At 42.7% G+C, this 144,179-nt stretch overlaps 2 protein-coding genes across 3 annotated transcripts; both read right to left on the bottom strand.

The window, feature by feature from the left end:
• Positions 1-24,145: 24,145 nt before the first annotated feature.
• Tex26 (testis expressed 26) lies at positions 24,146-62,673 on the bottom strand. The gene is made up of 8 exons (XM_042685836.1): positions 62,613-62,673; positions 62,211-62,306; positions 58,912-58,996; positions 46,436-46,577; positions 43,046-43,205; positions 33,891-34,067; positions 31,487-31,648; positions 24,146-24,258 (listed from the first exon to the last, which is right to left on the bottom strand). Exons 1-8 carry the CDS (start codon positions 62,671-62,673, stop codon positions 24,146-24,148), a joined length of 996 nt encoding a protein of 331 aa, XP_042541770.1.
• A 6,357-nt stretch (positions 62,674-69,030) lies between these two features.
• On the bottom strand, positions 69,031-88,545 carry Medag (mesenteric estrogen dependent adipogenesis). 2 transcript variants are annotated; one of them, XM_042685518.1, is made up of 6 exons: positions 88,528-88,545; positions 87,530-87,984; positions 77,594-77,703; positions 74,030-74,142; positions 72,763-73,048; positions 69,031-70,341 (listed from the first exon to the last, which is right to left on the bottom strand). In XM_042685518.1, exons 2-6 carry the CDS (start codon positions 87,805-87,807, stop codon positions 70,217-70,219), a joined length of 912 nt encoding a protein of 303 aa, XP_042541452.1. In that variant the 5' UTR covers positions 87,808-87,984; positions 88,528-88,545; the 3' UTR covers positions 69,031-70,216. The 2 variants fall into 2 exon arrangements, with proteins under 2 accessions (XP_042541452.1, XP_042541451.1); XM_042685517.1 differs by lacking the exon at positions 88,528-88,545 and having other exon boundaries at positions 87,530-88,069.
• Positions 88,546-144,179: the final 55,634 nt, after the last annotated feature.

Here is a 144,179-nt window from a genome sequence, read left to right as displayed (position 1 = left end):
CCTTGGAGCAATTGCTAAAGGCTAGAAAGGTGTTTCATGAAGAAAATCTTGTTTTCTTGCTGGGAGCAGACGAAGCCAATGAAGTTTCCCTGTGGTGGAACTTTGCCTTTTATTGTCTGAGCCAAGGTTTGTAACTGGAGTACCAGGGCATGTTCTTCCTCCTCTCCAGCCCTCCCCATTACAAGGGACAGTAACTGATGCCCAGGAGAAGTTGGGGGGAGGAGAGGAAATGTCAGGCATGGAACAAGGAAGAAAAGAACTCTACTATTCACATACTCTCATCATCTTGTTCAGGCAGGGTATAATCTGTAATCATCATGACTTATACTTGGGTGCCATCTGTCCTCCAAGAAGGAACCCTGATTGCCCAGTCCTGCTCTACTTCATCCCCAGATCCCCCATATTAGATGGAAACTCACTCTTGCAATTTCTTAGGGCAAAGTCTTTGGAATATTATCCCCTCTTTCCCTTCCAAACCCATACTGAGTCCAGAGCAAAGGCCTGTTAGCTTTGCTTTTTTTTTGTATCAGTATTGGGGCTTGAACTCAGGGCCTTGCACTTTCCCTTAGCTTTTTCCTACTCTACCACTAACATCTCATCTCCACTTCTGGCTTTTTGCTGGTTAAGTCTGTAGGATTTGTCTTCCTAAGCTGCCTCAATCAGTGGTCCTCAAATCTCAGCCTCCTGAAGAGCGTGGATGACAGGGGTGAGCCACCAGCACCTGATTAACTCTGCTTTGATAACATTTCCATCCACATCCACCACCCCTCACATGGTGCACCTGGACTTCAATATGGCCTCCCCTTAAAACCATTATCAGCATAAATTAATTGTACAAAGGGATTTTATTAGATATTTATGACATGCATATAATGTATTCTGATCAACATTACCCTCTCTGCAATATGTTCTATGTAGAAAGTAGTGCTCTTTTCAATATGCCTCCCAACTACGCCAGATTATGTGTAAGCCACTGGTACTTGGTCTTGCACACTTTTTTGTGTGTGTCAGTACTGGGGCTTGAACACAGGGCCTCATGGTCTCACTTGGCAATTTCCTCAAGGCTGGTGCTGTATCACTTGAGCCACTTTTTACTGGTTTATTGGACATCAGAGGCTCAGTACCTGGAATGTTTTCAAACCTCAGATCTCAGCCTCCTGACTAGCAAGGCAGATAGGTGTTTAACCACTTGCACCTGGCACACATTCAAAATCTGCATTAGAAACTGTTAAAAAGGGAGTTTCAAATAAAATCCTGTTTCTGATTTTCATTTCCTTCTCGGGAAGCTAGAGATCTAGAAAAGATGTCATTCCCACATTTGTAAAAACAAACACACACACACACCAGAAAACTGGTCAGGCTGAAACTTCACAACTGTTCTTGTGCCCCTGAAAACCTGTAGTCATAGGGACACCAACTTGAAGGAGGCATAGAAATCTTCAGGGAGAGATTAGATACAAGTACTCACTGGACACCAGACAGAACAACACCTAATCATTTGTCAGAATGGAGCAGTAGCAAGAAGGAGTGTGAAGTCCAATGAGATTGCAGCTACAGGCAGAGCCCTCCCCTGCTATAGACTGATTTCATAGACAACCCCTCCCCCAGGTTCACAAAAGGAATTGGTGAACCTTGGGAGTAAACATTCTTCACAATTCAGGCCTTACTATAGTAGTCCTGCAGGAGAAGCTGAAATCTCACCAAGCTCTCTCCTATCCCTCTGTGGATAGAAGCCTTAATCTATGAAGATAAGAGAAATCCTACTCCCCTCAGAGTACAGGTGGCAAACTCACTAAGCCAGGGGAAGAGAACAGAAAACATCCTTTGTCCATGGAGCAGGGCAGGAATGAGTGCTGGGCCCAGAGCTATGGATGGGAGAGCCCTGAGAAGGCCATACTCTGAGACCAGGAACACAATGCTTGCTTAAGAATAAAGCTGAACATTTTCACTATTTTCAAGGGGCAATACCGATCAGGATGTTCTGTATTCATAAACTGCATTGTTGAATGATTTTTTAAAAATTCAATATATATCCTACAAAATTTAAAAAAGTAAGGGTGAAGGGTGGGTTAGGAGAGATGGGCAGGAAGGTTGAAAAGGGAGACATGAATCAAGACACACTGCATTCAGAAACTGCTTTGTTGAATGCCAACTCCTCTGTACAACTACTTAGTACAAATATTTTTTAAAGAAAGAATAAATCTTATGTAAGGGGGTTTGGTGGCTTTTGCCTAGAATCCTAGCTACTCAGGAGGCTGAGATCTGAGAATTAGTGTCTGAAGTCAGCTTGGGCAAGACAAATCAATGAGATTCTTGTCTCCAATTGACCAGCAAAAAGCTGAAAGTAGCTTAAGTGATAGAGCAATAACTGTGACTGAAAAAGCTGAGCAAGTAGTGCAAGAGGCCCAGAGTTCAAGTCTCAGTAGTGGCACACAAGAAAAAATAAGGTGTATCTGCAACCATGGAGAGTACCACAACCTGAAAGCTAACAAGCTTGGGTACCTTGCTAATTGTTAAAAGTAGAATAGTTCTCAGAGGATCACAGGATGCGGAGACATGACCACACTGAGGTGCACTTGAGAGACCTAAGGCTGAGCAAAAATTTTCTACCATTAATGAATAGAAGAATTTGAGGACTATCGTAGCTTTAGTGCTATAATCTGAAAGTTTGTGTCCTTCACAAGTTCATATATTGAAATCCTTACCCCAAAGTGATGGTATTAGTAGATAACAGCTTTTGGGAGCTGATTACTGGGCTTAAGAAATGAGCTCAAGGAAGTCACTAGCTCAAGTGCTAGTGGCTCATGCCTATAAACTGAGCTAATTAGGAGGCTGAGATCTAGAGGATCACAGTTCAAAGACAGCCCAGAAAGAAAAGTGCAGTAGCTTCTATATCCAAAGTAACCATCAAAAAGCCAAGCTGAGATGTGGTTCAAATGGTAGAGCACTAGGCAAATAAGCAAGCTGAGCTGAGTTCAAAGCCCGGTACTGATATAAAAAAAGGAAGAGGAGGAAGAGGAGAAAAGGAGGAGGAGGAGGAAAGCAGGAGGAGGAAGAGGAAGAGGAGGAAAGGAAGAGGAGGAGGAAGAGGAAGAGGAAGGAAGAGAGGGAAGAGGAGGAGGAGGAAGAGGAGGAGGAAAGGAGGAGGAGAAGAGAAGAAGAAGGAAAGGAAGAGGAGGGAGGAGGAGGAGGGGGAGGAGGAAAAAGGAAGAGGGGGAAGAGGAAGAGGAGAAGGAAAATAGTTTTTACCTTGAAGAACTATGAGTAATTTGCTCTCTTTTTTGCCAGTCCTGGGACTTGAACTCAGGGCCTGGGCACTGTCCCTGAACTTCTTTTTTCTCAAAACTAGCACTCTGCCACTCTAGCCACAGCACTTTTCCAGCTTTTTTCTGTTTATGTGGTACTGAAGTATTGGAGCTAGGGCTTCATGCATGGTAGGGAAATACTCTACCACTAAGCTACCTTTCCAGCCCAAGAAATTTGCTTATACACACAAAATCTATGGTTTTTAAAAAAGCAATCTGAATAGTCCAAATCATATAACAACAATGAACCTCAAGACCAGTTCAGCTCTGGCATGAACCCAGATGAAATATCCACCAGGTGAAAAATTGAGTCCATTCTCTGGCATTAAAACCAGCCCAGGCCGGGCGCTGGTGGCTCACGCCTGTAATCCTAGCTACTCAGGAGGCTGAGATCTGAGGATCGCGGTTCAAAGCCAGCCCGGGCAAGAGAGACTGTGAGACTCCTATCTCCAATAAACCACCAGAAAACCGGAAGTGGCGCTGTAGCTCAAGTGGTAGAGCGCTCGCCTTGAGCTGAAATGCTGAGGGACAGCGCCCAGGCCCAGAGTTCAAGAACCCACGACCGACAAAAAAAAAACAAACAGCCCAGGCTCCACCATCCTACACAAGATGTATAGCTTTCAACTAAAGAGCACAACACCCTTGAAAGGACAGTTGGAAAAAACCCACACATTGCCAAGACTTAAGAGAAACAAACTTGGTGATGGAAGAGATAAAACTCTCTGGTGAATCATCGTAAATAACAATAATCAACATATTAAATTCTCTAATGAAAATGTGGACAAAATGTAGTATCACAAAGGTAATTTCAGTATAGAGATCAAAATCATAAGAAAGAAATAATTTAAAATGGGAGTAATAAAATTAGAGCAATAGAATCCCTTTGGTAGGCTGAATGGAAAATATGACACGAACAAGAAAAGCATCAGTGAGTTTGACAGAAGTGAACTTCAGTTAACCAAACTGAAATACAATGAGAGAAAAATGAATCAGAAAGCTGGACAAAGGAAGCATCCAAGAGCTGTGTAACCACATCAAATCACAGAAGGAGAAGAGGAGGGAATAGAGCAAAAGAAATATTTGAAGACACAATGACTGAGAATTTTCCAAAATTAATGATAGATACACCCATCATGGAATTAAGAAACTCAGCAAGCATCAAGCAGGATAAGTACCCCAAACTGACTAAACAGCAAAAGCATTTTTTATCTTGCCCAAAATGCTGAACACACACACATACACACACACACACACACACACACACACAAACAGAGAAAAGACACATCATAACAGAAAAACAAAGCATGACAGCAGATTCCCTGTCAGAAATGATGAGAGCAATAACAAGGGGGAGAAAATCCATCAGAGAAAAATTCTGTAACTACCAAATTTTATGTAACTTTCATAAGCGAAGGAGAAATAGACATTTTTAAAGACTAACACAAAGTAAAGAAAGATTGAAGCTTCTCTTGGACAGAAGGTAACCCTGGCACCATTAAACCTCAAACCCACCCCAACTTCTGATGAGGTTAACATTTACCACCACACAAAAGGCCTTCCTATAGGAAAGATTATAGAAATGGCAAATAAAATTCTATAGGAAGAAGCATATGACATCAGACTGCAATTCAGATCTCCAGAAACAGATGAAGAGGAATAGAAAGGCAATGTATAAATTAACCACCAAAATGCCGGAATTGAAGGTGTGAGATTCAAGTAGTAGAGCTCCAGTCTTGACTGAAAAAAACTAAGGCTCAGTTGCTCAGGCCTTGAGTTCAAGCCCTAGTACTAGCACAAAATAAGTTAATAAATAGTTTAAAATTAAAAATAACTAAACAAAAAATATATCAAGACAACAGCTGTCAGTCCAAACCTATCAACAATTATATTAAATTTGAATTGACCAAAGCATACTAATTGAAAGTCTGAAATTGTAGCAATGGGGAAATAAGCATACCTAAATCCATGCTATCTACAAAACACTATAAGTTGAAAGATACTTTTATTTTTAAAAGTCAAAGAATTTTATATATATATATATATATATATATAAAACCTTAAAATTAGCCAGAAGATTAATAGATACACCAGTAAAAGACAATGCAGACTTCAGAACAAGGCATATATGAGGGATAAAGAGAGACTTCGTATCATGGAAATTGGAAGGAAAAGCTAGTGATGTTTTTGCATCTAATATCAAAACTGCGGGATACTTGGAAAAACTGGTAGCAATGAAAGGAGCTAGATAAATTCATAATTAGAACTGAAAACTTGCAAGCTCATCTCTCAATAACTGATAAATCAGGTAGACAAGGTATCAGTAAAGAAACAGAAGATTGGAAATAAACTGTCAACAAACTTGACAAAGCAGAAACACATTGTTTTCAAGTACACATGGACCATTCCCCAACATAGAACCACCCTCGAGTAATTAAATGAATTCTTTGAAACAGCAGAGGTCAAAAAAGATATTTTATGGGTGTGCTAGAATTAAACTCAATAAGAAAATTTTATCTAGGTCTCAAAATGTTGGAAATTTTAAATCTAAGCAATTCAAAAGTAAAAGAAGTGAATGTGAAGACTTATTAGAATGAAAATAAGAAAGAAAACAAAATAAGAAACGAAAATAACAAAGAAAAATTTATGGAATGTAGCTAAGACATTACATAGGGGAAATATAGAGATCTATAGTTCTCAAAGTTTCTAGATTAAGAAATGAAAGAAGAGGAGAGTCAAACTGGACCTTAAATAAACAGAAAGTAGAAATAATAAAAAATCAGAAGTATAATATTTTAAAGCAATGAAAGCATATACTACTTATTTGAAAATATCAATAAAATGTAAACATCTGGCCAGACTACTCAAGAAAAAAATACAAATTACCTCTATCAGGAATAATAGTCCTACTGTCATGAAACCAATAGTAATTAAGAGTTAATTAGGCTTGTGAGGAAGGAACACCTCCCCCTCCTCCGCGCGCGCGCACACACACACGCCCCAGCATCCCCGCCCACACAGGTCATGAATGGCAAACCCCTATCGCACAGAGAGACAGACAGACAAAACACACCGGGTGTGGAGAGAGACCGCAAATGAAAAACAAAAACAAAACCAAAAAACATTTTCCTGGCTTGACCCATGAGTGGGCCTGGGCTGGCATTCTGTCCTCTGGGCCCTACAGTCAATCCATGGCGGTCGCTCCTCTCTCCACATCACTGTGATCCTATCTGATATTTGCCAGAGCCGAACGTGCAGTGGGGACACTTTGGTTCATCGATCTAAACTAGGGGCGGGAGGGGGGGGGGCGGGTGTTGGGTGGCGGGCACGGAGGGGAAGCCTAGGAAGTCTGTTGCTATAGTTGGTGGCGGCGGTGGCGGCGGCGGCGGTGGTGGCAGTGCAAAGTGTGTGGGGGGGAGGGGAAGAGGTAGATCACATGCTGCCATGCGTGCCTGTGCCTGTGTGGTAGGAAACAACAGCAAAGAGCAAGGGGTGCAGGGTGTGTGTGTGCACGCCCCAATCCTGGGGCTTGAACTCAGAGCCTGAGTGCTGTCCCGTGGCTCTTGTGCTCAAGACTGGCACTCTGGGGCTGGCAAGGTGGCTCAGTGGTAGAGCGCTTGCCTTGCGTGCATGAGGCCCTGGATTCGATTCCTCAGCATCACATAAGCAGAAAAAAGCCGGAAGTGGCGCTGTGGCTCAAGTGGTAGAGTGCTAGCCTTGAGCTGAAGAGCTGAGGGACAGCGCCCAGGCCCAGAGTTCAGGCCCACGACCGGACACCCCCCCCCCCCCCCCCCCCCGTGCCAAAAAAAAAAAAAAGAGAGACTGGCAGTCTGCCATTTGAGCCAAAACTCCACTTCTGGCCTTTGGGTTGCTTAATTGAAGACATGAGGCTCACCAAAGTGCAATGCCTATATACCTCTGATCATATAAGAAGAAGTCTTCCCCTTTCTTTGTGTTTGTTATCATCGACGTTATTTTGTTTTCTCTTCTCCCCCCCCCCCCAATTGTTTCTTCCTTCATCTATTTCCGGGAGGGGCAAGAAATGGAGGGACCCAGGATGAAGAAGTGCAAGAGTGGCACTCACTAGACAATATGTTGACACACAACCTGTGGCTGGGGAACAAACAGAACTTGAGGGAGGGAAAAATCTGTGAGAAAGCCAGGGAAGGGGTGACAGTGTCCAAAAAAAATGTACTCTTTTTTTGGGGGTGGGGGGAAATGGGAGGGCAGGAATGGAAACAAAGGAGGAGGCAACAATGCTTGATAAGAAATGTACTCATTTCCTTGCTCGTGTCATTGTAACCACTCTGTAAGTATTTTCACAATTAAAACAACTCATTAGCCGGGCGCCGGTGGCTCACGCCTGTAAGCCTAGCTACTCAGGAGGCTGAGATCTGAGGATCACGGTTCAAAGCCAGCCCGGGCAGGATAGCGCCCAAGCCCAGAGTTCAAGCCCCACGACAAAAAAACAAAAACAAAAACAAAAACAAAAAAAAGAGTTAATTAGGAAATTTTATGGCTGTAAATCTATACATTTTCCAATCTAAATGAACTTGACCAATTCTTTGAAAGACAAAAGCTACCCAGTTTACTCAAGAAGTAAGTGAGCCAGGTGTACTAATAGTGTGCACCAGTTTCTCAAGAGGCTTAGGCTTGCTTGAGACCATGTGTTTGAGACCAGACTGGTCAATATAGCCAATCTGTGCCTCAAAATTAAATAAATGAAAAATGTAGCAAAAGAAGGTTAACAAAATTAGTTCAGATAATATCTGGTAAGAAACTGAATTTCTACAGAAGTAGAGATGTGGCTCAAATGGTAGAGCACCAGCTTTGAGTGGAAAAAGTCAAGCAAGAATTTGAAACCATAAGTTCAAGCCCCAGAACCAGAAAAAATAACAACAAACAAAAAGAGATTGAATTTCTAAACTCAGTGTGGTAATATACATTCATAATCCCATGAATATGTATATCTTTTAGGTCTAACTTCCACAGATGAGTGAAAATATTTGATTATATTTTATTTATTGAGCTTATCTTGTCTTGCTCAATATGATGTCCTTTTAATTGCATCCATGTTCCTGAAAATAACACGATTTCATTTTTTCCTTATGACTGTGTAACACTCCAAAGTATCTGTGTGTGTATGTGTGTGGTATGTGTGTATGTGTGTGGTGTGTGTGTGTGTGTGTGTTCACATCTTATTCATTCATTCATCTGTTGTTGGGCTTCTTCGTTGATTCCCTTATTTGAATGAATAGTGCTGCAATAAACATGGTTATATAGGTGTCTTTCTGGTAAATTGATATACTCTTCTTTGGATATAAGAACAATAATGTCATGGTGAGGTCATAAAGAAGATCTGCTTTTAGTATTTGGAGAAAACTTTTTGCTGATTTCCACAGTGCTTGCAGTAGTTTACATTCTCATCAACAGTGAATGAAGGTTCCTTTATTTCCCATATCCTCTCCAACAGTTGTTTACTTGGTGACTGTCTTTTTAATATATATTTTTTATTGTAAAGATACTGTACAGAGGGGTTACAGTAATGTGAGCAAGATAATGAGTCTATTTCCTAGCAAGCATTGTTACCTGCTCCTTTGTTTATTCCCTACCATCCCTTTCCTCCCCACCTACCCAACTCTTCCCCCCTCCACCTCCTCCCCCATTCTCACCCCCCTGCATCTCCCCTGCCACAAAGTTGTAAAGTTCATTTTCAACATAGTGTCTTATATATCTCGTTGTTACAATGAGTCATCCTGTAACCTTATTTCAGCATTTTGTTATTTCCCTTCCCCTTCCCAAGTTAGAAAAAAGTATATACAAGGTGCAGGACACCAGAATCAAATACAGTGAAAGCAGGGGTTATACCATGTATACCACATTTCTAAATCCATTCATTTACTGAGGGGCATCTGGGTTGGTTCCATATCTTATCTATGGTAAATAATGCTGCTATAAACATAGATGTGCTGGTAGCTTTAGTATGGCCTTGTTTGTGATCATTGGGTAAATGCCCAAAAGTGAAATTGATGGGTTATAGGGGAGTTATGTGGAGTCTTTTGAGGAACCTCCAAACTAGTTTCCAAAGTGGTTGAACAAGTTTACACTCCCACCAACAATTCAGTAGGGTTCCCTTCTGCCACATCCCCTCTAGCATCTGTTGTTATTAGATTTCTTTATTATAGCCATGTTGTTTTGATTTGCATTTCTTTTATGGCTAGAGAAGTTGAGAATTTCTTCATGTGTCTATTGGCCATTTTTATTTCCCCTTCAGAGAAGTCTCTCTTTAAGTGTTTAGCCCACTTGTTAATTGGGCAGTTGTTTCTTTGAGGATTTGTTGTTGGGGGATTTAATTTTTTGAGTTCCAGGTATATTTAGATATGAGACCTTTGTCTGTTGTATGGCTAGTGAAGATCTTCTCCCAGTCTGTGGGCTTTCTATTGATCTTACTAAGCTATGCCCTTTGCCATGTAGAAGTTCTGCAGCTTCATGCAATCCCATTTATCCAACCTTTCTTTGATTTGTTGTGTTTCTATTAAAATTTTTTTGCCTGTGCCAAGGAGCCCTAGAGTTTCTCCTATCCCTTCCTGTAATATTTTCAGAGTGTCTGCTTTGACTCTGAGGTCTTTGATCCATTTGGAGTTGATTCTGGTGCAGATTAATATATGGGATCTAGATTTAGTTTTCTGCAGGTGTTTAGCCAATTTTGCCAGCACCATTTACTGAAGAGGCTGTCTCTCTTCCATTCTATTTTTTAAACTCCCTTGTCAAAGATTAGGTGGCTATAGGTCTGTGGGTTCATTTCTGGGTCTTCAGTTCTTATTCTGTTGGTCCTCAGGTCTGTTCTTGTGCCAGTACCAGGCTGTTTAGATTTCTATGGCTTTGTGGTAGAGTTTGAATTTTGGTATTGATATTCCTCCAGCACTGTTCTTTCTGCTAAGGGTTGTTTTTGCTATTTGGGTCTTTTGTTGTTCCATATGAATTTTTGGATTGCTTCTTCTATTTCCTTGAAGAATAAGGTTGGGATTGATGGGTATCACATTGAATTTGTAGATAGCCTTTGGTAGTACTACCATTTTCACAATTTTGATCCCCCCAGTCCAGGAGCATGGAAGGTTTTTCCACTTCCTTAATTCTGCTTTAATTTCCTTTTTCAGCTCTTTAAAATTTTCATCATAGAGGTCCTTCACTTCTTTAGTTAACTCCTACGTATTTTATTTCGTGTGGCGCTATTACGAATGGAGTTGCTTTCCTGATTTCAGCCATACTCTTCTCATTGTTGGCATACATTGATTTTTGAGAGTTAATCTTATACCCTGCTACTTTGCCAAAGTTTTGACTCAGCTCGAGTATTTTGGGAGTGTAGTCCATGAGTTCCTTAAATACAAGATCATGTCATCTGCAAAGAGGGAGAGTTTTGCTTCACCTTTCCCTATTTGGATCCCCTTTATGTTTGGTTTTTTATTTTATTAATTTATTTTTTATTGTGAACATACTGTACAGAGGGGTTACAATTACATGGGCAAGATAATGAGTACATTTCTTATCAAGCATTGCAGCCTCCTCCTTTGTTTACCCTTCCCTTCCCTTCCCAGTCTCCCTCGGCCCCCCCACCCAATCCTCCCCCCCCCACCAAAGTTGTAAAGTTTGTTTTCGACTTGACAACTTGTACTTATTGTTGCAATGGGTCCACTCGTATCCTTTCCCTCCACAAATTATACCGACATAAAATACAGTGAAAGCAGGGTTATACTGTGGGGGAGGGACATACTAAGCCACAAAGAAATAATCATATAAATGAGTTTGAAACAAATGCATGAAAGAAAAAAAAACATTTAAATGCATATCTTAGGGTTCATTTAGGAAAATGAATCCCCTTTATGTTTGTATTTTGTCTTATTGCTCTAGCTAGGCATTCTAACACTAAATTAAAGAGAAGTAGAGAGTGGACATCCTTGTCTCATTCCTGAAATAAAGGAATTGGCTTTAATTTTTTACCATCAAGTAAAATTCTGGCTGTAGGTTTGTCATACACAGCCTTTATTATATTGAGGAATGTTCCCCGGATTCCTAGTTTCTTCAGAGCTTTCATCATAAAGGATTTGTTGGATCTTGTCAAATGCTTTTTCTGCATCTATTGAAATAACCATGTGGTTCTTATCCTTGCTCTTGTTGATGTGATGAATTATATTAATTGATTTGCATATATTGAACCAGCTTTGCATCCCTGAAATGTTTGACAATGGTGTATGATATTTTTGATGAGTTGTTGAAGTCGATTATCCAAAATTTTGTTGAGAAGTTTTGCATTGATGTTCATAAAAGAAATGAGTCTATAGTTCTCTTTTTTTGATGAGTCCCTGTCTGGTTTGGGGATGAGGGTTGTGATGGCTTCAAAGAAAGAGTTTGGTAGTGAGCATTCACTTTCAATTTCATTGAAGAGTTGGAGGAGTATTGGTGTGAGTTCTGCTTTGAAGGCCTTGTAGAATTTAGCTGTAATTCCATCCAGTCCTGGGTTTTTCTTGGGTGGGAGGTCTCTTATTGCTATTTTTATTTCGATGCTTGATATGTGTCTGTTAAGTTGGTTTAAATCATATTGGTTTAGTTTGGGCATGTCAATATTTGCCAGAAATTCGTCCATTTCTTCCAGATTCTCAAATTTATTAGCATAAAGTTATGAGAAGCGTTCCCTTATAATGATCTGAATCTTGGTTGTTTCTGTGGTGATGTTTCCATTCTCTGAGTTTGTTTATTTGGGTATGTTCTCTTCTTTTTCTGCTAAGATTTGCTAATGGTCTGTCAATTTTCTTAATTTTTTTGAAGAACTGTTTTGTTAATTCTTTCTGTGGTTTTTTTCTCTAATTCTTTTAATTCTGATTTAATTTTAGTTGTTTCTATTAGATTGGGGTTTAGCTTGTTGCTCTTTTTCAAGGAGCTTCAGGTGCCTCGTTAAATTTTTGGTTTCAGATCTCTCCAATTTGTTGTAGGAACTCAGAGCCTCTGCGTACTGCCTTTGCTGTGTCCCAGAGGAGCTGGTAATTTGTATGTTCATTTTTGTTAAATATCATGAATGTTTGAATTTCCTTTGTAATCTCTAACATGAGCCACTGGTGGTTCAACAGTATGTTGTTCAGCCCTTATGTGTTACAGGATTTTCTTCAGTCACTTTTGGTATTGAGTTCTAATTTCATTCCCTTGTGGCCTGAGAGAATGCAGGGCATAATTTCAATGTTTCTGAATTTGGACAAATTTGCTTTGTGACCTAAAATGTGGTCTATTTTAGAAAATGTTCTGTGTGCTGCTGAGAAGAACGTGTATTATGATGCTACTGTGTGAAATATTTGGTAAATGTCTGTTAACTCTAGTTGATCTATACAGTTGTTTAGATCTAAGGTTTCTCTGTTGAGATTTTGCTGGGTTTATCTATCTAGCAGGGATAGTGATGTGTTAAAGTCCCAAACAATTAATGTCTTCAGATCTATGTGAGATTTTAGAGAAAGTAGTTTTTCTTGGATAAATTTGAGTGCTCCATTATTTGGTGAATAGAAATTTAGAATTTTAATATCCTCCTGAAGGAGAGATCACTTAATTAGTATGTAATGATCTTCTTTATCTCTTCTCACTAATTTTAATTTGAAGTCTATTTTATCTGATATTAGGATTGCAACTCCTGCCTGTTTATGGGGGCTATTTGCTTGGTTAATTTTATTTCAGCCTTTAATTTCAGAATATATTTGTTTTTGTGGGCAAGGTGTGTCTCTTGAAGGCAGCAGATAGAAGTATCTGGCTTTTTTATCCAACTAGACAGTCTATGTCACTTAATTGGAGAATTAAGTTCATTAATATTGAGAGTTAGGACTGAGAGGTGTTTGGTAGTTCCTGCCTTGTTATCTACCTTTTTGTGGGCTGTTCCAACTGGGTTCTTCCTATGATTCTTGGATTCTCCAGGTGCGGTTTCTTGGCCTTTATTGTGGTCTTGTTGGTTTTCTATGTGTAGGACATCTTTAAGTATCTTTTGTAGGGCTGGTTTGGTAAAGATATAGTTTCAATTTTTCTTTGCTGTGGGAGGTTTTTATTTGACCTTCTGTTATGATCGATAGTTTAGCTATTCTTGGTTGATAGTTAAAGTTTGTCTTTAGGGCATGTCATACATCCTTCCAGGCTCTTCTTTTTTTCATTATCTCTACTGAGAAATCTGAAGTTATTCTGATTGGTTTCCCTTAATATGTGATTGATCTTTTCTCCCTGACAGCTTTAAGGATCCTTTCCTTGGTCTGAATTGATCCTGTGTGGCTTACAATGTGATGGTGGTATATACTATTCTGGTCTGGTCTATTTGGGTTTCTAAAGGCTTCTTGTATCTGAATGGGCCTATTTTTTTGCATGTTTGGGAAGTTCTCTGTTATGATCCTGTTAAATTTCCTAGACCTTTCACATCTGTCTCTAAGCCCTCCTCTTCACCTATTGGCCTTGGCCATCTGATCATGTCTTCTAAATGTTGAATAGACCTATCATATTTCTTGGATTTGTCTTGATTACTTGTCTGTTCATTGTCTGTAATGTCTAGGCTGTTTTCAACCTCAGAGATTTGATCTTCTGCATGGTCTAACCTACTGTCAAGACTTTTTACTTTTTTATTTCCTTTCCTTCTAATTGGTCAGATTATATGGCTTCAAATTCTTTGTTGGATCTTTGTTTTAGATCATGTATGGCCTTCTTTACCTTCTTAATTTGGTTTTCAGTGTTCATTCTCAAATCCTTGGACTCTCCTTTCTTCTGTTGAGCTTCATTCAGCATTCCCTTTGTGGCCTCCATGGATTCCTCCAGCTTTCTGTTTGTAGATTCCATGAATGCCTCTATTAATCTTTATATATTCTCATCCCACTCATGCAATTCCTCTATTAATCTTTGATTAACCTCCTGATGTGCGAAGTTCCTGTATTAATCTTTGGTTAGCCTCATCACGCTCACAGATTTCCCTATCTCGCTCATACAGAGTCCTTTGCAGGTTTTCAATCCTTTCACTCAGCATGTTTACCAGTTATGTTTGTAGAGAATTTCAGGAAATCTCTGGATTATTCATTAACTGTTCTGTTGTCTGATTATTATGAACGGGAGTTGAAATACCTGGACTTGTCATTTTTCTTGTGTTTCTCAGGCTTATTCTGCCCATTTGGGATGAAAGCAAAACCAATTCCATACCAAAACACTATTTTAAGGCCAGCATCAACCAGAGCTCTGTAGTTGCCAAGATTGTTTGATGCAGTCAAAATTAGTACATGTACAATCTAGTTCAGCAGATAAAATTTAGTTCAACAACAAACCACTAAGAATCAGTGTACTAAAAAAATCAAAGAAAGAGTCAGTGGACCAGAAATTTATAGGTTTAGGGAGAATTGTGAGGAGAAAATAAGATTAGAGGAATGTGGGGAGGGAAAGGGAGAGAGCCAATATAACCAAGACCTAAATTCACAGAGGAAAAGGATAGAAGAAAAGGAGAAGAGATAAAGAAAAATAAAAAATTTAAAAATGAAACACTTAAAAATTATATAAGTATAAAGAAATAATACTACAATTAAGGGAGTTAAGGCTGAGAGTGTGTGAATAATCGATATTTGAGTGCGCACACAATGAAGGATAAGGTATATATCTGGGGATGAACAGAACAGCAATAAAGTAAAGCCAAAAAGCAAAAAGGACAAAGTAAACAGAGAATTAAAAAACCCTAAAAGAAAAATTATGAAAAAATAGAAAACAATCTTTTTTTTAATTTCAAAAAAAAATAGGTAGAAAAAAGAGTTTTTTTATTTTGGTGGGGGGAAGGGGAATCTTGTATTTCCTCTGTGTTCTCCCCCAGTCTCTTGGTGGAGTCTCTGGTTTTTTTGTGGTGTTTGGTTTGCCTGTGGCTTGATTGGTTTCTTACATCAGTTTGAGCAGGCCAAATGAAGCTCTTCCTTACCAGGGACTTTATAACCCTTCTCCCAGGCTAGTTCAGTGGTAGTGTTAGCTGCTTTGAGGGAGATGGCCATTTCCTTTAGATTGAAGTTGCTGTGATGGGACTTGGTTGTGGGTAGGGTTCAGGCCTGTCAGCTATCAGTAGCTTTTCCCTGAGGGGCTAGCTCCTGAGACACACACAGCTCAGCCTGGAGCCATTCTCAGGATTTATGTTTACTGAGTTTCCAATTGTTTTTCTTTTACCCTCCTTCAGCTGGGTCTGCTTCCTGAGCTACAGTGGGGTGGGGAAGCCTCTGGCTCTGCTTACCCAGTGAAGAAAGTCACTCCTCCATGGGCAAAGTTTCCTTTTCCTGGGAAGGGTAACTTTCCTCTGGGTGTAGCTGAGTCCTGCAGGTCAGGTTCCTTTGACCTATTGAATGCTTCCTATTGTCTTCCTCCAAGGCCTGAGTTACCTGCTAGCTGCTCTGGCCCAATGTTTGTCAGTATCAAAGATAGAGTTCTTCTCCAGTGATGGGGGAGGGGCTACCTTCCCACTGCTGCTCTGTGAAAAGGAGTGAGGATGTCTTGGGGGTACTCATGCCTTTCCCTTGGGTTTCAGGCCATCCACGGTGTGCGGCTCTGTAGTCAGCAGGATGAAGATTTCTACTCCTTGTCAGGTCTTGCTGGTGGTGAGTAGAATCTGCTCACACACTGCCTCTGGTGCCTTTGTCCCAGGCTCTCTCTGTTGATATGGTTGGCTGCAGCCACCGATACGCTACCAGAGACACCAACAAGCGCTCGAATCTGTCTCCTTAACCAAGCTGCCTGAATTTTTCCTCTCTGCCCAAACTCTCTGTACTATGATGGCATACTTGGTGTGACTCTCTAGCCTTGGACTTTTCAGTGGAATACTAAAACTGGTTTCTATGCAAGAGCTTGTTTAGCCTCCAGCTTTTCCTCCACCATCTTCCTAGATCTCTCTTTGGTGGCTGTTATCCTGACTAGGGTAAGAGGGAATCTCCAAGTTGTTTTTTTTTTTTTTTTTGATATTTTCTTTATGGATAAGGATGTTGAAGATTTCATTTATCTATTAGCCATTTGTATTGAGAACTGACTGTTCAGCTTGCTTGTCCATTTATTGATCAGATTACTTGGCCTCTTGCTCTTTTTTTAAAATCTCTCCACACATTCTGGATATTAATCTTGTGTCTGTTCAAGATCCATCTAGTGAAACTTTTCTTCCATTCTGTGGGTTGTCTCTTGGTTCTGTCAATTCTTTTTACTGTGCAGAAACTAATTTGATATGGTCCCATTTGTAAATTCTTTCCTATATCCTTTGGGCATCTGGAGTCCTAGTCAGAAAGAATTGACCTGTGTGTATTATAAGTTCTAAGGTAATAACTTTTTGTGTGTGGCAGTCCTGGGGCTTGAACTCAGAACCTATCATTGACCTTGACTTTTGTGTCTAAGGCTAGCACTCTACCACTTGATCCACAGCTCCACTTTTGGCTTTTTGATAGTTAATTGGAGAGAAGAGTCTCATGGACTTTCCTGCCCAGGCTGGCTTTGAACTGCAATCCTCAGATCTCAGCCTCCTGTGGGGTTAAGATTACAGGCATAAGCCACTGGCACCTGGCTAGTAATCATTTTTTAAACACATATTTGTTAGTCATGATAGGACCTAATAATTTTGAGGGAATTGCTTACACCAAGTTCTTTATCTTCTTTTGAGCGTTCCAGACATATCATCTAAGCAAACACTGTACTTAAATCAGTTATCTAGTGTTCCCTTATCCTCCATGCCATGAAATCAAAATCATTTATCCTTCATGGTTTGTGGGTCACTGGGGCAGACTTGCTGGAGGCAGCACACACTCCTGCAACGAACTACAGACTGCCAGCATTCCATTATCCAAAGAAAGTCACATGACCAAGCTTACAATCAAGGGCTGGAAAAAATGCACTCTCTAGCAGGAGAACTATGAGTTTAGACAGCTGGGGCTATGGATACAGAGAGAGAGAAACTGGAGTGAGTAACTCAATTTACCAATGCCTAAAGAAAAAGGCTGTCAAAGGATACATTCCAATGATGTATTTATAAACAAAATTTCTGGCTCTAGAGTGGATCAGTCACTGGTAAGTTCTGCAGGCCCATAGGTGGTTTCTGGGTTCCAAAACAGAATATTACTTATCCATAGGCTGCTGCCCCAGAACAAGAGAGGCAGTTCTGGTTTACTTGGCTGTCTTCCCTGTACATCACCAAGACCAGATTCTAAAGAGTAATCAATTAGTAGTGTGAGAGGAGGAGGGGAGGATTGGAAAGTGGATGGTGAAGATACTTAGGGCAGTCAAACTACATTGTACTATGTGAACATGTGGCATTGTTCTGCTGTTAAAACCCATAGAGATTTACATCAACATGAACCTCAATGTATGGGAGATTTTAAAAAATTACTTAGGAGGTCAAGAATTCCCTCCAGTTGAAAATCTTAAGACTAGCCTACAGACAGGTCTACCATGGCTGAAAACTCAGATCTTGCTCAAAGCTTTGCTGCCATAGTTTGGAAGGAGATTGGTACAACACCAAACTATGCACTTGGGTGATATTCAACTTGAATCAATAGAAACTGAATATATTGGAATACAGTAACTAGAACCAAGGACTTCAAGCTCTCAGGAATACACAGGTGGTCAGGTTGTGATGGACACCTGTGACCTTGACCTGCTTTTGCCATGACTTCCTCACCCTGCCCCTCCTGTTCCTGGACAACTCTCTGGGCTTTGGCTACTGTGCTTTCTGCAGGTTGCTGTGACACTCTAGGATCTTCATTATTTTGAAGGCTTGGCCTTCCTTCTCCCTAGGCCTGGAAGTCCCCATCAAGTCATGTGATTGACTCTGATTTCTACTCTTGAGGCCTCAGCTGGAGCATTCCTTCTTCAGCAGCAGCTTCTTAGTTTCTTAATCTAGAATTTAAGTTCCATGTCTGTCTGTCAGGGGCACTGTTAGGCACATAAATGTTTATGGCATGAACATTTTTTAATGTTCAATTCAGGATTCTGATGGACTATGGATCCCTGCTTTGGAGTAGGTGCTGTGAGAAGAGTCCTACATATATACACTAAAGTGAGAGAGAGAATTCATGCAAAGTTCTTACCAACAACTGCTACCATCCTAGCATGTGAAGAAAGACACAATGAACTCATAACATATTACAAAGGTAAAATATGATCACACATTTTTGAGGACCACATATAGTGTGATAACAATCAAACTGGCACTAGGCACTGATAGCTCACACCTGTAATCTGAGCTCCTCAAGCAGCTGAGATTTGAGGGTCATGGTTCAAAGCCCACCAGGGCAGAAAAATCTGTCTCTTATATATAATTAACTAGAAAAAAGCTGGAAGTGGAGCTGGCATAAGTGGTAGAATGTCAGCCTTGAGTGAAAAACTAAGCAAGAGTGCATAGCCTAGCACAAGCACACATTTTATGTATGTATATATATACACATTATATCAGACTTGAGCGTTATATTCTGAGCAACACTGATCAAGATGCATTGTACCTCCTCACCAGCATTTGTTTGTTTTCTTGATGATGGATGGTCTCACTGGGATAAGGTAAAACCACAGTGTTGTTTTGATTTGCTTTTCCTTTATGGCTACAGATGTTGAACATTTCTTCTTGTGTTTATTGGCCATTTTTACTTCTTCTGGGAAGTCTCTTTAAGTCATTAGCCTATTTATCGATTGTGTTGTTATTCCCCTAAGGGTTTATTTTTTTGAGCTCTAAGTATATTCTGGGTATTAGGCCTTTGATATATAGCTGGCAAAAATCTTCTCCCATTCTGAGAGCTTTCCATTTAGCTTGTTAGCTATGTCCTTTGCCATACAGAAACAAATGTTAATTTTGATGTAATCCTATTGATCAATTTTCTTTGATTTTTTCTATTTCTTGATTTTTATTTAAAAAGGTTTGACCAGTACCCAGGAGCCCTGGTGTTTCACCGTTCAACCACTCTGGAAAACATTATGGAAGTTGCTCAAAGAACTAAACATAGAACTACCCTATGATCCAGCAATTCCACTCCTGGGCATTTATCCAATAGAGAACAAACAAAGTTACAGCAAAGCCATCAGCACAACCATGCTCAATGCAGCACTATTCACCATAGCCAAAATATGGAATTAGTCCAGATGCCCCTCAATGGATGAATGGATCAAAAAAATTGGGTATATATGCACAGTAGAGTTTTACTCATCTATTAGAAAGAATGATATTGTACTACTCACAAGAAAATGGAAAGTCTTGAAAAACTATATTAAGTGAAGTAAGCTAGACCCAGAGAAACAAAGGTTGCATGATTTTCCTCATTTGTGGTAGCTAGAATATGCTTATAAATCTATAAGTAAACTTGTTGGGCCATATGCAAGTGGTTACAAATGAATTAATTGAAGTATAATAGACTCTACAGAGAGCTCAAATAGTATGATCTTTTAGAAAGATTGGGTCAAAGCCAACAAAATCAACACCAGGACATAGGTACATACAAGAGGGGAGGAAGGGCCAAGAGGGAAAGGGAAGAGGAATGAAGGGGAGAAGGAGGAGCAAATGCAGTTAATTCATTGTATATACCACAAAACTAAGAAAAGTAAAGGAGGGGATGGGTTGAAGAGGAGTAAGAATGTTAAAGGTGTGATAGTGACCAAAATGCATTGTATTCATAAACTGCCTTGTTACATGGCATCTCCTTTGTACAACTACTTAAAGATAGTTTTAACAATAAAAAGATGCATTGTACTAAAAAACTGACATGTTGAAAACCCCTTTGTTTAACTATTTTAAAACAATAAAAATAATAATAAAACTTTTTAAAAAGTTATACTTAACCCAGAGAAGGATTCCAAAAGTATAAGTCCTATGAACAAGCTGAAATATTTTTTTGTCTGGGTGAGGGAGAGGATTAAGGGGAGGAGCAGGCAGATAATTAGAGAAAGGAAAGGTGTAGAAATACAGTCATTGTATTCAATGTACATATGTGAAAATGGAACCACATACTTGAGGGTATGGATGGGTTGAGACAGATGAGGGGAAAAGATGGAAGGGGTGACATTGATCAAGATGCATTCTACTCAAGACACTGACATGTTTAATGTAAACCCCTTGGTACAACTACTTTTAAAAAAAATAAGCAAATAAAAAAACACATAAAAACCCAAGTTTACCAGAAGACAAGTGAAACAGTGACTATGAATATGGAGAAAATGAGACCAAAATCCAGTAATTCTATATCTAGCAAAGATATCAAAATTTAGGATTTAGAGTTGCCTTGTTGCCCATCTGAGGAATTGCCTAAGAATTCTAACCAAATGAAAGTCAATTAGAATGTAGAGTTTGTGATATTCAATGAAAAATAAGGTGGTGCAGAGAACGGTGATGGTAACATGTAAAAAATATATGTAGAGGATGTGCCTGGAGTTTCTACCATACCTCAAGTTTCTCTTTGCACACAATACAATCCCCAATAGAACAAAATTCTGAATTTCCTTTTTATTAAAAAGTGTGTCCATATTCAAGACAAAAAGAAAAAAATCAAAATTAGTACTGGAGCTTGAACTGTGGACTTTGCACTCTCCCTCAGCCTTCTTGCTCACAGCTGGTACTCTACCACTTAAACGATGCCCTTGACCAAGTGTTTTGTTTTGTTTTTACTGGACAGTTGGAGATAGTCTCATAGACTTTTCTGCTGGGGCTGACTTTGAACCATAATCTTCCATGTCTGAGTCTTCTGATAGCTAGGATTACAGGTGGAAATCACTGGCCCCTAGAAAATGTTATTTTCTTAGTATAGAAGGATGAGAAGAGTGGGGAACTAAAAGGCATTTGAAACTGAGACTGTATAGTTTTCATATATTGATGGACTAATTCAAATTTTGTGATGGTCATGTGTGATAGATATAAAGATAATGTTTTAAAAACTAATAGTAGGGAAAAATTAAAATAACTGCCATAGTATCAAGCATTATCAAGCATATGTTGAAATATATTCATCGGGATACAATACAGGTGCCTGCACACCAGGTTCACTGCAGCATTATTCACAATAGTCAGGTGCTGGAAAAGCACAGCTACCCTTCAGTTAATTAATGGATCAAGAGATATGGTATATGTATACAATGGAGTCATATTCAGGCATAAAGAATGGAACTATGCCATTTGTAAAAATGGATGGAACCAGGGATCATCATGTTAAATGAAGCATCTTGAGAAGACAAAGTTCACATTTCCTGTCTCATGTCAAATCTAGGCCTAAAAAATAATAGATGGATACACACACATGTACATACATATGTATAAAAACATGACTAATCCTGGGACTGTCTGGGGAGACAAGGAAAAAGAGACAAGGGAAAAAGAATGAGGGATAAACAGTACCAAAATACATTACATCCATGTGTGAAGATGGCACCAGTTAACCCCCTGACAGCTACTGAAAAATAAGGAGGTAGGAGAACAGGAAGAAGAAAGTGTCCCCTGTTTGATCAGATTGCTTGAGTAACCCTTCCTTCTGGGGGAGGATTAATCTGATCAATGCACAATTTATGTATGCATGAAATGCCACTGTGAAACCCCTTTGTGCAATTGAGAAACACTACTTTTTGAAAGTAGTGATGAAAATGTGAACTGCAGTTAAGAGTAACAGCAATATTGGTTTCTATGTCTTTTGACAATGGAAATGAAGGATGATAGCCTACAACTGAATGAAAGCCACACTGTCACTCTGTGTTACCTGTGCAATGGTTCTAAAACATAAAACTCTTCTAAAGGTAATGATTTACTTTGTAAAGTATGCTGCCTCAGGTGATAATCACTAGTGCTCTCTGAGTTTCATTATGTCCATTCAAACTATGATTCAATGTGATTTTTATCCCAAGTTGAATTCATTGCAAGTTGTTCATATTGTATTTGCTTAGAGCTTGGAATAAAATAAGCCCCTGCGTTCATCACTGGAACATTCAATAGTCCCAGTCTTGCTGGGCACCTGGACACTGAGCTACTCAGAAGGCTGAGATAAGAGGATTGTGATTTGAAACCAGCCAGGTTACAAAAATCCATGGGACTCCTGTGTTCAATTAACCACCAAAATACCAGAAGTAGGGACTCCTGTGTTCAATTAACCACCAAAATACCAGAAGTAGAACTGTGGCTCAATTGTTAGAGTGCCAATCTTATGCAAAAAAATAGTAAAGGACAGGGACCAGGCCCTGAGTCTAAGCCCAAGTACTAAACAAAACAAAACAAAAAATTTCTTTCTTGCCAAAAAGAAAAAATAGTTTGTTGTAAACTCTTTTCTGGAATTGTGCAAATGCATTCTATATTATTAGATGATTATATATCATTAATGCTTTATGATCATTTTACCCACCCAACCAATGAAGACCAGGGTTGGGACTTGGTTGCTAATAAGCTGAGGTAATGTCATGAACATCCCCCTCTCTCTAAATGTCATTTATTTGCTGAATATGTTTATTTCAATTACAAAGGCTAGCAAATAGTAATTATAACAGTGGCATAGAAAACATTAAAGCAAGTGTGCAAATCATCACAATCACTGTGGGGTGACTAAATCCTTTTGCTAAAAGATCAAAGTTATCATATTCATTTAAAACCCAAGCAAAACGCATGCACTGAATAAAAGTTACAAAAAAAGATTGAAGTTAAGCAGTGAGGCTGTGGGGGGGAGGGGGGGCAATAAGAATGTGCGGGGCAAATGCTAAAAGAAAAACCAAGTTGACAATGAGAGCATTAATGGGAAATAAAATGCAACTCAGAAAAAACATTAGCTAACTCAAAGAATAACATGTTATAGGGAAAATGTCAATCAACTCTGTATGAGAAATAAACCTTAAGATATATATGTATATATATATATATATATATATATATATACATAAGATGTACATGTATACATGTATGTATATACATGTATATACATATATAATATATGTATATATAATATGTATATGTATATATAATATATAATATGTATATATAATAAATAATATATACATATGGACACATATGTATACATATATGTATATATACATGTGATATATATGTATATATATGTATATGTATCTTATATATATATCACAAAGGAGAAATTAAAATCACATTTATGCTGGCCAACATTGGCTCATGTCTGCAATCCTAGCTACTCAGGACGCTGAAGAAGGAGAGTTGCAGTTCAAAGTGAGTTTACGCACAAAAGTCTGTGAGACTCTAATCTCCAATTAACTAGCAAAAAAGCCAAAAGTAGAGATGTGGCTCAAGTGGTAGAGTGTCAGCCAGCCTTGGGTGAGGAAGCCAAATGAAAACACAGGGTTCTGAGTTCAAGCTTCAGTGCCAGCACCAAATAAATTTATTGCAAGAGATTTAACATTTTTCTTTCAAAATTAGACAGTTCAAATATATAATTACAGAAAGATATGAAGGATCTGAAAAGTACAATAAGCAGTTTTCCTCTAATATCCATGTGAATACACCAGTTTATGATATATTTAATATCATTAAAGGTAACTTTGATTCATTTTGCAATGTGAATTTTTTTAACTTCACTCAAAAAAACATAAATCAACAATGAAAACATTTTTCATATTCTAATCACTGGGAAAATAAGAATTCACTCATAGAAGTTCCTGTTTAAAGAGGAAATGAAAATTGAAACCACAAGCTGAGTATACAAAAAGAAAAAAGATAAGATATTATATGAAAACTTCTCACATACGGCTAAAGTTATATGGAGAGGACAATTTGTAGCCTTAAAGAATGTTATCTTGTATGAAAAACTAAAGCAAAATAAAATCTGAAGTAATTTGTGCCTTTTTTTTCCTTATTGGGAACACGACTAGATAGATTCTGGAGCTTCCATGGATGCGCTGATAATCTTCCTGTGGTTTCCATGATTTTTCTTACCAGGGTGACAGTACGAATGAATAAAGCGTTCAAGAATTCGTCTATCTGAGAAGCATAAGGAGAAAAAAGGATGAATACTCTATGTTGAATATTAAATGCTAAATAGGGAAAAAATCTATGGAGGAGGTAAACATCTAACAAGAGTATTTATTTTCCCAGGAAAAAAAAGAGTATTTATTTTCACAATGGGTAAGAAGTCAAATGAATCCATGAATACTATGTCTGAGTATAATTCTTAAGATGAGTAACCTTAATATTCAAGGGATCAGCAGGGAAAGAACATGGGTTGCTTTTAGCACCAAAGAAACCAAAGTTTCTGTTAAAAATATTTAACCTGCCAGGCACTGGTGGCTCACGCCTGAAATCCTAGTACTCAGGAGGCTGAGATCTGAGGATCGAGGTTCAACGCCAGCCCAGGCAGGAAAGTCCATGAAACTCTTATCTCCAATTAACCACCAGAAAACTGGAAGTGACGCTGTGGCTCAAGGGGTAGAGCACTAGTTTTGAGCTGAAGAGCTGAGATTCAGTGCCCAGGCCCAGAGTTCAAGACCACAACAGACAATATATATATATGTAAACTCTGCTCTTCCTCATTTGTCCATCTTTGAATAGAGGCCATTGTACTTACCTTCCACTATCTTGGAATGGATTAGGTATGAAGCACTGAGATTTGCCCAGCCTACTAAAGGCATTTTAATACACCATAGCCTCTTTATCCTTTATTCCTAGGTGATAGGCAGGTGCTATACCGTCAAGCTATGCCTCCACCCCTTACTTGTACTGGTTATTTTGAGATAGGGCCTTGCTTTCTTCCTGGGTCCATTCCTGGACTCTTACACTCCTATTATACACTTCCTTCCATAGCTGGGATAGCAGACACACAAAATAGTTCAATACTTGGTGGTGGTGGTCGTCGTCGTGGGGCTTGAACTCTGGGCTTGGGCACTGTCCCTGCTCTCTTCAGCTCAAGGCGAGTGCTCTACCACTTCAGCCACAGAGCTACTTCCGGTTTTCTGGTGGTTAGTTGGAGATAAGAGTCTCACAGACTTTCCTGCCTGGGCTGGCTTTGAACTGCGATTCTCAACTCTCAGCCTCCTGAGTAGCTAGGATTACAGGCGTGAGCCACCAGTGTCTAGCTCAATATTATTTTTTGCCTTAAACTATGATTGCCCAGCCTCAGTCTCCCATAGCAGGTATGTATTATCATACATAGCTATTGGAGAGAGAGAGAGCAGTTATTTATATTTGTGTGTGTGTATCTCCCAGTACACACACACACACACACACACACACACACACACACACGCACACACACCCTGTTTTACTGGGGTTTGATCTCAGGTCTAGAACTTGCTAGATGAGTGTTCTCTTACTTGATCCATGCCCCAGTTTTTTTGTTTTTCAGTTAATCAGATAAAGTTTTGTGCTATTGTCTAGACTAGCCTGGAACCACAATCTTCTGCTCTTTGCTTCTAGACTAGCTGGGGATATGGTTGTGAATCTCATGCTTTGGGAGACTTCAATGATTTTTCTTTCTTTTTTTGTGGCCCTGGAGCTTGAAATCAGCTTTATGCTTGCAGTTTGAGCCATGAGGCAACCTTTGGGGTTCTAATTACTTTTGAGATAGGATCTCTTTTATATTTGCCCAGATTAGCCTAGAATGCAATCCCCTATTTATGTTTCCTGAGTAGCTAGGATGACAGGAACACACTACTGCACTGGTTGGATGGCTCTTATAACAGTTTCATCCAGGCTGGCCTTGAACCATACTACTACTGATCTCTACCCCTCAAGTAGGTAGGATTATGGTTGTGAGCTAAAAGCACCCAGCCAACCCCAGTATGTTTTTTATTGTAAAAGTACTGCAGCGAGGTGTTACGAATACATGAGTAAGTAAATGATTACGTTTCCTATTGAGCATTGTTATCTTTCCTTTGTTTTTCCCCTACACATCCCTTCCCTTCCCAGCTCCCCAACCCCTCCCCCTCCCCCAGCAAGTTGTAAAGTTCGTTTTCAACATAGTGTCTTGTACATCTCATTGTTACAATGGTCAACCTGTATCCTTATTGCAGCATTTTGTTATTTCCCTTCCCCTTCCCAAATGAGAAAAATGTATAAACAACATGTAGGTCACTGACATCAAATACAGTGAAAACAGGCAACCCCAGTATTTTTTAGACTGAGATGTAATTGGGGGAAAAAAAATAAAGTGCTCCGATATTACATGTAGATTTTGATCAATTAACACTTGGTACATGGAGAGGCCACACCCACGCAAAACAATCATTCTCATTAGCTCAGAAGACCCTTCTGGGTACCCTCTAGTTAGTGCTTTCTATCCGCCAAGACAGCTACTCCACAGCTAAGCTTTACCCCTTCGCAGACCTTTAGAGAAATGAAATCTTACAGAAGCCATTCTCTGTTTTGCACAAGGTTGATGTTCTACTACTGAGCCACAACTCCACTTCTGGCTTTTTGCTAGTTAATTAGAAAAAAGAGTCTCACAGACTTTTCTTCCCAGGCTGGCTTAAAACTGGGATCCTCACATCTCAGTCTCCTGAGTAGTTTAGGAGGAATCACCAGCTCCTGACAGATGTTATAGCTATTTGTGTCTACCATCTCCCATAATGTTTTAAAAAGTCATTCATTTTGCTTCATAGATCAGTAAATTATTTCTTTTATTGCCATGATTTTAGTATATCACAGTTTATTTATCTGTTTTCCTGTGGGTGGAGACTTGCCTATATCCTAGTTTGAGGATGTTCAAAATAAAATGGTTATAAGCCTTCTTGTACAGTCCTTTTGTGGATATATGCTTTCTCTTTTTTCAGAGAAATGTGCAGAAGTAGAATTTCCAAGTCTTGGAGGCAGGGCAGAAAAATGAGATTATAGGGAAATTAAATATTTTTTAACAAATATTAAAAGGGACAGACCCAGAAACCAGGAGATAAACTGAGGAAGGCAGTTAAGCTTCTTTCCCACTATACCTACTTCTAGATGCTAAATTAGAAACAATAGGAAACCTAAGAGTGACTATTTAAATCTGCCTTCTCCTTTGAAATGAAGGCTAAGGATCCAGTTTTGAGTCTAGCATAGGCAGACTTGAACCAACTAACTGGCATAAAACTGGAAGTGGAGACATGGTTCAAATGGTAGAATACTGCCTTAATCAAAAAGGATAAGCAGAGGACAAGGCCCTGAGTTCTAGTCAGAGGAACAGGAGGAGAGGAAGAAAAGAAGAAGAAGGAGGAGGAGGAAGAGGAAAGAAAGAAAGAAGGAAAGAAAGAAAGAAAGAAAGAAAGAAAGAAAGAAAGAAAGAAAGAAAGAAAGAAAGAAAGAAAGAAAGAAAGAAAGAAAGAAAAAGACAAGCCATTATTTTGAGTATTTAACTCCCATTTCCTATGTGGGAAACAAGAAATGTTTCTCTCTTATATTCTGTTTCTCCTCACTTTAACTCTGCTACACTAAATTAAATCCTTGCTAAAATTTTCACCCTGTGAGAGTCTCCCTTCTTTGAGACACCTTGAAACTCTTTTCACATGTGGAACTCAAGAACCTGTGATTTTGTGTGAAAACTCGGAAGCTGAGGGAAGCTTCTCATCCATCCTCTGGTAACAACAAGAAGAGAGTCAGAGCAGACAAATCTCACAGAAAACCAGATTTCAGATAAATTTATCATTTGAGTGGGAAGAAAGTGGGTAGATGACACAAAGGATAACAGATGCTCAGAAAGTATGCTTTCGGATGGTCTGAATCAGACTCAGTTTAAAACAATGTTGGAAATAGATGGGCCACTGAAGACATCTGGTCAACCTTCGCATGGATTAAGAGGCCCAATTCAGGGTGAACAGCCTTTTCTGTTTCATTCAAAAATATTTCTTTTTGCGTTTTGGAGCATGTGAATACATATAATGATATATTTGGGAATGAGATCCAAACCTCATCTATGTTTCTTACACACTTTGTACATATAACCTGGAGGCAATTTTTTTGGCACCTGGGTTTTAATTCAGCAATAAGGTTGGGTGTGGAATAAGATTTGGGGGGCTAAGCATGCTCAGCTTGCACAAAATAATGCTAACAAGAGAGTCACTGGGAATGGAAGTTTCACCTTCAGCTGCTATCTGCTCATTCCTGCTTCTCCAGTTTCTCTCTCTCCCTTCCTTCTTCCTCCACTTCTCTCCCTTTCTCTCTCAGTCTATCATTCTCTCCCTCCTTCCTTCTGCTTCCTTGCTCCTTCCTCTCTCCCTCTACATCACTTCTGTGTGTGTGTGTGTGTGTGTGTGTGTTTGTAAGTCTCTCCTTCCCTCTCTCCCTCTTTTCTTTGTATCTGTGTCTGTCTCCTTTGTCTCCCTCAGCCCCATGCTCTGGGATCCTATACCACCATGGCCTACTACCTGCACAGGATAATACAGTCATATAATTTCAGCTGAGCCGATAATGGTTCAACCTAAGACATCTGCCAGAGTTTTATTCTCTGCCCACCAGCTCAGCCCCATGGTGAAAGCACTGCTGAGATGCTCACAGCTAAAAAGCATTCATGTCATCGCTGATGCTGGAAATGACAAGAGGCTTGGGGTGGAAGTACTCCATGTGAACCTCCCACTTGCTTGTCAACCTCTCACACAATCGGCTTTGGTGAATGAGCTGTTCTGAAGCAGAGCTGCCAAAGCAGTTGGAAGCCACAGGAAGCAGCTCCTGTATGAGCCCAAGGCAGCACAGAAGAGCAAAAGCTTTAGGCCTCTGCCTATGGGTACCTGCCACTAGTGCTACCCTTACAGAGCCAGAAGCAGGAGAGTGAAGGAAAAACAAAACCCTAACTGGTCCTAAAGTGATCCTGCTAGCAACCAGTCATTTCTCACCCATCTAAGAAAGAAAACCTGGCAGGGTGGATAGATTGTGTTCATCTGAAAGATCAGCTTGCCCTGGTCTCTTGAAGAATGTGGATGCCAAGTTGAACAGAAGCCACAAGGGTCACTCTAAGGAAACCCTGGTGTGAGAAAACCCACTCACCTGTCCAAACTTAAAGGATGGACTCAGAGACAAGAAGTACAACAGAAGTGGTGGTCTTTCAAGACCACATGTCAGGTGGGCAGGTACACTCTAGTCTATTACAACAAGCAACTTATCCCTAGTGTGCAAGGTTCCTCCACCAATTTCTCATTGGCTGACTATTATGGGGTTTACATTCTCTCCCGGAAGTCACCTAAGTTGCACTACTTTCTTAGGTAATTCATCTATCTCCAACAACACAACCCTCCCTTCCCAACCTCTCACACACTCACACACTCGTCTGTGGCAGGAAGGTTTTTCTGGGTATGTGCTTTCTGGTATATGCACAGAGTTCCTACCCATTTTCTCATTTTATTGAGGTACATTCTTCCTCTTGTTAATCAGCCCCTTCTAACCAGTCTTGTTTGTCTATGGACTTCCAGTGAATAAACTCTGTCATGTCTGTAAGCTTATCCAAGCAAACTACTAGTAATTTTCCACTCAGGGGTCAAATATCTTATCTTGAAAATGAACCACTTCTGACTTTCACCTTAGAGGTTTGCACTTGACACATGGAGGGAAGAATGTGCTGGCAATCACAATGGTTCCCCATAGGCAGAAATGGGGACTATGTACAGTGTGGCCAGTCCCTAGGCAGATGGCAGTCTGTGCTTAGGGAAGACAGAATTGATTTGTGGGTCCAACACATGTGGCTGCTAGAGACAGAAGGAAGATTTTGCAAAATGCAGAGGATGGTTTTACGTATCTGCACCAAAGCTGGGAAAGGGCAGAAAGACAGCCTGGGCTTTCTGTTGACCTTCCACTCTGTCTTTTGGGAGAATGAGACAAGCAGACCTCCAGAAGACTTAGTTTCTTTCAGAAGTGAAGAACTGGCCCAGAGACATCTGTTGAGAGGGATGAGGCTCCCAACAGGAAATAAATACTTCTGCCTCCGAATGAAGCCAAACACCTGCTTCCTGGACTTCCCTGAAGCCCAACATATTCAAATACTTCTAAGGATGGAAAGCAGATCCTTAAACACACACACACACACACACACACACACACACACACACACACACACACACACACCCTCCCTTCTAGTCTTATCTACACTAAGGCTTTAGCTTTGCTTAGAGCTGGAGCTCCTAGGATAAAAAGGATTTCCATGAATACTTCAGAGGAACCAGATCTCTCTCACTGGCAAAGGGACAGACACAGAGCAGTAACTGGGGACTGGAGAAGGTCAGGTGGGAGATAATGTCAGCTGGAGAGCTGCTGAAAGTGGGAGGAAGTCCAGTACTAAAGCCTGTTCATGGGCACAAAGGAGTTGCGGACTCCACATTGACCTGAGCATAAAGTAGACTGCCAGAGATATGTTGGACCCAGAAAAACAATTAGAATCTTCTAGGAAATGGACTCATTACCTTGCTCATATAACTGTAACCCCTCTGTACAGTATCTTTACAATAATATATATGTGTGTGTGTGTGTATATATATATATATATTAGAATCTTCACAAATTTGTTTCTATTTCCTATTTTAAGGTTACAGGGCTTCTAATGGACATACTTTATACACTGGGGTGCGTGCTCAAACATGAGGAATGAGGGGACGTGTGATCTCCCCACGACCCTTACTCCAAAGTGGCCGGCAGCTAGAAGAATTTTTCTTCCTCTCCTCAACATCCTTTGCACCCTTGGTTGACATTTTATGCACTCTTCATTAGACTGATCCCTGAGCTGCTCCCAAATCCATCCCTGGCACTCAGCTCCAAAATGGGATAAGTCTTTGCTGTATAAATAAATCAGCGCCATTCTGAGAACGGCATCTGCTCTCATTTTGGATGTGGACTACAGAGATTCTCATGGACTTTAAATCTTGTTCCAAAGAAGTGCCACCAAACAGGAAACAAAGTCAACAGAATTCAAAACAAAACACCTGAGCTAGTATAAACAGCCACTGGAGAAACCAGTTAGCTGTAAGCAAAAGAGAAGTCATCCTAGAACAAGTACGCTGCAGGTAAAATGATATCAGAAACGCTCTATGTCTCCTTTTTAATAAGTGGGAATAAAATCTCCAGGGCCTCTTTAAAGAAATTTGTTTCTCAATGGATTGAGGTTTACACAAGATTGTGGAATTTTCTTTTAAGAAAATGTTTCTCTTTTGTGTGTAGATTTCACCTCCAGTTAAAATGTTAGCTATGAGAACCATTTCTCCTTTCATAAAGCAATGTTTTATGATAAAGCATGGAATGGCAATTCAAGACCCCGTCTTACCTTTTTCGGAAACACTCTGCAGGTACTCACTGACTTGAGAGGGAGAAAAGGAGTTTAACATCATCAAGAAGTCCAGGTAGGCTTTCCCATAGTCACGCTGGTAGGATGTCTGCTTCTTTATGCGTTGTTCATTATTAAGGTAGCTGTGCAGCATGGTAGGGACTGGAAGACACAGAGAGAGTCCAATGATTGAGGAAAAAAAGAAAAGCTGTCCTCATCCCCAAGCCTGGTTTGGAGTTGACTCTGAATTTGCAATAATGAGATGCTACCTTTACCATCCCTGTATAGTGACAGGTGCTATGGTAGGCTTCTGGGAGCTGCTGACTATCTCTATTGGGGCTGCAGGGTTGGAATGCACTGTTCAGAGGTTGAATATCATCTGGTCTCAGGAAAGAAATCCTCCCTAAGTCTACACTTACACAGGTCAATGTGTTAAAATGGTAACATTCATTCATCACCTCTCAATAAACAACAGCCATTGGGGAATTCCTCCATTGTCATTCCTACAACTTGCCTAATATCTTTGTGAACCTAGAGAACACCTTAAATATGGTCTCTAGTTTCAGATGTCTTATGATGGCTACTTTTGCTGTTTTTTGTTTATCTGTTTGGTTTGTTGGGTTTTGTGCCAGTCTTGGGGCTTGGACTCAGGGCCTTGCTCAAAGCTAGTGATCTACCACTTGAGTTACAGCTCCGTTTCCAGATCTTTGGTGGGTAATTGGAGAGAAGAGTCCACAAACTTTCCTGCCCAGGCTGGCTTCGAACCTAGATCCTCAGATCTCAGTCTCCTGAGTAGCTAGGATTACAGGCATGAGCCACCATTGCCCAGCTGTGTGAGGCTAATCTTGACTGTCAATTTGAATGGATTGAGAAGCATCTAGGAAATTAGTAAAGCCACATCACTGGATGGGTTTGTCGAGGGCATTTCCAGAGAGGATTGAGTAAAGGGATGGGATAGCCATACTGAATGTGGGTATATGAGTGGCTGTTCCATCCAGGACTCCAGCCTATGGAAAGAGAAAAGAGAAAGAGCCCCCAGCACAGATATTCTCTCTCTCTCTCTCTCCTCTCTCTCTCTCTCTCTCTCTCTGTCTCTCTCTCTCTGTCTCTGTCTCTCTCTCTGCCATATTCTCTCTACTTTGATGGATTGAAACTTCTGAAACCTTGAGCCAGAATAAATCCTTCCTCATTTACCTTCAAGTTGTTTTCTTTATGGGCACTTGTCACAATGACAAAAATAAACAAACATACAAACAAACAATGGCCCTCTTTAAAAGGGCCACTGGCCAAATGGAAGAACCAGACTACAGAGGAGCTTTGTTGTTTTATCCTGAAAAAAGTATCAGTAGTGTCTAGCATGGTTTAACTTTAAAAAAGAGAATGCTTAAAAGGCATTAGAGGGGCTGGGAAGGTGGCTCAGTGGTAGAGCGCTTGCCTTGCATGCATGAGACCCTGGTTCAATTCCTAAGCAACACATAAGCAAAAAGAAAAAAGCCGGAAGTGGCACTGTGGCTCAAGTGGTAGAGTGCTAGCCTTGAGCTGAAGAGCTGAGGGACAGTGCCCAGGCCCAGAGTTCAGGCCCCACCATCCGACCCCCCCCCCAAAAAAAAGGCATTAGATAGTCACCACAGAATAGCCAGGCACTGATAACTCAGGCTTATAATCCTAACTACTCAAGAGGCTGACTTGTGAGGATCACAGCTCAAGGCCAGCCCAGACTGACAAATCTGTGGGACTCTTCTCTCCAATTGACAAGCACAAAGCTAGAAGTAGCAATATGGCTCAAGTGGTAGATTATTAACCTTGAATGAAAAAGCCAAGCAGGAAAACAAGGCCCTGAATTTGAGTCCCAATATTGGCACACACGCATGTACACGCATGCACACACACACGCGCGAAGACACACACACACACACACACACACACACACACACACACACACACACACACACATGGCTATATGGAGAATCTTGGAGCAAAGAGACACTAAAATTGAGTCATTAGCCAGCAACTGCCCTGTTTCATAAACAACAACAAACACTATGTACATTTTTTTCCCCAAGGACCCAAGACTCAGAGGAGTGAATGGAAAATAAAAACTGGAGCGTCTCAGTCAAAAGTCAGAAAGTTGCCAACAGTTACAGTGCAAACCCAGTAACAGACTGGAAATTGCTCAGTCTCTACATACCTGCCCACAAGACACACCATTTCAGTTCCTTTGCTATAAGCCATTGGGAGAGACAGATATGAGCTGTGTCCTGATCCCCTTCTAGGTTGACTACAACAAAACTTCCTTTTTGAAAGTTGGAGCCACACTATTGGCTTCTGGGTATATGGGGTGACATGTCCTGGCCCATATCAACAGGACTTACGATGTTGTTTTAATTACTGGAAGTGTGCTTACCTAGACCCTGAGAAGCAATCCGCAGGCGCGAGTAACATCCATACTGGAAACTAAAATCCTGCAGCTCTGGAATTTTAGCTGGAGTTTGGTAACTCCTTCGAAACTCAGTATCTAGAGGTCGGGGAAGGTGCTTTTTCCAATCCAGAATCACTGGGCGACTTTCCTTCATGCTCTGAGCTGGGGTGGAGGGAGAAAGGAAAGGCAATGATTTCTTCTGGTCAGCTATTCTTGAGTAGCTTTTCATTTCATTTTGCTTCTGACAGTTAACTTCCAATTTATCAATGTAAGCCCTTCTTATGTTTAGAGTCACAGTATAGCTTTAGGAAGGTCATCTAGAAACAATCTACCTTCTAATGCATTGAAAGTATAAGCTCAGATGATCATAAGTAGTTTCTTTTTTCTTTTTCTTTCTTTCTTTCTTTTCTTTCTTTCTTTCCTTTCTTTCTTTCTTTCTTTCTTTCTTTCTTTCTTTCTTTCTTTCTTTCTTTCTTTTCTTTCTTTCTTTCTTTCTTTCTTTCTTTCTTTCTTTCTTTCTTTCTTTCTTTCTTTCTTTCTTTCTTTCTTTCTGTTTGTTTGTTGTGTCAGTCATGGTGCCTGAACTCTGAGCCTGGGCCCTGTCCCTCAAGCTCTTCAGCTCAAGGCTAGTGCTCTACCACTTGAGCCACAGCGCCACTTCCGGCTTTCTTTTTCTGCTTATGTGGTGCTGAGGAATTGAACCCAGGGCCTCATGCATGCAAGGCAAGCGCTCTACCACTGAGCCTCCTTCCCAGACCTGGTTTCTTCTTTCTTTTGTTGGCACCTGGACTTGAACTCAGGGCTTCCCAGCTGCTTGCTTGCTGAGCTTGCTTGCTCATCTGGTGCTCTACCACTTGAGCCACATCTCCTGCCTTGTTTTGTGTGTGTTTTTTTGGAGATGGAGTCTCATAGAGTTTTCTGCCTGGGCGGCTTCAAACCTCAATCCTCTGAATCTCAGCCTTCCAAGTAGCTAGGATTACAGGTGTGAGCCACTAGCACCCAGCTGCTTATCAGTAATTTCTAGTGAATATTAGAATTTCTGCTCAGTGGGCACAGAAAGCATCCATAGCTCTGCTAGGTTTGCCTCATTATTGCACTGGGGTTATGGTGTGTGTGTGTGTGTGAGAGAGAGAGAGAGAGAGAGAGGGAGAGAGAGAGAGAGAGAGAGATTGGCTAAGTTCATCTTCTAAAGCACAGGGGGCCCACTTAAATTTGAACTTCGGATAAAAACTAAATACTTTTTCAGTTTAAGTACTCTTATCTCCTTTAAATAGTTTTACTCAAATTCAACTGGAGAGGCTATTTCATTTGCTTAACCCGGCAGCCCTAGAGAGGTATATATCATTTCATTATGTAGAAAAGAACTATTCAAAGCCTATCCCTTACTGCTGGAAGGTTATATGATTATTTCCTTGAAATAGCTCTATAAGAGGTAGGCATGGTGCCACACACCTGTAAATCCCAGCTACTAAAGAGGCATAGGTAAGAAGATTGAATTTTGAGACCAGTTTAGTCAAAAGCAGGAGATTCTGTCTCAAAATCTAAAAATCAAAAAGACTAGGGCGTGGCTCATGTGGTAGAATGTTTGCTTAGTGAGTGCAAGGTCCTGAGCTCAATCCCAATACTGCCATATATGTGTGTCAGTGCATATATGTATTTGATGATAAGTAACAAATATAAATGTATCATCATTAAATACTGATTAAACTCCAGTCTACAAATACTACCAGATTACAGAGGAGAAGGTCACAAGTAATCTCACTTAAAATGCACATGTCCCTAATTCTTGCCACAAAGCCTCAATTTGGAGGCATATTACACAACAGCATCTTTACTCAGAAGGATAAAGAGGTTAGGAAATGGGTTTCAGGAGCAACATCTAAGCAGTGCAAATTGCTATTGACAATTTATTTTTATTTTTATTTTATTTTTTGTCGTGGGGCTTGAACTCTTGGCTTGGGCGCTATCCCTCAGCTCTTTAGTTTAAGGCAAGTGCTCTACCGCTTGAGCTACAGCGCCACTTCCTTGACACTTAATTTGATTATCTTCCAAATTAGGTGTTCAATAGTTCTTTTGAAGATAATTTCTAATACACATTGTATACCAAATGTGTTGTAATGGCATTTGCTGGTTTGCATTGTATATGAAAGAACTCCCTATCCTAGTACCAGAGTGCAGTTTAATATTGATTTTCTTTTTTCAATAAATAAATAAATAAAGTCAGGTGCTGTCTTTACAGGCCTGTAATTCTAGGTACTCAGAGGCAGGGATCTAAAGAATTGTGGTCAAAGCCTGAGCAGAAAAATCCAAAATGTTCCATCTCTAAATAACCAGCAAAAAGGTAGGCTGGAAGTGTGACACAGTGTTAAAAGTATTAACCAAGCAAGCCAAATGAGTACAGATCCTTAAGATCGAGCCCCGGTTTAAAAAAAAAAAAAAACACCACAACACCAATAAATCTTTGTAAATCAGCAGGAAGAATTTCACATAATACCTCTTATTTTGGGAGACCAGAGAGAAGATTCACACGCAAATGAAGATACTTAGGAAAAACATCCACTAGAACTAGAACTCCCTAGTAACTCCTTATTTTGGCTTTCTGATAGCTTTAAGGAGGCAGGAAAATTTCTGATGAAATGCTTGACTCATCTCTCTCTGCCCTGGAACAACCATTCAACAGCAAATGTTCCATTCCCTAAATGTCATCTGTGATGTTTGCCAAGATTATAAGTCATTGAGTCAATGTTCTGCCTCAAAACAGCCCCCAACTACTGTGATTAGAGAACTGTCTAGGCAGCTGGGCACCCTGTAGCTCATGCCTGTAATCCTTGCTACTCTGGAGGCTGTGAGCTGAGAATTGAAGTTTGAAGCCATTCCAGACAGAAAAGTCCATGAGACTCTTCAGTTAACTACCAAAAAGCCAGAACTGGAGCAGTGGCTTAAGTGGTAAAGCACCAGACTTGAGCCTAAGGGACAGTGTACAGGTCCTGAGTTCAAGTCCCAAATGGCACCAAAAAAAGGGGGAGGAAAAGAGAGGAGGGGAGGGAGCAGAGGAGAAGAGAGGAGAGGGCTGAGATAACAGGACAAACAGATATGAAATGTGCTGTCTTGCATGAGAAGTGTGGTTTTCATGTGGAATTAAGAGGTTAGGAAGAAGGAGTTCTGAACTATACCTGTTTCATTTCATCCCAGATGTTGAGGTTGTCTAGAAACAGGGAAGGTGCTCAAATTGTGAACAAACTTCCCAGGTGTTTAGCAATCATGGGGTCAGTGTTTTAAATCAAGAGCTACCAGAGCCCTGAGCGAGTGGGAGGGTGGTATGTTAGAGGAAAATAAGGAAGACATAGATTGAAAGGCAAACAGTGAAGGACTTTGACAATGGGCCAACAATGAAGCAAAATAAATAAATAAATAAATGTCCAGCGTATCCATGCAGTGTGTCCCAGAAGGGACAGGACAGGAAAGATCATGAATTTCTTCCCATGTGGACCACTGTGCACAGTGAGCTTATTGGAGATGAAGACCCAGCAAAGGCAAAAAAGCAGGACCTAGACATACTTAACGTTTCTTTTAGACAAAGATGAAGTCTTGTTCTTTATTGATCCTCTATACTTAGATCTCATTAAATATTTACTAAGTTTATAAATGAGCAACAGAAAACTCCAGAAACAGAATTGCTATCGATTAGCAATTAGTATCTGAGTCACACTCTGGTGAGGGCCTACGGGATATATGCTTAATGTAATACTTAATGTAATGCCTAGTAAACTGTGTAATGTTCCTCCATGGTATGGGATCAGTTTTCCTAAACAATGTTATTTGTTGCCTATGTAAAATTTCACATTACCAAACTCCTTCCAGGCATTTCAAAAAAGAGAGGTTTCCTCATACAAAAGGACCAAGTGACAGCGGAAAAAGAGCCTGGCTGGCAATTGTGGCAAAGGCCTCCTTCCATAGAGGTTCAACATTTCTGACCACGGCCTTGAGCATTTCTGTGTGCAGGCCCTAGGACATTAAATCACCATGGCCTTGAGCAGTCACACATGCAGGCCTTTGGACATAATGTCATCATGGCCCAATGCCCCTGGAAGACTTGCGTGTCTGATTGGACTGATTGAACCTCAGAGGTGTGCACTGGAATGGTAATCCAATCAGAAGGCCTAAAAGATGCACAGGGAGCTCATACAGACTGCATGGAGTCTCTGATTGGGTCTGGGGACTGACATGGTCTGTAGTCTGTCCAATGATCTCGAGAGTCACATAACTCTCTCCTAGAAACACCTATCTACCCCTGCACAATGCACCCCAGGTGGTGCCCTCCACTGGGACCTCTTCTGTCTAACAGAAGCTCTCCTTATCTTTTTTTGGGGGGCGGGGGTGTCCGGTCGTGGGGCCTGAACTCTGGGCCTGGGCGCTGTCCCTCAGCTCTTCAGCTCAAGGCTAGCACTCTACCACTTGAGCCACAGCGCCACTTCCGGCTTTTTTTTCTTTTTGCTTATGTGGTGCTGGGGAATCGAACCCAGGGCCTCAGGCATGCAAGGCAAGCGCTCTACCACTAAGCCACCTTCCCAGCTCCTCTCCTTATCATTTTCTTCAGCATATCTTTGCCATCTTCTCTGTGTCTGTCCATGGACTCATTCTTCACAGCCAGAGACACAAAGGACCTCATCCAGGTGTTGCTGTTTTATGGTATCACAAGCAACACTCAGCCCCTAGCCCCCATCCTGCAGCTGAAGTATAGCAGATAAAATAACCATGATCCAGAACTCAGCTGAATTCAGTGGTCCCAGACACGGACCATGGCCAGGGAGTCATTCTACTTCTACTCCTCAGGGGTTCCACAATACAACCCCATGTCTTTTCCATTCATGACTGTGAATCTATACTAATAAGTCAGTCCCCAAAAGAAATGGTGCATTTAATATTAGGGAGGGCTGAGTAGGAAAGAGTCTTTGAGCCTTGAATGGCAAAGACAACTCAAAAGCCATTCATTAGGACCTTTGGTACATTCTCTATAGCCATGTGGGAACCTGTTCCGCCATCTTCCCAGCTGTTCTGATTTAGCAAAGCCAAGCTCTCCAGACATCTTCATTAATTCTCATTCATTTGCCTTAATTCAATAATGAGAACACAAAGCAAAGACAAGTCCCAGAGCTTCAGAAGCTTAAAGAATTAGAGAAAATGAACACACAAAGAAAGACAATACAGCATTGTGTGACAGGTCTCTGAAAAAGAGATTGGAATAAAGCCAGGCACCAGTAGCCCATGCCTGTAATCCTAGCTACTCAGGTTGCTGAGATTTGAGAATTGCAATTTGAAGCTGGCCCTGGAAAAACAAACAAAACAAAAACAAAACAAAACCCAACCAACTCTGTAAGACTCTTATCTTCAGTTAACTACCAAAAAGCCAGAAGTGGCTCAAGTGGTAGAGCATAAGCATTGGGCACAAAAGCAAAAACTCAGATCCTGAGTTCAAGCCTCAGGACAGTCACACACATAAAAAGAGATTAAAATAGGGCTACAAAAGCACATGAGCGAGCCACTAAACCAAAGATGAGGCTCAAAGAAGGCTTCTTGAGCAGACTTGATTTAAATGGTAGATAGAGTGGCTAAAAGAAGGAAGGGAGAGGTGCTGCTAGGGGAGGAAGCAATGTGTGTATAGGGCAAGAGACCACAGGGGGTGTGACAAGTCTTTAAGACATAAAGCAGTGGAGTGAGCATGAGGCAGTAGGGAGAAGGTTGTAGAGGGATGAGGGTAAGGACAGGATGACGTACATCATAAGGTTTAAGTCTTTGAGCTTTCATCTGGAATGTAGCAGGAGTCTCTGGTGGGTTTTAGCCAAAGAGTGCCATCACCTTATGTCCAGAAACTCATTGTGGCTGTAGTATGGACAGGAGACTAGAAAAGTCCAACCAGAGAAGAGAGTTGGAATAGAGGTCATCCCAGGTCAGATACTGGTATCCTTCACTAAGGCAGGAACTTGGGAAGGAAAGAAGCAGATGGAGTTATGACATTTAGGAGAGCGTATTAACAGGCCCTACGTATGTACCTGCACATGGGGAAATGAGAATGTGTTTGTGTTGAATAGATAACTTTGATTGGAAACTTAAAGACATCTTTTTTTTTTTTTTTTTTTGTCAGCCATGGGGCCTGAACTCTGGGCCTGAGTGCTGTCCCTCAGCTCTTTAGCTCAAGGTTAGCGCTCTACCACTTGAGCCACAGAACCACTTCCAGCTTTTTCTGCTCATGTAGTGCTGAGGAATCGAACCCAGGGCCTCATGCATGCAAGGCAAGCACTCTAGCACTAAGCCACCTTCCCAGCCCCTCAAAGACATCTTTTAAGAATGCTGACATTACACACCAGTAATCCTAGGTCCTCAAGAGGCTGAGATCTGAGGACTGTAGTTCAAAGCCAGCCCATGTAGGAAAGTTGGTGAGATTTTATCTCCAGTTAACCACCAAAAAGCTAGACGTAGAGCTGTGGCTCAAGCATTAACTTTGAGCAAAAGAAACTCAGGGACAGTCCCCAGGCCCTGAGTTCAAACCCCAAGACTGGCACACACACACACAAAGCAATAACAAAAGAGAATACAAACATTTCAAATGTTTTCCCATGACCCTTGTGTGAATCTACAGGAATAGAGGGGTTTTGATATCTTATTATCTAGTTTCAAAATGAGTATCTTCCATATATTGTCTGTTATTTCCTGAGCTGGTTCTACGTAAAAGGACTTTAGTGATCTTACTGAAAAATTGAGGAAAGGGAAAAACACACAAAAGAATCAGTAACAAGTGAATTCAAAGCATACAATAGTAGATGAAATGGGATGGTGGCATATCTCTTCAGATGAAATGTTAAGAAAAGGTGTCACAGGAGAGGTGATATTGACGCTGGGGTCTATAACAACAAAGCCAAGCTACAAGAACTGGGGAGGGAACATTTCAGGCAAAGGGGACAGGATACACTGGCCAAAGATGAGAAAGAAACGGGCATCTTATAGGAACTAAAATAAGGTCCAGGATAGGAATGTGGCTTAGTGGTAGAATGATTGTCTAGCATGCGTGAAGGCCTGGATTCCATTCCTCAGCACCACATAAACAGAAAACACTAGAAGTGGCACTGTGGTTCAAGTGGTAGGGTACTAGCTTTGAGCTATTACTAATGCCCAGGCCTTGAGTTCAAGCCCCAGGACTGGAGAAGAAATAAATAAAATAAATAAACAAATAAAATTAAATTAAAAATAAATAAAAATAAAATAAGACCCGTACATATGCCTGGAACTCTTATGTGTGAGGTAGATGGGAACAGGTAGAGGTTGAAGGGAACAGGGTGAAGAACTAAGCAAGGACGAGCCCAACAGGAGCTAAAACTTGGATTTTATCTGAAATGCAACAGAAAGCCAGTGGGAGGAAGAAATAGTATAACCAGATCTAGGCACTTTAAAGATTCATCTAGCTTCCATATAGTAAGGAAGTTGGAAGGGCTGATGGGTCATGTGAGAAGATGGCCGCCATGGAAAGGAAAAGGTAAAAAACTGGGAGTGTCGTGGAACTTCTACTTGTTTGAAGTAGAATTAGGACACATTTGGAGAAGGTGGGTGAAGAATACAAACACGAGCCAGGCGCCAGTGGCTCACACCTATAATCCTAGCTACTCAGGAGGCTGAGGATAGCAGTTCAAAGCCAGCCCTGGAAGGAATGTATGTAAGACTCTTCTCTTCCAGAAAACTGGAAGTGGTGCTGTGGCTCAAGTGGTAGAGTACTCTTCTTGAGCTGAAGAGCTCAGGGACAACACCCAGGCCCAGAGTTCAAGCCCCATGATTGACAAAAAAGAAAAAGAAAAAAGAAAAGAAACAGAAAAAAAGAATACAAAAGTAAAAGTCTAGGATAGTGGATTTTTAAAGGAATTAATAACTGTAATAGAGACCCTAAGCACTTGTTCCTTAGCTTTATTGCTCAAGGCCAGCACTCTACCACTTGAGTTACAGCATCACTTCTGGTTGGGTCTTATTTTATTTTGTTGGTGACAAATTGAAGATAAGTCTCACACACTTTCCTGCCCTGGCTGGCTTTGAACTGTGATCCTCAGATGTCAGCCTCCTGAGGAGCTAGGACTACAAGTGTGAGCCTTGGGTGCCCAGCTTGTAATAGAGATGAAATGGGGAAATGACCAGAGAAGCATGGGGACGCAGAAAAGTATGACAGCACAGAAGCACAGGGAGAAGAGTGCTTCATGAAATGGCTGGTAGCTCAGTCAGCAACTCCAACTGCTGCTCAGAGGCCAGGAAAGATGTAGATGGCCGAAGGTCCCTGGGGACTCCACAAAAGGCGTGTCAATGACTTGCTGGGGGCAGAACTTGAAAGGTTAAAAGTTTTTCACATGGAATCCAGTGGGATGTCTCCATGCTTCATCAGACCAATCACAGATTAGAAACATTGCCACCTTTCTAGAAAACGGAAACCAAATAACATGTAGCAGCTGAATGAGAAAAGAAGAGGAAGCTAAAACCTAGGTGTCTCAAGACAGAAATACTAAAGTAGACTGACTCCTACTACAGGACTTCATCCAGCCAGGGTCACCTTTGGCAAGGGAGCAATAACTACATAGGGTATGGTGAGGATTGAATATGCTAATTTATGAAAGGCACAGGGCTTAATGTTAGCAACTTATGAAGGGAAACAAAGTAATCTATAGCCTGGTACCAGTGGCTCATACTTGTAATCCTCGCTACTCAGGAGGCTGAGATCTGAGGATCCAAGTTCAAAGTCAGCCTGGGCAGGAAAGTTTGTAAGACTCTTACTTCCAATTAACCACCACAAAGCTGGGAATGGAGTTGTGGCTCAAATGGTAGAGTGCCAGCCTTGAGTGAAAAAGCTAAGGGACAGTTACCCAGGCCTTGAGTTCAAGCCCCAGTACCAGCACCAAAGAACAAAAAACAAACCAAACAGACCGGAACCACAAGCACCCTGCCCAGAGGGGCAAGAAGCACTTATCTATGCTTGGTTGTTTTAGTGGATGAAAATGTCTTGTGTTGGTCTAGATTGTGAAGTCCTTGAGAGAAGAGACCCAATAGTGTTGATGATGAGTATTGTGGCAGTGCCTAGCATGTTCCCTGGAAAAGAAGAAAAGTAGGCTTACCTTTAAAAACATCCACAAAGTCTCTCTTAGTTTGGGAAAGAAACTGATTGGATACTGCCCTCTTCACATCCTCCATGGATATTGGGATTGTCCTAGGCGGGGGGCAAGGTGTTGTTTTTGTCCTCAGACGTCCTTTAGGGAGGGTCCACTTAATAAAGTCCTAGCAAAGAAAGCACAGTGTTTAAGAGAATCTGCACAGGTCTACCAAATGCAACCAAGAATATAAGGACTCATGTGTCTACTTTGAGTGTATGTGGTTTGTGTGTGTGTGTGTGTGTGTGTGTGTGTGTGTACTGGGGCTTGAATTCAGGGCTTGAGTGCTGTCCCTTAGCTTTTCACTCAATGCTAGCACTGTGAAGCCACACCTCTGCTTCTGGCTTTTGACTAGTTAGTAATAAGAGCCTCATGGAATTTCCTGACTCAGCTAGTTTTGACCTGGGATCCTCAGAGTAGCCAGGATTACAGGCACGAACCACTGTAATGGGGCCACGTCACATTCTTTGAAATACTTTAAGCTCAGCCACAACATGGCCATCACACATAGTCAGGAAGTCTGTTAACAGGAGGCAAGGGGTTACCTGTATCACAGGTAGCAGTATGCATCTTTGTGACATTTCACATGGATAATAAAGTAATGCCATTGCAAATGCCCAAGAGTTGTGTTTCCAACCAGAATTCTGCCTAAGTTAAGGCGTTCTGGTCATGCATGCCCAGAAGCAGTAACAGTGGCTGCTTTCTCCAAGGGAACTCCTGAGAGAGACACAGCCTGGAGTATCCCTAGGGCAGGGATGGGTGGGTCCCATCTCCTCTTCACCACCACTTAGTGAGATTCTGATTATTCATCTTGAAACCTCCATCCACTCTTCCCATCTTCCCTCTCTAATGACCAGGCTTCCTTCCTATCTCTATAAGAAAATTGAAGGAGCTGGGAAGGTGACTCAGTGGTAGAGCGCTTGCCTTGCATGCGTGAGGCCCTGGGTTCAATTCCTCAGCACCACATAAGCAGAAAGAAAAAAGCCGGAAATGGCACTGTGGCTCAAGTGGTAGAGCACTAGCCTTGAGCTGAAGAGCTGAGGGACAGCGCCCAGGCCCAGAGTTCAGGCCCCACGACCGGACCAAAAAAAAAAAAAGAAAGAAAATTGAAGTCACCAGCAGAGAAGTTCTTCTGTCCATCCTCCTCTACTCTGTGAGGAGGGAAGAGCCAGAAGTGCTCCCCAGCAAAGACAAGCCACATCTGGATCATGTCTACTTCAGTCTGTTTCAGCACATCACTCGACAGTCCTCACTTTTCTCTTGCAACTTCTATTTCTTCTTTTCTCCTGGGTGGTTGCCATCAGTATAACACCTCAGGTTTTCCTTCTCCGGTCTCACAAAGAAATCCCTCTCTTCACCCTACTTCTTCTTCTAGTTCTCCCCTCCCACCCTCTTGACAGCATGAGGGCTTGAACTCAGAGCCCTGCACTCTTCACTTGGCTTTTGCACTCAAGAATGGCACCCTACCCCTTGAGCCACACTTCCACTTCTGGCTTTTTGCTGGTTAATTAATCCAAGCTAAGAGTCTCATGGATTTTTATGTCTGGGCTAGCTTTGAACCAGGATACTCAGATCTATTGTCTCTTGAACTCCAGGTTCTATCTCAATTCTCCTTTCTCTTATAATTTGAATACTGAAGAAATGAACTGTGAACACAATGCATCAATTGAAGAAGCTGTTTGCTGATTGCATACCTCTTATGCTATTAAACAATCCTGAATTCCGAGACTCAGGGTAGAGCCTTTAAACTATACTATAAGGGTGTTTATTGGAAGTAAGTATTATACTCTTCCTCTCTGTGTAATGGTAGCAGCTATTGTGGTTCAATGGCTAGATTCATAACATTTTAGTCTAGCACAATACTTACGGCCAAGAGTATGAAGTACAGACCACCACACTAGTTCTCATTGGCTGAGAGCACAAATTTCAGTCTCTCACACTAACTTTCATTGGCTGATGGCACATAGGCATTTAAAACATTAGATCTCATTGGCTAGGAGCACACAGGCGCTTAACATGCTAGCGCTCAATGAGTAAGGACCTTTAATAGCACTTACAGGGAAATTATATGTGTATGTGTATAATTTTGTATCAACTCCTTTACATTGATGTTAAAATTTTAAAGAAAGCATTTAAGAGTTGTGGTGAATAGATTCTGTGAGGAAGAAAGTAAAATAGAGTATGTCTGTGTTCTGTTGAATCCCAAGTCTTCACCTCCAAATCGTTTTTCTCAAGACGAACTTCAGATATCTAGCTTCACTTGCTTCCTGGAATTACCTTCCGTGGAGTTCACATTTCCTTCTATCCCCTTCCCTGCCAAATCTGGTTCTCCCCCGTGATCCAGTTCAGTAAGCTGTCAGCATGAGCCACACAAGCCAGAAATCTGAGTATCAAGCTTTTCTCTTCCTTCTTACCTATTCTCCCACCTTGCCACCTATTCAATGTATCCAGGTGGTGCACCCCGGTGGCAGCCACATTAGTGAAACCATATACCACAAGTGAACCCTGCCTTTTATGAGGAGACACGGGCAGACAGCACCAGGCCTCAAGCTCAACACAGAGTGAAGATCAGTTACTTCTGTCCTCCAAGGAAGGAAATTGGAGATGACTCTTTTTAAGCTGAGCCTTGAATAGATAGAGGAGCCTTCCATTTGTGGACAGGAGAACATCATTCTGGAGAAAAACAACCATGATAAAAGACAAGGAGGTTTATGTGTGCACAAAACCTGATATCAAACACAAGTCCTTGTGCATGCCTATTCAAAGCAGCACCAGTCAATCAATAGTCTACAGGTAGAATCAACCAGATGTCCATCAATGGATTTATGGATAAACACACTGTGATATATACATGTGGTATTCAATTATTCGGGAATAATAATTGTGAGGATATAAGTGGGCCCCCCAAAAGTATGTGAAGTGAAAGGAATCAGACACAAAAGATTACCTGAAAAGTATCCAGAATAAGAAATCCACAGGGATAGAAAGCTAATTAATGGCTACCAATGCAAAGGGACTGGGGAGTGTGAAGGGTTTTGTGGGTCTGGGACTTCCTTCCCAGATGATGACAATGTCCCACAACAAGACAGAGATAGTGACTGACAGCTGCATAAATTGTCAGTGAACTATTGCCATTAAAATGACTCATCCCACATGACTTTCTGAAATCTTACAATCCCTAGGGTCTAGAGGAAATATAATTGGAATTAACTGTGAGAGGGTAGGCAAGACATAGTCTAGAAAGGCTATGTATTTAAGTCCTTATAGACAGATGAAGGCTCTCTATAACACGTCCAGACTCATTCCTATGAGTGCAATACAGTGCTAAGTTCAGCAGGTAAGGAGCTACTAGCTTACCTTATCAGGTTGAGATTGATCTGTCTTTGTTAACACACTGTCATTAGAAGGGGATTTCCAAACGTACTCATCTTTGTACAGTGTCTGATTCAGAGGATCACTAAGTGAGTATGTGAATCCTAATCTTCGGTTACCTTTATGACTACAAAAAAAAAAAGTAGAATTTAGACTAAGGGGAAGGGATAAAAGGCCAAATCTCACAAATGGTTCAAGTCACATCAGTTTCAGTATTATGAATTTTGTGTGTGTGTATGCCTGCGCACGTGTGCAGGTCCTGGAGCTTCAACTCAGAACCTTGGTACTGTCCCTGAGCATTTTCACTCAAGGCTAGTTCTGTACCACTTAAGCTATGGCCTTACTTCTGGTCTTTTGGTCATTAATTGGAGATAAGAGTCTCATAGACTTACCTGCCCAGGCTGGCTTTGAACCTCACTCTTCAGATCTTAGCCTCCAGAGTAGCTAGGATTACAGGTGTGAGCCACCAGTGCCCAGCCCCTATTATCTATTTTAAAGATTGGCTAAATTAAGACTTAGTACCAGATCAAATTGAACTTTCAGATTTCTTTGGTAAGAAACAATCGCATAATTTAGGATGATTCCTTATAAGATCCCAGAAAATATATAAGGAGATGAAATTTGTGAAGAGCAAGATGCTGTCTTGTACGGAGTACTTCTGTGCAACCCAATAGTTAGTTGGAAAAAAGTCTCTCTATGTACATGAATCCCAGTGGATGAAAGGAAGAAACATAGAAATCAAGATACTTCTTTTAGGTTTGCAAGTCCTCATGAAATGATATCTCTAGGAAATGACCACCAGGGTCAGAGCTCAAAAAGAGAGTGGGTGCCAGATACTTGATGCTTCTGGATGGATGAACAAAATACTACCTACTAAATATTTTTGCCATGATATGGAACTGGAATCAGATGGGTTCTCTAGATTATTGAATTACAGGAAAGTCATGAAAGGATGAATATTTTAAATGGCATCCTAGGAATTAATAGAAAAACCCAGACCAATGGTTCTATTTTGTCAGTAAAAAAAAATTATCGGAAAAAAATTAGCAGAATATGTAGATTAAATGAAAGAAGAGACATAAGAAGAAAATATCATGTGTGGGTTCTGTTTGAGTTCAATTTCAAACCACTTTTTTTTTTTGTCAGTCGTGGGGTTTGAATTCTGGGCCTGGGCACTGTCCCTTAGCTCTTCAGCTCAAGACTAGTGCTCTACCACTTGAGCCACAGTGCCACTTCTGGTTTTCTGGTGGTTTATTGGAGATAAAAGTTTCACGGACTTTCCTGCCCAGGCTGGCTTTGAACCACAATCTTCAGATCTCAGCCTCCTGAGTAGCTAGGATTGCAGGGGAGTGCCACCAGTGCCCAGCTCAAACCACTTTTTAAAAAATCGTGAGACAGCTGGGTGCCAGTGGTTCATGGCTACAATTTTAGCTACTCAGGAGGAGTGTATTGTTCAAAGCCAGCTCAGGAAAGAAGGTTTAAGAGACTCATCTCCAATTGACCAACTAAAAAGCCAGAAGTGGAGATGTGTCTCAAATAATAGTTAGTCTTGAGCAAAAGGCTCAGGAACAGCACCCAGTTCAAGCCTCAGGACTAGCACACACACACACACACACACACACACACACACACACACACACACACACACACACACACACACACACACACACACCACCCAAGTTATGAGACATTGGGCAAATATGATTGCTGACTTCAATATTGAAGAATTTAAATTTTTTATTATCTTTAAGTAGTTGTATAAAGGAGGTACCATATAAGAAAGCAGTTTATGAATACAGTGTATCTTGATCAATGTCACCCCTTCAACATTCTCATCTCTTTCAACCCACTCCTTCCTTTACTTTTCTTAACTGTGTGAGACTCCAAATTTAAAAAGTAAAATGGGCTAGGAATGTAGCCTAAGTGGTATAGCACTTCCCTAGTAAGTGTAAGACCTTAGGTTTGAACCCAGTGTTGGCAACACAAACAAGAAGAATAAAGGAAGGAAAGGGAGAAGAGAAGAGGGGAAAGAAGAGGTCCAGTAGGAAGGATAGGTGGAGGGAAAAGCTGAAGTTTACCTGTGTGCTATTTATAGATGAGTGGTAGCTGGAGACTCATGGTACATCTTTTGTGCATGTTTAAAGTAGTTTAGATTGCTGGGCACCAGTGGTTCATAACTGTCATCTTAGCTACTCAGGAGGCTGAGGTCTGAGATTCAAAGTTGAAGGCAGCCTGGATAAGAAACTCTGTGACACCCTTGTCTCCAATTAACCACCAAAAAGCAGAAGTAGAGCTATGGGTCAACCTGTGGCTCACTTAGCCTTGAGCAAAAATCCTAAGGTGCAGGGCCCATTACCTGAGTTCAAACCACACTAATACTATAGAAAAATTCATATTGACTTCAGGTAATATGCAAGAGAAACAAACATCTGGGAAGTTAGACTCATCTGAATGGAACTGTTTTATTTATTTCTCTATCTACACATTCCTGGATCATATCTTATCTGAGATCAAATTTGCATATTTATGCAAATTTTATTTTTTAATAACAATTTTTCAAATTATCTTTAAGTAGTTGTACAGAAGGATTCCAATTCACCATATCAAATTTATGAGTACAATGCATCTTGATCAATGTCACCCCTTCCATCATTCTCCCCCATCTCTCCCAAGCCCCACCCATCCTCTCGGGCTACCTGGTTCCATTTTCATCCATGTCCATTGTCCCTCACCTCTCCATTCATCTATCTCATGCCCTTGACCTCCTCACCACCCTGATAACATGTAGTTCCAGCTTCCTGGTATTCATTGTGTTGAACTGAAAATTACCTGTTCAAAGGAGTTGCAATATTGCAATTCTCCCATGAGCATACTAGATATTTGTCAATGTGTGTCCATAGGCATATCATCCTGTTTATAAACAGGGTTTATAAAAATGTTTTATTCAGCTATGTTCATGATTTAGATCCTTCCTTTGTCAACTTTCCTTCCCCAGTTCCAGGGTATATATACAGCAACAGGAGAGAAAGGATCCCAAATGGGAAACCTGGTAACAAGAATCCCCAGGGCCCCTGCCTGCCACTCCCACTCCCCACACTGGCGCAGACTTCGCATCTTAGCATTGGTGTCCAGAGTGGAGGATCGTTCTCTCCCCAGGCAGTCTTCTTCTTTTAAATAAGTTTCTTATTGTGACAACACCTTACAGAGGGGTTACAATTACATGAGCAAGGTAATGAGTACATTTCTTATCAAGCACTGTTGCCTCCTCCTTTGTTTTTCCCCTCCCATCCCTGCCCTCCTATCTCTACAACTCCGCCAACCCCCTCTCCCTGTCAATGTTGTAAAGTTCATTTTTCAACAAAGCATCTTGTTCCTTTCATTGTTGCAACGGGTCCACCTGCATCCCTATTTAAATGTTTTTTTCCCTTCCCCTCCACAAATTATTCCAGCATTAAATACAGTGAAAACAGGGGTTATACTGTGGGGAAGGGACATACAAAACAACAAAACAATCACCTTATAAATATGTTAGAAACAATAGCAAGAAAGAAAAACCATTTGAGTCTTTATCTTGGGGTTCATTTCGTCTAACATCATCTTATCTGACCTTTACTGCTCATCTCAGACATATAAAAGTCATTGCAAATAAGATAAACCATGGGACCTATGTTTCTTTGGGCCTGGCTTACTTCACTTAATATAATTTTTTCCAAGCCTTTCCATTTCCTAACAAATGGGGCAATGTCATTCTTTCTGATGGAGGCATAGAGTTCCATTGTGTATATATACCACATTTTCTTGATCCATTCATCTATGAGGGGCATCTGGGTTGGTTTCATATCTTGGCCATGGTAAATAATGCTGCAATAAACATAGTTGTGCTGGTAGCTTTATTATGGTATTGATTGTAATCATTTGGGTAAATGCCCAGAAGTGGGATTGCTGGGTAACAGGGGACCTCTATGTAGAGTCTTTTGAGGAACCTCCATACTGCTTTCCAAAGTGGTTGAACAAGTTTACATTCCCACCAACAATGCAGTAGGGTTCCCTCTGGCCACATCCCCTCTAGCATCTGTTGTTATTAGAGTTCTTGATTATAGCCATTCTAACTGAGTGAGGTGGTATCTCAGTGTTGTTTTGATTTGCATTTCTTTTATGGCTAGAGAGGTTGAGCATTTTTTCATATGTCTACTGGCCATCCTTCTTTCCTCTTCAGAGAAGTTTCTCTTTAAGTCTTTAGCTCACTTATTTATTGGGCTGTTGTTTCTTTGAGGATTTGTTGTTGGAGGTTTTAATTTTTTGAGTTCTAGGTATATTTTCGGTATGAGATCCTTATCCGTTGTATGGCAAGTGAAGATCTTCTCCCAATCCATAGGCTTTCTATTGATCTTGCTAGCTAAGTCCTTTGCCATGCAGAAACTCTGCAATTTCATGCAATCCCATTTGTCCAACCTTTCTTTGATTTGTTGTGTTTTTGGGTCTCTATTAAGAAAACTTTGGCCCATGCCAAGGAGACAAAGGGTTTCTCCTATTCCATCCTGTAATGTTTTCAGAGTGTCTGCTTTGACTCTGAGGTCTCTGATCCATTTGGAGTTGATTCTGGTGCAGGGTGATATATAAGGATCTAGCTTTAGTTTTCTACAAGTGATAAACCAATTTTGCCAGCACCATTTACTGAAGAGGCTATCTTTCTTCCACTCTATTTTTTCTTGGGGGGGTCCATTCATGGGGCCTAAACTCTGGGCCTGGGCACTGTCCCTCAGCTCTTTAGCTCAAGACTAGCACTCTACCACTTGAGCCACAGTGCCACTTCCGGCTTTTTTTTTTTTTTTTTTTGCTTATGTGGTGCTGAGGAATCGAACCTAGGGCCTCATGCATGCAAGGCAAGCACTCTACCACTGAGCCACCTTCCCAGCCCTTCCACTCTATTTTTTTAGCTACCTTATTGAAAATTAGGTGGCTATAGGTCTGTGGGTTCATTTCTGGGTTTGCAATTCTATTTCATTGGTCCTGAGGTCTGTTCTTGTGCCAGTACCAAGCTGTTTTGTAGTATGGCTTTGTAGTAAAGTTTGAAATTTGGTATTGATATTCCTCCAGCACTGTTCTTTCTGTTAAGTACCATTTTTGCTATTCGGGGTCTTTTATTGTTCCATATGAATTTTTAGATTGCCTCTTCTATTTCCTTGAAGAATGCGGTTGGAATATTGATAGGTATCTTATTGAAGTTGTAGATAGCCTTGGGAAGTATTGCCATTTTCACAATGTTGAACCTTCCAATCCAGGAGTATGGGAGGTTTTTCTACTTTCTAAGTTCTGCTTTGATTTCCTTTTTCAGGTTTTTAAAGTTTTCGTCATAGAAGTCCTGCACTTCTTTGGTTAAGTTAATTCCTAGGTATTTTATTTTTCGTGGGGCTATTACGAATGGAGTTGCTTTCCTGATTTCAACTGTGCTCTTCTCATTGTTGGCATACAGAACAGCCATTGATTTGGAGGGGTTAATTTTATACCGTGCTACTTTGCCAAAGTTTGGAATCAGCTTGAGTAATTTGGAAGTGGAGTCCATGGGATTCTTTTTTTTTTTTTTTTTTTGAGTCCGGTTGTGGGGCCTGAACTCTGGGCCTGGGCGCTGTCCCTCAGCTCTTCAGCTCAAGGCTAGCGCTCTACCACTTGAGCCACAGCACCACTTCCGGCTTTTTTCTTTTTGCTTATGTGGTGCTGAGGAATCGAACGCAGGGCCTCAGGCATGCAAGTCAAGCGCTCTACCACTGAGCCAACTTCCCAGCCCTCCATGGGATTCTTTAAATACAAGATCATATCATCTGCAAAGAGGGAGAGTTTTACTTCATCTTTCCCTATTTGGATCCCTTTTGTGTTTGCATCTTGTCTTATTGCTGTAGCTAGACATTCAAATACTAAGTTGAAGAGAAGTGGAGAGAGTTAACATCCTTGTCTTATTCCTGGGTTTAGAGGAAATGGCTTTAATTTTTCACCATTAAGTATAATGCTGGCTGTAGGTTTGTCATATACGGCCTTTATTGTATTGAGGAATGTTCCATGGATTCCTAGTTTTTCCAGAGCCTTCATCAAAAAGGGGTGTTGGATCTTGTCAAATGCTTTTTCTGCATCTATTGAGATAACCATGTGGTTCTTATCCTTGCTCTTGTTGATGTGATGAATTATATTAATTGATTTGCATATATTGAACCAGCTTTGCATCCCTGAAATGAATCCTGTTTGATAGTGGTGTATGATTTTTTGGATGAATTGTTGAAGTCGATTGGCCAAAATTTTGTTGAGAAGTTTTGCATCAAGGTTTATCAAAGGCATTTTAACCAATATGGGCTGCTGTGGATTTCAGCATGTCCTAAAGCAGCAGAGCTGAGTGACATCTAGTGAGTGACGTCTGGAGTCCCGGGTCCTAGAGATTACTGTCGGCCTGTCAGCAGGGAGAAGCCTCTAAAAGAGTGGCAGACAACTAGCGCTTAAAATGGCTCTTTTCTTCATATAAAGTAAAGCATATTTTTTTCCTTTTTCTTTTTCAAGCTTTTCAAAAAATCCTTAGGAAATGTCATTAGCTAGAGAGAAAAATGAGTGTAAGCAGAGGAGGCTTACAAGCAGTTGGTAATGACTGTTTTAAATTTAGCTAGACTTTGCTGGGGTTCCACATTTTTCTCAAAATTACTCAATTAAACCAACTGGTAGATAAGAATCATGACGGTTGTTTTTAGATTTTTATTTTTTCACCATTCGATAAGGTATTTTAATATTTTTTTCCTAAATCCAATCACATTTTGAAATATTTACTTCAATAGAATTGATAGAATCAATCATAATTTCTTTAACTATTTAACAGTAAAACATTTAACAATATATAGGCATCAATGCCTCACACTTATAATCCTAGCTACTCAGGAGGCTGTGATCTGAGGATCATGGTTTAAAGCCAGCTAGGGCAGGAAAGTCCATGAGACTCTTATCTCCAATTAACCAGCAAAAAGCTGGAAGTGGCGTTGTAGATAATGATAGAGTGCTAGACGTGAGCACAAAAGCTCAGGGACAATTCCCAGGCCTCAGAACCAGCACTTTAAACAAAAGCTGTTTATCAAAAAGTTTATATCATAAAGCATTGATTGTAATCAATGGTTCTATTTTCTTTTTCTTTTTGCTAGTCCTGAGGCTTGAACTCAGGGCTTGGCCACTGTCTCTGAGCCTTTTTGGGCTCAGAGCTAGCACTCTACCACTTGAGCTACTACACCACTTCGGGCTTTTTCTGAGTAATTTATTGGAGATAAGAGTCTCATGGACTTTCCTGCCCAGGCTGGCTTTGAACCACAATCCTCAGACTTCAGCCACCCAAGTAGCCAGGATTACAGGCATGAGCCACTGGCACCTGGCTAATAGTTCTATTTCTATTTCCTGAGTCCTTTTTGAGTATATAATATTAAATAAATTGTGTTTAGGCAGAAGAGTAGCTGGTAGAATCCAATAGTCATTTGTTAAGGTGTGCCTTTTGGGTAGATGTCTCAGAAATTATGATAAGATGACATGCTGTCTCATTTTGTTTTCAATAAACTTGCAGGAGTACTCTACCAAGTGACCAGAGAGAATCAGCCATTGGAAATCATCTGACTATAGCACGTAACTTCAGTGTACTGAATGACATTGCCACCCTTAGCTCTTCTCATTCACGTCCACTTATGTATGTGAACATGTTTGTTTGCATTTTGCTGGTATGGAGTTCGAACTAAAGACCCTAAACTTGCTAAACTTGCTTATCTGATGCTTTACCACTTGAGCCATTCTTCCAGCCCAGCTTTTTGCTGGTTGTGAGATAGAGTCTCATAGACTTTTCTGCCAGGACTACCTTTGGACTGAGATCCTCGGGATCTCAGCCTACTGAATAGCCAGGATTACAGGGTTAAGTTACCAGCTCCCAGCTTGAGCAAGTTTTCCTAACACTAACATCTCTACATAGAAGAAAGGAAAATGAGCAGAAAAAATACTTAATGCTCCCATGTACTCCCATCCCCAAAATAACAGCACTCAAAACTAAATGCTCCATTAATTTCATAAAATATAGTTCCAAAATTGCCTTTTATATTTAGTAATTATTAACATTGTCAAGACATTTATTGCTTTAAGCAGTTGTGTACCAAAAATAATTGTGATAACTCACAATAATTGTGATAACCCACTGAACATGTTTAAAAATTAATTTCAATTAATCCAGTCAAAGAGTTGCAAAGAAATATTATACAGGGGTCAACAAGCTACTTTCAGATATAAGCTGTATCACAGCAGAGAAAATTGATGGGGAAATTGAGTAGAAAGAGTTCTAAAGGGAAGGAAAGAACTAGGAATGCAGAGACACAAGTTCAAGTCCACCCTGAGTTACATGGTAATACCCTGTCTCAAAAGCCAAGAGTTACTCAGGAGGCTGAGATGTGAAGGATCAAAGTTTGAGGCCAGCTGGGGCACAAAAAGTCTTCATGTCCAAAATAATCATTAAAAAAAACTGGGCTGGAGTTGTGGCCACTGAAAATGCAAGCAATATAAAACACTGAGTTCAAAACCAGATACTGGTTAAGAGAAGAAGAAAAAGGTGACCAAGAGAAAGGAGAGAGAAGACAACAACAACGAAGTTGGTCTGAAAATGTATCTTAAGATTCTGGTTCCACCTTACTTCATTGTTGGTGGGAATGTAAACTTGTTCAACCACTTTGGAAAGCAGTATGGAGGTTCCTCAAAAGACTCCACATAGAGCTCCCCAATGACCCAGCAATCCCACTTTTGGGCATTTACCCAAATGATCACAAACAAGGCCACACTAAAGCTACCAGCACAACTATGTTTATTGCAGCATTATTTACCATAGCTAAGACATGGAACCAACCCAGATGCCCCTCAGTAGATGAATGGATCAAGAAGATGTGGTATATATACACAATGGAATTCTATGCCTCCATCAGAAAGAATGACATTTCCCCATTTGTTAGGAAATGGAAAGGCTTGGAAAAAATTATATTAAGTGAAGTAAGCCAGGCCCAAAGAAACATAGGTCCCATGGTTTCCCTTATTTGCAATATCTAGTATAGGTATGAGTCAAGCGGAAAAAGTCAGATAATGTGATGTTAGGAAAACGAAACCTCAAATATGTATTTTAATGTTTTTGTTTCTTTCATGCATGTGTTTCTAACGCATTTATAAGATTATTTCTTTGTTGCTTTGTATGTCCCTCCCCCACAGTGTAACCCCCGCTTTCACTATATTTGATGTCAGTATAACATGTGGAGGAGATGGGGACAAACAAGTCGTTTAAGGATTCAGGTGGACCTGTTGCAACAATGAGAAGTACAAAATGTCATGTCAAAACCAGCTTTACAATGTCGGTGGGGGAGGTGGGGGGGTATGATTGGGTGGGGGGGAGGGGGGAGGCTGGGAAGGGAGGTGAAGGGTAAACAAAGGAGGAGGCTGCAATGCTTGGTAAGAAATGTATGCATTATCCTGCCCATGTAATTGTAACCCCTCTGTACAGTATGTTCTCAAATAAAATAAAATAAAATTTAAAAAAAAAAAAAAAGATTCTGGTTCCATTCCCAGAAAAAGAAGCTAGAGGATTTTTAAAGGCCTCATGAAAAGTATTAATTTGCTAATTAATTTACAAGTTTATTTTAGCCAGCTGCTGGTGGCTCATGCCTGTAATCCTAGCTACTCAGGAGGCTGATATCCGAGGATCACAGTTCAAAGCCAGCCTGGGCAGGCTCTTATCTCCCATAAACTACCCCCCCCTCAAAAAGCTGAAAGTGGGGGCTGGGAAGGTGGCTCAGTGGTAGAGCACTTGCCTTGCATGCTCGAGGCCCTGGGTTCGATTCCTCAGCACCACATAAGCAAAAAGAAAAAAGCCGGAAGTGGCGCTGTGGCTCAAATGGTAGAGCGCTAGCCTTGAGCTGAAGAGCTGAGGGACAGAGCCCAGGCCCAGAGTTCAGGCCCCACGACCCGACCCCCCCCCCCAAAAAAAAAAAGATAAGGAGAGCTTCTGTTAGACAGAAGAGGTCCCAGTGGAGGGCACCACTTGGGGTGCATTGTGCAGGGGTAGATAGGTGTTTCTAGGAGAGAGTTATGTGACTCTCGAGATCATTGGACAGACTACAGGCCATGTCAGTCCCCAGACCCAATCAGAGACTCCATGCAGTCTGTATGAGCTCCCTGTGCATCTTTTAGGCCTTCTGATTGGATTACCATTCCAGTGCACACCTCTGAGGTTCAATCAGACCCAAAAAAAAAGCTGAAAGTGGGGCTATGGCTCAAATGATACATTTCTTTTTTTTTGGGGGGGGGGTGTCTGATTGTGAGGACTGAACTCTGGGCCTGGGTGCTGTCCCTCAGCTCTTCAGCTCAATGCTAGAGCTCTACCACTTGAGCCACAGTGCCACTTCCGGCTTTTTTTCTTATGTGGTGCTGAGGAATCGAACCCAGGGCCTCAGGCATGCAAGGCAAGCACTCTACCACTGAGCCACCTTCCCAGCCTCTGGCTCATGAGATAGAGTGCCAACTTTGAGCAAAAAAAAAAAACAGCTCAGGGACAGTGCCTAGGCCCTGAGTTCAAGCACCAGGACTGACACAAACAAAAATTTATCTTAAAATGTCCATTGTTTAGGCTAGGCTGGGAGTTTTATCTCTTGAATTTAAATTTATGCTGAAAACTTTAAATATATATACATGTGAAGGCCACTGACTTAAGACTACCCAACTATCTCTTTGGCTTTGGCTCTCATCCCAAACGCTTGTTGCTCAGACAAGTGCTTCTGTCTGTGCACCTGCTGTGTTCACTGCAGTTAAGATGATGACTCTCCCAGTTAAGGAAGAGAATATGGCTCCCTGTGCTAGCCAGAAACCCTGAATGCAGGCACCCCGAAGGATTCTACTTTTGAAAGTCTACCAACATATTATTCTGGAGAAAGTGCATGTGAATTACTGCATCCCTTCCCTGTGCCAATCACTCTGCTAGTGGGCATACCCTGGAGCTTAAACTCAGAGCCTGGGCACTTTCCTTTAGTTTTTATCATGCAAAGCTAGTGTTCTACCACTTGAGCCACACTTCTACTTCTAGCTTTTTGGTCATTAATTGGAGATAAAGAGTCTCACAGACTTTCCTGCCTAGGCTGGCTTTGAACTTTAATCCTCAGATCTCAGCCTCCTGGGTAGCTAGGATTACAGATGTGAAAGCTTCTGCTGGTGTTTTGAATTGTGTCTCCTGATTCCTCATCCCAGACAGGGGTTATCATTGCCATTTCTTTAGGAATAGAATAGATCCACTCATGGCTTCCAACTTGTTTTGGGGAAGCAGAAATCACAGGGGTTAGCATGGGCTTCTCACCAGCTTGAAGGAGAAAAAACACCCTGGTGTGGAAATGTTTCACAGAGCAAACACAGGCCATGAAGCCTCTCAGGCTGGCTCCATACCTGCCAGGGTCATAAGGAGAGACAGGCCACTCACTGCCGCCAAGCTGAGCTCATACAAGCCACTGGGGCTGGGCATGTCCAACACCTTCAGCTCAGGTCTGCCTGCAGGGGGCGCTGCAAGCCAGCCTTGCAATAGCAGAGGAGTGAGGAAAGAGGTGGGGGGTGCTTCCTCCAGCTTCCAGGATGGGATGAGTGTTGGTGACAGTGGTAAATAAGTATGTCAATTGCAGGCAAAGAGAGGTAACTGGAGATCACCCTGTGGTGCCAGAGAAGCCAGGCTCCACGCTGAAAAGGCCAAATATTGAATGTTCTCATGCATTGGGGGAGTACAGACCTAGAAAGGTAAGGATGATAGCAGTGGAAATCAGACAAGGTAAAGGGAGGATTATCCAGGAGGGGTAGGTGGGAGGGGCGAGGGAGAAAGGAGAGGATTCTGAGGGGTAATGAAGATCCGTGTTACACACATACACACACACACACACACACACTGAATATAGCATAATGAAACTCATCCAACCCTGTCTGAGAAGATGGGGGTGAGGGGAGGGAATGGGAATATGAAGGGGATGAATTGGTTCAAGGGCACTGTTGCATGTATGTCGCAATGAACCCCCTCACGTTACAAATGGATGCCAACTCTGAAATGTCCTTTTAGAGTATTCATTCACCCGTCCACGTGTGGATTCATTCCATAGTCATTGGCTGGTTGCCATAGAACAGGGAATGGATGGTATCCTGGGTCTCTGGTGAACCCCAAATGCAGAGTTACACTAGAAATACTGATTTCCTGGATTTCCTACGGTGGTCTGGCTGTCCTTGGGGAGAAGGAACTGTTGCCATATTTGGACCAATAGTCCTCCCCTCCCCCACACACACATCTGAATGCATTTTTGTATGGTTTTCATCCATTTCTGATGGTTTGGGATTCTGAATAATAAAAGACGAATGAGCAAAGTAAAGTTTTTGAGTCAATCCATAGGGTTCGCACAAGAACGTACCGAATCGAAGCAGTCATGGCTCCTCTTTTGGGTGTGAATGCCAACTTCATCGTGGTGGCATAGGAATCCCATTCTTGATCAGCTACTAAAAGGGCAAAAAGATAAAAAGTCATTTGAAATGTGGCAAAGCAGGCTATTTTGATCCAAGGCCATCTAACATTAAAGTAATATGGTTGGGCATGTTAGTTCATACCTGGCATCCCAACTACTGGGGAAGTGGTCAGGAAGATTGTAGTAGAAGATGAACCTAAGCAAAAAAGTTAGCAAGACCTCACCTCAACCAACAAGCTCGGCTTGGTGGTACCTGTCTACAGTCCAAGTTCTGCAGGAGGCTCAGGTAGCAAGATCAAACCTATTTGCTCCAAGTAATAATGGTGTCTTAAGGGAAAACCCTATGGCTTATATGGAGCAGGGCTGACCTGAACTTGGTATAATGGCTTATTCTGTTACTGAAAGCTATGAGAACGCTAAGGGAGAGAGGAGATTAGAGAAGTAGAGGTTGATGTCTGGCTCTCAAGGCCAAAAGAGGAAGAGTCAGTAAAGGCTGAGAAGAACAGTCAGCCAGGTGGGAGGGGAGAGTCTAGAGTTTATAAATAAAGACAATCCCCCCCAGGGAGAGAGGGATCCCTTACATTCGACAGTGCCTCATAGGGCTGACTGTGTGGCAGACTGTAGCAGCTGCCTGGACCTCCTGTTACTGACAAAGTGCTATCCACTTTCCTAGGAACTCAGTGGCGCCCACTAGCCATGCCCACCTGTCTACTGTGATAGGATCTCCTGCTGTCTAGCTCCGATCTCCCTGACCAGAGTATCCACTCTGTATATACCACCTACCCGTTAGTCCCATAGCAACTATACCATATTATCACCAGGATTGTTTATAGCATGTGTAAGGTGTGGAGGGGTGTGTGTCTTGGAACCATCCCCTGTGAATAGTGAGGCTTACCTATATACGTTTGAAATTTGAAATCATTCTATTCTGTGCATTTTAGTAATAAAATTCAGCCATTTTCTCATTTTGTAATGGTTACCTGTTACATTTTAAATGCCATGAGAATTGGATTGAGATATCTCTAACTTTATTTATTTATTTATTTTATTGTGAGAATACTTACAGAGGAGTTACAATTACATGGGCAAGATAACGAGTACATTTCTTATCATGCATTGTTGCCTCCTCTTTGTTTCCCCTTCCCATCCCTTCCCATACTCCCCCCTCCCCCCCACCCGATTTTCCTCCCACCCCCCACCAAATTGTAAAGTTCGTTTTGTGACATAACGACTTGTACGTCTCATTGTTGCATGGGTCCACCTGTATCCCTAGTTAAACGATTTGTTTTATTCCCTTCCCCTCCACAAATTATACCAACATCAAATACAGTGAAAGCATGTGTTATACCGTAGGGGAGGGAAATACAAAGCAACATAGAAATCATTTTATAAATATGTTAGAAACAATTGCATAAAAGGAAAAAAAAAACATTTGAATACTTATCTTGGGGTTCATTCCCCTAACATCAACTTATCTGACCTTTTCTGCTTGACTCAGACATATACTAGTTATTGCAAATAAGGGAAACCATGGGACCTATGTTTCTTTGGGCCTGGCTTACTTCACTTAATATAATTTTTTCCAAGCCTTTCCATTTCCTAACAAATGGGGAAATATCATTCTTTCTGATGGAGGCATAGAATTCCATTGTGTATATATACCACAATAAACACAGCTAGCCAGGCTGGCTCAAACACTTGTAATCTTAGGTCCCCAGAAAGCTGAGATCTGAGGATCACAGTTCAAAGACAGCCCAGTCAGGAAAGTTCATGGAGACTCTTACCTCCAATGAATCACTCAAAAGCTGGAAGTGGAGGTATTGCTTAAGTGGTAGAATGCTAATCTTGAGCAAAAAAAGCTCAAGACAGCACTCAGGCCCCAAGTTTAAGCCCCAAGACTAGCATAAATTAAAATAATATTAAACACAGCTGCCTAAGATCTATTGTCTTGACCCACTCATTTATCCTATTAAAATTGCTGTGTCTGTTTTGTAGTGTCTCAATATTTTTTTTTGGCCAGTCCTGGGCTTGAGCTCAGGGCCTGAGCACTGTCCCTGAGTTTCTTTTTGCGCAAGGCTAGCACTCTACCACTTGAACCATAGTGCCACTTCCAGCTTTTTCTGCTTATGTGGTACTGAGGAATTGAACCCAGTGCTTCATGCATGCTAGGTGAGCACTCTACCACTAAGCCATATTCCCAGACTGTGTGTCTCAATATTCTTAAAAGATGTATGCTTAGCATAGAGTTCTCACTAAACATTAACCATTTATGTCACCTGTATATCATTATTTTTTAACTTGGTGGTCATAGGATTTGATCTTAGAACTTAGTTACCAGGATTTGAATTCAGGACATCAATCTATTGCTTAGTTTATTGCTTATAGCTGGTACTCTACCACTTCAGCCATACCTCCAGCCCTGCTCTTTTCCTGGATATTTTAGAGCTGGAATCTCTCTGACCTTTCTATTCTGACTGGCTCTGAACCATAATCAGCCAGATCTGAGCTACCTGAGTAGTCACTAGTGCCTGGTTCCCCAGCACCTTTTATTGCACTGGTTATGGTCTTGCTTTTCACCTGGGCATTGGCCTAGACTATGACCCTCCTATTTTATGGTTCCTACAGTAACTGGGATGACCTAGTTGCTTCTATTGAGATAAGCTCTTGTGAACTTTTTTGCCTGTGCTAGCTTGAAACTGTGATCCTCTCAATCTCAGCCTCTTACCTGTTTAGGTGAGACAGGTATATACCATGAGGCCTAACTATGGGTTAAAGATGAGCCTCTCAAGACTTTTGCCCAAGCTGGCCTGGAACAGGGCCCCAGCAGCATCTGCCTGTCAGTCACCTGGCCAGTATGATCTTCCTTTGGGTGCCTATGGAGTCTTTCCTCTGCTGATCACAGGTGGATACTGGCACATGGCAGCCACGATTGCACAATTCCTGTTCCAGGAGTGTGCAGGGACAGAACTGCCTGGCTACCTCTAGGACCTAAGGTCAAGTGTTTTTCCTCTTTCTGTGTCATCTAAGCACAGATCCATGGCTTCCTTTTGTTCTCAAATGATGATCTTCTAGACATCAGAGACCGTTCATTATTGCCAACAGAAAGGCCACGGAAGGGGATGTCTGCCTAGACAACACAGCAATCATGCCACTAGTGTCCCAGTTACCGTGGCTGTCCCTGTACAGCCACACAAAGCTGAGCTGGGAAACTCGAAGTCTCTGGGAGCAGCATCAGAGGGCATCATCACCTGCAGAAGGAATCTCAGAACTGCCCAGGCAAAGACTGTCTAAATCCAGCAGCTCACAGTCTCTGCTGCTGCAGCCAGGTGGGGGTCCGATCTCCGCTGCAAAAAGGGAGAAGCTCCTTCTGCCTTCTGCTGCATCCTGGTCCCCATGGGTCTCCCAATTTCTTTGCTGCTTAGCAGACCCAATGGAGATAGGACTCCAGCCCAGCTTGCTCTAGTCTAGCTTCTCCGTGTCTGTCCCTTTCGTTCCCTTTATCTGTTGGAAAGGCCCTGCCAAGAACACCCTCAGTCTCTCTGACTTCCCATCCCCGAGAGGCAGGACCCTTAAAGAAGGAAGCCCCGGTGGCTGCCCAGTACCCTTCCCCAGGAAAGCCCCCATCAGACAGGCAGGGACAGCAGTCTTACTTGGCTGGAGCTTGTGAGCGCCCTCAGAGAGGCTCTTGGCCTTGGGCTCAGGCTGAGTCATCCTGCCCCAAAGTCCAGATAAAGATTCCATCCGACTGGACCCAAGCAGCGCACTGTGAGAGCGGTGCTTTGTGACGCGTCGCCATGGAGACGGGGGGGGGGTGGATTCCCTCCTGCCCAGGCTCCGCCCACTCCACCATGAAGGTGAAGCTTAGCTGGCCACCCTGACTTGGGTGGCTGAAGCCAAGGGATGGTTATCCTTGCGGGCAGTTCTTGCAATGAGCTTCCCTCACCTTTGCTTTGTGAACTGGGGAGAGAGGAATAAAAGAAAATGAGCAAAGAAAGTATAGTGGGAGACTTTCAACTGCTAATTTTCACCTGCTCCAGGGCACATAGTCATGGCTCCAAGCAAGAGGAAGTTAAAGAAAAAATACCACACGTGATGTGGCTGAGGGAGAATGAAGTGTTTCTGTGATGGTTCGTGTTGTCCAAACAGGTCATCTTGTGCCTTGGTCAGCTGTGGGGTACTGCAAGGAAATGCCTAAAGCGGGCTATATAGGAAGTGGAGAAAGGCCTGGTTTGACTTCCGGTTTTAGAGGAAATCCAGAGCCACTCCCGGATCTCATGACCTCATGGCTGGGAAGGCCATGGTGGAAGTGGGCACCAGAAACAGTGATCACATCTGGAGACAAGATGCAAAGAAAAAAGAGGAAGAGACCCAGGTCCTGCAGAGCACCCACTATGGCCCACTGGGTCCCTGAAAATCAACAGCACCTCCCAAGGGCAGCACCACCCCATGGCCTTTTGGGAGACACTGCCCAGATTGAAACCATAGCATCTCAAGTTAAGAAATCAGAGAGGGTGCCAGGCACTGGTTGCTCACACCTAGCTACCTCAGGTACCTGAAATCAGGAAGATGGAAGTTTGAAGCCAGCATAGACCAAAAAAAAAAAAAATCCACAAACCAATTAATCTAGCCAAAAGATGAGATGAATGCATGTTTAGTACACACACACACACACACACACACACACACACACACACACACACAAATATGATTCATTTCGCCAGGCCACGTTCCTGACACCTACTATTGTACTTTAAAATTGCCAGCCACAGCCATGGACTCAAATACATCTTCCACCCCTGTATGGTAGTTACTACCAGAGGGGGACAGTCTTTGAGCTTTGTATTATTGCCAATACTTGGTATTTTGACACACAGGAGGTGCTTAGTAATTACAGAATGACTAGAACACAGCTCTCAGTCACTCTTGTGAAAAGAAGACAGGAAATGCACCTTGAACTCTGCTGGTGACATATTTAGGAAGCAATTTACAACATCTCCTTGTCCTGCACTGGCCCCTCACTGGGCTGCAAAATGTAGCTAAGAAAAAGAATCTCAGGGGCATCTTTGCATTGGAGAGCTAAATTAGAATTTTCCGAGGGCAAAGTCTCATCCACATACTCCAGGGAATATACCATTTTTTAGATACTCAAAAGTTTAAAGCTATGAATGGTGGAACACATCAGGAGGCCCAGACTTCTGCCAATGTTATTAAAAGCAATGACTCTAAAAAAGGATTTAGTAGTGGCAGCTAAATTAAGAAAGTAACATCCAATAGCAGATTAACTGTCTGGAAATGGTAGGGCTAATTAGCATAGCATAATTTAAGAGAAATACATTTTTAAAACATGGCAGCAGTTTCTATAGAGTTTTAACTGTGAATTCTTATTAATATCTTCTATTTGGCTCCTCTTCTGAAAGCTGAAATGAGGAGTTATGTACTGAGTGGAGTGAGAGCCAGAACAGGTCTTTGTGGCTTTCTCCCCCAGAGGGTCCTGTTTCCTTAACTATTAAATGAGTGCTGAGGAAACTGGGTTTTAGATTCCTTAGCCCAAAGTCCAAAAGTCTCGAGTTAGGTCTAGCCATTTGTCCCCTAATGGAGATATGGTAAAGGGCAGAGAAAGGGTAATTTATTACATGGCAGCGATTTAGTTCATCTTCCGCTATCTTAAAAGATACAGTCATTGGCTTCAGGTTAATAGGGAGAATTGTGGGCAGGGGGTAAGAAAGGTATGGGTAGTTGAAACAGCCATAGGTGTGGTCCGGGTGACCATTAGCTCAGCTTCAGTCTCTGAAGGGCTTATAGAGAAGTTATCACTTTTACTGGAATGGATCAAGAACAAGGTAATCTCCTGAGTTTTTGGGTTGTTTTCTTTGAGATGATAGGAAGGTATTGCCTGTTTGAGAGACAGTTTGCCTCCACACAAGCTCTGATCTGAATCTTCTCTTTCTTCCTGAATCTTCTCTTTCCTCCTGTACACAAGGTGAGGACAAAGAGACTGCAGCACAGAACAGCTCAGCTCAGAGGGCACAGATACAAAGTTGGGGGACTTTTAGTTCATTTCAGGACCCAGTTAAAGCATCCTTTAAGTTGCCTCTTAGACTAGGGTCCACATGGCTGGGCTGTGACACGGACAATCTTGACAATAACTTATCAACATTGAGCCACACAAACACAAGATACTCTTCTGTCTGGTTGCATTTTTGGTGTTTATTATTTTACACAGTTTTACTTCTGGTTCTGTGCTTAATTGGAGATAAGAGTCTCAGAGACTTTCCTCCTGGAGCTGGCTTTAAAATGTAATCCTCAGAACTTTCCCTCTTGAGTAGCTGGGATTAAGCCAATGGTGTTCAGCTTAATATTATTTATTGAAATGAGACAGGAATAGCCAAGTTCATAGGCCAAAGGTGATAAGCAAGTAGGGAGCATCAGAAGCCACAAGACAGAGTAGAGGGTCCAAGGAAGAGAAGGTATATTTGTGAGAACTTAGACTCGGAGTAAGTCAGGTGGACTGAGCTGCAGCATTTCAACAAAGTTCCTAGGTAATTCACAGAATGGGAGATGGGTTACTGTGGGTAGACGTACAGCCTTCCCACAGCAGACTCTGTACCATCAATAATGCATCACAGAAGCTCAGGCCTCACCCAGAGCACCTGAACCAGAGTCTACTCTCTAACAGATGTCCAGAAGAGTCCATTATATGTGCAAATTCGAGGAACATTGCCTCTAGTAATAAGAAAGGCATCACCTCCTCAGTAAGAGGGGGAATAGGAAGGAGTCAGTGAGGTCCAAGAGCAAGTTCCTGGAGGATGCATGAGAAATTCACCAGTGGCTGCTTTCAAAAGCTTAAAAGAGGTCTAAACCAATCTACAGTGATCTGCAGCAGCTTTAGGTGTGAACATACTGAAAAAGTTTCTCTGCCTTGGTTCTTTAAAAAAATGTTTATTACGTTTAAGTAGTTGTGCGTAGGGGTCAGTTTATGAGTATAATGCATCTTGGTCAGTGTAACTGCTTTCATCACTCTTCGCTTTGATTATTATACTTTAGATAAAGTTTTTCCTCTTTTTCTTTCTTTCATTCTCTCTCTCTATCTTTTTCCTTTCTTTTTTAGTGCTGGGACTGCAGCTTGAACTCAGGGCCTCAGCACTGTCCCTGAGCATTTGTGTTCAAGACTTACGTTCTACTATTTAAGCCACATCTACACTTCTAGCTTTGTGGTGGTTAATTGGAGATAAGAATCTCACAGACTTTCTTGCCTGGGCTGACTTTAAATCTCAGTTCTCAGATCTCAACCTCCTGAATAGCTACAATTACAACCACTGGCACCAGGTAAGCCTTTCTAATACTATGTAGTATGCAGTGCTTTCAAACATTCTGGTGTTAAAAAGAAAACCAAAAAACCTACTTGTCCTGTCTATTATATGTACATATCTTAAGACATTTTTCTCAATATTCTAAACTAAGATTCTCCAGAGAAACAGAACTAATTGGAAACCTATCTATCTATCTATCTATCTATCTATCTATCTATCTATCTATCTATTTATTCATTTTAACTAATTAAATCACACAGTGGGGAAGTTGGCAATCCATTGAGCAGCCAGGATGTTGAAGACTCAGTTAAGGGCCTGCATGCTGTGGCTTGCATGCAATCACTCTGTGTACAAAGAATTCACTCTTGCTGGGGAAGTTAGGATCTCATTGTATTTGCTCCCACAATTGTCTGAAACAGGCCCACCCACGTTAGAGAAGGCTATCTGCCTTATTCAAAATCCTTCATTAAAATGCTCATCCAGCAATACCTTGGCCAAAATACCCAGGATAATGCTTGGCCAGATATCTGGATGCTGTAGTCCATCCAGGTAGTCAATAAAATTAGCCACCATAGATGTAGATCTTCCTGAGGCCCGTAGGTCACCGCTGTCGTTAAGAAAGGTATTGGGCAAGTACTCTCAGAATAATATTATCATCTTGTGGAAAACTCCAGAGGGATGAAGAAAGCTATAATCTCTATTTCATTAGGACAATCTATTTCAAAGGTGCTAGATTCTAAGATCTTCCAACTTGCTACTCATCAAATTTATATGTCAATCAAATAAAGTCATAAGAGCAACTTCAGACTATCGAGCCTATCAAAGCAGCATAGATCTTAAATGTGACATTCTGGATGGTCCCCACTTTCACTGATTCTCCTTCTTTCTTCTTTGGACTCATCAGAAGTGAACCATGGGCAGGACGCTGGGAATTACCAATGCCAGCCAGGTCTACATAAGGAGCAGAAACACTCATTTTACATTTACTACACACACACACACACACACACACACACACACACACACACACACACACACACACACGCATGCAAATGCTCTTTTATTCAAAGTAATTTATTTTAATGATACTACTACTACTTAAAGCATTTTTGAAATTCTTTAGAAACTCCGTCTTGAAGCTGACACACACATTCTTCTTTCTCTAGTGGGGAACATAATTTTGCTCTTTGGAGATAGATTGATTATTTAAAACCATAAAAAAAAGTTCATTTGAGTTGAACATAAGATTAGGTGATCATTTTGAGCAAAGTTATCTTGTAGCCAAAAAATCAAATTCTGACCACAAGGAAAAAATAATGTCTTCATTGTTTAAATAATTTCTAGACTTCTAATTCACTGGAGTAAATTCATAGTTTCTGGATAAATCATTTGGATAAATCAGTCATCATATATTTGTTTTATAATTTTGCACTCAAACTACATCACAAGTGTCCTTCATACTTCCCCTTTTGAATTTCTCTTACAGCATAGTATGTTATTGTTCTTATTAACTTGTATGTTAGTCTTTTTAATATTTATATTTTAAATTTGGTGCTAGAGATTGAGCCCAAGACCTTGTTCATGCTCGCACACTGACCTATAGCCTCCGGGGTTTTGTTTGTTTTTTAAATAAGATTAGAGTCTCCATGAAAGCCAATGTCATGTTTGGGCATTGCTATCTGCCAGCATCTACTTTTAGGCATATGGTGTGTTGAATGAGTTGGATGAATGAGTTGGGTGAACGGAAAAATTGCTTAGGTCATTGTTGTGCATCAGAAAACAGTTTCTGCTACTATCACAAAATACCCGAGGCTGGGAACTTTCCAAAGGAAAGAGGTACATTTTGGTTCTGAAACCCAAGAGCCTGCTGCTGGCTTTTTCTCAGCTTCTTGAGCAGCTCCTGCTAGTGGAGACCTTGCAGGGAATTGAGGTGGTACAGGGAATTCCACGGAGAGTCAGAGCAAGCTTGCTGACTTGGGTCTCTCTTCTTATTAAGCCCTTAATAACATCATGAGGGCTCAATCATTGTAGACCTCTCTGATCCGAGTTACCTTCCAAAAGGCCAATTCTGAATACCATTAACAGATGACTTTCAAGATTAAGTTTCAGCATGAATTTTGGTAGAAACAAACTAATCACAGTGTTATCTGACAAATTTCTATTGATCTTAAGCTGCTAAAATATCCACATAAAGCCAATATCCAGACTGTTTTATCCAGCATGGTCTGTGCTAAATTTTGTGTCCATTTTATAGATTTCCTAATCTCGTGGTTTGGGGTTTTTTTGTAATATCTGCTATAAAAGTACATGAGCAACCATGCATAGTTCCTGGTAGGTGGTTGATAAATGTTTGCTGAATTCACATTGAATGGATGAATTCATTTGTTTCAGAGACAACAAAAGTTTTTAATGATGAAAGAAATGCCCTAACTCTTTATTCCTGGGGTGACTACTATGGTTTTTCTCAGTTCAGCTACTTATTTGTAAACCATTGTTAGTTTTGTGAATAGAAATTCTGTTTTGTTAGAGAAACATTTAATACTTCATGTCCACCTAAGGTTTGTTTGCACTGATATAAAGCTTATTGTCAACACATTTATTGAATAATGCATTTTTTAAATTGAACAATGGATGTTTATTCTCTTCTGTTACTGAGTAACATTTCTCTCCTCTTTTCTGAAAGATAATCAAATTTTGTTTTCTTCTTCCAAATACTTCATGGCCTTGTTCTTCAAAAGACTCTTCTGGAGAAAGTGGCTTCAGAAACCACAATTTTTATTATAAGTGAATGACAGGGCACAAACAACACCCACAAACCAAAAGTCACCAATCACACAGACCTAGGGTCACAAATTTAATCAAGTCTATTTTGAATGCTAAGAAACGTTTTAATTGTGCAAATATACTATATAACACTTCAAATATGGATGGTAGGATCATCGGCAGAGCTATCAAACTGTATAATACAGGAATATGTTTTTAATGATAGAAAATACCCATAAAGCTTCCTCATTATGAGCATACGTAGTGATTCATTTGTGCAAGCTTTCATATGGAGATTGGAGAAATTTCTTTTTCTCTGGAAGAATTCCACTGTGGCTATGAGGTGGAAACACACTGATGTAGCAATGAATTATGGTAATGACACAGCCTTCTTCTATTTTTCTTTTCATGTTAGCAGTGCTGGGAACATATTTTAAATGCCCAAGTGGCTCGATGTGCTGTCAAGATGGAGGACTCTGCCGTGTGCAGTGTGGATTCTCCCCTGTCACGGACTGTTAGTACCCCACCCGGTTTCATTCTTCAATGGGCAGAATGTGAAGGAGGATGCCAATCAGGGTTCACATTTCAGGCAGTAGGGAACAAGGTTACTATCCTAGCAACCTGGGCAGTCCTCCAATAAACCTGATGCTGAGTGTTTCTCAGAAGGGTTCACATAGACGTGATGAGGACTTTTGTCCTCAAGGACAAATAGTGATGTTGGCCCAAATTTTCTAGGCTTGGGGATGAACAAGCATCTCCAAAGTGAAGTGCCACACCCCAACTTATAAAACATCACAGGCCGACATCCAAGACAGACACCTCCTACAGAGGCCCCCAGGAAAGCTCTCAGAGGGCCATGGCTAACCAAGATGGCAGGGTATTCTGTTCCTCCTGTCTCTTTGAAGAAGTGTTGAAATAGAGGAACCTTGTCCCCCTCTCAAGCCATGTAGCCAAAGCCTTTTCATCCTGGTAACCATAACATAGAAGGAAACTAGCTATACCCAGCCTGCCAGGCCACCATGCCCAGGAAAACTGAAGATTAGTCTCTCCATGGAAGCCATAGGGAGAAGGAGGAGACCACAAGGGTGCGAAAGTCCTGTCTCCCATCAGCTCCCTCCCCTCTACTTGTATTGTGGCTAAGGCCTGGTATGCAGGGGTGAAAGCAAGAATGTTCTGTCCAATCAGATAAATGGGTTGGGTGTCTCATCAGATTCCAAAACACTGGGAAATGGTAATTCTGCCAAAAGAGGCTCTGTCAGAGATGATCTGGGTGACAGATTGCAGTTAAAAACGTCATCTATTGAACCTACAAAACAGTAAATAAAGCAATCATTATTACCAACAAAACAAACCCCCAAAATGCCTTTAACACTCATGCATCCAATAATTAGTAGAGAATCCTGGTTTCCAAAAAAAACTTAAAAATGTGACTAAACAAAATGTGCTGCTTTTTTGCTTATCTGTGGGATGTGATTGTCACTTGCTTCCCTGTGGGCTGTAGATCTACAGATCTACAGCTTCCTAGAGAGCAAAAGGCTCACATTTGGGGAGCAGATATTTTGAAGGGGCCAGAGCTAGGTTACCAGCCTTGGCGGCCTACCCTGGCTACCAAGCCTACGCTGGCTCTAAGACCTACCTGCTAGGCAACAGGTACATCATGTCATTTGTGACATCTTCTAAGAAGGCTCCTGTCCCATTACTCTAGAACCCAAGGGGCTCCAGATCTGGCTCTGAGGGAACATTCTAGCAAGCATGGCCAACTTCACAGACGCTTCATGGTCATCTCATCGTGGGTGAGCCCGTGAAACAGAAAACATCCCAGGCTGCTGTAGCCAGTGGGTAAGGCTGAGGATATCAGAAAAGGATCCGGCAAGTGTGACCTTACTGCTGAAGGGGTTACTAATCTCCCCCCTCCAAAAAAACCCCAAAAGGATCTGTCATGGGGCAGGACCGGGCATCTCTGAGAGAAGAGGAAGAGGATAGAAAAGTAGAGGAGAAGGAGGAGGAGAAGGAGGGGAGAAAAGAAAAAGAAAAAAAGAAAGGAAGGAGTAATACAAGAGGGATAAGAAAGAAAAAAAGGAGGGAAAAGAAAAGATTCAGTGGTCTTTCCTTTTAAACTTGTTTATATTTTCTGACATAGTAATTATATTGTTATCTTATTACATTTTTCCCAGAGAAAGCTAAGACAACATTGAGTGACAAACAGACAGACTTTCTCTGGAAGGTGGGCTGGGAGAAACAGGGATGGACAGAAAGAGAGTGGAGAGAAGAGACAGAATTGGAGAAAGATGGAAACAGAGAGAGTGACCAAGAGGGAAGGGAGAGACAGATTCAGAAAGAGAGAGAGTCAGGGACAGATGGAAAGAAATGGATAGACATTGACAGAATGGGGAAAGGATGGAAGGCAAGCAGGGAGGGAGAGAGCAAGAGATAGAAGGAGAGGGGGAAAAAGAAAGGAGACAGGGAGAGAGAGAGAATGAGAATACAAAATAGCTGTGTAAGCATGTTTGTCACACACACTGGAAGGAAGTGACTATCACTAAACACAAGTAATAAAGATTGTGGTTTACATCTGTATATTGAGCCCTCTGCAGGTTCACAGACTGCTGGGTTCCTGCAATTAAAAACCAGAGAGTCCTGAACCGGGGCGGCTGCTAGCCTGAGACAGAGATTGCTGCTCAGCCAAACACACATCCAGACAAGACGTGATCTGCGCCATCTGCCTGAGCCGCATGGATATCAAAACCAAGAAGCTGCCATATGTCATTTATCGTTGCTTAAATGAGTGTTCCTCCAGACTTTTTCTTCTGTGGTCTTGCATGATCGGAGAGCCTTTCCACATACTGTTAAAGATAGATGCCTCGACCATGTGCTCCTCCCTGACTTATGGCTTCAATGATATTCTGCTGGCCAGAATACACATGTAGGGGACTCAGTGTTCTTTTTAAATACGTCAAACTTAACCATACTGAAATGAACATGAATCCTCATTTGAATGAACGACTTTTAAGATTATGTTCTGGGTATACCACATGATATGATTGCTATGTCAGGAAACGTAAACAAGCTGAAAAGGAAAGCTCACTGTGTCTTTTCTTTTTCTCTTCCCTCTGCTGTGGCTCCTTCCTTTCTTTTTCCTTTTTTTTTTTCTCCCCTCCTCCTCTTCCTCCTTCTCTTTACTTCCCCATCCTCCTCTTCTTCCCTTTCCTGTGTCTAACTCGGTCTCTCTGTAGTTTGAACTCAGGGCCTCACACTTGTTGGGCTGTTTCTCTAACATGGGAGACACATCTCCAGCCTGGCCTTTTGCTGATTATTTTGGAAATGGAGTCCCAGGGACTTTATCTGCCCAGACTGGTTTTAATCACAATCCTCTGGATCTCAGTTTTCTGAATAGCTAAGATTACTTGCATGAGCCTTTAGCACCAGATTCCTCTCTCTTTAACACTGGCTCTTGCTATGTTGTCAAGGCTGATCTTGAACTCCTGTGCTCAGGCTACCCTCCTGCTTTGGCTGGGACCACAAGTATGCAACAGGGGTTGCAACACCATACTTTTGGGGTTATGCTTCCCAATTCTTTCTGAATTGTGTGATAGCATATTTCTTTTCTCACCAGGCCTGACCTCTGACCTCTCCAACTGAAGGAATCGCCAATCCTCATACATTACACCCTCTCTCTTCCAGGCTTTGTCATGGCAATCTGCACTGTCCCTGAGAAATTGGTACATACCTCTAGAAGTTACACTGAATTTCCGGTCAGAGAAACTGCTCCTTCGGATTAAAGGTTCACTCATTTTTTCCAGGAATAACTTAATTGTCTCCTTCTTTTCAGGTCTTGTACTTGACAGATTCAAGACCTTCCCATTCACCTTCACAGTGGAATTGCTGAGCCCAAACCAATAGAAGAAATCAAATAAAGCATCAGCCTTGAATTCATATGCAAAGCTCAGATTTTCTCCATGAATCACCTCAGTTCCTGGAGGGAAAAAATTCACCACTACTTCTTGAAAATCAAACTGGAAGAAAAGAGAAGCATTTCATTGATTTGTGGAAATGATTATCATGTCAACGTTGTAGAATTAACTACTACCCAAATATCCAAAGTACTCCCCATTTTTTCCCTTGCAGTCTCACAAATTTTTGAAGCTGTTGTCTTTATGTTTGTAAAAGGAAAACAAAATAAAACAAAACTGCATCTTTGCTTTTCCAACCATACCTATTTGAGATAAAATTATGCTTATTCCCACCCCATTTTAAATAAGTTGCTAGAGGCTGTCCAATTAATTGATGACAATGATGACACTAATAAACAAAATGTCAGATATGGTAAAGTCCCTCTTTATCTATGGTTTTACTTTCTATAATTTCACTGGCCCACATCTGAAAATACAAAACAGAAAGTTCCAGAAAGAAATAATCTGTACGTTTTAAATAATTCTTATTAATGCATATTGCTATAGTTATTCTAACTTATGATTGGTTATGGTTAACCTCTGACTGACCCCACTTTCTAAATAAAACTGGGAGCTGGAAGTAGGTGGTTCACACCTGTAATCCTAGCTACTGAGAAGGCTGAGATCTAAGGATTATGACTCAAAGCCTGCCTGGGCCAGAAAGTCTGTGAAACTCTTATCTTCAACCACTCAAAATCTAGAAGTGAAACTGTGACTCTAGTGGTAGAGTGCTAGCCTTGAGCAAAAAAAAAAAAAAGTCAGGGACAATGCTCAGGCCCTGAGTTCAAGCCCCAGGACTGGACATACATAGATAGATATATACATACATAAATATGAATAAATAAATAAAACTGTCTTGCATCTATAAGTAGAGGAAAAGCTAGTATACATAAAGGTTCACTAATATCTATGGTGCCAGGTATCCATGGGCCATCTTGAGTGTCTACTCCAGTTGGGTAAAGATTCAAGAAATACAGTCCTTGGATGAACAGCACAGACCCCTTGCATGTGGCCCACAGCCCTGGATTCAGTAGTTAAGCTGACCTGAAGTCGGTAACTTTCTCCAATCACGGAGGAGATGACCATGTCCATCCCCTGCTCCAGCTGTCTTCTTATCTTGGGATGCCTTGTGTTCACAAGAAACGCGTATGTCCTTTCTAGAATCAACAAGCAGAATTCAGCAAGAAGTGTGTGCACATGACATGCATGTGCTTCTGAGGATTTAATAAAGCAGTGTTTTCCACCTTCCACAGAGATTTTAGTCATTCACAGCCTCCCTTGTCGGCTCCCGCAGCACCTAATGAGATTTCCCAAAATGCTCTGGAGAATTCTGAAGATTTAGAGGGAGCATTGGTATGCATTGAAGGGAGAGCTCAGGGCTAGTGGAAAAGTAGGTTAGGAAATCAGGGTCCTGGGGACTACAGTGTGTTACTTATGTCCCAGGGATCAAAAGCTTCACTGTATAATTACTACCCAGGACAACTTTGCCCCTACAATATGCATCCAGCACAGGGGGGTAAAAAATGAAATCTCAACAAGGTCAGTTTTCATGTCTCAGACTTATTTACCTTGCTGTATTTAAATCACAACTTGGCTCTAACCAAAACATTTCCACATTTGCAAAGCAGAGCATCAGCAGCAAAGCCCAGCAAAGCCTTCCATTCCCCACCCTGGCTTCTCCTGGCCCTCTGGGTACACCTGGCAGCATCTCTGCTTTGTGGCTTGTCCAGGACTTCAAGGGTTAAGGCATATGAGGCTTATTCTCCTGTCTTCCTTCCCTAACACTACTCCAAGTGGAGAAAATGTCTCACCTGCTATTTAACATCACAGATTTGAACCATCAGACAACTGAGGGTTTTTATCTCTTGTTTCTTTTGGTTTATGTTCTAATCCTTTATATCTGATTCTGTCTGAAGGACACTTGTTCATTTCTTAGGTCTTGGAATGTTATTAACTATTAACCTCTTAACTTTTCTAATATCCAAGATCAAGATCCATAGCTTTGTAGGGTATTGTTGGCTCAAGCCTATAATCTTAGCTACTCGGGAGTCTGAGATATAAGTATCTAGATTCAAAGTCAGCCGGGGGCAGGAAAGTCCAAAAGACACTTATTTCCAATGAATCACACAAAAAGCAGAAAGTGGAGCTGTGGCTTAAGTGACAGAGCACTAACTAGCCTTGAACACAAAAGCTCCCTGAGTTCAAGCCCTAGAACTGGTATAAAAAGATACATGGCTTTAATTTTAAGTTCTTCATGAAGGGAGACACAAATACCCATGCCATCTTCTGTTTAAAGGTAATTAGGCAAGTGCAGGTGGCTCACATCTGTAATCCTAGCTACTCAGGAAGCTGAGATCTGAGTCACATTTTGAAGCCAGCCTCAACAGAAAAGTCCCTGTGAGACTCTTATCTCCAGTTTACCACTCAAAACCTGCAAGTGGCACTGTGGCTCAAGTGGTAGAATACCAGCTTTGAGGATGAAGAGGCTCATAAACAGCGCCCAGACCCTGAGTTCAAGCCCCGCAATCAACAAAAAATAAAAATAAAAGATGAACCATCATGAAAAACTGAACATGTTGTACTTGCTTCTAGATATCTCAGAGCAAACCTGTGGGGCTCCAGGAACAAGGAATACATTTTTTGGGGGAGGTCCAGTCGTGGGGCCTGAACTCTGGGCCTGGGCGCTGTCCCTCAGCTCTTCAGCTCAAGGCTAACTCTCTACCACTTCAGCCACAGTGCCACTTCCAACTTTTTTTCTTTTTGCTTATGTGGTGCTGAGGAATCTAACCCAGGGCCTCATGCATGCAAGGTAAGCGCTCTACCACTGAGCCACCTTCCCGGCCCACAAGGAATACATTTTGAGCTAAGCTTATTCATCTTTATTTTCCTACCCATGTTTTCCTTTCTTCTGAATTATTCAGGCACTTTATATATAAACAGCCTATATCTTCATTGAGACAAGTGATAAGTAAAATGAATCAAGCAAGCTTTTTGGTACCTTGAATTAAATTCCACAGAAACCAAACCAAGACCTTCAGGCTCCTTAAAGGAACTTTAAGCAGGGCTACTATATTCCACAGCTATGTTGGATGGGCAGATTGTGCACTGTACAACTCTAGAAGATGTCATTCACATTTACAGACATTGGTAATTGTCCTGAAGAAATGGCTTTTATAATTTTTTTATAATTTTTTATAATTTTTTAATTTTTTATAATTTTTATAATTTTTTAAGAGTTCAACTTAGAATAGAGCAGTGTTGACGAGTTGCTTTAATTACAATTTTTATAATTTCAATCATCTTATCTTTCCATATTATAGAACCTCTTTATTTTACAGCTTTGCCCAAGATCAATCAATGGTGAGTTTCTGTACCTCCTTCCACAATAATTGTCATACAAGTGTGTACTCTCTGTAGGCAACTCACAAATGGAAAAGTCTCTTATTCTTTCTTTAGATTCTGAGAGGTCAGTGCAGGAGATGTCCTTGGAATAGTTGTGAATTACATTTCCCCAGAGCCAGCCAGCTCTCTGGTCATCATCAAGCCATAGCACACGAGGGGCTCAGATGCTTGACAAGTGCTGTTTGTCACTGAGTGTTCTGGCCCCCTTTGTACAATGAGTTGTCCTGCCTTTAAACTAGGAAATGTGTCAAGAGTTGACTAATCCAAAGCAATGTTGGAGGATGTCTACTTGAAATTTGTACATCATTTATTACCATGTACTTATTTTAAGAAAGCCATTTAGAAGCAAGTTCAATTTACTCTGCCCTTATCTTTGAACATTATGCCCATGACTTAACCCTGAGAGCAGAAAGAGAAGGGGAAATAAAATTTTTCCTATTGGAATTAAGCTGTCACAGTAACAGATGTGTCTACACACAAAATTCTCACATACAAACATCAAACATAAAGCAACTAAACTTGCTATTTATTTTCTTTATCTTAATTTTCTCATCTATAGAATAAGGATAATATATGTAGGACAAACATATTTTAGTTTCTTGGGTCATTCCAAATGTATATTATTGTCCCAGCAAAATTGTTAATATTGACTTCCATAGTTTAAATGTTCCCATTTGAATGATAAACCCCAGAGGGACCTTGTGCCAATCAATCACAGTAAAGCAAGCCTAAAGCACAGTAAGTGTTTGATAACTAAGTAGATTACATGTCATCTTTACCATTCCAGGCATTTCTACAACCCCTGAAGGCCTAGAATATCAGCTCCCTTCCTGCCTAGACAGGAAGTAGAATCTCTGAAAGTTCAGAAAGTGAAATCACTTCCTGACTAGGCAGGAAGGAAGAAAGAAGCTTCCAAATAGAGAGCTTCTTGCTCTAGGATCATTAGAAATTGGTCCTTTATCTGGATCGTGAAATTATACCCTCTCTTTACAACATCTTAATAAGAATAATAAAATTATATTTTTTAAAGAAATTGGTTCTGCAATCTGCTTCCATATGCCAGATAGTCTCACATACCAGACTCCTTGATGTTGACCTTGCTATAATGAGACATCTGTCCTAGTTTCTCCATGCTCCACACCATCAACATACTTTAGCCTATAGCCCAGCAAGACAGAAACCCACCAAAATTATTTATATGCTTACCTTTTGAAGTGTCTTTTTTGGTCATTACATTAATGAAGAACAGCATGGGTTTGCTCAGTATAGTTTCCCTATAGTCTTTATAATCACAGTAGTTAGTCAATTCCACATACCTATGGGGGGGAGGGGAGGAAGACAAATTGCAAATGTCTCATTTAAGGAAGAAGATGTACTTACTAGACAAGTGCCTGACCCAGTCTCAAGCCTTTAAGGGAATGGGTCCATGCAGAGGTTCTCATATGTTATACCATATAGATAAATCTCGTTGTCCTGCTAATAGCTGATTGACCAAGGGTTCAGTGTAAGACCCAAAGGTGACATGGACTTTGAGATAGCTTGGTGTCAATGCTTATCTCTTTATCAGATTAAAGCCAGATCCATCTGTTATTTGGGCTAAAAGAGATTGCTTGAAACTAACTCAAACTTTTAAGTCACCAGGTTCAAGAATAAAGTATACTCATTGAAACTGGCTGAGTTTTCTACTGTGGACTCATCTTACCTAATTGGTAGGGCTGGTATTTTCTTTTTCTTGTTTCCCACTTCTCCCCCCTAATCTCAAGATAAATGCAGCCCCTGGGTCAATAACAAAATCAAGCAACATCTGTATGAGCTATTACTAATTTATATTTCTTCAATCCTTGTGCAGTTTTTTAAAAAGCTATTATTGGACCTTTGCCCATATCCTCATTAAATTTAGATTCCTTGGTTTTAGTTCATTATTCTAGCCTAGAAAGATTTTTTTCTGAATCTTGACTCTCATTTTCTAGCAGGTTAGCTCCTTCTCACTGCCCTATAGATTTTCTAAGCAGTCTTTATATGTCACTACCACCGTTGTTAATCTAAAGCTCCGAGTGCAAATTATCTTCCTTTTAGGAAGGTGGCTAGTTTATTTTTTTCTGAACTACAGCAAGCTCACAGGCTGTGTGGTTGACAGAGACAACTGGATGGCATGCAGTGGGCTGAAAGACACCTTTGTCCCAGTCCCTCCTGAACACAAAGCTGGCTTCCCATTCAGACATCTAGCAATATCTGCATGGGCTGACTGAGTGGACAGCATGAACTGCTTTTTGCTACAATACCAAGTGACTGCTTCTGTCTACTCATGGCAGAGACAGCTCCAGCCATTTCTGTCAGATTAGCTGTCCTTCCATTGCCTGACATGAAAATTACAGCCTTAGAAAGCAATGGACTGCTGCAGGGAGCTTTGGCCATACTGTTGTCTTGGCATCCTTCCCACTTGCCCATGGCCCACAACCCCCTCCTAGGAGCCAGATACAAGATGGCAGCCAAGATGTGGGAGGATGTGGGAGAATATTGACCCCAGGCAGGAAAACACAGATCCTGCTTGGCAGTCTCCAGGTCTATGTCATTATCTTTTTACAGGATTGCCAAACATGATTTTGAAAGCTTTTAATCATGACCACCCCCCCATGGAGCTTCAGAGGTATTTCCTGACTTCTACTTTATCTGCCTTTGAAAATAGTCTCCATTTCAAAACCACCTGAACTAGTGATAGTCTGGGAGTTGGTCCTATGGTGAAGAAGGGGAGGAAAAGAGATTTGAGTGTATTCTAGAATACACTCAAAGGGGAACAGATGTTTGATGCTCTGGGGTGTGTGAAAGGAGAGGACTCCAGAGAGGAAGGAGGAAATGAAGCATGAAGCAGGGTCAGGAGCTGGAAGCAGGTATGACCTGAGTATGGAGAGGGTAAAAGAATGAAGACATGCCAGGCGTTAGTGGCTCACACCTGTAATCCTAGCAACTCGGGAAACTCAGATCTGAGGATGGTGGTTCCAAGCCAGACTGGACAGCAACGTCCATGAGACTCATCTCCAATAAACCACCAGAAAACCAGAAGTGGTTCTGTGGCTCAAGTGGTAGAGCACTAGCCTTGAGCTGAAGAGCTGAGGGACAGTACCCAGGCCCAGAGCTCAAGCCCCATGACCACCACCACCAACAACAACAAAAGAATGCAGACAGGACTCTGGACACTCTTGGCTCACACTTGAAATCCTGACTATTCAGGAGGCTGATATGATGATCCAGGTTTAAAACTAGCCCGGGCAGGAAAGTCCATGAGACTCTTAATTCCAATTAATCACCAAAAAAACCTGGAAGTGGAGTTGTGGTTCAAGTGGTGGAGAGTTTGCATTGATCAAAAAAGCTATGGGACAAAGGCCAGGCCCTGGTTTCAAGCCCCAGGATGGGAAAACAAAAACAAACAAACAAAAAGCAAAACAGGATTGTATGACTATGATTTGTATGATTTTTCCTTTCATCACCATCCTCACCTGAGCAAAACATGAAAAGACAGTGAGGTGTAGATACATCAACTTAGGGTGGAGCCAGGCACAATCCTAGCTACAGATGGGAGGATCATGTTTCAAAGCTAACCCAAGCAGACAAATTTGAGAGAATATCTCCAATGAACCGATGAGATGCCAGAAGTGGAGATGCGGCTCAAGGAGTACATGGTCATCCTTGAGTGAAAGACCTAATCAAGAGCCTGAGGCCCTGAGTTCAAACCCCCAGTTCTGCCCACACACACACACTCACACACACACATACACACACACACATACACACACACATACACACATTCAAGATGGGAATAGGATACGACTCTATGGAAGAGCAGGGCTCTGAGTTGAAATCCTAGTAGTTTCTTTGGCCTCTAAAAGAAAGGAATGGCTGCCAGTAGAAAGAACTACCAGTTTTCCAAAGAATTCTATGCAAGACATTTTGAATTCTGTATAGGACTCAAAAAGTGATTTCTTGGTGTGTATGTGTGTGAGCAAGAGAGTGTGCAATGAGTGCATGTGCACACTCGTGTGTATTTATATATACAGAACTGAGGGTTGTATCTGAGTTAGAGGACTAACCTATACAAGAAGTACCCATTTTAGAATCTGAGTTTAGTAAAACACCTGGATAATAAATGGATGTGCAACATAATTTAATGTGCTTTTGATTATGTAGAGGCTTTTGAAGGACTGTAATAAGTTGTAAATAGCCCAGATGTGTGAAAACACTGTTTATCTGAGAAGCTCTGATACTAGAACTTACAGACAAAAGATTGTGGTAAGAGTCTTACTTAATAAAATCCCTGTCTCTAGCTAAGCTAAATAAGAGCTACAGTAATCCCTCCTTAGCCTCTAGGGATATATTCCAAGACCCTCAGAGAATGCCCATAAACCTTGGATAGTACCAGACCCTATGCACAAGCACTGTGATACCTTGATAGTCCATATACTAATTTAGAAACCTATCAAGTGACTAAAGAAGAGTAGCATATACAACATGAATACATGATCCAAGGAGGAGCATGACAGCAGGAGAGTTCATCATATTATTTGGAATGGTACACAACTTAAGACTTCTCAATTATTTATTTCTGGAAATTTCTGTTTCATCTTCTTTGATCACAGGAGACTACAGGTCACTGAAATCTGGAAAAGCTAAATTATGAACAAGATAGCCTACTGATCCTTTGTAATTCCTCCATTTCCTGTCTCTTAGTTATATGATCCAATTGTTAAATGCCTCAAAATTCTAGTGAACTAAGTAAATATGAGAATTCCTTTGAAATTCACTGTTACAAGATTTGAATATGTAAGTCAATAAAGTACAAAAGGATCAAAGGATCTAGTTGTTAAGTCCTGCAGGTATTTAAGTAATTGACATTTAATCACTGGTTTTATTCAAAGATGAAACTTACTAGAGTACTTTAGGGACGAGCTATTTGATGTTTAATCGTGAATATTTCCGAATTAGTAATGCAAATATTGCCTCTATGTATTGAATATTTATTATATTTGCTGGAGTTACATTAGGGATAAAAAGCAAACATTTTAAGTTATATCATTCCTTTCAATTTTCAGTTCTTCATCACTTTTAACTTGGCACCTAAATACCTCTGGGCTGAAACTTCCTAAGCCTGGCTTTAATGCAAAGACTGGAAGAAAAAGCAGTGTCTCACAATGAGATCTAATTCATGTCCTAATTGGTGTGTGAACTCCAGTCCAGGCCAGAGAGTTTGCTGTGACCTTGAGTGAGGTACTTCCCCTGGCTGACCTTCTCCCTCATGTATCAGAGTAGCAATGACAGAATTTTCTCATGATAAAAATGCAGGATATGTGACATGGACACAGCGACTTGGGCTCCTAACTGATGCCTGATGAACATCATGAGCAATTCTTATCCTGGTCACTTCCACAAAGTGAAGTTCTGTAAGCTTCAGTGGACATGAACCAAGGCTGTGTTCATTTGAGTTCCCAGGATATGATGAGCAGTTTCGCCTCCTCTACTCCGGCTTCTGTACTCATTTTTTTTCAGGTTGGAAGACTAAAGGAAATAGCTTAAGGAGGCAATGTGTAAAAGATGGGTTCTAGAAACAGCACATTATTCTGCTGGTAGCAAACCCAGGAGTGGCTGAAAGACCAGCTCTCCTGGGTGAGGCCAGCCCGCAGGGTCCCACTATATTTCACACCCTTGCTTGGTCATGGATCTGGAAAGCAGGCCCAAGCTTCCTCTGACTCTAAACAGAAATTCAAACCCAAAGTTGACTCTGTGTGTGGTGGAGGGGAGGGGGGATTATGCTAGTACTGGGACTTGAATTCAAGGCCTGAATGCTGCCTCTTAGCTTTTTCACTCAAGGCCAGCATTCTATCATTTGAGGTACATTTCCACTTCTGGATTTTTGGTGGTTAATTAGAGATAAAGGTCTCATGGATTTTTCTGCCTGGCTTTTAATTGAGATTCTCAGATCTCAGCCTTCTGAATAGCTAGGATTATAGGAGTGAGCCACCAGAGCCCGGTATGTCTGTCTTTTAACTATATATACACCCTTATGAAAACATCCCAGTGGAATATCATAGAAGCTTTTAAGTATTTTCCAATTAAAATAAAAATAATAAATCTTTATATTCCAAATAAACAAATGAAAGTAGAAACTCAAATACACATTTAAACACCTCTGTTCCCGGAAGCAGCATTCATAGTGGCCCAAACGTGGAAACAGCAGAAGAGTGATTAAACGTGTGGTGGAAAGAAAAGAAAGGAAATATTGACATGGACTCCAACCTCAATAAACCTTGAAGACAATGTGCTAAGTGAAATAACCCACAAAATAATTCAAACTTCTATTAGTTAAACAGAATAATCTAATTCATTCAGGGAAAACAAATGGTGTTACTTGAGCTGGAAGAGACAGGACTAAGAAACTCTTTAGTGGGCCCAGAGCTTTGATCTGGGATGAAATCATTCTGAAGGGGGCCAGAGGTAATGGTTGCACAAACATATGAAATTACTTTATGACACTCAACTGTTCTCTCAAAATGGTTAACACAGCAAACTTTATGTGGTGTGTTAAGTGACAACAGTTAAAAAGGAAAAAAAAGCACATAGATTTCAGAGCAGAGAAAAAGAGGTGCATGCAGCAATCATGTTTGTGTATGTAGGAGGCCCTGGAACTGCTGTGGCTTTCACAGTCTTTGGCTGGGACCCTAAGCAAAAGCCCTCAGGCACAGACCACTGTTAGGGTGAGCAAGTGTCTGTTCTCAGTGATTGCTTGATCACTTTGTGCAGAGCTTCGCCAGCTTCTCTTTCTACACTAACTTCAGTGAGACTTAACAAAATGTTCAGATTTGGGATGCTCACATCTGTGGCTTGAATCAAGCATCTACATGTCCATCTGTTTATTCATAAAGTAGCTTGTGGGTGCTTGGTCTGGGTAAAACATTGATTTGACAGAGATTTTGTCCATCCGTGCCTATATACAATGAAGATTTACTAAACTCCTGTGTGCTAGGTTCTGGGAACACAAAGATGAGAAAAGAAACCATCTTGCTTCCGATGGTCTCTTTGACAGAATATGCCATTTCAATATGAAATGATGGGTGAATAAGACCTTCTTGCTCTAAGTGTGATCCTAGTTCACATGGCACTGGGATCTTGTTATAATTCAGAGTCCAAGCTGAGTGCTGGTAGCTGATGCCTGTAATCCTAGCTACTCAGGAGGCTGAGATCTGAGGACCTCAGTTTGAAGCCAGCTCTGGGCAGCAATGTCCATGAGACTCTTTATCTCCAATTAACCACCAAAAAGCCAGAAGTAAAGCTGTAGATCAAGCAGTAAGAACACTAAGTGGCTCAAGAGCACTTACCTTTAGCAAAAAAGTTCAGGGACAGCACCAAAGCCCTGAGGTCAAGCCCCAGAACTGGCAACAGAAAAAAAGAAAAAGAAAAAAAAGTAGACAGAGCCTCTCTCAGTATTATTCCATCATATTATTCCATCATGTTGGATCAATATCCCCAGGAGCCTTGCAAACTCATTCGACGCTTGAGACACACTAGAGACATAGCGCCTGCCATGCAGTCTTACAAACCAATAATTCATTCAAACTTGCAAGTGCCAGAGAAATGTAAAGCATCTGATGCATTTGTGTATTCAAACTCCACTAGGTTATGTCTAGTCTGTTTAAATAAATGGGAATAGAGGGGATGGGGCCAGGAGTTGAAGCCATTTATTGAAGTGAGACAGATATTAAATGAAAGGTTATTCTGACAAAGAGATTGGCAAAACAAGAGTTCTGGAGCTACAAAGTGGCTACATTCAACAGGCCAGGCAGACCTTTGACAGTGCCCAGGTAAGCCTAAGAGAATAGCCCTCAGTGTGGCTGGAGGTCAGAGCCAAGTTCTGGAGGAGGAAGCCAGGAAGAGAGGCAGCACTGCCTGTGGTTTTAGGACCAACAGATGGATCAGAGTGTGATGTCTGGTTCTGTGACTTCCACAAGGGTTCAAAGTTAAAATACCCTCTTTTGGAAGGCATCTAAATACTTTAACATCTTAGAATTCATTTTCCTTACCTGTGCTAACAAAAGTTATCCTATGAGGTGGCTAATAAATTAAATCATATGTGTAATATACTTAGTTTGTGGGTCTATGTAATAATAATAATAATATAAAAGCTTACTTAGCCTGACATTAGTGACTCAAGCCTGTAATCTTAGCTATATAGGAGGCTGTGCTCTGGAGATTTGAGGCTTGAGGCTAACCCAAGCATAAAGTTAGTGACACTTTGTCACCAAAATAACCAGCAAAAACATCAGGCTGGTGACTTGGCTCAAGTGGTAGAGTGTCAGCTAAGCAAGCAAGTCTAACATGCTCCAGAACCCGACTTCAAAGTCCTCTAGTGGAACACACACACATACACACACACACACACACACACACACACACACACACACACACACACACACACACAAATGATTGATAGATAGACATATTTTATAGAGAGAGGGATTCTAACATCTGTCAAGGGATAAATGTATGCCAATCACTGTTTTTTGAGGACTTTCCCAATTTTAAGTCTACACATGAGCCTTCTAAGATTGAGAAGATTATTATTCCCACTTTATAGCTGAGAAAACGGAGTTCCACGGAGTTAAAGGATACATCTCAGGGTGGCTGAGCTGGTACCATGCCGAGCCTGGCATTCCCAGCTTGTCTGCACTTCCTCTAAGCTGGGTCTCACCAGACTCCCAGCTCAGTGTGGGGATGGGTATCATTTCAACAGTGTTGTGAGGCACCCTGTACAGAGGCTGCTACTCTGGGCAGGTTTCCACATCTGAGAATTGGGACAGAGCAGAGGAGGGTCACAGGACAGGTGCACAGCCCTGCAAGCTTCATATGCAGCTGAGACCCCTGAGTCTGAGCAGCAGACAGCTCCACTGGGGGAGAGAGGGAGAGGCAGGGGGCCTTCTGTTCAGCACAAATCAAAATGTGTCCCTTCCCCGACTCTTCCCTAGCTTGCCTCATGAGTTTCTCCCCATTCATCTTGCCCTCTGCCCCAGCACTGTGCGTAACTGCCACTCACCTAGCCAACAGATGTCCAGATGTGAGCAGAAGCAGGTTACACCTCTGCCTTCAGGACCTTCCTTAAATCTCCTGCACGCCCATCCTCTTTTTAGGCTCACTGTAGAAGGTACCCATGGGCTGATAGATCCCAGTTATTTACTTGTGAGTTACTTGCTCAGTTATTGACTATGTGAAAAGCTGCTACAGGCTGAAAGAAGGAAGAGTTATTTCTGGCTCAAGGCAGTTTTCTGGCAGCATAAGTTCCAGAGTTGGGTAACCTTTTTTCTGCCAACAACCATTGGGGTATTTATGACATCATTTGAGAGCCATACAGAATTATCAATACAGGCAGAAGGCAGCAGACAGGAAGCATACAAAAAAAAATGCTGCATGTCTGTTCAGTCATGTGCCAAGTGATTTTGAGGGCCTTACATGGCTGGAGGACCAAATGTTTGATATCCCTGTTAGATGATGCTACCTAGAAGCCTAGCTTCTACATAGAACGCTTTCGGTATCTGCCTGAGGTTCATCATTTATCTCTGAGTCCTAAGTTTCCCCCACTTTAAAATGGCCAGGGACAATCATGCCAACTTTGTAAGCTGGTGTGAGCTAACGCTTGGTACCCTCTGGTACTCAAATAAATGAATAGCCAGTTATCATTCCTTGTGCTTACTTAGATTGCCCATAATGTTTCTTCCATGCCAAACAGAGGAAGTCAGCTAGAGGTCCTCTTTGTTAATTCCAGCCTTTCTAGACTGAGCTTTGAATCACAATCCTCAGATCGTAGCCTCTCAAGTAGATAGGATTATAGATGGGAGCTTGTGACTGACCAACAGTCATCTCTTTGTTAACCATTTATAAATCTGATTTTGGACTCCTTCCTCTCACTGTCCCCAGCTTATCAGCTGACAATTTTCCTATGACTAAGGGAGAAACTCTTGCTGGAGAATGACTTTTCAGGTACTCAAACGCTTCCACTGTTTTGGTGAGGCAAAGCAAACCCTCCCACCTGCTCTCCTGCTCTGCTTCCAGCAGCCTTGAAGAAGGCCCTGTAAATCTCTCTCTTATTTTTACCTGCCCTTCTAGGATCCATCCCACTCACTGGGTGCCCAGTATTGCCTTTCTGAGTCACAGGGGCATGTGGGGGGATAGGAGGTGGGAGGGGCTCCTTAATCAATCAGACTCTAGATCTCAACTTGACTCTCCGGAGTGCTCAATCCCTGGATTACATATAAGCAGAGCTTTTCACTCTCTTCCCCCAGATTGGTCCCTGGGGGTGGGAGGCTAGGTAGAATCAGACATGAATTGCCCTCCTTCTTTATATGCTGAGATGGATGACCCACATCCCAGCCTAAGCATTTCAGTTACTTTGCTCATCACAATTAAGCAAACTGGATGCCTTTATTTAATTCAAGATTCAGGTTTGTCCCACAATCTGTAAGAGACTTTAAAAGCCACAGTATTGCATCTGTTTCCCCACATGCCCCCGGCTGGGCTTCCCCAGGTTTTGATCCCCACCCCTACCCCCCATGGCTGATTGGTTCATTCACGAGACACAGAGAAATCCAGGTCTCCAGTGAAGTGAACTTTTTCTCATTGCTTCTCTGCTGGACCGATCTCCTCATTGGATAAAGCTAATAATGTTCAAACTGGTACCTCCTTCCTCTTTGCACCCCGTGTAGTCTGCACATTCCAAATCTAAAGCCAAGGGGGTGATGTGGGCATTGCAAACATTTCCTGTAGGGTGTGACACCCCCCAAATCTCAGCTCTTCCCACCCAATTAAAGAGTGGAATAGGAAAAGCACTGAGCGCCTTGAGTGGTGGCCAAGAGAGTCTGCACCCTGTGCTCCCCGAGGCGCCCCTCACGCTGACTTCTGTACTGCTTCAAGCTGCAGAAAATCTGGGCAGGAAGTTTGCAGGCTCCAAGTGATATTAATGAGCCGTCTAGAGGCAGCCACGAGGGGAGGGGAGGGGTGGAAAAAGAGTCCCAGATGGAGGTCTGTGCAGGGAAGATTTGGGGTGTCCACCACAGAATTGGGGGGACCAGGTGATGATCCCCAAGGGAGGGAGACAAGGACACCCACCTCTTGATGTAGCTGCTGAGGCGGTAGAGCTGCCCATCCAGGCTCACCAGGCCGTCGCCAAAGACGTTAAAACCTCCGTGCGCTGCCCCCGTGTCCCCTGGCCCAGGCACCACCAGCTGATCGCCCCGCAGCTGGAAGGCACCTGGCTGCAGATGCAGCAGCTGCGTCAGTGGTAGCAGGGCCAGCTCGCAATCGCACGTCCAAAGGCTGCGCAGCTCCCCCGACGAGATGGAGGTCAAGCTGGGCCTGGCCATGGGTTCACAGGCTGCAGTTGCCATGCTGGTCCTCACCCCACCTGCTGCCGTCTGGCTTCCCACCAGCCCCAGCTGGCACCTGAGGGTCTGCAAGCTGCCTGGGTAGGTGCAGAGCCAGCTAGGTCTGTAGGATCAGGTAGTCACCTGCCCACCCCACAACAGCTGTCCTCTCCTGAGCTGCTGCACGGCCCACCAGGAACACTGCAAGCAGGATGCAAAGAAAGCAGTCCGTGGGCTGGGCAGCCTGTTTTATCCGCCCTCCCAGCCCATGGGCACGACCCCAAACACTCAGGGCCCAGTCAGTTATCATCAGCTCATAACTTGGCTTCCTTCTTTTGGCCTGATCAGAGCCAAGCCTTAGTTAGTCATTCCCTTCTGGGTCAGCTACTCATAGCCAGCAATGGCCCCACCCTACCAGGCAGACACTTCCCTTCCCCTCCCCACTCCCACAGCTGGAGATGGGGGGAGAATCCTTCCCCAGATGCCCAGGCCTGGCTCAGGGTGAGCACCTACCATGCCATGCCTCCCAGCCTCTCACCCCATTCTCTCCACCTGGGATTCAAGGGTGGTCAGAGGGCAGTGCTGGACTCCACCTCCATCCCCTCTACACCTCCCTGCTCACTCACACTCAGACTTCTGTCCCACCCTCCTGAAATCCCCATCTCTCCCAGCTAGATCTAACCCAGCATTTCCTTCCTCCCAGTCTTTCCAGGCCCTGGTTCCTGTGCCTGGACTTCCTCCCACCTAGAAATGCAATGATCATCATGCTACGTTTCCATCTGGCCTTCACAACTTCCCCTTGAACTCGATCCCTTGCTTTTTGTGCTTCACATGGACCCTAAATGGCTGCAGAGGTAGATTGGGGCCACAAACACCTAGCCATCCTCCCTACCCTTCAACTGCTCTGTGAGCTCCTGGATTGTGTTCCTTCCTTCATTCTATAAATATTTGAGGGTGCAGCTGTGTGCTCATTAATCTCCTGAGGGATGAAAGGAAGACAATTTCATTCAATTTAATTAAATGACGATTTCCAGGACAACTCATAGGGGATGGAGCTAAATTCCGAACAGACTAGAACAAATAAACACAATGTTGTTGTATGTTGTCTAACTTATAGTCCAAGAGGCAAAAGAAATCCTGACAGTTATGTTGTCTTAAATGAAAATCTCTGCTTACTGTGAGAAGAGAGGAGCATCTAGCCCTTGCTTGAGACTTCCTGGATGGCAGGACTTGTGGGTCTTTGGACTCTAAGGTGCCACCTAACAGGTAAATATAGAATTTAGAAGGGCTGATCTTTTGTCTTTTGGGTGCCTCCAATAGTGGACTTTTGCATAAGTTTAATTAAATTGAATGCAAAGTCCTTATGCTCTATTTCATTTGAGCCCTAAGATATAGTTGAGCTCCATTTTCTGCTCCTGTTTTAGAAAAAATGTATCTTTTCTCCGGACTCGGGCCTCTCTGAATACGTCTAGCTCACCGTTCAATCAATACTGGGCAGGATGCATTCATCACTGCTAAATCAGTCTTTGGGGGGAAGGAAGGAGACTCTGACTGTGTAATGAAGTGTGAGAGTCAGTGCTCAGAGGATGGGAATGGAGCGAGCTGAGCTGATAACTGCAGAGAGGATTCAGTGCCTGGGCTGTTTTCTCTTTTCTCAGAATGATATGGAGCCCAGAGTTAGACCTGTCCCGGCCTGCTGGGAGCTCATTGACACTGCAAATATATTTACAGCTACTGCTGAGCATCATCTTCAGTTCTGGGACCACACACACAAAACTAAGAATAATAAGAAATACATAGGTCTTTCCTATGACCCAGCCATACCACTCCTGGGCACCTACTCAGAACATCACAAACCAAGATACCATAAAGACACTTGCACATCCATGTTCATTACTGCACTATTCATAAGAGCCAAGGTGTGGAAACAGCCCCGATGCTACAATAGAAGAGTGGATCTAAAAAATGTGGTACCTATATACAATGAAATTTTACCCAGCCATTAGAAAAAATAATATTATGTCATTTGCAGGGAAATGGATGGACCTAGGACAAATCATGTTAAATGAAGCAAGCCAAGCTCAGAGAGACAAATGGTGTATGTTTTCTCTCATATGTGGAAGCTAGACCTAAAATACGCTGGGACATGATAAATTATATAGTACTTGAGGCATCCACACACAGTGAGACCAAAGGAGAATACTCTTAGGAGAGGAACACAAACATGTAATGCCTATGTGCATCTGATCATATAAAATAATATTTACTAGCCAGGTGCAGTAGCTCATGCCTGTAATCCTAGCTACTCAGGATGCTGAGATCTAAGGCTAATTGTTCAAAGCCAGCTTGGGCAGGAAAGGCCATGAGACTCTGATGGCCATTTAAACACCAGAAAGCTGAAAGTGGAGCTATGGCTCAAAGTGGTAGATGGCTAGCCTTGAGCAAAAGAACTCAGGAACAGTGACTCCAAGTTCAAGCCCCATGACTGCCAAAAAAAAGTATTGAGATACACTTCAAGAGATGGAAACAAAGCTGGGCGCCGGTGGATCACACCTGTAATCCTAGCTACTCAGGAGGCTGAGATCTGAGGATCACAGTTCAAAGCCAGCCCGGGCAGGAAAGTCCGTGAGACTCTTATCTCCAATAAACCACTCGAAAACCAGAAGTGGCACTGTGGCTCAAGCGGTAGAGCACTCGCCTTGAGCTGAAGAGCGCAAGGACAGTGCCCAAACCCAGAGTTCAAACCCCACAACTGACCAAAAAAAAAAAAGAGAAAGAAATGGAAACAAGAGATTTGTTCTTTCTGCTGTTGTTGCTGTTACTGTTGTTCTTTTCTTTTTTTAATTTTTATTTTTATTTTTATTGTGAAAATACTGTACAGAGGGATTACAATTACATGGGCAAGATAATGAGTACATTTCTTATCAAGCATTGTAACCTCCTCCTTTGTTTCCCCTTCCCATCCCTTCCCATCCTCCCCCTGCCCCCCTACCCAATCCTCCTCCCCCCTCTTTTTTTCTTGTTTGTTCATTTATCTGTCTTTGGGAGGGACAAAGGGACAACAAATGTGGCAGTGGTACTCACTAGACACTATGTGGAAAATGAACTATTCAACTTGTGGGTAGGGACAGGAGGGAAAACTTGGAGAGAGCAAGGGACAGGGTGACATTTTCCAAAAAGAAATGTATTCATTATCTGACTTATGTAACTGTAACCACTCTGTGCGTCACCTTTATAACAACAATAAAAATTTTAAAAAAGAGAAAGAAATAAAATAGTTGGGCGTACGTGGTGGCACACACCCATCATCCTTGCTATTCGAGAGGTGAAGGGAAGAGGATCATGGGATCAAAGCCAGCCTAGACAAAGTGATCGAGGATATGGCGTAAGTGATACGAGAACTTGCCTAGAGTACTAGAGGCTCTGGGTTTGCTTCCTAGTACCACAAAAAGACAGGGGAAGGAGAAAGAAAGAGGAGGGAGGACAACAGATATAGGACAAAGTCCTGTGAGAGGAAGGTGCCCGGGAACAGCATGGTGGCAGAAATGGCATGGTGACTTGGCTTTGAATAGGAACATTGCCAATAGGAAACTGGGAGAGAAGATTGTGGACCAGTTTGGGCAGAGAGAAGGTGTGGTCTATTTGGTGAAAAGTGGAAGATTTTGAGTAGTTAATATAAAGGACTCCCATTTGGAATTGGAGATGAGACCAGGAAGGGAAGCTGGGGACAAATTGTGAAAGGCCCTTGGAGCTGTCAAGGAATCTGAATTCTTGGGATAATGGAGTTTCCTTGTTTTTAAAGATGGAAAGTAAGCCGGGTGCGAGTAGCTGACACCTATAATCCTAGCTACTAAGGAGGCTGAGATCTGAGGATCATGGTTCTAAGCCAGCCCGGGCAGGAAAGTCGGTGAGACTCTTCTCTCCAATGAGCTACCAGAAAACCAGAAGTGGCACTGTGTCGTAAGTGTAGAGTGTTTTCCTTGAGCTGAAGAGCTCTGAGACAGTGCCCAAGTCCAGAGTTCAAGCCTCACCATCCAACAAAAACTAAAATAAAATAAAGATGGGAAGTAATACAATTATGGCTAGGTTTAGGTAAGATGCCTTTGCTTATGATCAGATAGAAAGCAAAGAATGAAGAAAGAGAAACAAGTTAGTAAGTTGATGTAATAATCCAGACAAGATACGATGAGGGCCTATGGGAATAGAGAAGATGGATCTGGGCCATTTATAAGCTAAACTCAGCAGGTTTTCATAAGCAAATAAGTGAAAAGGAGTACAGAAATTCATTTAGTCTCTCTCTCGGGTACCGAGTCAGATGGTGAAGCCTTAATGAAACTTGGGGTTGTGGGAGACAAAGCAGGTTTTGGAAGAGAAAATGATGAGTTCAGGTGGGCCCGTACTGATTTTGAGATACTTATGGGACATCCAGACTTATGGGAAAGCCCAGGAAGAAGCTGGGTCTGAACTTTTGGAGAAAAGATAGGATTTGTGATTGAGATTTGAAAATCATTAGCTCAATGATGAGGGCTGGAGCCAGGTAAGTGGATGGTAAGTGCGTAGTCAGCTTTCCATTACGATAACAAATACCTGAGGGATGCAATTTAAAAGGAGGAAAAGCTAATTTGGGCTCATGGTTTCAGTCACACACAGTTGCTTTGGACCTGTGGTGATACCATGCATCATGGCAGGAACACATGGCAGAGGAAAACAATTCTCATGGCATCAGGGACACAAAGGACAGAAGGGGCTAGAGTGTTGATATCCCCTTCAAGAGCTTGAACTCAGGACCTCGTATTCTTCCCTGACTTTTTCCCCTCAAGGCTGGCTCTCTACTACTTGAGCCACTTCCAGTATTTTGCTGCTTAATTAGAGATGAGTGTCATAGACTTTTCTGCTCTGGCTGACTTCAAACCTCAATCCTCAGATCTCAGTCTCCTGAATAGCAAGGGTTACAGTATGAGTCACCAATTTTGTTTCTGGGTTTTTTGGTTCATTGTTTCCACTTTCTAAATAATTGTATATTGTGCAGAAAAGCAATGTTGAACACAATAAAAACATTTTAAAGATGTTTTTGTTGGTGTATTATCTAGAGACTTCACACCTTTTCAGTAAAACATCAGCATTTATTTATGGATAATTTATACACAACTGAAATGCTGGAAAACATGGGAAAGATGACAGAAAACAGCTACCTTGAATGTAATCTTGGCCATCTCTTTGCATTGAATTTATTCTTCATAACACAAGTACCAACCAGGCATACATAATCATTGTTGGTACAATCTGTTCTGTTTTGTTGGTGGTGGTGGTGGTGGTGATCATGGGGCCTGTACTCTGGGCCTGGGCATTGTCCCTCAGCTCTTCAGCTCAAGGCTAGCATTCTACCACTTGAGCCACAGTGTCACTTCCAGCTTTTTCTGCTTATGTGGTGCTGAGGAATTGAACCCAGGGCGTCATGCATGCAAGGCAAGCGCTCTACCACTGAGCCACCTTCCCAGCCCAGTCTGCTCTTATTGTTGCTTTGTTTACATAGTTACTTCCATATTGTAGAATTTTTATTATGTTGTTCCCATTGAATACTACATGTAAATCACGTAAATTACTTTACATACAAATCAAGTAAATTACTTTTTCAGGCTGGGAAGTTGGTTCAGTGGTAGAGTGCTTGCCTTGCATGAATGAGGCCCTGGGTTCGATTCCTCAGCACCACATAAGCAAAACGTAAAAAGCTGCAAGTGGTGCTGTGGTTCAAGTGGTAGAGCGCCAGCCTTGAGCTGAAGAGCTGAGGGACAGCACCCAGGCCCAGAGTTCAGGCCCCACAACCAACAACAACAACAAAAAAATTACTTTTTCTTTGTAAATAGTATTTAGTTTTTATTTACATTAAGTAGTTGTACAAAAGAGTTTAACTCTATATGTCAGTCTCTGAGTACAATGCATCTTTTTTTTTATTGTGAAAATACCATGCAGAGGAGTTACAATTACATGAGCAAAGTAATGAATACATTTCTTATCAAGCATTATTGCTTCCTCCTTTGTTTCCCCTTCCCATCCATTCCCATCTCCCCTACCCCCTGTAAAGTTCAGTTTTTGAAATAATGTCTTGTACATCTCGTTGTTGCAATGGGTCCACCTGTATCCCTATTTAAACGATTTGTTTTCTTCCTTCCCCTTCACAAATTATACCAACATCAAATACAGTGAAAAGAGGGGTTATACTTTGGGGGAGGGACATACAAAATGACAAAGAAATCATCTTATAAATATGTTAGAAACAATAGCAAGAAAGAAAAACCATAGGAGTCCTTACCTTGGGGCTCATTTTGCCTAACATCACCTTATCTGGCATCTTGATCAATGTCACCTCTCTCATCATTCTCCTCCATCTCTCCCAGCCTCACCCATCCCCTCAAGCTATCTGCTTCCATTTTCACAGCTGAACATTGAATATTATGACTTTCTCCATTCATGTTTAAAATCTCCACATTATTTTTCTTTTTTTGGGTGGGGAGTCTGGTCGTGGGGCCTGAACTCTGGGCCTGGGCACTGTCTCTCAGCTCTTCAGCTCAAGGCTAGCACTCTACCCTTTGAGCCACAGTGCCACTTCCGGCTTTTTTCTTTTTTGCTTATGTGGTGCTGAGGAATCGAACCCAGGGCCTCAGGCATGCAAGGCAAGCGCTCTACCACTGAGCCACCTTCCCAGCCCCATCCACATTATTTTTCATCAAGTAGATGTAGTCTTGTTTGTTGACACACTTCTTTACTCTTGAACATGTTGGTCACTTCCACTTTTTCCTTACAAGCTACAAGGAACATCTTAGCACTATAATTTTTATGATACCTAAACTCTCCAAAAATGGAATTATTGGGATAAGAGAAATGAGAATGCAAGGTTCTGGAAGCACATATCATTACTTTACAAAAGAAATCTTCCATTTCTGTAGTAATCAACAGTGAATTCTTGTGGTTTCAAACTTTGGTACAGGGTTATTTATTTATTTGTGTGGAGGTGGGGGGGGGGGGAAGAAGGTGGGGGGTGTAGGTAGATGAGTGTTACCAATGCATCCAGGGCCTGAAATTGGGCCCTCAGCTTTCCCACTCAAACCTGGCACTTTACCACTTAAGCCACAGTTCTACTTCTGCCTTGGTTTTGGTGATTACTTAGAGATAAGACTCTCACAGAGTTTTCTACCCAGGCTGACTACGAACCAAGATCCTCAGATCTCCTGAGTAGCTAGGATTACAGGCATAAGCCACTGTGCCAGGCTCAATTTGTGCTTCTTAAGCTACCCAGAACGTGGTACCTCAACCTCTTGAGCTGACAAGAGTCTTCCTGACCCTTGGCTTGAGGCAGTTGGAAAGTGACCTGTAGCTCCCCTGAATGTGAACTAAGCTCCCTTGACCCATGCTGAACCCAGGCAGTGCCTACTATGATACCCCTTCCTCACCTCAGAGACCCTCACTCACTTTCTTTTTTTTTTTTTTTTGGGGGGTCCGGTCGTGGGGCCTGAACTCTGGGCCTGGGCGCTGTCCCTCAGCTCTTCAGCTCAAGGCTAGTGCTCTACCACTTGAGCCACAGTGCCACTTCCAGGTTTTTTCTTTTTGCTTATGTGGTGCTGAGGAATCAAACCCAGGGCCTCAGGCATGCAAGGCAAGTGTTCTACCACTGAGCCACCTTCCCAGCCCCCTCATTCACTTTCTAAGCACAGATTCAACACTACCTACTCAAGTTAAGTTAGATAGCTTTCCCCTTTGTCTTGGAAGACAAATGGCATCCACCATGCAGGTCCTTGAACCACCACCACTACAAGTGTTATACTGTTGATTTGTCTGTCAGGCTCTCCCACTAAACCACTGAGAGGATAAACAACAACAAATATATCTTGGGCCTTTTTTATTCCAAGTACAGTGCAGTTTTGGAGAAATTATCTAATTTACTTTTATTGAATGAATGCATAAATGAATGATAAGCAGCCCTGTGTCATAGTTATAAATAAAGTCCTTAGAACATGGTCTGGCATAAATAAGTACTACTGAATGTTTGTTAAATAAATGAACAAAATATCCTGAACAGGCTTTGGATCTTTTTTTTCCCCCTGCAATTGTAACTGTCAAAGTCTTGTAAAAGCTCAAGTAGAAACATATGGCGAAATAAAAGCCCAGATTTGCAAAGAGATTTTATGCAAATGAGTTGCAATTCGTACTCACAGCACCCACCTATTCCTGACAACTTTACTCATGCTTTAATAGAATGGAAAATTCTCGTGCCTTCCTTCTGTGCTTACCTCACTGGACTCCAGCTGTGTGGTTCCTTGAGCTCACTACTTCCTGCCTGCCCAGATAAATACTCCTCTAGCATTTACACATATGTTTACCCAGGCCAAGAAGCTGATGCTGATGACGTACAGTCTTTGGCACCTTGGTTGCATCTTTAATTGCTGGTGGATCACTCAGAGCCATGGTGAAGCTAATGTAGGTTAGGTTGCTGCTGCAGCTATGTGCATCAGGCACATGAAGAGGGTGAATGGAAGCACATGGAGGAAATGCAGGTGATGCTAAGAAGACTGAGTTTATCCATGAGAGCCAAGTGTGAGAATGAGATACCAACAAAGTCAGCAAACACTGGATGAGATGTTCTCATGGACCACATGATGTTAGAATCCTTCACAACCATCCCAGGGGACCATGCAGAGGCAGGCAGGCACAGGAGAAAGATTATTATAAGGTTTATTAGAGGGACCATATCTCCTGGGAGAGGAAGCACATGGCATCTACCCCTATCCGGGTGGCAGGTAGCTCTGAGGCTGGTGGTGTGGACAGGTAGAAAGAGAGTGGCCAGCTATATGGTGGGAATTCTAAGGCAGGGAGGAGCTCAAGTCTGGATAGAGCTGAGGACCAGAGGTAGGGATAATGCTAACACTTGGGACTTGAAGATGCCTGTTCCCTTTCTCCAGAGATCTCAAAGGCAAGTCAGCTACAAGCGGTCAAACACTGTTGGAGGATGCAGATGGGAACATGGACATTCATCTGGGCATGACATAACTGGAGAGTCAGAAACATAGGGCTGTATCAGAAGGGAGGGTCATAAAGTTCAGGAACAAAAGTGTTGATTATGAAGGCAACCCAAGAACAAATCCACAAATTTGAACGGTGTTGGATATAATTGAAATCTCACTGGAGAGGGTTTTCTCATAAATACTTTTAAATTTTCTGTACTTTTGGAATTACTGAAGATCAGGGACTCAGATGTATCTCAGGAGCAGGCTTGTGTGTGTGTGTGTGTGTGTGTGTGTGTGTGTGTGTGTGTGTGTGTGTGTGTGGTGTGTGTGTGTGTGTGTGCGCATGCTCACGTGTGCTCGCACGCCTACTGGATGCTGTCCCTTGGCTTTTGTGCTCAAAATGAGGGCTCTACTACTTGAGCCACAGCTCCACTTCCGGCCTGCTGATGGTTCACTGGAGAGAAGAGTCTCAAAGACATTCCTGCCTGGGCTGACTCTGAACCAGGATCCTCAGATCTCAGCCTCTTGAGTAGCTAAGGTTACAGTGCCTGTCTCGGAGCAAGGTTTTGATAGGCAAATAAACCAATTCAGAGCCCCTCTCCTCTAGCAGGACCTCACCTCTAGATGGTAATGTTCCTCCATAATTAGAGACCACCTACCCACCCTACTCCATCCCTACCCCTCCCCTTGCTGGCTTAAAGCCTGATGGGATTAGTCACACAAGCTTATTCTAAGATATTCCTCCTGTACTTCCTGCCTTTCTTAAAAAAGCTCCAATAAAAGCATTGGCTCAAGCCTTTCCCTTGATCCAGCCTTCTACGTACTGAGCTCCTTGCTGTCCCTCCCATCGCTCTACCTGCTGTGCTATGGCTTTCCTGAGCTTCTCCCTGGGTCTCTTCTTGTGTCTGTACCTAAGTGAACAAACATCTCATAAAAGAATGCAAACATAGCCAGGTGCTGGTGACTCATGCCTGTAATCCTAACTACTCAGGAGACTGAGATCTGAAGATGATGGATCAAAGCCAGCTTGGGCAGGAAAGTCCGAGAAACTCTTATCTCCAATTAACCCTCAGAAAACTGGAAGTGGCACTGTGGCTTAAAGTGGAAGAGCACTAGCCCAAGCTCAGGGACAGTGCCCAAGGCCTGAGTGCAAAACGCATGACCAACAAAAAAAAAAACAAAACAGAAGAGTGGTTCCTGTAACTGTGGCTGCAAATCAGTCTCTCCTTGGCTGGGAGTGTGCATGAGAACATTCTGAGAGTGTCCAACCCTAAGAGGTTGTTACTCTAGGAAGAGTAGGAAGGCCAAGAGATTGTCCTGGAGACCATGTAATGGCCTCAACATCATTGCTACTCCTGGAACTAACATATGATCTAGCTAGGTATTGGAGTGTCACTTCCTTCTGCATCCCAGCTACAGTGTAACCATGACAACAAGAATGATAATGGCTAATATTTAGAAAGACTTCTCTGTGCCAGGAACTATTGGAAATGCTATAGTTAGATTAATATTTTTAAATTCTATGGGTTAAGGACTATACACATTGTGTGTGTGTGTGTGTGTGTGTGTGTGTGTGTGTGTGTGTGTGTGTGTGTATGGCTTGAACTCAGGGCTTAGGCACTGTCCTTGAGCTTTTTTTTCACTGAAGGCTGACATTCTACCACTTGAGCCATACCTGCAATTCTAGCTTTTTGATAGTTAATTAGAAATAAGAGTCTTCATAGACTTTTCTGCATAGGCTGGCTTTGAACTGTGATCCTCAGATCTCAACCTCCTGAGTAGCTAGGATTGCAGGTGTGAACCAGTAGCGTTGGACTTCATATACTTTATGGAAAAGGAACTAGAGTGACATGCCAGAAGGCACACAGAAAATGTTCTTGTATAAACCCCTTCCTACCCAGTGGGCAGGTATCTTAGTCTGGGTTATTGTCACATGATGATGGGGACAATGCATGGTGTGTAAACAAGAGAAACTTTTATTTCTGGGGAAAGTTAAAAGATCAAGGCACCAGCAGCTGTGGTATCTGTTGAGGGCTGCTCTCTGTTTCATAAATGGTTCCTTCCATGCACCCTCACAGGGCAGAAGGGTCCCCATCAAGGGATCTCCATTTATCTGATCCAGTCAGCTCCCAAATGCCCATCTCCTCATACCATACTCTGATGATTAAATGTCAACATAGACATTTAACTGACATGCTAGTGTGGGTCCACAAACACCCACTACAGTGGCTGTGATGTTATTATGGAGGAAACGGAAAGGTTCCCTCTTCCCAGCAGCATGACCTCTAGAGCAAATGAGTCAACTATGGTCCCCAGGGAAAGTCCAGCCTGCTGCTTGTGTTTGCATAGCCAACCAGAGTGAAGAATATTGGTTACTTTTTAAATAGCACGTATCAGAAAAAGAGGAACTGGGGATGAAACTTAATGATCAGAGAGACCTCTCCTAGCAAAGTAGGGGGCCTGGTTTCCCTACCACTCACTCTCCCCCCAAAAAAATCAAAAGAAGAGTAATGTCTTATGAAATACAAAAATTATTTTAAGTTCACGGTTAACATCTATAAACAGCATTGTATTGAGACACAGCCCTATGGTTTATGTGTGAGGGTTTCTGTGTAGCAACAGCAAGGCTGGGAATAGTCTCAACAGAGACTTTTCCTGACTCTGGAAATCTGAAACCTTTATTGGCTGGCCCCTTTAAGAAAAAGTTCTCCAGTCTCTACACCAGAGTCCAGACTGGGATCTAGGGTGAGTCGTTTCCTTTTCTCCAGGCAATACTTAGCCAACTCTCATTCCTCCAGAACGTAAAGTACTTCTTCCTAAAAGACCTAAAGAGAATCAAAGCCACATCTAAAATTCAGACTTCCTGTCACTTTATTCATGGAAAAAAATCCCTCCCTCCTTTTAAAAAAAAAACTTTACATAATGGCTGTTATTTTTCCCCCATGGCCCACATCTTTTTACGTGTTAGAAGTAGCTCTATTCCTGTAACCATTCACCCATTCATTCCTTGGGGCCACAAACAACATGGGTAGAGTCTGCATTCCCTGTTAGTGTTCCTTTCTAGGACTGTTGGGTGGAAAGTCTCCACATCATCAGTAGTAACCTCTAGTCTTCATCCAAGACTTCAACTGTCAGACAGAGACTTTGAACCTGGACAGAACTAAGCTTAAGAGCCCTATACTTCTAACCCTGAGCTCTGTACTAGGCCTGACTGATGGTGAAGATGCCCTGGTCTCCCTTCCTGAGAGCAGTCATTTAAGGAAGATGTGCAAAGCACTGGATGAAGGCCAGAAGCTGTAGCAGCCACCATCACCATCATCATCATCTGTGGGGATGGAGAATTTAGTTGGAGCCATCTATAGTTGATAAAGTTTGACATTGGTTTCAGAAAAAAATCAATACTTACTAAATTCTTTATAAAAATTTTTTGCATTGTACTCATAAACTGACTTATGGAACTGTAACCTCTTTGTAACAAGGAGGAGGAAGGGGAGGGGGAGAAGGGGCAGGAGGAAGAGGAGAAAGAAGAGAAGGAGGGGAAGGAGGAGAGGGAGAAGGAAAAGAACACAGTGGAGTAGGAGGAGAAAAAGGAGGAGGAGAAGGAGGAGGAGAAAAAGGAGGAGGAGGAGGAGGAGGAGGAGGAGGAGGAGGAGGAGGAGGAGGAGGAGGAGGAGGAGGAGGAGGAGGAGGAGGAGGAGGAGGAGGAGGAGGAGGAGGAGGAGGAGGAGGAGGAGGAGGAGGAGGAGGAGAAGAAGAAGAAGAAGAAGAAGAAGAAGAAGAAGAAGAAGAAGAAGAAGAAGAAGAAGAAGAAGAAGAAGAAGAAGAAGAAGAAGAAGAATCAGCATGCTGATATGTGTTATGAAATCTAGAGCCCAAATGAGTTGAACGAGAAAAAAAAATATTTTTCCTCATACCACTGCCGTCTGGGATTCTGAGCAAACACCAAGCATAAATCACGAGGATCTTGGTAAGGCTGGCAGACAGCAGTGGGAAGGGAGCCTGTCCAGAGCCCTGAATTCATGGTCTGCACATCAGGCCTTTGGAATGCTGGCTGCATGCAGTAATTCCTTCAGAAGGAAACATTAATAAGCACAGAATGTTCAGAATGAAATGGAATAAAATAAATTAAATTTAAAGAAAAAACACCCTCTGACCCATTTTCTGTCTTGGTGAGGTTTACCATCAAGGACTTGGCAGAGAGAGGGGTTAGAAAAGCTAAAGCTGGGCCTCTCTTTATCCTATTTTGGCCTATATATTGCCAAAGCACTGGAACAAGGGGAATGTGGAATTTGCTCAACTGGACGTCTTTACAAAAACTTGCAATTTCCTACCAGGAAGCAATTATTTAAATATAGAAGAACCAGAAAATACTGATTTCATTTTAAATTAATAAGAAGAAATGTTGGTTCATAAGGGTGTCCCAAACCTTTCTCAGTCCAAGTCAAGCAGAACCCACAGAGAGTATATTCTCTTACCTGCAATAGCATAAGGCAGAGACTTTGGAGCCATTTTGCCTGGATTTAAGCCCTGACTCTGCCACTTGCCAGCAATGTGATTGTAAGCAAATGCCATCTTCTTTTGCCTCAGTTTCATCATTTGGGAAATGGACTTTATTATAGCACTAATTTGAAGAGGAAATGATAAGGACTAAGTGAATTGTGCTCCCTCCCTGCCCCCCCCCCATCCTAGTTATGTATGTGCATGTATTCATTAGCATACACCTCTCTCTCTCTCTCTCTCTCTCTCTCTCTCTCTCTCTCTCTCTCTCTCTCTTCCCCTCCCCCTCCCCCTCTCTTTGTGCCAATACTGGAGCTTGAACTCATCTATTCACACTCTCATTGGGCTTTTTCTCAAGGCTGATGCTCTACCACTTGAGTAACACCTCCACTTCCAGCTTTTTGCTGGTTAATTGGAGAAGAGCCTTGTGGCTGTTTCTGCCCAGGCTGGCTTCAAACCTCATTTCTCAGATCTCAGCCTTCTGAGTGTTGGGAAAATGGAGGACAACAGAAAAGGAATAGACAAGACTCAATCCTCAACAAGCGAGGACTAGCTGGGAAGGTGGCTCAGTGGTATAGTGCTTGCCTTGCATGCATGAGGCCCTGGGTTCAATTCCTCAATACCACATAAGCAGAAAAAGCTGGCGCTGTGGCTCAAAGTGGTAGAGTACTAGCCTTGAGCTGAAGAGCTGAGGGATAGCGGCCAGGCCCAGAGCCCCCATAACCAACCAAAAAAAAAAAAAAGAAGAAGAAGAAAAGAAAAAGAAAACATGTGAGGACTGTTTATTGAAGAACAGCGAGGTTTGGAGGTTGTGCCAGAGTTGGGACAGGAGCTGGGTTTTTATATGAGGTCTGAGCAAGGAGGCAGAGGTTAAGGGAGGTGGGGACTTTTCAGTTGGACCCACAATGGGATGTTTACAGCCCAGCTTAGGTAGATTGCCCTGAAAGCACATCAAACAAGTTCCCACATTCCTGGGATTTTGCCTGGCATCTGTATTGGCCTGGGAAAATAGAGTGGGGGGCGGGGGAGGTGGGGCTTGGAACTTTTCCTGAGCTCTTTGCTTAAGGCTAGTGTTCTGCTACTTGAAGCACAGCTCCCCTTCTGGCTTTTGTGGTAAGTAATTGGAGGTAAGAGTCTCATGGATTTTCTTGTGTGAGCTGGCTTTGGACTGTATTTCTTGGATCTCAGCCTCTTGAGTAGCTAGGATTACAAGTGTGAGACACCAGTGCCTAGCCACATTTTTCTTAAATAAAATTTTATTTAACTACTCCTAGAAGTTGGTAAAGTTTTCTCTTTTTTTGAATGATAGTATATTACCAATATGTTAACTTACTTCTAACTTTTTACTGTTCTAAACAAAAACACTATTTACATTTTTGCTCTTAGATTCTTGGCAACTTGTCCAGTTGTCTGCTGGAATTTGACTCTACAGTGAATCAATGTTATGCTTTCTTTCAAGGATTTTGATATAAAATGTCAAATTCTTCTCCAAAAGGTCACACTGTCTCAGCTACATAGTACAAAGGTGCCTATTTCTCTAATTCCGCAACTGCTTGCCAATCCTGGATATTTTCTTTTTCTTTACTTTTCTTTTTCTTTCTTTTTTTTCTCCCCAGACCTGGGGCTTGAACTCTGGGCCTGGATGCTGTCTCTGAGCTTCTTTTGCTCGCTCAAGGTGAGTGCTTTACCCCTTGAGCCACAGAGCCACTTTGAGCTTTTTTTAGTTGTTTATTAGAGATAAGAGTCTCACAGACTTTCCTGCCCAGGCTGGGTTCCAATTGTGATCGAACTCAGATCTCAGCCTCCTGAGTCCTAGGGTTACAGGTATGAGTCACTAGCGCCCAAATGGTATTTTCATTTTTATCCCCACTAGGTTGGAGAATTGTATTGTTTTGTGTTTTATTTTGTCACTAATGGCTAAAGGGCATGTTTATGTTGATTGGTCATTATTGTTTTTCCATTGTGAATTTGCTGTGTTGGTAAAATGTGGATTCATCTTTTCCTATATTGGTCTATAAGAGCTCTTTATATAATAAAGGTGTTTATCTTTTTCAAAGATTATCATTTGATTTTTTGCTTTATTAAATAATAATGTACAGCTGACTTATATTGTTCATTGTTCATAGTGTATACATGTGCATGTGTGTGTTTTTGATACTGAAATGTAGAAATATTTTCCGATATGACTTTTCTCCTGGGAGTCTCAGTGATAATCTTCTTAATTCCACCCACCACAAACTGAATCTGTCCATTTCTTTGAATATCCATGTTCTCCTATAAAATGTAAAGATAAAATTAAAATTCCTCTGCTTGGAATGTTGTGAGTGAACACCACTTAAAAATATCAAATATGCCAGGTACCAATGGCTCACAACTGTAATCCTAGCTGCTCAAGAGGCTGAGCTATGTGGATTGTGGTTCAAAGCCTCCCAGGCAGGAATATCTGGGAGACTGAAAAAAAGAAAAGCCAAAAGTGGAGGTCTGGCTCAAGTAGTAGAGCACCAAACTTGAATAAAAAAGCTAAGGGACAGTTCCCAGGCCCAGAGTTTAACCCCCAGTACTGACATAAAAAAAAAAAAAAAAAAAACTTTGTAGCTAGGCACCAATGGCTCAAGCCTGTAATCCTAGCTACTCAGGAGGCTGAGACCTGAGGATCATGGTTCAAAGCCAGCCCAGGCAGCAAAGTCCATAAGACTCTTATCCCCAATAAGCCACAAGAAAACCAGAAGTGGTGCTGCAGCTCAAGTGGTAGAGTGCTAGCTTTGAGCTGAAGAGCTGAGGGACAGCACCCAGGCCCAGAGTTCAAGCCCCACAACTGACAAATAAAAACAAAAACAAAAAACATTTTTGCGGGCTGGGAAGGTGGCTCAGTGGTAGAGCGCTTGCCTTGCATGCATGAGGCCCTGGGTTCGATTCCTCAGCACCACATAAGCAAAAAGAAAAAAGCTGGAAGTGGCGCTGTGGCTCAAGTGGTAGAGTGCTAGCCTTGAGCTGAAGAGCTGAGGGACGGCACCCAGGCCCAGAGTTCAGACCCCATGACCAGACCCCCCCCAAAAAACAAAAAAAAACATTTTTGTATCTCAGAAAACAAGAAGTGGTTAATTATCAGACATTTCAACAGAAAAAAAAAATCCTGACATTTCCTAAGTTGTTTTGATTCCCTGTGAACCTTGTGCCAGATTTATTCGTATTATGCAAGACTGCCTTTTCAATTGCACAATATTTGTAAACTTTCACCCTGTTCTTTCCTCTAATCAAATAACAGCAGATAAAGAACAGGTCCCAAGTGTCAGGTCAGGTCAGGCCAGCAGGCTGGGCCCTCAATGTCCTGGATCCTGTTAAGAACCTGAGCCTCAGCCTTTGGTAGGATTTGTGTGCCATTGTCAGCATGGTCAGAGGGGGCGCTGATGAGCACTGCCAGCCTCCCATTCTGTCTCAGCTTTTGCCTCTGTGTACAAACTGCTCATTCCATTGACAGGTGACAGGACTCAACTTCAAAGATGAAATTGCCCAAGAGTAAACAGAACTGAAAAACTGTTCTTGATAGCAAGAAGCTGCTGAATAATTCCAAATCATCCATCTCTTATATTGTTAGTTTGTTCGAGGTCCTGAAAGGCATTATCAGAAAGATGAGCCATTGGGAATAGTATTCAAGGATGAGAAGTAAAACATCATTTTGAGATGGAAAGCTAGAAAGTCTCAAAACAAGATCACACAGTGTTCTATCCTTATTATGCAGCAATGATTGAATTTTGAGGAAGAAATATTTTGATTCTCTAGATTTAAAAAAAAAAAAAGCATGCTACTCATTTTCTTTTTCTCTAACAGATATCTTGGCGTGCCCTCCTCCCTCCCCCACATCCAGTGGCTTATACCTGTAATCCTAGCTACTCAGAAGGCTGAGATCTGAGGATCAACAGGTTGAAGCCAGCCTGAGCAGATAGTGCAAGAGACCCTTATCTCCAGTTATCCACCAAAAAGCCTGAAGTAGAAGTGTGGCTCAAGTGGTAGAATACCAGCCTTGAGTTTGAAAAAGCCAAGCGAGAACTGAAGAACCTGAGTTCAAACCCCAACACTGGCATGCACACCCACATGCACTTGGGTGCACGTGCACACACACACACACATACACACACACACACACACAATTACATAAGTAAATGCAGAAAGTGTGACATTGTCTGACTTATATAAAAAGGCCCCCAAATAGTGGCTTCCTTCCATTTCTTGCATACCTGACTCTATTATGTTTATTCTGATCCATTTTCTAGATGGAGAAAATCAGTCTTAGGGATATTATTTGCCTAAATTGTCAGAGGCAGGATTTGACCCCTACTTGGTCTCACTCCAAATTTCTTGATTTTTTTTTTTAGCCTCCCCAGAGCTGACTCTGTCACACTTGACCTCCAAAATGCATACAACATACATTTTGCTCTTTCTCACTGCTTCTTACAGGGCAGAAAAGGAAGAAGACTTTGCTGAGATTTTAAATGTTGAAACAATTTGCATCCATCAGTAGCATAAACTTTGCTTTTTTTTTGAAATTTCTATTTGATATAAGGAGCTAAATGTCTTGGTTATATCTTCTTTCATTCCTATATCCAGTCCCAAAGGGACTACCACTGAGGCTGCCCCCTTACTAAGATTGAGCCATATTCCCACATGTGATTTCCCTTCTACTGACTTGTCTGTAACCAAGCAGTCTCAAATCTCTATATTGCCTTCATCTAGGAAGTATAGCTTTTTGATGTACTATAATACATTCTAAAAGAGTAAAACTCTTAATGGCTCCCCAGAGAGCTGAATGATCAGACACCATAACATATAGCCAGAAATGTAGGCAGAGACTGAGAAGAACATAATTTAATATTTGTAAGGCATTCTAGCTGCACTAAACTCATATAGAACAACTGGCTTTGGCTTTCTGCCCCCCAAAATGCCTGTTCTCAAGGTAGATATATGTAATAGAAAAAGGACTTGAAATCCAAGCACCAGTGGCTCACGCCTGTAATCCTAGCTAATTAGGAGGTTAAGATATGATGAGGTTCAAAGTGGTTCATGGTTCAAAGTCCACCCAGAGAGATAAATCCAAGAGACTCTTATATCTGAGTGGCCATGGAAAAGTCGTAAGTAAAAGTGTGGCTCAAGTGGTAGAGTGCCAGCCTTGAGAAGAAAAAGTTAAGGGACAGCGCCCAGGTCCTGAATTTGAGTCCCAGTACTGGCACACATGAAAGGAAAGAAAGAAGGGAAGGAGGGAGGGAGGAAGGAAGGAAGGAAGGAACGAAGGAAGGAAGGAAGGAAGGAAGGAAGGAAGGAACGAAGGAAGGAAGGAAGGAAGGAAGGAGGAGAGAAAGAAAGAAAGCAGGAGAGAGATAGAAAGAGACAGAGAGAGGGAAAGAAAGAAAAAGAAAGAACAAAAGAAAAAGAATGAAAGAAAGGAAGGAAGGAAGAAAGAAAGAAAGAAAGGAAGGAAGGAAGAAAGAAAGAAAGAAAGAAAGAAAGAAAGAAAGAAAGAAAGAAAGAAAGAAAGAAAGAAAGAAAGAAAGAAAGAAAGAAAGAAAGAAAGAAAGAAAGGAAGAAAGGAAGGAAAGAAAGAGAGAGGGCTGGAGGGAGGGAAGGAGAGGGAAGGAGATGTTCTCAACCAGTGAATAGGGTGGGGGGAAGGTCAGGTGCTAGTGGCTCATATCTGTAATCCTAGCTACTCAGAAGGCTAAAATGTGCAAGATCACAATTTGAACCTGCCCAGTTGGAAGTGTGGTTCAAGGGATAGAACACCTACCAAGCAAGCCAATTGGAAGGTCACTTCAGAGACGCTAATTTTTAAAAGAAAAACAATTTTAATCTGGGGAATACAATAGCTCCTCTGCTCTGGCCTAATAAAAAGAAATCTGCAGAAGACTGGCAACTGAATGAGATTTTTTTTTGGGGGGGGGGGATCCGGTCGTGGGGCCTGAACTCTGGGCTTGGGCACTGTCCCTCAGCTCTTTAGCTCAAGGCTATCGCTCTACCACTTGAGCCACAGCGCCACTTCCAGCTTTTTTCTTTTTGCTTATGTGGTGCTTAGGAATTGAACCCAGGGCCTCAGGCAGGTAAGGCAAGCACTCTACCACTGAGCCGCCTTCCCAGCCCCTGAGTTTTTTTTTGTTTTGTTTTGTTTTTTTTAAAGTCAGGTCAGTGCCTAAAGTCTTTGAAGGAAGAAAACAGGGCTAGTGAGAATTCAACTATATTAGAATACACCTGAACACCCAGCTTCAGACTCCACTTTCTGGAGGGTTCCAGGTGATCCTTAGCCTCTGTTGAACTGTTTGGCAAAAGCTGCTAAAGTATGCATTTTAGGTCTGGCTTAAAAGATTCTCTATACATAAAGAACTGGGCAAACAGAATAGAACCTATTTCTACCTCCACCTCCACCACCCCACCCCCACCCCACCCCCAGTACTAGGGCTTGAATTCAGGGCTTAGATACAGACAGCTTTTTATTTTTCCTCCTCAAGACTGATGTTCTACCACTTGAGCCATAGCTCCACTTCTAGCTTTTTGCTGCTAATAAAAGTTTTGGGGATTTTTCTTCCTGAGTTGGCTTTGTACCCTGATCCTCAGATTTCAGCCTCCTGATATCTAGGATCTAGCTAGTTTTATAGATATGAGTCACCTGAGACTGGCCCTACTCTTGTAACAGGAAGCTGAATCTCAGTAGTCACAAGGCCTACCATTTTAAAAAGACAAATAAGCCAGGAACCAGTGGCTCCTGCCTATAATCCTAGTTACTCAGGAGTCTGAGATCTGAGGATTATGGTTCAAAGCCAGTCCAGGCAAGAAAGACCATGAGACTCTTATCTCCAATAAACCACCAGAAAACCAGAAGTAGTGCTGTGACTCAAGTGGTAGAGTGCTAGCCTTGGGCTGAAGAGCTGAGGGACAGCACCCAGGCCCAGAGTTCCATCTTGTCTTCATGGTAGAGACAGGGAAATTCCACCCCCAGATGGTAGGCGTACCTGATTTCCTACAGGCAGGGGTGGGGACTTGGACAATAGATTACTGGACCTGTCAGTCCTGTGCTTTGAACTCATGAGTCTCCAGTTTCCTGTAACCCTGCCCCTTGAGGCTGACCCTATTTAGGCCCGGACCAGCTCAGGCAACATTACTTCATGACTCCTGTATCATGTCTCTTGGCTCTCCTTCAGTAACATGGTCTCACACTTCAGCTCTTCATTGAAGGTGATCTGGTTTGTTGGTATTGTTTTCTGCTTCTTGTTTGCTTTACTACTGCCATGGCTCGGTTTTCTAACAGTGTTAAGTGTATTCTGGGTACTGTGGGTCTTTGAGACAAGAGTTCGCCTGCAGCCGCCAGCTCTCCAATCAAGGCTCCCAATTTGACCTCTCAAAATTCGGCTTCTCTCTCGTGACTGAGTTCCCATTCAACACTACATTCAAATCCACAATCGTGACAAAATTGAACTTTTTTTGTTATGTGATAAATTTATACACGTGCTTTTGTGTATATTATCCAATTTAACAAAATATAGGCCAAAGCATTTGAGAAAGAATAAAATGTTTAACCTATGTGAGAAATTCTTTTCTTTTTTGAAAACTGCACGGGGAAGTTTGACTATCATTTGCTTAAGAGAATTATACAATTTTGAGACATGGTTCCTTATCTTATGTAGCCTAAAAGGCAATTAAACAATTATTCATGTCACAGTCTGATGTAAGGACAGGGCTATTTCAAAAGGCTCACTTACACAGTTGAGTAGAAACAGAACAGTATATAAATTTCTTTCTGGAAAATCCTCTCCATATGGCCCCAGGCAAGAATTTCAAACTCATCTGTGGAGAGAAAGAGACAGAAATAAAACCATTAGCTTTTTTTTTTTACTCCAACTTCTAACAGCCATTTCCTGAACAGCCTATAGAAAGAGTATGTTCTGAAACCAAGTTTTTAAATCCCAGACCCAAGTCCAGCAGTCCCAAGTTAGGTCGGGCCACTTGCCCTCATATGCCAAATAAAGAGACACGGTGAAGGGCAGGGAAAGGAGACTTCTTACATGGCAGCCATGGAAGGCAGTACTTTAGTACATCTTCAGCTGTCTTCAGAGGCTCAGACATTGGCTTCAGGTTAAATAGGGAGAATCTGCAGAGGGTGAGGAAGGTGTACAGAGTTAAAACAGTCTCAGGTCACAGGTGTGGCCTGGTTGACCATTAGCTTTGTTCTTAGAGGAATTCCAAAGAAGTTATCATTTTATTATAGGACCGAGTTAGTCTCCTGAGTTTGGGGCTGTTTGCTTTAGGATAATAGAAGATATTGACTGTTTGAGGGACAGTGTACCTTCCACAGAAGATGCCTATCTGTGTCTTCTCTTTCCTCCTGCACACTCGGAGATTACAAAGGGACTTCAGCTGAGAATACCTCAGATCAAACGGCACAGATTCAAAGTTTGGGGACGTTTTGTTAATTCACCAGGCTTAGAAGAAGCATCTTTTCAGTTGTCTCTTTGAGTCCCCTTAAACAAAAACTGAACTAAGAGAAAAGATGCTTTTTTTCTCTATGTGCAGGGATCATTCAGTCATGAGCCAATGTCTTTTTCTAAGAGAAAAGGTGCCAGCAACAGAAGTGGTCATATACAAGCCTTTAAGTGTCTCTGTACTCGTCCCTCTCATTTCCAGATGCCAATAGTGAAGACAACAATAACTTAGAGTAAAATGCAGTTAGTCACCCTACATCCAGGTAAGCAGGGCACCAATTTCCTAGCAGAGTGTTAAGCCAAGAGCAAACACAGTCTGAATATAAACCAATGCCACTCCACCTCCATATTCTACCATGACCTGTTGGGTGCACCCAGGAATTCCCCATTTCTCCCTCTGCCTTTCAGTTGAACTTCTAGGAAGGGTCACACTTTCCAAGGCTTGTCCTGTTGAGATAAATGGGCCCAGCATCCACTCACCCATGTGAGCACAGCCTGGTCCCTCATACAGAGGCAGAACAACACAGTCCAGCAAACAAAGTAATTTCAGTCTCTTACTTATTCTCTGAAAAACCAAAGGGAAGCCGTGGCATACTGTAAGAAGCATATTCTGTGTATTTCCAGCCCATTCCACAGTCTCTAATTCCACCCTAAGCTTGTCCAAACACCCAGCTCCCAGCCTCTCTTCTCTCCTTTTCCCCACATCCTACATCCTCCGGTATTTATTACAAAAACTACAGCTTGACCAAGTGTCGACGTTTCTTGTTTTTAGAAGGAAGAAACGGGGAGCAATTGGGCTTGGCCCTGACAGAACATTTTTGGCAAGCTGAGAGGGTGGAGGCTGGGACCATCCCAGTACTTATGATTGTAGAATATGAATTCCTTTAGTTTCTGGCTGGGAAAACCAGCACCCATGCCTCCTCCAGTCCATCCAGCGTCAAAGCCTGAGCTCCCACCCAGACCTCTGAACAAACTGGTGACATGGCTAAAACTTGGATGAAAAGAGTTCAGGAACTCTTGTTGAGTGCTGGTGGCTCATGCCTATAATCCAAGCTACTGAGGAGGCTGAGATCTGAGGATCACGATTCAAAGCCAGCCCACGCAGGAAAAGCCATGAGATTCTTATCTCCAATTAACCACCAGAAAACCGGAAGTGGCGCTGTGACTCATGTGGCAGAGTGGTCGCCTTGAGCTAAAGTGCTCAGGGACAACGCCCAGTCCAGAGCCCAAGTCCCATAACTGACCAAAAAAAAAAAAAAAAATAGGGGCTGATCTGAGGACCAAGGTTCCAAGCCAGCCTGGGCAGAAAAGTCCATGAGACACTTACCTCCAATGAAGCACCAGAAAACCAGAAGTGGCTTAGTGGCTCAAAGTGATAGAGGGCTAGTCTTGAGCAAACAAGGCCCTGAGTTTAAGCCCCAGCACACACACACACACACACACACACACACACACACACACACACACACACACACACACTTTTTTTTGAAGAAGCTAGGTGTCTGTGTCACACCTGTAATCTTAGTTACCAAGAGTCTGAGATCTGGAAGAGGTTCAAAACCAGCTTGAGGAGACCAGTCTGAGAGACTTTACCTCCAAATTAACCAGCAAAGAAAAAAAATAAAGAAAAACAGGGCGGGCAGTGTGGCTCAAGTGGTAGAGTGGCAACCAAGCAAACAAAGGCCCTGAGTTCAAGTCCCCATATAAAAATGTGAAATGTTTGGATGATGACAGTGTCTGCCAATGTTGTTTGTAGCTCAGCCTCAATTCACGCCCTACCCCCATTCCTTGGAGCTTGGTACAGTCCTAGTACTCAAGGACTCTCCTGGGTATAATGCAGAATACTATGGTACCCATTTTTGCACCTCTTTCTCATTATATCCTTGGAGAGGTAAAAGGAGGATCACAGGTTTGAACCTGAAGATGAGTCAGGACAAAGTGGGATTTTTTTTATTTGTTTTTGTTTTTAACTAAACCTAATCTGCTCCCAAGGACAGATTTCCGTGTTTGGAAGTGCATCTCCATTGAGCATTTGCTCTGCCAAGTGACCCTGGGTGCAGCATGTAGCTCTCAGCATGAGTCATACTCTGCTGGGAAGGAGGTTAGAATTCCAGAAACAAGGCTATTACAGAACTGGCTGTGCGCTCTGCTAAATCACAGGGGAAAGGGCGGAGAAGCAGCTGGTGCCCTGCTGAAAGGTCACAAGCATTATTTTACTTTCCTATCCAGAATCTATGTGGAAATAAACAGAGAAGGCCCCGGTCTAAGTAGAAATGAAGTGAGGGCAACTGTACCATTTGCACTCTCCACAGTGCACTTACTGTAAGAGAAGACAAACCCCACTGGCCATGGTCCCTAAGCACAGAGAACAAGGAACAGCAAGAAAGGGGATGAGCATAAGGACATATTGCAGATTACCAGAAGAGCATAATGTGCCTCCAAAGTAGGTAGCATTCCCTTGGGGACCCTAGGAACGGTACAGATGCAGGAGTTAAACACAGATGTTCCCCCAAAAGGAAACAAACTTCTTTTGGGGGACCTGAAGCTCTGTAACTGTGCTGGTTCTTTGGGTAACTACAACTACAAGCCATTCAAGGGATACAGGATGCTGTAACCATGGTAATAAAACCCACTCTGAGCCCCATCCAGAAGAACCAGGGCAGCCTTCAGCCCTTTTCTCCCAGCAGTAGCCCACTCTGCTCCTTGTGATGAAGACAAATTCCCTGGATCATTCCAGCAAGCCTGCCAGTGGCCTTAATTTGCCATCACTTCTGTTGCTAATGGCTGGTTTTAAGTCATCAAGGACCTGATCCTTTTTGCAGCTGTTGATGTTGGCTTCTCTGTGCTGAGTATTTCCGGAAGGGGAAGATGCCCTCCTCACCAGGATCCCGAATGAACACAGAGAGCTTTGTCTTTCTCCAGATAGAACTAGACTCAGGAAACCCAGCAACAAAGCAGGTATGAACATACCTTCTCCAGATCATCCAACACACCCTCAACAGTCAGTTCATGTCTGTGAATAGGTGCTGTAGAAAAGCACACACAGCTAGCAAGCTGTATGGAGAAGGGTGATCTTTTCATCTTTAATAGGACCTCCTAATCAGTACCCAAAAAAGTCCAAAGGTATCAAGCTGTAGCTTTCCAATGAAGAACACTTGTTGTGCCTGGACATTAGATCTCATTCCATTACAGAAGTTGATGGCTTGGCTCTTGGCTTTCTTTTAGTTACAATACAATTCAAAATCACAAATGATCTCTCAAGAAAGAGGAGAATGCGCTGGGCGCCAGTGGCTCACACCTGTAATCCTAGCTACTGAGGAGGCTGAGATCTGAGGATCGTGGTTCAAAGCCAGCCCGGGCAGGAAAGACCGTGAGACTCCTATCTCCAATAAAACCACTAGAAAACCTGAAGTGGCGCTGTAGCTCAAGTGGTAGAGCACTAGCCTTGAGCTGAAGAGCTGAGGGACAGCACTCAGGCCCAGAGTTCAAGCCCCATGACCGACAAAAAAAAAAAAAAAAGAAAGAAAGAAGAAAAGAAAGGAAGAAAAAGAAAGAGGAGAATGTAAAGTGAATGATAAAAATAGCTAAGAGGTTGAATATGTAATGTTATTAGACTCTATCCTATAGGGTCTTTATAAAAGTCTAGGAAGGGCTGGGAAGGTGGTTCAGTGGTAGAGCGCTTGCCTTGCATGCATGAGGCCCTGGGTTCGATTCCTCAGCACCACATAAACAGAAAAAGCCAGAAGTGGCGCTGTGGCTCAAGTGGTAGAGTGCCAGCCTTGAGCTGAAGAGCTGAGGGACAGCGCCCAGACCCTGAGTTCAAGCCCAGGATTGGCAAAAAAAATAAAAAATAAAAAAAAATAAAAGTCTAGGAAATAGGGATGATTATTATTTCTACTTTGTAGGCACAGAAAAGGTAAATAACTTACAAAGATTGCACAGCTCTTAAATCAAAGGAGCAGGCGTTCAAGTCCAGCAAGAGGGTGGGTTCATGCCTTGCATGAGCCAAACATGACAAGAATTTTGATTTTCTAGTATGCTTGTTTTTTATCACAACTTAGAAAAGATAGATCAAAACACCAGAATTAAAGTGAGGCACGTGAGAGTTAGCTAACATGAGAGATTCACATTCAATAAGTACTGGGAAATCTGGCTTGGTGCCTGATTTCTCCTCTTGATTCAGCAAAGAACAAGATACTAAGTGTAAAATAGGATCAAAATAGACAGAGACAAAGGCCTTAGCAGGATCCCAAAGCACTCCTGGGGGAGCTTTCCTGACAGGAGAATTGGTGTTAGGTTAGGTCCCAGAGAGTCATGGGATGCCTGGGAAAGATCATGGAAAACCAAGAAGGAGCACTTCGGGCAGAAAAAAATAAAAATATTTCAAGATGGAAAAATATCTTGAAATCCAGAGTGAGTGAGTCTGAAATTGGATGAACCAAGCAGAACTAATGGATGATTCCAGAAAGAAACAAACAAAAAAAAGGCTTGGATTTATAAAAACTATCAGCAAGTGAGATTTCGCAGTATGTTCAACACACACACACACACACACACACTTCCAAAGCATTTGGTAGTAGCCCAGGGACAAAGAGTTCCAAATACTTGCATATTTTGGTTTAACGCTGTGGCCAGAAAGTGCAGGTTTGCAGCTTCTGTCCAACACCCTACCCACTCTCAAGAAGGCCCGTATAGTCCAGATATGATGGTCATGCCTACAATTCCAGATACTTAGGAGGCAGAGTTAGGATGACCACAATCCAAGGGTGGCCTATGAAAACCTTTGATACCATATCTGAAAATCAGACTAAAAGCAAAAGCACTTGTGGCTTAACTGGCCTAGCAAGCCCAAGAATTCTATCCCCACTACTACCAAAAAGGAGGAGGAAGGAGAGAAGTAGAAGGTCTCTGTGTGGACAGATTATACATCTTCCACATATCTGACAAATTAAAAAGTAAATTTCAATACATAGTCATATCAAAGGTGTATATTACATAGTACCTAAGTTACAAAGACAACTTCTAATCCTAGCTACTCCGGAGACTGAAATCTAAAGATAGTGGTTCAAAGCCAGCTTGGGCAAGAAAGTCTGTGAGACTATATATCCAATTACCACCAAAAAGCCCAAGGGAAGTTATGACTCAAGCTGTAAAGCACTAGCCTTGAGCAAAAATATGCAAGGATAACACTCAGGTCCTGAGTTCAAACCTCATTACTAGCACAAAAAAATAAATTAAAAAAAAAAAACGTTACACAGACAAAACCTCTGAATTCTGCCTTTTTGTCCAGTGGTGACCACAGCGAGTTTTAGAATCTAGAGTCACTCGTCTCCTAACTCTACTTGGTCTGAACCCAGTTTTATGCAAAAATAACCTATCTAGTTTCTCTCACAAAGCTACATAGGAAAATCCAGCCTCTCAATGAATAAATAATCCTCTATCTGCAGTCAGTGAGCAGCAAGGAGAAAGTTTAATACAAAGTCAAAATGTTAACTGCTCAGCAAGGCAGAAACTGTCAGGGCCAAACTCCTACATTAAAGCATCTTCAAAGCATTCTTATCCTTTCCTTTTCTTCAGCTGAAGTATTTTAATGTTGCAAGGTGAGCATGCCCCAAAGCATTCCTGTGGGCCATTTTAACCTTTCAAGCATGTGTTCCATCACTTAAAAGAAGCTTGCCAAAAATCTACCCATTATCTTTCTTTCTTGAACTATGACCTTGAACCGAGCATGCTCAGAAATATACTCCTTAATCAAGCATGTTCCAGAATATATCCACTCCTAAGGTGCCCTCTTATGGGAATATATGTAGCCTCCTTCACTACAATCCCCATGCTTCCTTATACACAGAGGAGATTACTTTAAAAATAACTCCAATACCTACTTTACCTGCTGTAGGTAAGAACTCTTTGTCCACTCTTATTTTGGGGGTGTGTTTGTTTTAGCTTTATGCTCACCAAGATGTGAATCTGTTGTATTTAGTTATAAAAGCACACATGCCAAAACAAATTCATTAATAAAGCTGACTTTAAAGCCACCTTTGATTATCAAGCAATTCAATTCAAGATGTTAACCATGCATCGATGGCTATTGCCTGTAATCCAAACTACTTGGGAGGTTGAGATTGGGAGAATTGAGATTTCAGATCAGCCCAGGCAGAAAGTTCATGAGACTCCATTGCCATGATGCACATACCTGTCATCCAGCAATGACAAAAAGCCTAGAACAGGCTTATCAGAGTCTAGACACATGCTTGTCAGGAAATGAGACACTATCTTAAAGATAATTAGTTCCCCAAAGGGTTGGAGGTATGGTTTTAAGGTAAAGTGTCTGCCTGGCAATTGTAAAGCCTTGAGTTCAAGCCCCAGTACTACAGAGAGAGAGAGAAACAGAGACAGAGACAGAGACAGAGATAGACAGAGAGACAGACAAAGACAGAGAGAATGAGAATGTTAACTAAAAATATAGACTTTACAATGAGTTAAAAAGAAATGCAATACAAAGCACTCTGAAACAATAAGGCTTACTAACTGTAATAGACCAGTTTGCTAGTGTTTTGAAGATGAAGTAGCCTATTTGTACATGATCGACAGTACATCTAAGACAGAAAGAAAGTCTGCCCAAGTCCTTGAAGAACAGAAAGCAGTCTATGAAGGAGATTGCTCTAACCATTCTTTGAACTTGGACATGGGCTCTAGTTCCCTTGGGGTGACATGTAGGTTGTTTGTTTTAGAGGGTCTGATTTCACCAATTGATGTTGTGTGTTGCTGGATTTTATTATGACATGAAGTTCAAAGTCCTGGTGTATAATGCATCTTAAACTTTTCCTATTTCAAGTTGGCTGAGTAGAGCAGGATGTTTTGATTTTCTGGGTGCGTCTCTGCCATTTTCTAATGTCCATGACATTCTTTAGCATTGTAGACAGGGAACTCACTTTTCTCTGCTTCTCTCTGGACTCTTCTATTGCTTGTTCATGGGAACAACGGATAAACAATTATTAATCAAGTCCTATTCCCAGAATCCTTGTATTTACAAAGAATGTGAATTAAAAACAAGAAAAATCAAGCAACTTGAACTAATTTTCACAATGAATAGGGACCAAAGAATTTGGATCTTCCTTGATTTTTTTTCAGGGGGGAGGGTTGGATTCTGGATTCCAAACACTTCCTATGACTAGCAAAAATGTAAATAAATAAAATATGACTAGCTACATGAATTGCAAGGTGCATACCATGTGAATTACACACACAAAGAGATTGCTTTTTAAAGCCAGACTGATTCTCATGTTAACCCTATCAAACTGTTCTTGATTGTAAAGTCAAAAGTACTTTATGGAAAGCTTGAAATGTGTTCTCCAGAGTAGGGTAAAGCCTGATGATGTTTGTCAGACCAATGGAGGGCAGAGGCAGCTCAGAAAAGCCACTTCCTTATACGCCACCTGTCCCAATCATTCTTCACTAACCTGAAGCTGTTCAAACTCGCAAAATAAGTTACGTGCTAAAAGTTCCTGCTGACTCCGGCCATATAAACCAGACCTTGACCAAGGAGTCTGCCTGAGAGCATACCCCAATAAACTTTCCTTTCTTCACCTTTACCTCCTCCTGTGTATTCTTACCTTGCCTAAAACCTTACAAAGTTCATTTATGGTCTCTTAGGGGGATTATACTGACTATATTTTTAAAGGAGGGAGAAGAATGTCTCTTGATCTGTGTGTGTATCGTCTAAACAAACACATGGAATTCACTAAGTATCAGTGACCCTTCCCACAGCAGAACCATTGGCAAATGGGTAGTTATATTCTATAAAGGTATAGCTTTTTAGTTGGGAGTCTGTGGCTCACACCTGTAATCCTTACTACTTGGGAGGCTGAGATCTGAAGATTGTGATTCAAAGCCAGCCCAAATAGAAATGCCCTTAGCTCTCTTTGTGAGACTCTTAGCTCTAATCAGCAACAACAACAAAGGCAGAAGTATGACTCAAATGGTAGAAAGCCCAGCAAAGTTGTGATACTTTAGAGTTCAAGCCCCATTACCAGCGCTAAATAAATAAATAAATCTGTAGCTTTTTATCTTCACAACTATAATGAAATGCATAATAGAAACAATTCCCTCATCAATAAAATCCTATCTATTTTCAACCACTGAGGGTCTAAGAAGATTCTACCCTAAGGAAAGAAAAGCTTTCCAACATAGTCACTTTCTGTCTAGGTAATGTCTGTATATGTGCCATGTGCTAAACGGAAACAATGAAATAAAATACTCCAACAGAAATCCCTGTGGGCAATAAGAAATTGTATACTCTAATTAGTTGGGCAACTATTTTTTATAGTCAAGGAATGCCAAAGTTGTGGAGTTTATTCCAAACACGTATGGCCCTTGACTGAGACCTGGGAATGGGACAGAAAGAGTGTTTGGATCCAAGTTTAAATCCAAACCATCAGAAGCAAATACATGCATGACTAATGAACTCTGACTGTGGGCCAGGCACTGCTGGAGACTCTGATGTGAATGAACAATAGTAAAGGGATTTGAATGAAGGCTCCTCACAAAGATATTCCAAAACCCAACTCCTGGGTCCTATGAATGCAACTTCATTTGGAAAAGGAAGATGCTTTTGCAGATATAAGGGAGATAAGAATCTTGATCAATTATCCTGAATTGTCTGAGTAGACTCAAATTCCAATGACAAATGTCCATGGAAGAGATACCCATAAAAGATATACACATCAGAGAAGAAGGGTAGAGCGCTGTGAAGATGGACCCAGCCATACAGTGACAGAGCCATGCCCCAGGAACACTGGGAACCAGGTGACCAAAAATGCTGCTAGAACTTTCTGACAGAAAATGTTTACTTTCAGTCTCTGGCATCCAGAATCATGGGAGGATAAATCTGTGTTATTTCAACTCACAAGGTTTGTATTAATTTGTGATAGCAGTCCAAGGAAAGAAATATGAATAGACAGCTCACTGGGCAGGGGAATTAAATTTATTCCATCACCAAAAAAATAATTAGAAGTGCCAGGTGCCAGTGGCTCACACTTATAATCCTAGCAACTCAGGAGACTGAGATCTGAGGATTGTAGTTCAAAGCCAGCCCAGGTCAGAAAGTCTGTGAGACTCATCTCTATTTAACTACCCAAAACAAAGCTGGAAATGAAGCTGTGGTTTACATGGTAGAACACCAGTCTTGAGCAAAAGAAGCTCAGAAAGAGAGCCCAGGCTGGAGTTCAAATCGTAGGACTGGCACACACACAAAAAAAGAATTGGTAGAAATATTGAACAGTGTGTGTGATTTTTTTTAAGCATTAGGTTAGATTAGGACTCCCAAATTGTGTCTTTCTCGAGTCATTGTTTTGGGGACCTTCTAAACCCAGATGCTGAGCCTGAGCACTGTGAGGTTTGGAATTGGGACTTTGACCTCTCCAAAGTAGAGTTTTATGAGAGGTGTGAAGTGCAGGTTTGGGGAGAGAGCCATGCCTTTCATGCTGGTGTGCACAGCATCTGGGAACTGAGGATTTGGAAGTAAATCTGCAAGTTGTGAGGGCCTCAGCCTGGCCTGACCTGCCACAAGGCCCACTGCCAGGATTCAGGTATCGCTGCTGTGTCTGGCAGCTGAAGAATGGGGCTCATCTGAAGTCCACAACAAGGACTAGAAAGTTCCCAGGCAAGAGTCAATGCCTCCCGAAGCAGGATTCTTCCCAGAAGTCCAGCAAACTCCTCAGTTTCTCTGTAATGGTTCCTGTGTGCACACATTTCTGAGAGAGGGTTTGGGGCTTTTATTGTATTTTCAAAGGCTCTGTCTCCTGGAAAATTAAGAAATCATGATGTAAAACAGCAGAGCAAGTCTGAGTGAGGTTAACCCATTGGAAAAGCCTCCATTGTTAGAAGCTTCTAGAAACAAGATCGTACCCTTTACTTGCAAGGGTTCCTGCCTACCCTGGAGGCAAGACAAAGTCTGATAGAAGGAGACAAAGTGGAAGTGACATGGACAGTTTGGTATGTGGGTGGAGAGAAAACCCCCGCAACCTTGCAGTAAGCCTCCTCTCAGACTAATACAACAGAGAGGGTTACACACACAGACACACACACACACACACACACACACACACACACACAGCCCACTACAAAGCTTTGGCACACAGAGCCTGTAATGGCCACCCATGGAGAATACAATGCTTCTGAAGACTTCTGGAAATACAAGTGTCCTACTTTGACCTGGAAGTGGGAGTGACAGAACCAGCAGTTCTTCCTGAATAAATATACATTCACATACAGAATAGGTATAGCATATATGCATATTTGTATGTATGTACATTCTATATATGTAGCTATATATATATATGTAACATATATATATATATATATATATACATATATATTACTGAGGCTTAAAGAAAGCGTGGCCTCTTGATTAGACTTTTTCTATTCAAGGCTGTTGCTCTACCACTTGAGCCATACCTCCACTTCCAGCTTTTTTCCAGTGAGAGATGAGTTCCATGGACTTCCTTGCCTCGGCTGCCTTCAAACCTTGATTCTCAGATGTCAGCATTCTGAGTAGCTAAGATCACAGGTTTGACCCAGCTTTGCTTGTGTGTGCCAGTACTGAGGCTTGAAATCAGAACTTTGCTTTCTCACTTGTTTTGTTTTGTTCAAGGCTGGCTTGAGCCACAGCTTCACTTCCTTGATTATATATTGAGCAACACAGCACTGAAAAAACACATGATACAGGATTTTTACTCCCAGAAGATTATACAAATTTGGGTATGCCAATCTACTGACAAAGTTTAATGTTCAATCTCATTTGAAAAATCTCCCAGATTCTTGCTCAGGTTCTTTTTTTTTTTTATTGTAAAGATACAGTACAAAGGGGTTACAGTTACATGAATAAGGTAATGAGTACATTTCCGATTGAGCATTGTTATCCCCTCCTTTGTTTTGCTCTTACCATCCCTTCCCTTCCCACCTCCCCAACTCCTGCCCCCCAGTACCTGAATCTGTAAAGTTCGTTTTCAACATAGTGTCTTGTACAGGGCACAGTGAAAATGAGTTATACCATGGGGGGGAAGAACATACAAAAGAAATAAAAAAAAAATCACATAGTACATTATAAGTACATTCTTTAAAAACAGCTGCAACAAAGATAAAACCTTTTGTGTCCCTATTTGGGGTTCAGTTCACTTAGCATCATCTTATATGGTCATAGGTACATAGCTTTTGACCTTCTCTGCTTGTCCTAGACATATACGAATTATTGCAAAGAAGGGAAACCATGGAACCTATGTTTCTTTGGGCCTGGTTTACTTCACTTAATATAATTTTTTCCAAGTCTTTCCATTTCTTAACAAATGAGATGGTGTCATTCTTTCTCATGGAGGCATAGAATTCTATTATGTATACATACATATATATATATTTATATATCTATCACATTTTCTTGATCCATTCATCTACTGAGAGGCGTCTGAGTTGGTTCCATATCTTAACTATGGTGAATAATGCTGTGATAAACATAGTTGTGCTGGTAGCTTCAGTTTGGTCTTGTTTGTGATCCTTTGGGTAAATGCACAAAAGTGGGATTGCTGGGTCATAGGGGAGCTCTATGTGGAGTCTTTTGAGGAACATCCACACTGCTTTCTAAAGTGGTTAAAAAATGTTTACACTCCCACCAACAGTGCAGTAGGGTTCCCTTCTGTCCATCTTCTGTTGTTATTAGATTTCTAGATTATAGCCATTCTAACTGGGGTGAGATGGTATCTCAATGCTGTTTTGATTTGCATTTCTTTTGTGGCTAGAGAAGTTGTTGCTCAGGTTCTTGAGGCCACGGTGGTAATGGTAATATATTTAGATCCTAATGTGCACCCAAATAGTCCTGTGATTCAGTCAATGGCAAACTCCATATATGGTGGGAGTCCCAGAAGATGATAATGGCAAAAAAAAGAATCCAACACCTAAAAACACTGTAGCCATCAAAACATTGTAATACAATAGAGTGCTCACTGTCAGCAACAATAGCTAATGTACATACACCTGTGCTGCCAATCATACAAAGATACAGCAATACAATTATGTACATAAGACCTAATAATGATGCTAACAGACTACATTTCTGGTTCACACATTAAACTACATTACACTTCTATGGTTAGCATGCACTCCTGAGAGAAAAAAGGAATTGTTAGGTAGATAGGAATGTACAATGGTGGACATAACATGTGTAGATAATATGTGGCCCATCCTAGCACTTCTTCTTCCCATGGGGGGAGGTGAGGATACCCAATGAAAAGAGCCAAAGCCAGCATGCACAGCCATCAACCAGTCAGCACAAAGTTTGGAGAAGGAAATATCAGAGGAGTCCTTGTACCAATACAACCACCTTCTGAGAGATCTCCATTGGACCCTAGGCTCCAGGTCCCCTTCTTGCATGCAAGAAATCCATTTAGCTAGTTCTTTCACTCTCCAATGAACCTGCTTTATCTGCTTTAAACATTTTCCTGCTCTTTAATTTTTTTTAATTTGCTGGTCCTGAGGCTTGAACTCGGGGCCCAGACTCTGTCCTGAGACTCTCTGTGCTCAAAGCTAGTGCTCTACCACTTGAGCCACAGCACCACTTCCAGTTTTTTTCTGAGTGGTTTATTGGAGATAAGAGTCTCATGGACTTTTCTTTCCTGAGCTGACTTCAAACGGTGATCCTCAGATCTCAGCCTCCTGAGTAGTTAGGATTACAGGTGTGAGCAACTGGCACCCGGCTCCTTTAATTTTTTTTTTAATTGGCAGAGAAAGTGAACCCAAATCTTAGGCATCTCTCCTACTTATTGAAAGGTTGATTATACACACTAAGCAGTGTGAGAATGGCTGCTCCTCACACTCCTCGTGTTTACTGTGTCTCTTCATTGCATGAACAGGGCCTATGAAATGATTGGCATACACCATCTAGGTTAGTGTAAATACACTCTGACATTTACACCATCGGCCAACAAGGAAGCTCTTAGGATAGGAGCCTATCACTAAGTAGTTTGTGTATGAGGGAAACCCTAGGAGTTATAAGTGGACACATCTGCCAAATGCAATGGGAGACCTACAGACTGCTGTTCATCCTCTGTGGGTGCCAGGGCTGACTAAACAGTTCATTGCACTCTGGGTCAGGGGCTGGGTGTATCTGTTGCAGAGTGCAGCAGTTCACACAGAGCCTTTTCATGGAGGAAATCAGGAAAACCAGGTTCCTTTTTCAAATATTTGCAAAGGAAACAAAGCAAAACAAAACAAAGCCAAAACACAGATGCATGTTTTGTTGAGTTTTGTTGATTTTTTTATGGTCTGGACATAGGCAGGTAAAGACTAGAATATGTATTTATATAGAATGGGATTTCTGTAGAGTAGAGAAGAGCTTTGGGAGTTTACATTTGGTGGCTTGATTTTTTTGTGTTTTTTTGGTTGTTGTTTTTGTTGTTGTTGTTGTTAAAGCTCAAGGCTCAGCTCTAATCTGTTGAAAAAAGAAAAAAAAATCAGAAAAGAAAGACCTTGGGCCTACTTACTAGTCACCATGGAGACTCGTGAAGGTTCCAGGAATGACATACGGAATTTGCTAGAAGCCTTTGAAATGCAAGCAGCATGGAGCACAAAGACAAAGGAGTCTGCAGCCCTTGAAAAAGATGCTTTTGCCTCATGATTGACAGCCAGCATGAGGTTGGGCCTGCATATAGCCTGCCCTTCCTGGTATCAATATTTGGGGGCACTTTGCTCCAAAGCGAAAGGCCAACTATACTTCCCTTGGATTGAAGTCTTCCAAGACTGTGGGAAAAATACGGATGCAAAGTTCAGGGGTGTGAACTTATGAAAGGGGAGGGTAGGAGCCATTGGACTCCTGAGAAAGAGGTTTGCAAAAGCACTAGACTAGAAAAGGTGTGTAGGCCCTAGGGGCCAAGGATTTTTGTTGTTGTTGTTTCCCAGACAGTTAAATGTATTCTCCTTGCTGCCCCTCTGCCTGTGTAACACTGGCTTGTAAGGTTCCTTAAGAACCCAAGAATACAGACTGCATGTGAAAATGGCCTTGGGCTTCATTTCTACCTGGGCAATGAGCCAAAGGCTGAGAGCCACAGAGGAAATACAGAGAGATACCCAGCCCAAAGTGTTATCTTCAAACTTCTTCTAAATGCATTCAAGGGCAATCTCTAGTGCTGGGAGTCTCCTACTCAGCACTGCAGTGGGGTCCTAAAACCAGGTGTTTGGACCCCAGACCTGAAATCCAGAAGTACCAAGTAAAGTCTAGTCATACTCCTTCTCCATATGCCAAATAATATTGTCTTCCCTCCATGGGAAGACAATACTTCAGTACATCTTCAGAGCTATAGACATTGGCTTCAGGTTAAATAGGAAGAAATGTGGGCAGGGAGGGAGAGAAGGACGCAGATCCAAGTTAAAGAAATGGCTTGGTTGACCATTAGCTCAGTCTTTGTCTCTGGAGGAGTTCCAGAGAAGGTATCATTTTATTACTGGAACAGAACAGGAACAAAGTGGTCTCCTGTTTTTGGCTGTTTGCTTTAAGACAGTAAGAAGATGCCATTGCTTGGTTTGGTTGAGGGGCAGTTTACCTTCCACATAATATGGTTATCTGGCAAAGGGACTGTAGCTGAGAATAGCTCAGATCAAAGAACATAGATACGAAGTTGGGGGAGTTTTAGTTAATTCACAGGACTCAGTAAAAACGTTTTTTGAGTTGCCTCTTATAGTCTATCCCATAGTGATAAGAAAAACCTTCCATTAGCAGAACTGGCTCAAGGAAAAGCCTACTCTTGCCAGAACCAGTTTGACCCGAATTGGCTTGAGCTTTACACTTCAAGTAATTTTCAAGAAACTGTAATGGTTGAGGCCAATCAAAACTGAAAACACCTGTGCTCTACCCAGAACTAAAACCCCGAGCCCAAGTTGGGGCTCAGACTTCAGAGGAGGAAATCCTTTGGGCCTGCCTTCATAATAAACTGAGTTCTTCAACTCTCCAAATGCTGCTCATCCCCCACTACCCCACCTCCACCCCCCCCCCCCCAGCGTTTCTCACGATATTTTGGTTTCCTGACTAGGAAACAGCAACCCAACTGCACTGCCCTCGGAGCCATCAGTACAGGCCTCTGCTCTCAGGAGTGTGTGAAGTTCCTAGATTTGAAGAAGGCGGTGCCACCTGATGGTTACTCAGGTTCTCCTTCTGGATGCTCACAGCTCTGAAAAAGCAACCATCTCCCAAACATCTGCTTCTGAATCAAGTAAGGACCCAGGGGTCTCTGACCCAGCCAGCTCTGTCCACCAGGACAAAAGGAGAGCCTGATCACTTCCCAGAGCCCTTTCTAAAGAGAGCCACAGTGTAGGCTCCTTGTTCTAAAAGAAGTCATCAGTTCAAGGATTCTCTTTAGAGAGGGCCACCAGTTCAGGGCACTCCCACAGCCAAGAGGGATTGGTTTAGCCTCTTGTATGAAAGTGTGAGTGAAGGTGAAATTATTTGTGGCTCCTTGACCAAAAGCTACTGAATCTGAATGGGTCCTAACCTGAGGCCATGGAATGGTGACTTTGCCTGGCATGATGGTCATTCACATCCTGTAGTAGAAACTCTAACCAGGCACAGCTTCAGCCAAGACGCCTTTAGAGATGAGGCCAGGTAGAGTACACACGTGACCTTCCCTTGTCTGTCCATGACAGGGAAGCAGAGAAGAACTTGGGCTAGAGTCCTTCAGAACCAACAATCTTAGATTGTATGCTTAAGAACCTTAAAAAGGCGTATTTTGGAGATTACAGAGTCAAAACGACTCCCAGGCCTCTTTGGACCCTCTGTTTTGTTGAATGGCTGACTTTCAGTATAGATCAGCCAATGGAAGGCACTCACCAGTCCCAGGGTGACTTCCCAGGGAAGTCTACCTTCTGGTGACAGAAGAGCTTGTTCACCTAGACTAGTTTCCCTTTGTAGACTCCTGGATACTGATTGCTTTAACCCTGCCATCATGGATGAGCGTCTGTGCAAATTCACAAGGTCAGTGTTTGGTCTTGGAAAACCTTTAGGGTCTTAGAAAGAAAAGAAGCCCATATATGAGGAGAATCCCCAGGGTAAAAGCACCTGAACCTCTGCTATATGTGCCCACTGCACCTCCACAGCAGATAGAGGCGCCTGGGGCATCGTTTGAAAGCCCACCACCATCAGTCTTGCCTCAACCAGTACAGACAAACCCCACATCTGTGGCTTGATGCCTCGGGCAGGCCTACACAGTAGGCTCAAGCTCAGGCATTGCAAATGCCCCTTGGAAAAGCATGATGCTATTAGCCACTTGGCCTGGATGGCACAGTCCAAGAGGGGCCACCTATATTCCATTATCAGTTCTTCAATACTATGACCTCTTGAACTGGAAACACCATAGAGCCCCTTATTCAGAGAAACTGCAGGCCCTCTTAGGCCTCCTGGTGTCCATCTTTCAGACGCACCAGCTAACTTGGGTGATTGCTGCCAGCTCCTCCACACTTTCTTCCATACTGACAAAAAGGAGGTACATTTGACAGAGGCCCGAAAGTGACTCCAAAAATATGGCCTAGGTGGCCATTTAGGCCACCACCCCAGACACAGACCCTCCCCCCCCACAGGACTCTATCAACAAGGTGGATCGAGACCATCTGGTACAGTATCCCACAATGCTGCTCTGAGGAGCAGGGCAGAGGCCAAAAAGCCAACCAATATGCCCCAAACCAAAACTGTGCTCCAGAAACCCAAGCAGACACCCACAGACTTTTATGAAAGATTATACAAGGCCTTCCATTTCTTTACCCCTATTTATCCAGAGGCCTCTGAAAAACCAGTGGCCCAGTCCTATATAGAAAAATGGACGGAATTTCAAAAATTAGAGGCATTTGTGGGGATGAATGCCACCCAGCTACTGGAGACCAAGGCAGCTGGAAATAGGCAGACCAGCAAATCTTGGACATCCTAACCCTATGCAATACCCTGGACTACAGCAAAAGAACAAGCTGACCATGGGTATCCCCTCCCCTACAGAAAAACAAATACACTTATTGCAGGAAATTCAGCCATTGGAAAAATAGATGCCCTAACTGAAATGGAGGCCAGACCAATTCAGGTGAGAAAACACCACCACACTGAAAAAGAAAGTATCGACAGAGCCCCGGCAGGAAAACCTCATTGGTATGGCTGCACAAGATTCAGACTGGGGGATCTGGGCTCCCTGACTGTTGGTCCCTAGGAGCCCTCAGTCAAAGTGATGGTGGAGAGGGATGCAGTGCCTTTCATTCTAGATTCCAGGGAAGACAGAGCATTCTATTGTGACACATCCAGTGGCCCCATTCACTGCAAGGAAATCACCATCATGGGGGGCTGTCAAACCCAAGTCTGCCAACTTAGTGGCCATCCCATGAGTTCTAGGTACTTACTAGACTACACTTACCAGACTGCTGAATCCCCCTACCTGGGAAGAGACCTTCTGTCCAAATTGGGAGCCCAGGTCACCTTCATCCAGAGGGAGCCAGCCTGCCTGACACTGGGAACTAAGGAGACCTTAAGAATAGAAAGTGACATTGTCATAAGAATCACAGTGGTGTTTCTTCAATCAAGATGAGGTGACTGCCAGTCCACCTAGCCTATTACCTGTTTGGGCAGAATGCAATTCTCCTGGCATGGCTAAAACTCACCACCCCCCAGGAGGAAACCCCATGAGACAGAGGTAGTACCCAATCCCTCGGGATGCTCAGCTGGGCATACCCAGCGGCTTCAGAAAGCAGGTGTCCTGATGGAATGCCAGTCACCAGGGAACACCCCATTGCTGCTGATGAAAAAGCAAGGGTTGCCCTGTGGGCAGTCCCCAGACTGCCAGCCTGGACTTACAGGTGGTAAATAATACCACAGTAACAATAATAGTAGTCCCAAAGCCATATATCACCTTAAGTCTCATAGCTGTACAAACTAGCTGGTTCACTTCCCTGGATCTCAATGACACCTTTCTTCTCTCTGCATCTGGCCCCGGTGAGCCAGCTACTTTGAATGGGAGGATCCTGACATGGGGAAAAGACATCACTAGACCTGGATCCAACTGCCACAAGGGTTCAAGAACTCCCGCATTTTATTTGGGGAAGCCCTAGCTGGAGATTTGGCCATCTTCCCAGGGAACCAACTGAACTATGTTTTATTACAGTATGTGGATGACCTCCTCCCAACCAAAAGGATGGCTGGAGGGGCACCTGGGCATTTCTGACCCTTTTAACGGAGGCAGGATACCGAGTCTACTGGGAAAGATCCAGATATGTCAACAATGGTAAAATATCTGGGCTTCCTAGTCTCCCATGGGCGCAGATCACTGGAGCCAGAGAGAAAGCAAGCTATCTGCTCAATACCTAGGCCGAACACCAAGGGGGGGAAAAATGTGTAGGAATTCCTAGGTTCAGCTGGATTCTGCAGAATTTGGATACCAGAATATGGGGTATTAGCTTGGCCTCTATATGAAGTTGTAAAAGGCTCAGAACAAGAGCCCTTGCTATAGAAAAATGAAAAGCAAAGCAAAACAAAACCAAAACAAGCTTTTCAGGAAATCAAGCACTGCTGACCTCTGCCCCAGTGCCTGGACTGGCTGATATAACTCAGGAATTCAACCTCTTTGTCCTAGAGAAGAACCAAATGACCCTGGGCATCATCACCCAAGAATTTGGACCACGGCAGTGGCCAGTGGCTTATTTCTCCAAACAATTGGACTCTTTGGCAACAGGATGGTTACCAGGCCTCTGGGCCCTAGCTGCCACTGTAAGTCTAGTTCAAGAGGCAGATAAGCTAACACTGGGCTGGAATATCAATGTCAAAGAGCCTCATGCAGTGATCACCTTAGTGGATAGCAAAAGCTACAGGTGGCTAGCTAGCACCCAGTAATGCACTATCACGCATTACTCTGTGAATCCATGGGTCAAGCTGGAAACAGAGTAATAAATCCAGCTGCCTTCCTGCCAGCAGACCCAGGCCCCCTGGACCACATCTGTAAAGACCTGATAGACAGAGTGTTTCCGAGCAGACCTCACCTAACTGACCAATCCCTCAAGTCCCCAGACTTGACCTCCTTCCCTGATAGGAGTATTTATATCAGGGAAGGATGTGCAATCGCTACCCAGAACCAGACATTGGAGGCAAAGGCCCTTGCTCAGGGGTGGTTGGCCCAATGGGTGGAACTTTGGGCCCTAATTAGGGCTCTGGAACTTGCTGCCACCAGGTGAGTTAACATCTCCACTGACTCCAGACATGTCTGCATTACCCTTCACATACATGGAGCCATTTAGGGGCCTCCTCTCAGCAGAAGGAAAAGAAATCAAATGCAGGGAAGAAATCCTCCGACTGCTCAAGGCATTTGGTCTCACTGCAGGTAGCTGTAATTCACTGCAGAGGGCATCAGAAGGGCAATGACCCAGCCTGTAAAGGAAATAAGTATGCAGACCAGGTGACATAGCTGGCCGCTAAAAGCCTAAAAGCCCAGGTGTTAGTGGCCCCAAGCCTGCCAGAAAGTCTGAAGTATAGTCAAGAAGAGGAGAAATGGGTAAACTCAGAAGGAGGACATCAGACTACAGAAGATTAGTGGAGACTCCCCAACCAGTACCTCTTTGTCCCATAATATTTGGCCTATCAGCTAGTAATCTAGTACCATGAAGTGGCACTGGAGGAAAACTAAACTGGAGTCCTTGTTAGAATGGTATTGATTTATTGCTAGATTCCCCACCCTGTGTACCCATCTCAGTCAAAGATCTATAAGCTGTACAAAAAATAAAGGAAACCAATCAACTGTCAAGACCTTTGACATACAAGCTCTGGGCACACCTCCCTGCAAGGACACAGAAGTGGATTTCACAGGGATAAAGCCAGGCCAGGGATCCCATTATCTTTTTTATTTTTATTTTTATTTTTTTTGTCAGTCATGGGCCTGAACTCTGGGCCTGGATGCTGTCCCTCAGCTCTTCAGCTCAAGGCTAGTGCTCTACCGCTTGAGCCATAGTACCACTCCCGGCTTTTTCTGCTTATGTGGTGCTGAGGAATTGAACCCAGGGCCTCATGCATGCAAGGCAAGCACTCTACCACTGAGCCACCTTCCCAGCCGCCATTATCTTTTAGTGCTGGTGTGCACCTACTCACTAGGCACTGAGTGGGCCCGGTAGATGGCCAAGACACTTTTTTAAAAAATCATATCCTGATACTCACTGCCTCTGTCTATAGGATCAGACAATGGGCCAGCATTTGTTTCTGAGATTTCTCAGATTGTGGCTAAGCCTTTAAGTATCATATGGAAACTCCATACAGCCTACCACACACACAGAGTTCAGGGAGAGTTGAGTACATGAATAGTACCCTAAAAACCCCTTAGCCAAACTCTCCCAAGAGACTGGGGCACCCTGGGTGAGCCTGAAAATTACTCAAAGCATAAGCTTAAAAGTACTCAAATCTCTGATGGTTCTTCTTTGAGTCCAATGTGTACCTAATTCCTTGGGGTTATCCCCTTTTGAGGTTTTGCATGGCGGGCCCCCATCTATTCTGGGCAGGTTAAGGTGAGATTCTGAATAATTAGGAGAAACAGAGCTGTCACAGCAGCTCAAAGCCGTTCGGGGACAGAGTGAAGGGAGAGACCACTCCATCATATCTCCTGGGAAGTGTTGGAAAGAGCATCCCTCACCTTGGCAACTGGACTCACCCTTAACAAGCAAGGGAGTCAGTGTGGGCCAAAAACTGAAAAAAGATACGGGTGCTGGTAGCTCGCGCCTGTAATCCTAGCTACTCAGGAAGCTGAGATCTGAGGATTGTGGTTGGAAGCCAGCCTGGGCAGGAAATGTCTGTGAGACTCGTATCTCCAATTAACCACAAAAAGCTAGAAGTGGAGCTGTGACTCTAGTGGTAGAGTGGCAGTCTTAAGCAAAAGAGCTCAGAGAAAGTGCCCAGGCCTGGAGTTCAATCCCCATTATTGGTGCATATGCACACACACACACACACACACACACACACACACACACACACACACACCTAGAGAAAAGAAACTGCCCCCACCCAGCTGGTAGGGTCCCATGCTGTGATCTTAACCATGCCCACTGCTGAAAGGCTACAGGTGTCACTCCTTGGATCCACCCTGTACGAGTTAAGAGAACAGCTGTTTCGGGGGATCCAGAGACCTAGAAAGTCAAAAGCTCACCAGAAGACCTGCTGCAAATCACTTTGAGCAGAGAACAAGACAACAGTTCCTCTTCGGTCACCCTTTGGCTGACTGATCCATCCACACATACAGCAGAAGCCTGAGGATGACCTTCCAGAACAGAGTATTAGCAATAATTGCCGTGACTGTATTGTGCATAAAAACCATAACATCGGAGGATGAATATCAGAATTGTGTATACACCACTGGATCAGGATAAACCATATTGGAGAAGTTTCTGTACCTTCAACCCATTTACAGGTTGAACTGAGGGCCAGGGGCATTGTTAGCCAAGTTTCCCAAGACCCGCCCATCAGGAGCAGTTTGGAGAATGGTTCTCAAGACTAGGCAGGCTCTAGACTTAGTGTGCCTAGACTTAGCCATAACAGCAGGGTGCTTAATCATTCTGTTCATACTGCCTCATCATAATTCTCTCACTCTTTAGCTTCCTAGAGCTGGCAGTAGAAAGGAAGGTGGCTGCACCCAACCTTGTGTTGCAAAGATATTAGCCCCTAGATCAACACAATTTATTAAAAGATGATGCTCTCTAATATATAGAGAGAGAATATCAAAGGGGGTGATAAAAAAAACTATAATAAGACTGCCATTATTTGAACTAGCTCAACCTGGTAAAGGAAAAGGCTGCTATGGCCAGAACCAGCTTGATCAGAACTGGCTTGAGCTTTATGCTTTGAGTAATTTTCAAGAAACTTTAATCTTCCAGATAAACCAAAACTCCAAACACCTGTCCACTACCCAGAGCTAAAACACAGAACCCAAATGGTGTAAAAGGATTGTACTCCTGTCATTTGGGGTTCAGACTTTGGAGTAGGAACTCCTCTGGACCTACCCGTGTAATAAAGCTGAGTTCTCCAACCCTCCCAGTGCTACTTGCTTCTTCCTGGAATGTTTTCACAACAATGGGGACCCACACAGCAATCACAGTTTGACCAGTATCCTCCAGAGAACCATCTTGCCACACATTTGGGCTGTTGCTTTCCTGAGAGACTTGATGCTGTAGCAAGATCCTTCTCATGGAGTTCACACAGATGCCAGGTTCTCAGGGACAGGGGAGCCATGTCACCACTCTAACTGCCAGGCACCACTGCTAACCTCCAGTGTCTGGTGATCTCCCTGTCACAGGCTTAACACAGGCCTAGCTCAGGCTGGGCTGCTCACCCCATAATTCCACGTTGGAAAGCCTAGGAAGGTACAGAAACTTCTCCAGAGAGGCCCAGCTTCATTTCGAAAGAAAGAAAGGGAACTTTTAGGTAGATAGGTATAAAAGTGGTGGGTACAACCTGTGGCAGATTATACAGGAGCTGTCATGGCACTTCTCATTCCCATAATGCTTTGGGCTCCTGATCAAATGCTGCTTCTTCCCATAATGCTTTGAGGCCCCATTCAAACACTTCTTCCCATAATTCCCTGGGTGCCTGCTCCGTTAATGAAAAAGAGCCAAGGTGGCACATACACAAGCCACCAAGCACCCAGTATAAAGCCCAGAGGAGGAGCTATGGGAAGAGCCCCATCGTATAAAACTGCCTTCCAACACCACTCCATTTTGGGGCCCCTTCCTAAACAAAGTCCCACTACTTTCAAGACTTTCAACTTTGAATAAGCACTATTACCTTAACTACTTTTCTGTCTTTTAATTCTTTCATTTCAGAGAAAGTAAATTCTTTTCCTAGACCACATCAGTCTCAGACCTCACAACAGCCCTGAGTCTCCTTGCCACAGTGTCTCTGTAACATCTCCAAAATGAATGGAAATGACCCATCAAAGGGCTGACCCTTTGGAGCCCCAAAATGAATGCAAATGACCCATCAAAGGGCTGACCCACTTGGAGCCCTGTTTTCTTTCCTTCCCAGTCCCTAACATGCATCTTGGTGATTGCAAACCTGCCTAGGCCAGAAAGCAAACAAGGAATGAAATTCTGAGCAAAATCTGCACTCACCTCCCTCCACTATTTATTCTGATTTCTCGACAAGTGAGTTAATTGGATGGGTCTCCGTGACAGACATTCCATCCTGAAATTCATAGCTCCCTGCCAAAACAACATATTGCATGCTGCTATATTTCCACATTGGAATCAGAGCTGCGGCAGCGTGTGGATCCTGAGCGGCTTTATTTGGAAATGGGGAAACTGAAGACCTAGAAAAAAAAAAAGACAGCACCTCCTGAGTTCCAGGTCACCTGCCTGCTGCCCTCCCATAGCAGCACCCGCTTTGTTTGTTTTTATTGTCACTTTGGCTTTGCAGAGTTCAAATTCAAAGGCAGCCACAGGGAGTGAAGGAATAGATACCTGTTTGGAGGTGTTACCGGCTGGTGGAGAGCCTCCCTCAAGCCAAGGAAAGATTTAGGCTATCTAACCATGGCCTGATGGGCCTAGATGCCCTTAGTGAAGACAAGTTCCTGACAGACAGTCCTGCTCTATGTCCCCTTGTGTAAGGATTAGGCAGGGCACCTGGATTTCCAGTCAGTCTGGCTGCTTCCTAAGGGAGGCAGAACCGGTCCTGACCACCCAGAGAGTAGGGTAATAAATAACAAGGAAAGCCTGCATGGGGTTGTGGAACGCAAGCTGGCCGGCCCCCAACCAGCCACCTGCTGACCTGTGGGGCCTATTCTCTTTCAGCAGAAATCAGCATCTAACTCCCCTGACATAGAGATGTTCAAGTCCCAGGGTTTCTGTCCATCTCTGCATTTGTCCATCCACCTGGCAGGGCCCAGCATCCACCATCTTCTGCCTCCCAGGCCCCTCCTCTGGTGCCCTTACAGTTAAGGAGCAACAGTGCTGAAAGAGCAGAGCCTGGGCCGTCCTCCTGGGACTGGGGGGCCGCCCTTCATTCCCCCTCCACAGGTTGTCGTGTACACTGCCATCACCACACAGATGGAGAGAGGGGTGTTTGCTTCCCATTGTGGTTCCCGCAGGGCTCAGGGCTCAGCCAGCAGACAGCAGATACCTGTATCCAAACTCCTCCAGCCCCACTCTGCCCCCAGAGTCCCTGGTCCCGCCCCACAGAGCCTGTGGCTCCCCCCTCACATAGCCTTTGGCCCTGTCTGCACTGAGCCCGAGGACCCCCCCCCATCAGCTCAGTGTAGTAGATGCCACTGAGCCTAATGGTTTCCCCAGCCCTAGGTGTCACTACCCCTTACTCCAAAATGGCTCCATCTGCATGACCTTCTATAGCCCTATGCTCCACTTCTCTGCCCCTAGCACCCCTCCATCCCATAGGTCACAACGGTGAACTGACAGCTGCTCCGGGCAGGAGTCTGGAATTCATTTGGTGTCCTTTCCTCCTCCCCACATACACTGAGAAACTTGTCCCAGTCTGGTGGAGCTCATCTAGAGGGAAGAGGGGCCTCCAAAGTGACAGGACCTGAAGAATAAAACCCACACCAAAGGAAATGACTTTTTTTTGTTTTTTTTTAAGGGAAATGGACTCAGTAGAACAAAGTCCCTATGGGGGGAGAGGGGCGGGGAATTGTTCCAAGACAGTAAAACATTCCAACAGATTCACCTGGAATCATCCATCATTGCAGGCAGGGCTGACTCCTTCTTCTGTGGCTGGTCCAGCTTCATTCCCTCATGGAAAGAAAGTAAGCTCAGATGCATCTCCCCTCTGTTCCTGGGGCATCTCAACTGCCCCTAATCGTTTGTTTTCTGCAACAACAAAAACTCAGCAGATGTCCCCTAATTTGTCCTAGTCGGTGTTTTGTTTCAATAGAATTCCTTGGTTGCTGTGTGTTTCTGTTGCTTCTTCATTCAGCTAGAAACGTCCTGAAGGTGAAATCAAGTTCTTATTCATTTCCCAAGGAACTGTCTACAGGCTGCAGCCAAAAATGCAAAGACCTTGGAGCTGAGCATCAATGGCTCACGCCTGCATTCCTACAAACTACTCAGGAAGCTGAGATCTGAAGACCATGGTTTGAATGTTAGGCCAGGTAAAAAAAAGTCTGTGAGACTCTCATCTCCAATTAACCAGCAAAAAAAACCCAAAGTGGAGATGTGGCTCAAATGGTAAAGTCCCAGCCTTGAGTGAAGAAAAATAAAACAAAACTTAAGGCAGCACATAGGCCCTGAGTTTAAGTCCCAGTACCAGAAAAGGAAAAGAATAAAAAGACCCATCCCTATGTTTTACTGGACCTGACAAAGTTCCAAAGGTGACTTCAATTAGTGATAACCTAAATTCAAGGACACCTGTCTCTGGTCCTCCTCTCTTAGCTCCTATCTTGATGAAAGGCTTCATCTGCCATTTACCTAGGATCACTCCAAGCTCTTCCTTCTCTGTCATCAGGAGGGATGGACTTTGAGCATTTCACTTCCTTCTTGTTTCAAGACTGCAGAAGAAACACTATTTTAGTCCCTGTCTTGAAAATGGGGAAACCAAGATTTCAAAGGGTTGACACTTTCTCAAAGTCAAACAAGGAGAAACTAATGATGCTGAGTGAGGTTCACACACTCGATGGGTGTGATTCCCCAAAAGGAGACCTCACAGGAGATGCACACACCTTCCCGTGGCCAGCCATGCCTGCTCTTCCCAGCATGGGACCCAGGAGGCAGAGAGAACTCATGACAGAAGAGAAATCAGAGCTTCAAAATTACAGTTGATGATGGGCAATTGTTCATTCCATTGGTTTAGAATAAAAAGAAGTATAGATGGGCGGTGGTGGCTCATTCCTGTAATCCTAGCTATTCAGGAGTCTGTGATCTAGATGATTTGGGCTCAAAGCCAGCCTGGTCAGACAAGAGTGTGATACTTCAGCTCCAAAACAATCAGCAAAAAGCCAGAGCACCAGCCAAGCAAGCTAACCAAGTGTATCCTCAGAGAAAGAAAGAAAGAAAGAAAGAAAGAAAGAAAGAAAGAAAGAAAGAAAGAAAGAAAGAAAGAAAGGAAGAAAGGAAGGAAGGAAGGAAGGAAGGAAGGAAGGAAGGAAGGAAGGAAGGAAGGAAGGAAGGAAGGAAGGAAGGAAGGAAGAGAGAAAGAGAGAAAGAGAGAGAAAAAGAAAGAAAGAGAGAAAAAACAGTCGTTTGAAGTTACATCATGAAAGATCTAGGTTCGTGATTATTTTTTAAGCTTTTAAACTTTCTAGGTCTGGGAAGCAGATAGCTTTTGCATTCTTTTGTTAAGGTTTTTTTTGGGGGAGGGAAGTCAATGCAATCTCTCTTCTCTTTTTTCTCCCCTTGCCTTCCCTTCCCTTCCCTCTCCTCCCTCCTCTGTCCTCTTCTCTCCCTTCTCTGGCCCTCTCTCCTTCTTTCTCTCTCCATCTCCTTCTCCATTCTCTCTCTCCATCCTCTCTTTTTCTCTGTGTCTTCTCCTTCACCACATTGTCTTTCTCCTCCTCCTCCTCTTTCTCCTCCTCCTCCTTTTCTCCTCCTCCTCCTCCTTTTCTCTTCCTCCTCCTCCTCCTCCTCCTCCTTTCTTCTTTCTTCTCACTGTCTTTTCCTTCTCCTTGGAAATAGCTCCAAACCCTGGCATGGCTCAGGAGTTTGAGATGCTGGATGTTTCAGTTGTATACGTATTTGATTTGGCATAGCGGATGCTTTCCATGAAACAGTCAATAGAACAAACCAGAGCTCTGTGGCCCAGTTGGCAACATGTGTGGTGCTGGTGCACACTCCCTCTGCCTCCTCCGCAGCAGCTGCCTAGTCGAGGTGGCCTTGGCCACACTCACCACTTACTTGTGGTGTTACCCTCCTGGTCTCTTTAGGCACAGGTCTTAGTGATCACAGACAATCCTCATCCAGCCCATCTTTCCAATTGGCACCTTTCCATATAGCCAAAAGCTGATCTCTGCCAATCTTGGTTCAACAGCATCAAAACAGATACTCCAAGCAGAACCGCTTTTGCATCTAATTCCCATACTTGACTCTTATCACCCTCTGAAAACACAGCATAATCAAGTTCCTTTCTTGCTTACCTTCCGCACAGTTGTTGAAACACAACCTTATTTCTCAGATTTGCCAATTTTGCCGCACCAAGGGCCATGTGGATTTCTACCTAATGAAAGCTCCAGAGCAGGCTGGAGCCTGACGGATGGAGGCCAAACTCTGTTTACTCTGGTGCTAATCACAGACACGTTTATAGGAAAATGCCCTCATCTGCTTCCAGCAGCTCTGCTACTCAACCATGTGAGAGCTGTCTTCCAAGTCAATTGCCTGTCATTTTGCTGATTTATGTCGAGCAACTGCAAGGACCCCTTGAGGTATTTGTAGCCAGCTTGATGGCTCCCAGCTTATAAAAGTGGCACTGGGCAGAGCATTTCAGTTCAAATTTTCATCAAGACAGAATTTCAATCCCTAGCTTCGCTGCTCCCGCGAAGCAATGTGAACACTTTAGATAAGCCGAAACCGTCAAAACCTAAGTGCTGGGAGAAAATATAACCTAGACTTCTCCAAATGGAGCCTGAACTCAAATCTTCCTTCAGAACTTGGATACGAAAGTGATTCTAACAGTCTTTAAAATAGTGATCACGTGTGCCTTTTCCTAAGAAATAAGCAATGCTGGGCTAACACATGGTAGGAACAATCAGCGAGGATTGCAGGAACTGGGACGTGCGTTTTCCTGGCCCCCTTGCCTGAATTCTTACATTTCAACCCACAGAATCTAATTTCTTTGGAATTACTTTGCCCTTTAACAGAAAAAAAAACTTTAATGAAAATATTGCTGGTGCTGGTGGCTCACAACTGTAATCCCAGCTCCTCTGGAAGCTGAGATCTGATGCTAACCTGGGCAGAAAACTCTATGAGACTTTTATCTCTGATTAACCACCAAAAAACTGAAAATGGAAGTGTGACTTAAGGGGTAGAGAGCCAGTACTGAATGACAAAGGTAAGGAATAGCACCCAAGCCCTGAATTCAAGTCCCACTACCAACACATAAAAACATAGAAGAAGGGGCTGGGAAGGTGGCTCAGTGGTAGAGCGCTTGCCTTGCATGCATGAGGCCCTGGGTTCGATTCCTCAGCACCACATAAGCAAAAAGAAAAAAAAGCTGGAAGTGGCGCTGTGGCTCAAGTGGTAGAGTGCTAGCCTTGAGCTGAAGAGCTGAGGGACAGCGTCCAGACCCAGAGTTCAGGCCCCACAACCGGACCCCCCCAAAAAAAAAATAGAAGAAAAGAAAATATTACTGAAAAGAGGCACATACAAAATTATTAACCTAATTGCTCCTGTTTAACTTGATTTTAATAGAGTACAGCCCATTTGGTATGTCATTCCTGATCAACCTTTCCCCCTCGTGCACTGAACATGCTGGAAGCTTCCAGATTTCTACGAGCTGACTTTCATCTGCTGAAGTTTCAGCAGTTTCTATCTGAGAATCACCCACACGCTGGAACAATCCCTTCTGTGTCTTTCCCAGCTAGTTCTGACCACCAGGAGATGAAAATAGGCATAGGTGTGTGTGTGTGTGTGTGTGTGTGTGTGTGTGTGTGTGTGTGTGTGTGTGTTCTGCTTTACTTATAACTGGAATTATAAGTCACACAAATGATGCAAGGACTGCCCACGGATTCTATTTTCTGCATTCCTTTATATCATGTTTACTGGGTTTCTCAGAAAACAAAGGGGACCTGGAGGTCTAGCTAGCCTCTTCAATCGAAGAAACTGGGGTACAGTGACTTCCCTCAAATTCAGTGGAGCCCCAGGATCTTTTAAAACTGGGACATGGTGGCTGAGACTGAGTCACCCCTGTGGAGACAGACTCATTGACTCATCTTCCTGACTTCTCCCTCCTCCTCTCACTTGAGAGAAAGTGTGTGTTCTTCCATTTAGAAAGGATGGCTCAAATGTACCATCCATTACATTTCTTAATTCCTCTTCCTACTCCAGCTGTCTTTCTCCATGTCTCTGTCACCTGCCCTGGTTGGCCGTCCCCAAGCCAGCTATTATCTGTGCTAGGGAATGCTCTTTTCTGCAGCTTTTTGCCCTGTTCTTTTTCCTTCCACTTCTAAGCTTGTGTGTTGTCATACCACATCTCGCCACTGGGTGGCAGTGTTTTAGAGCCTTCCTGAGCCCTGCAACGTGGCTCTGGGCAGGGCTGCTGGCTGCTGGTCTTTTACAGCATAAATAAAACTGGGTGGACAGTGAGGTCATGTTCAGGAAAGAATGAGTACTAGTATAGTAACAAGCAGCAGAGGTCTGAGTGTTGTGTCCTTTTAGAGCGTGCTCTATCCACAAAGCCATTGTTTTAACAAAAGAACCCCAAATCTGTTTGGGAGGTGTCCTTGAAAAGAAAGGCCATCACCCTCATAGTGATTTTTCAACCACCACTGGGCCCTGATTTCATCCATCAAAACAAGCAAAGAGGGTTGGAAAGACAGTCCCTGGGAGCATTATGTGTTCGCTACACAGGATAGTAATGGCCCAGTCCTTCTAATGGCTTTGGTCAATGCAGGATATAAGCTATTAGAAGGGTCTGTTTTAAGGGGAAGGGGGGGGGGGGTTGTTACATGGGGAAGATATGGCCATCTGCTGATTACAGCAAGCACAGGGAATGGAAAGAACATTTAAAGGGACATAACCCCTTGATTCAGGATACAAATAAGCCGTTTGCCATTCATTTTAAAGGCACATGTAGTGATTGAATTTTAGCATCGGAATTATTTGCATAATTTGAAGTCTAAATGTGATGTCTGGGATGAGAGATGACCCCAGGAACTATCTGGTTCCACCCCCTTGTGAGGGTGTGGGAGGTGAGGAAGAACTTCCCAGGGGACTTTAAGGAATGTGACTCAAATTGTTTCAACATTTACATCATGAGTTGGATCCTGTGGAAGTCAAGGCAAATGTTTTCATTATAAACAGGTCAGCGGAGAGCCAGACAGGGAAGCAGATGTTAGACTGCCAAGCTTCCCACCCCAGCCCCCGACTCCCAGTGTCCACACAGGAAATGGTCCCCTCTGTCCCAGCAAGTTCCACAGCGTCTCCTCCCTATATCTTTACACTTTGCCTTCCTTTCTGGGCCAGTGAACTAAAGGAAGTGAAATCTTCCCACATATCATGAAATGTTAGGAAATGAATTAGATTCTTCATTCATAAAAGCTGGGCAGCCAGGCACTGGTGGCTCAGGAGGCTGAGATCTGAAGATCTCAGGGCAGCAGTTCCTGGGCAAAAAAAAAAAGGTTCTTATCTCCAATTAACTACCCCCCCAAAAAAATCTGGAAGTAGAGCTATGGCTTAAAATGGTAGAGTGTTAGCCTTGAACACAAAAGCTCAGGGACAACACCCAGGCCCTGAGTTCAAGCCCCAAGACCAATTCAGAAGGGGAAAAAAAAAGAAGAAGAAGAAAACTGGAGCCAAGCAGCCTACCTCCCAGGTAAGTTCAGCCTAGACAGGCCAGGTCCTAGCTGAACAAGCAACAATTGTTGCTACATCTGGGGAATTTATACCTCAACTCCACAAAATGTTGAAGATTTATCTAGTATCAAAAATGTTTGCTGGGGGCTAGTAATTCTCACCTGTCATCATAGCAAGTCTGGAGACTGACATCTGAGAATCATGGTTCAAAGCCAGCCCAGGCCAACTCTAGCTCCAATTAAATACCAAAAAGCCAGAAGTGAAGGTGTGGCTCAAGTGGTAAATTTCAAGCACTGAGCAAAGAGGCCAAGTAAGAGCATGAGGTTCTGAGTTCAAGCCCCAGTACCAACATACACACACACACACACACACACACACACACACACAAATTGAGGTGTAGTAAGGCCAAAGGATCAGAAAGCAACTGCCATTGACATGATAGCTTATTGCAGGGGGATAGTTTTCCATGTGGCAGGCATACAGTGCAGCACCAGTCCAAGGGAGGGAGAGGAACTGTGGGCATGAGCTTTATTATAGCACCTTGAGAAGGAATGGGTGAGCCAGGGTAAGCAGGCTCTGGGATTGGCTAGTTTGAATACAATACCTTCTGTGGGCTCTGGTGCCTGGATGGAGTGGAGGAGGGAGGGAGATGATGGGAGCCCAATAAAAAAAGGTGCCTGGAGAGGAGTCTTTAGATTAGTTAGATAACATCTGGAAAGCATGCTGGATAGAGGGGTAAAGGCCAGTTGTTTAAGATCACTAGGACTTTGCTGATTACTCTAGGACCAGCAAGGCCCAGAGGTCAAAGCATCAGAGTACAGAAAATTAAAGACATGATGAACACACCCAGAGCTGGATGCTCATGCCTGTGATCCTAGCTACTCAAGAACCTGAGATGTGAGGAGCATGGTTCCAAGCCAGCCTGAGCAGGAAAGTCCATGAGACTCTTGTCTCCTACTAACTAACAGAAAGCTGGCAGTGGCGCCACAGCTCGAGTAGTACAGTACTAGACTTGTGACAACATCCCACAGTTCATAGATCTTTGCCACATAGACAGGTTCCACATAGGGGAACAGCCAAAGATGCTACATTTGGGAGTACAGATTGGGGCCCAGTGAAAGGAGGCAGTGCCCCTAGGAGAAACAAGAAGAGAATGAAGAGGTACTCTTCCATGGCTTTGTGAAACTCAGATATCCAAGCTCTACACGGATATTTGAGTGCATCCTTTCTCAAGCTCCAGGAAGGTCCCTGGTGACCTAATAATGAAATGATCATCAGGGAGGTTCCAAAGCTTGGCCAAGTCATCAGACCCATACACCAGGGTTCTTTGTAGTCCATGATGTCTCTCTTGCAATTCAGAGAATTCCTCAACTGACTCTGGAGGGAAGAGGGACAGCCTGACATTCACAAGACCATACTTCAGCTATACCACCCCTTGCTAGAGTAGCTTGCTTTATTCTATATACCAGTTTCAGCCTCTTCTGCAGATGTTTGCTGAATCTGAAGGAATGTTCCTTTTCTGGAGGTTGGCTTTCCTGAGGCATGCAATGAAAGGCCCTTGTGATGCATTTGAGGCTCCCTGATTCTTCCAGCATGCTCTGAAGGGCTCTAGGGGCACAAGAGGGCCTGGGTTCTGGTATGGAAGAGGTAGACTAGCTGCGAACCTCCTGCAGAGGGGAAGTGCTCATAGATGCCATCCTCCCACACCGCCATGTGAGACCAGTGGTGTGCCAGGCCCTGAGCTGTGCGCTTGGAATTCACCAGTGAGCCAGATTAACACATGACCTTGGCCATGACCCAGAAGTGGGGAAGGCAGACCAATAGGCAGTTAATCTGAAGTGTCCAACTGGAGCTGGTCCTAGCCCCAAAAGTTACAGCCCAAATGCAGTCATCCCAAATGTCAAAATGTTTAAACATCAGAGTCCCTAACATCTAGCTCTTCAGAGCCGAAAACCAGTGATGTCTACAATCCTAAAAGGCACAACTCCAAAAGACAAAACTCCCAGATCCTGATATCTCACACTGAAAATTGAATCTTCAATTTCTCCATACTGTAATTTCCATCAAAAAGCAAGTCTCAGCCAGGTACTGGTGGCTCATGCTTATAATCGTAGCCACTCAGGAGGCTGAGAGTTGAAGATCGTGGTTCAAAGACAGCACAGGCAGGAAAGTCCGTAAGACTCATTTCTCCAATAAACTACTCAGAAAAAGCTGGAAGTGGCACTGTGGCTTATGTGTCAGAGTGCTAGCCTTGAGCAAAAAAGAAGCTCAGGGAACAGCAGTGTTCAAGTCGCAGGACCAGGAAAAAAGGGAGGCTCTATAAGAGACAAAAGCCAGATTTAGGGGGGTTCTTGATGTGTGTTGGGGGGGTAGAAAGTAGTTTACAGCAGTGGAACAAGTACCTAGAACGCTAGGAAAGTATTATTTGGGGTGTACCTTACCACCAATCATTGATTGAGAAGAAGGTCTTGCTAACTTTTTGCCCAGGTTGGCTTTGAACCATGGCCCTTCCACGCTTTACCTCTAAAGTCCCTGGGATTCATTGTCTTGAACAAAGATATTTAAGACAAGTGTCTACACAGAGATTCACTCCCCATCCCCCTCAGCTGCATCAGGACCGGCAGGTGCCAGGCCGCCATTTTGCAGGGCTGGTCTGCTCCTCCCTTCACACTCATCCCACAGAGAGGAGCAGTATGTGGAGAAGGACAAATGTTAGACCCACACGGAATGCAGGCACCATGGGGCTGCTCTTAGAAGACAGAGGGAAATGGAACCCAATATATTCTGCTCTCTGGAGCAACAGCAAGCCCACCACGGGACTGTGTCACTGTTCAGAGACAACAAGGGGTCAGGGTGGAACTACAGAATCATCTTACCCATCCCCACCTGTTACCACCATCTCCCCAAACCATGACCACAGGCATGGGTGACAGACTTCCGGTGGGAATGGTCCCCCTGGCTTCAAAGTGAACTCTCTGGAAAGACGCCAATAGTGACAAGTATAGTCTCCTCTCTAGAACCCACTCTCCCCCGCACCACACACACATCCTTAGTAACTTTAAATCCTCTTTGTTTGCTCTTGTGCCAGTCCTGGGGCTTGAACTTGGCACCTAGGAGCTGTCCCTAAGCTTTCAGACTCAGAGTCTCATGGACTTTCAGCTCCACTCCCAGCTGTTTAGTGGTGAATTGCCGATAAAAGTCTCACAGACTTTCCTACCCAGGCTGGTTTCAAACTGTGAGCCTCAGATCTCAGCCTCCTGGGTAGCTAGAATTACAGCTATGAGCTACCAGCACCTGGCTAAAGTTCTAATTTTCCAGACAAATCCTCATTCATTTCCCCAGAGCATTATAACCCTAAGAAATGCTAAGGGTAGTATGTTCTGACTACATGTGGGGGTCTTTTAGATGAGGATCATCTCCTGGGAGTACCTAAGGACCTGGCACAGAAATTCCATCAACACTGCCCTCCTCATAGAACACCAGTGCTCATCAGCAAGGCACAAGGTTCACCTGTTCTGTGGGCAAGTGGATGTTTGATGATACATACTATTTATGTCTGCATATAGTGGCTGTGTTAAGTCAGAAATCTATGGGGAGGTCTGAAATCTCACTCCCTGCCCTAGGCTAACAAGCTTCATGCACGCTGACTGAAGACCCGAGATCAGAGAGGATTAGTTATAGGGCTCTCATATTGTACTGTGTCAGCATACTTATGCCACTTACCCTGCCTTGATTTCCCACCGCATGGCACAATACGCCCAGCTGGGTAACTGACCACACTCGGTGGCCACACGAATGTTGAGAGGCCCAGAATGAAGGGCCTTGTCCTTTCCAGCTGAACAGCAAGCATCGTGACAAACAGAAAACAGGCAGCTCTCCCTCCTCCCTAGAGGAGCGGCACCTTGGGCACCTTGACCTACTTAGATGTCGGTGGGCTGGCTCAGCCAGTCCTGGGCGT

The sequence above is a fragment of the Dipodomys spectabilis genome, unplaced genomic scaffold (assembly GCF_019054845.1).
Source record: "Dipodomys spectabilis isolate Male_0828 unplaced genomic scaffold, ASM1905484v1 ptg000095l, whole genome shotgun sequence".
Classification (NCBI taxonomy): domain Eukaryota; kingdom Metazoa; phylum Chordata; class Mammalia; order Rodentia; family Heteromyidae; genus Dipodomys; species Dipodomys spectabilis.
Note: the sequence above shows the minus strand (reverse complement) of the source record. Positions and strands in the feature narration are given on the sequence as shown.

What these genes read in the sequence shown, in the direction of transcription:
- Tex26 (XM_042685836.1), bottom strand. Translation starts at nt 62,673, where the DNA reads ATGACTCAGCCTGAGCCCAAGGCCAAGAGCCTCTCTGAGGGCGCTCAC. An exon ending in CGCTCACAAGCTCCAGCCAA is followed by an intron (nt 62,307 to 62,612) that starts GTAAGACTGCTG and finishes CCCTTTTTGCAG; the next exon opens with CGGAGATCGGACCCCCACCT. An exon ending in GCCATGACTGCTTCGATTCG is followed by an intron (nt 46,578 to 58,911) that starts GTACGTTCTTGT and finishes TTTTTTTTGTAG; the next exon opens with TCATAAAGGTAACCGAAGAT.
- Medag (XM_042685518.1), bottom strand. Translation starts at nt 87,807, where the DNA reads ATGGCAACTGCAGCCTGTGAACCCATGGCCAGGCCCAGCTTGACCTCC. An exon ending in CAAAAAAGACACTTCAAAAG is followed by an intron (nt 74,143 to 77,593) that starts GTAAGCATATAA and finishes TGTTGATTCTAG; the next exon opens with AAAGGACATACGCGTTTCTT. An exon ending in GAGAAAGTTACCGACTTCAG is followed by an intron (nt 73,049 to 74,029) that starts GTCAGCTTAACT and finishes CTTTTCTTCCAG; the next exon opens with TTTGATTTTCAAGAAGTAGT.